Source organism: Salmo trutta, chromosome 14 (genome assembly GCF_901001165.1).
Source record: "Salmo trutta chromosome 14, fSalTru1.1, whole genome shotgun sequence".
Lineage (NCBI taxonomy): Eukaryota > Metazoa > Chordata > Actinopteri > Salmoniformes > Salmonidae > Salmo > Salmo trutta.
The window spans coordinates 70,943,572-71,081,470 of NC_042970.1; the positions used below are offsets into that span (position 1 = coordinate 70,943,572).

A 137,899-nucleotide genomic window follows, 5' to 3' on the forward strand; every position below is an offset into this window, starting at 1 on the left:
AGGTTATGTGGACTGCATTTGAGCCGCCATAGACAATTAAACAACCTATAACCTACAGTATGAAACAACCACTAACCTCAATTATGAAACAACTACTAACCTCCAGTATGATACAACTTCTAACCGGCAGCATGAAACATCCACTAATCTCAAGCATGAATCAACCTTTAACTTGCAGTGTGAAACAACCTCTAACCTGCAGTAAGAAACAACCTCTAACATGCAGTATGAAAAAACCTCTACCTGCAGTATGAAACAACCACTATACCTCCAGTATGAAACATCTACTAACCTCCGGTATGAAGCAACCTCAAACCTGAAGTAAGAAACAACCACTAACCTGCAGTATGAAACAACCACTAACCTCCAGTATGAAACAACCACTAACCTGAAGTAAGAACCAACCACTAACCTCCAGTATGAAACAACCTCTAACTTGCAGTATGAAACAAGCACTAATATCCAGTGTTAAACAACCTCTAACCTGCAATGTGAAAGAACCTCTAACCTCCAGTATGAAACAATCTCTAACCTGCAGTGTGAAACAACCTCTAACCTCCAGTATGAAACAACAGCTAACCTGAAGTAAGAAACAACCACTAACATTCAGTATGAAACAACCACTAACCTCCAGTGCAAAACAACCTCTAACCTGCAGTATGAAACAACCACTAACCTCTAGTATGAAACAACCACTAACATTTTGTATGAAACAACCTATAACCTGCAGTATAAAACAACCACTAAACTCCAGTGTGAAACAACCGCTAACCTCCAGTATGATACAACCTCTAACCGGCAGCATGAAACAACCACTAATCTCCAGCATGAATCAACCTTTAACTTGCAGTATGAAACAACCTCTAACCTGCAGTGTGAAACAACCTCTAACCTGCAGTAAGAAACAACCTCTAACATGCAGTATGAAAAAACCTCTACCTTCAGTATGAAACATACTCTAACCTGCAGTATGAAACAACCTCTAACTTGAAGTAAGAAACAACCACTAACCTGCAGTATGAAACAACCTCTAACTTGAAGTAAGAAACAACCACTAACCTGCAGTATGAAACAACCACTAACCTGCAGTATGAAACAACCACTAACTTGAAGTAAGAAACAACCACTAACCTGCAGTATGAAACAACCACTAACCTCCAGTTTGAAACAACCACTAACCTCCAGTATGAAACAACCTCGAACTTGAAGTATGAAACAAGCACGAATCTCCAGTGCAAAACAATCACTAACCTGCAGTGTGAAACAACCTGTAACCTCCAGTATGAAACAACATCTAACCTGAAGTAAGAAACAACTACTAACATTCAGTATGAAACAACCACTAACCTGAAGTATGAAACAACCTCTAACCTGCAGTATGAAACAACCTATAACCTGCAGTATGAAAGAACCACTAACCTCCAGTATGAAACAACTTCTAACCTCCAGTATGAAACAAACACTAACCTCCAGTATGAAACAAACACTAACCTCCAGTATGAAACAACCACTAACCTCCAGTAAGAAACAACCACTAACCTTAAGTATGAAACAACCACTAACCTGAAGTAAGAAACATACTTTAACCTGCAGAATGAAACAACCACTAACCTGCAATATGAAACAACTACTAACCTCCAGTTTGAAACAACCACTAACCTGAAGCATGAAACAACCACTAACCTGCAGTATTGAACAACTACTAACCTCCAGTATGAAACAACCACTAACCTCTAGTATGATACAACCTCTAACCTGCAGAATGAAACAACCAGTAATCTCCAGTATGAATCAACCTTTAACTTTCAGTGGGAAACAACCACCAACCTCCAGTATAAAAACCCCTCTAACCTGCAGTATGAAACAACCACTAACCTCAAGTATGAAACAACTACTAACCTCCAGTTTGAAACAACTACTAACCTCCAGTAAGAAACAACCACTAACCTGCAGTATGAAACAACCTCTAACCTGCAGTATGAAACAACCTCTAACCTGCAGTATGAAACAACCTCTAACCTGCAGTATGAAACAACCTCTAACCTGCAGTATGAAGGAACCTCTAACCTGCAGTATGAAACAATCTCTAACCTGCAGTATGAAACAACCTCTAACCTGCAGTATGAAACAACCTCTAACCTGCAGTATGAAACAACCACTAACCTCCAGTATGAAATAACTACTAACCTCCAGTATAAAACAACTACTAACCTCCAGCAAGAAACAACCACTAACCTGAAGTATGAAACAACCAATAACCTGCAGTATGAAACAACCACTAACCTGCAGAATGAAACAACCTCTAACCTCCAGTATAAAACAACGTCTAACCTGCACTATGAAACAACCACTAACCTCCAGTATGAAACAACCACTAACCTCCAGTATGAAACAACCACTAACCTGAAGTCAGAAACAACTACTAACATTCAGTATGAAACAAACACTAACCTCCAGTGCGAAACAACCTCTAACCTGCAGTATGAAACAACCTCTAACCTCCAGTATGAAACAACTACTAACCTCCAGTTTGAAACAACTACTAACCTCCAGTAAGAAACAACCACTAACCTGCAGTATGAAACAACCTCTAACCTGCAGTATGAAACAACCTCTAACCTGCAGTATGAAACAACCTCTAACCTGCAGTATGAAACAACCTCTAACCTGCAGTATGAAGGAACCTCTAACCTGCAGTATGAAACAATCTCTAACCTGCAGTATGAAACAACCTCTAACCTGCAGTATGAAACAACCTCTAACCTGCAGTATGAAACAACCACTAACCTCCAGTATGAAATAACTACTAACCTCCAGTATAAAACAACTACTAACCTCCAGCAAGAAACAACCACTAACCTGAAGGATGAAACAACCAATAACCTGCAGTATGAAACAACCACTAACCTGCAGAATGAAACAACCTCTAACCTCCAGTATAAAACAACGTCTAACCTGCACTATGAAACAACCACTAACCTCCAGTATGAAACAACCACTAACCTCCAGTATGAAACAACCACTAACCTGAAGTCAGAAACAACTACTAACATTCAGTATGAAACAAACACTAACCTCCAGTGCGAAACAACCTCTAACCTGCAGTATGAAACAACCTCTAACCTCCAGTATGAAACAACCTCTAACCTGCAGTATGAAACAACCAATAACCTCCAGTATGAAACAACTACTAACCTCCAGTATGAAAAAACCACTAACCTCCAGTAAGAAACAATCTCTAACGTGCAGTAAGAAACAACCTCTAACCTGCAGTATGAAACAACCACTAACCTCCAGTTTGAAACAACCTCTAACCTGCAGAATGAAACAACCCCTAAACTCCAGCATGAAACAACCTCTAATCTGCAGTATGAAACAACCACTAACCTCCAGTAGGAAAGAACCACCAATATGCAGTATGAAAAAACCACTAACATGCAGTATGAAACAACCAATAACCTCCAGTATGAAACAACTACTAACCTCCAGTATGAAACAACCACTAAACTGCAGTATGAAACAACCTCTAACCTGCAGTAAGAAACAACCTCTAACCTGCATTAAGAAACAACCACTAACCTCAAATACGAAACAACTACTAACCTGAAGTATGAAACAACCACTATCCTGCAGTAAGAAAAAACCTCTTACAGGCAGTATGAAACAACCTCAAACCTGCAGTATGAAACAACGTCTAACCTGAAGAAAGAAACAACCTCTAACCTGCAGTATGAAGGAACCTCTAACCTGCAGTATGAAACAATCTCTAACCTGCAGTATGAAACAACCTCTAACCTGCAGTATGAAACAACATCTAACCTGAAGCAAGAAACAACCTCTAACCTGCAGTATGAAACAACCTCTAACCTGCAGTATGAAACAACCTCTAACCTGCAGAATGAAACAACCTCTAACCTGAAGTAAGAAACAACTTCTAACCTGTAGTAAGAAACAATCTCTAACCTCCAGTATGAAACAACTTCTACCTGCAGTATGAAACAACCACTAACCTGAAGTATGAAACAAACACTAACCTCCAGTATGAAACAACCTCTAACCTGCAGTATGAAACAACCTCTAACCTGCAGTATGAAACAACCTCTAACCTGCAGAATGAAACAACCTCTAACCTGAAGTAAGAAACAACTTCTAACCTCCAGTATGAAACAACCTCTAACCTGCAGTATGAAACAACCTCTAACCTGAAGTATGAAACAACCTCTAACCTCCAGTATGAAACAACCACTAACCTGAAGTAAGAAACAACCACTAACTTACAGTATGAAACAACCTCTAACCTCCAGTATGAAACAACCACTAACCTGAAGTAAGAAACAACCACTAACATTCAGTATGAAACAACCACTAACCTGAAGTAAGAAACAACCACTAACATTCAGTATGAAACAACCACTAACCTGCAGTATGAAACAACCACTAACCTCCAGTATGACACAACCACTAATCTCCAGTATGAAACAACCACTAACCTGAAGTCAGAAACAACTACTAACATTCAGTATGAAACAAACACTAACCTCCAGTGCGAAACAACCTCTAACCTGCAGTATGAAACAACCTCTAACCTCCAGTATGAAACAACCTCTAACCTGCAGTAAGAAACAACCTCTAACCTGCAGTATGAAACAACCACTAACCTCCAGTTTGAAACAACCTCTAACCTGCAGAATGAAACAACCCCTAACCTCCAGCATGAAACAACCTCTAATCTGCAGAATGACACAACCACTAACCTCCAGTAGGAAAGAACCACCAATAAGCAGTATGAAAAAACCACTAACCTGCATTATGAAACAACCACTAACCTCCAGTAAGAGACAACCACTAGCCTGCAGTATGAAACAACCACTAAACTGCAGTATGAAACAACCACTAAACTGCAGTATGAAACAACCATTAACCTGCAGTAAGAAACAACCTCTAACCTGCAGTATGAAACAACCACTAATCTCCAGTATGAAACAATCTCTAACCTGCAGTGTAAAACAACCTCCAGTATGAAACAACCTCTAACGTGCAGTATGAAAAACCATTAACCTCCAGTATGAAACAACCACTAACCTGCAGTATGAAACAACCTCTAACCTGCAGTATGAAACAACCTCTAACCTGCAGTATGAAACAACCACTAATCTCCAGTATGAAACAATCTCTAACCTGCAGTGTAAAACAACCTCCAGTATGAAACAACCTCTAACGTGCAGTATGAAAAACCATTAACCTCCAGTATGAAACAACCACTAACCTGCAGTAAGAAACAATCTCTAACCTCAAGTAAGAAACAACAACTAACTTCCAGTATGAAACAACCTCTTACCTGCAGTATGAAACAAACTCTAACCTGAAGTAAGAAACATCCTCTAACCTGCAGTGTGAAGGAACCTCTAACCTGAAGCAAGAAACAACCTCTAACCTGCAGTATGAAACAACCTCTAACCTGCAGTATGAAAAATCCTCAAACCTGCAGTATGAAACAACCACCAACCTCCAGTATAAAAACCCCTCTAACCTGCATTAAGAAACAACCACTAACCTCAAATACGAAACAACTACTAACCTGAAGTATGAAACAACCTCTAACCTGCAGTATGAAACAACCTCTAACCTGAAGTAAGAAACAACCTCTAAACTGCAGTATGAAACAACCTCTAACCTGAAGTAAGAAACAACCTCTAAACTGCAGTATGAAACAACCTCTAACCTGCAGTATGAAACAACCTCTAACCTGCAGTATGAAACAACCACTAACCTCCAGTATGAAATAACTACTAATCTCCAGAATAAAACAACCACTAACCTCCAGTAAGAAACAACCACTAACCTGAAGTATGAAACAACCAATAACCTGCATTATGAAACAACCACTAACCTGCAGAATGAAACAACCTCTAACCTCCAGTATAAAACAACGTCTAACCTGCACTATGAAACAACCACTAACCTCCAGTATGAAACATCCACTAACCTCCAGTATGATAAAACCACTAACCTGCATTGTGAAACAACTACTAACCTCCAGTATGAAACAACTACTAACCTCCGGTATGAAACAACTCCTAACCTCCAGTATGAAACAACCACTAACCTCTAGTAAGAAACAACCACTAACCTCCAGTATGAAACAACTACTTACCTCCGGTAAGAAACAACCACTAACCTCCAGTATGAAACAACCTATATCCTGCAGTATGAAACAACCACTAAACTCCAGTATGAATCAACATTTAACTTGCAGTATGAAACAACCGCTAACCTGAAGTAAGAAACAACTTCTAACCTGAAGTAAGAAACAACCTCTAACCTGCAGTATGAAACAACCTCTAACGTGCAGTATGAAAAACCACTAACTTAGAGTATGAAACAGCCTCTAACCTCAAGTAAGAAACAACAACTAACTTCCAGTATGAAACAACCTCTTACCTGCAGTATGAAACAAACACTAACCTCCAGTATGAAAGAACCACCAATATGCAGTATGAAACAACCACTAACCTGCAGTAAGAAAAAACCTCTTACCGGCAGTATGTAACATCCTTTAACCTGCAGTATGAAACAACCTCTAACCTGTAGAAAGAAACAACCTCTAACCTGCAGTATGAAACAACCTCTAACCTGCAGTATGAAACAACATCTAACCTGAAGTAAGAAACAACCTCTAACCTGCAGTATAAAACAACCTCTAACCTCAAGTAAGAAAAAACAACTAACTTCCAGTATGAAACAACCTCTTACCTGCAGTATGAAACAAACTCTAACCTGAAGTAAGAAACATCCTCTAACCTGCAGTATGAAGGAACCTCTAACCTGAAGTAAGAAACAACCTCTAACCTGCAGTATGAAACAACCTCTAACCTGCAGTATGAAACAACCACTAACCTGCAGTATGAAACAACCACTAACCTCCAGTATAAAAACCCCTCTAACCTGCATTAAGAAAAAACCACTAACCTCAAATACGAAACAACTACTAACCTCCAGCATGAAACAACCACTAACCTCCAGTAAGAAACAACCACTAACCTCCAGTAAGAAACAACCACTAACCTGAAGTATGAAACAACCACTAACCAGCAGTATGTAACAACCTCTAACCTGCAGTATAAAACAACCTCTAACCTGCAGTAAGAAACAACCACTAACCTGCAGTAAGAAAAAACCTCTAACCAGCAGTATGAAACAACCTCTAACCAGCAGTATGTAACAACCTCTAACCTGCAGTAAGAAACAACCACTAACCTGCAGTAAGAAAAAAACCCTAACCAGCAGTATGTAACAACCTCTAACCAGCAGTATGTAACAACCTCTAACCAGCAGTATGTAACAACCTCTAACCAGCAGTATGAAACAACCTCTAACCAGCAGTATGTAACAACCTCTAACCTGCAGTAAGAAACAACCACTTACCTGCAGTAAGAAAAAAACACTAACCAGCAGTATGTAACAACCTCTAACCTGCAGTATAAAACAACCTACTAATCTCCAGTATGAAACAACCTACTAATCTCCAGTATGAAACAACCACTAACCTCCAGTATGAAACAACCACTAACCTCCAGTAAGAAACAACCACTAACCTCCAGTAAGAAACAACCACTAACCTGAAGTATGAAACAACCACTAACCTGCAGTAAGAAAAAACTTCTAACCAGCAGTATGTAACAACCTCTAACCTGCAGTATAAAACAACCACTAACCTGCAGTAAGAAAAAACCTCTAACCAGCAGTATGTAACAACCTCTAACCTGCAGTATAAAACAACTTCTAACCTGCAGTAAGAAACAACCTCAAACCTGCAGTATGAAACAACCTCTAACCTGCAGTATGAAACAACATCTAACCTGAAGCAAGAAACAACGTCTAACCTGCAGTATGAAACAACCTCTAAACTGAAGTAAGAAACAAACTCTAACCTGCAGTATGAAACAACCTCTAACCTGCAGTATGAAACAACCACTAACCTCCAGTATGAAATAACTACTTACCTCCAGTATAAAACAAAAACTAACCTCCAGTAAGAAACAACCACTAACCTGAAGTATGAAACAACCACTTACCTGCAGTAAGAAACACATCTAACCGGCAGTATGAAACAACCAAATAACCTCCAGAATGAAACAGCCACTAACCTGCATTATGAAACCACCACTAACCTGCAGTATGAAACAACCTCTAACCTCCAGTATGTATCAACTACTAACCTCCAGTATGAAACAACCACTAACCTCCAGTAAGAAACAACCACTAACCTCCAGTATGAAACAACTACTTACCTCCAGTAAGAAACAACCACTCCAGTATGATACAACCTCTAACCTGCAGAATGAAACAACCACTCATCTCCAGTATGAATAAACCTTTTACTTGCATTGTGAAACAACCACTAACCTGCAGTATGAAACAACCATTAACCTCCAGTATGAAACAACCCCTAAACTGAAGTAAGAAACAACCACTAACCTCCAGTATGAAACAACCACAAACCTGCAATAAGAAACAACCTCTAACCTCAAGTAAGAAACAACAACTAACTTCCAGTATGAAACAACCTCTTACCTGCAGTATGAAACAAACTCTAACCTGAAGTAAGAAACAACCTCTAACCTGCAGTATGAAACAACCTCTAACCTGCAGTATGAAACAATCTCTAACCGGCAGTATGAAACAACCTCTAACCTGCAGTATGAAACAACCACCAACCTCCAGTTTAAAAACCCCTCTAACCTGCATTATGAAACCACCACTAACCTGCAGTATGAAACAACCTCTAACCTCCAGTATGAATCAACTACTAACCTCCAGTATGAAACAACCACTAACCTCTAGTAAGAAACAACCACTAACCTCCAGTATGAAAAAACTACTTACCTCCAGTAAGAAACAACCACTCCAGTATGATACAACCTCTAACCTGCCGTATGAAACAACCTCTACCTGCAGTATGAAACAACCACTAACCTGCAGTATGAAACAACCATTAACCTCCAGTATGAAACAACCCCTAAACTGAAGTAAGAAACAACCACTAACCTCCAGTATGAAACAACCACTAACCTGCAGTAAGAAACAACCTCTAACCTCAAGTAAGAAACAACAACTAACTTCCAGTATGAAACAACCTCTTACCTGCAGTATGAAACAAACTCTAACCTGAAGTAAGAAACATCCTCTAACCTGCAGTATGAAGGAACCTCTAACCTGAAGTAAGAAACAACCTCTAACCTGCAGTATGAAACAACCTCTAACCTGCAGTATGAAACATCCTCAAACCTGCAGTATGAAACAACCACCAACCTCCAGTATAAAAACCCCTCTAACCTGTATTAAGAAACAACCACTAACCTCAAATACGAAACAACTACTAACTTCCAGTATGAAACAACCACTAACCTCCAGTATGAAACAACCACTAACCTCCAGTAAGAAACAACCACTAACCTGAAGTATGAAACAACCACTAACCTGCAGTAAGAAAAAACCTCTAACCAGCAGTATGTAACAACCTCTAACCTGCAGTATAAAACAACCTCTAACCTGCAGTAAGAAACAACCTCTAACCTGCAGTATGAAACAACCTCTAACCTGCAGTATGAAACAACATCTAACCTGAAGCAAGAAACAACCTCTAACCTGCAGTATGAAACAACCTCTAACCTGAAGTAAGAAACAAACTCTAACCTGCAGTATGAAACAACCTCTAACCTGCAGTATGAAACAACCTCTAACCTGCAGTATGAAACAACCACTAACCTCCAGTATGAAATAACTACTAACCTCCAGTATAAAACAACCACTAACCTCCAGTAAGAAACAACCACTAACCTGAAGTATGAAACAACCACTTCACTGCAGTAAGAAACAACCTCTAACCTGCAGTATGAAACAACCTCTAACCGGCAGTATGAAACAACCAATAACCTCCAGAATGAAACAGCCACTAACCTGCATTATGAAACCACCACTAACCTGCAGCATGAAACAACCTCTAACCTCCAGTATGAATCAACTACTAACCTCCAGTATGAAACAACCACTAACCTCTAGTAAGAAACAACCACTAACCTCCAGTATGAAACAACTACTTACCTCCAGTAAGAAACAACCACTCCAGTATGATACAACCTCTAACCTGCAGTATGAAACAACCACTAATCTCCAGTATGAATAAACCTTTTACTTGCATTGTGAAACAACCACTAACCTGAAGTATGAAACAACCTCTAACCTGTAGTAAGAAAACAACCTCTAACCTGTAGTAAGAAAACAACCTCTAACCTGCCGTATGAAACAACCTCTACCTGCAGTATGAAACAACCACTAACCTGCAGTATGAAACAACCATTAACCTCCAGTATGAAACAACCCCTAAACTGAAGTAAGAAACAACCACTAACCTCCAGTATGAAACAACCACTAACCTGCATTATGAAAGAACCACTAACCTCCAGTAAGAGACAACCACTAGCCTGCAGTATGAAACAACCACTAAAATGCCTTATGAAACAACCTCTAACCTGCAGTATGAAACAACCACTAAACTGCAGTATGAAACAACCACTAACCTCCAGAATGAAACAACCTCTAACCTGCAGTATGATACAACCACTAATCTCCAGTATGAAACAAACTCTAACCTGCAGTGTAAAACGTCCTCCAGTATGAAACAACCTCTAACGTGCTGTATGAAACAACCACTAACCTCCAGTATGAAACAACCACTAACCTGCAGTAAGAAACAACCTCTAACCTCAAGTAAGAAACAACCTCTTACCTGCAGTATGAATCAAATTCTAACCTGAAGTAAGAAACAACGTCTAACCTGCAGTATGAAACAACCTCTAACCTGCAGTATAAAACATCCTCAAACCTGCAGTATGAAACAACCACTAACCTCAAGTATGAAACAACTACTAACCTCCAGTAAGAAACAACCACTAACCTGAAGTATGAAACAACCACTAACCTGCAGTAAGAAACAACCTCTAACCTACAGTATGAAACAATCTCTAACCTGCAGTATGAAACAATCTCTAACCTGCAGTAAGAAACAACCTCTAACCTGCAGTATGAAACAAACTTTAACCTGCAGTATGAAACAACATCTAAACTGAAGAAGAAACAACCTCTTACCTGCAGTATGAAACAACCTCTAACCTGATGTAAGATACAACCTCTAAGCTGCAGTATGAAACAACCTCTAACCTGTAGAATGAAACAACCTCTAACCTGAAGTATGAAACAACCTCTAACCTGAAGTAAGAAACAACCTCTAACCTGCAGTATGAAACAACCTCTAACCTGAAGTAAGAAATAACCTCTAACCTGCAGTATGAAAGAACCTCTAACCTGCAGTATGAAACAACCTCTAACCGGCAGTATGAAACAACCACTAACCTCCAGTATGAAACAACCGCAAACCTCCAGTATGAAACAACAACTAACATTTTGTATGAAACAACCTGAAACCTGCAGTATAAAACAACCACTAACCTCCAGTATGAAACAACCACTAACCTCCAGTATGAAACAACCTCTAACCTGCATAAAAAACAATCTCAAACCTGCAGTGTGAAACAACCTCTAACCTGCAGCATGAAACAACCACTAACCTCCAGTATGAAACAACCACTAAACTGCAGTATGAAACAACCTCATAACTGCAATGTTAAACAACCTCTAACCTGCAGTATGAAACAACCTCTAACATGCAGTATGAAACAACCACTAAACTGCAGTATGAAACAACCACTAACCTGCAGTATGAAACATCCTGTAACCTGCAGTATGAAACAACCACGAAACCTCCAGTATGAAACAACCACAAACCTCCAGTATGAAACAACAACTAACATTTTGTATGAAACAACCTGAAACCTGTAGTATAAAACAACCACTAACCTCCAGTATGAATCAACCAGTAACCTGTAGTATGAAAAAAACATTAACCTGCACTTTGAAACAACCACTAACCTACAGTATGAAACAACCACTAACCTCCAGTATGAAACAACCACTAATCTCCAGTATGAAACATCCTCTAACCTGCATAAGACAGATCCTTAAACCTGCAGTATGAAACAACCACTAACCTACAGTTTGAAACATCCTGTAAACTGCAGTATGAAACAACCACTAACCTCCAGTATGAAACAACTACAAACCTCCAGTATGAACCAACCACTAACATTTTGTATGAAACAACCTTAAACCTGCAGTACAAATTAACCACTAACCTCCAGTATGAAACAACCACTAACATCCAGTATGAATCAACCAGTAACCTGTAGTATGAAAAAACCACTAACCTGCAGTATGAAACAACCGCTAACCTGCTGTATGAAACAACATCTAACCTGAAGAAAGAAACCACCTCTAACCTGCAGTATGAAGGAACCTCTAACCTGCAGTATGAAACAACATCTAACCTGAAATAAGAAACAACCTCTAACCTGCAGTATGAAACAACCACTAACCTACAGTGTGAAACAACCACTAAGCTCCAGTAAGAAACAACCTCTAACCTACAGTATGAAACAACCTCTAACCTGCAGTATGAAACAACCACTAACCTGCAGTATGAAACAACTACTAACCTCCAGTATGAAAAAACCACTAACCTCCAGTAAGAAACAACTTCTAACCTGCAGTAAGAAACAACCTCTAAACTGCAGTATGAAACAACCACTAACCTCCAGTTTGAAACAACCTCTAACCTGCAGAATGAAACAACCCCTAACCTCCAGTATGAAACAACCTCTAATCTGCAGTATGAAACAACCACTAACCTCCAGTATGAAAGAACCACCAATATGCAGTATGAAACAACCACTAACCTGCATTATGAAACAACCACTAACCTCCAGTAAGAGACAACCACTAGCCTGCAGTATGAAACAAACACTAAACTGCAGTATGAAACCACTAAACTGCAGTATGAAACAACCACTAACTTGCAGTAAGAAACAACCTCTAACCTCTAGTATGAAACAACCTCTAACCTGCAGTATGAAACAACCACTAATCTCCAGTATGAAACAATCTCTAACCTGCAGTGTAAAACAACCTCCAGTATGAAACAACCTCTAACGTGCAGTATGAAAAACCACTAACCTCCAGTATGAAACAACCACTAACCTACAGTAAGAAACAACTTCTAACCTCAAGTAAGAAACAACAACTAACTTCCAGTATGAAACAACCTCTTACCTGCAGTATGAAACAAACTCTAACCTGCAGTATGAAACAAACTCTAACCTGCAGTATGAAACATCCTCAAACCTGCAGTATGAAACAACCACCAACCTCCAGTATAAAAACCCCTCTAACCTGAATTAAGAAACAACCACTAACCTCAAATACGAAACAACTACTAAACTCCAGTATGAAAAAAACACTAACCTCCAGTAAGAGACAACCACTAACCTCCAGTAAGAAACAACCACTAACCTGAAGTATGAAACAACCACTAACCTTCAGTAAGAAAAAACCTCTAACCTGCAGTATGAAACAACCTCTAACCTGCAGTATGAAACAACATCTAACCTGAAGCAAGAAACAACCTCTAACCTGCAGTATGAAACAACATCTAACCTGCAGTATGAAACAACCTCTAACCTGATGTAAGAAACAACCTCTAAGCTGCAGTATGAAACAATCTCTAACCTGCAGTATGAAACAACATCTAACCTGAAGTAATAAACAACCTCTAACCTGCAGTATGAAACAACCACTAACCTGTAGAATGAAACAACCTGTAATCTGCAGTGTGAAACAACCACTAACCTCCAGTATAAACAACCACTAACCTGAAGTATGAAACAACAACTAACCTGCAGTATGAAACAACCACTAACCTGCAGTATGAAACAACCTCTAACCTCCAGTATGAAACAACCTCTAACCTGCAGTATGAAACAACCACTAATCTCCAGTATGAAACAATCTCTAACCTGCAGTGTAAAACAACCTCCAGTATGAAACAACCTCTAACGTGCAGTATGAAACAACCACTAACCTACAGTATGAAACAACCACTAACCTGCAGTAAGAAACAACCTCTAACCTCAAGTAAGAAACAACAACTAACCTCCAGTATGAAACAACCTCTTACCTGAAGTAAGAAACAACCTCTAACCTGCAGTATGAAACAACCTCTAACCTGCAGTATGAAACAACATCTAACCTGCAGTATGAAACAACCACTAACCTCCAGTAAGAGACAACCACTAGCCTGCGGTATGAAACAACCACTAAAATGCCTTATGAAACAACCTCTAACCTGCAGTATGAAACAACCACTAAACTGCAGTATGAAACAACCACTAACCTCCAGTATGAAACAACCTCTAACCTGCAGTATGAAACAACCACTAATCTCCAGTATGAAATAATCTCTAACCTGCAGTGTAAAACGACCTCCAGTATGAAACAACCTCTAACGTGCAGTATGAAACAACCACTAACCTCCAGTATGAAACAACCACTAACCTCCAGTACGAAACAACCTCTTACCTGCAGTATGAATCAAATTCTAACCTGAAGTAAGAAACAACCTCTAACCTGAAGTATGAAAACAAAATCTAACCTGCAGTATAAAACATCCTCAAACCTGCAGTATGAAACAACCACCAACCTCCAGTATAATACCCCCTCTAACCTGCAGTATGAAACAACCTCTAACCTGCAGTATGAAACAACCACTAACCTCAAGTATGAAACAACTACTAACCTCCAGTAAGAAACAACCTCTAACCTGCAGTATGAAACAACCTCTAACCTGCAGTATGAAACAATCTCTAACCTGCAGTATGAAACAACATCTAACCTGAAGTAAGAAACAACCTCTAACCTGCAGTATGAAACAACCTGTAATCTGCAGTGTGAAACAACCACTAACCTCCAGTATAAAATAACTACTAACCTCCAGTATAAACAACCACTAACCTCCAGTAAGAAACAACCACTAACCTGAAGTATGAAACAACAACTAACCTGCAGTATGAAACAACCACTAACCTGCAGTATGAAACAACCTCTAACCTCCAGTATGAAACAACCTCTAACCTGCAGTATGAAAGAACCACTAATCTCCAGTATGAAACAATCTCTAACCTGCAGTGTAAAACAACCTCCAGTATGAAACAACCACTAACCTGAAGTAAGAAACAACCTCTAACCTGAAGTAAGAAACAACCTCTAACCTGAAGTAAGAAACAACCTCTAACCTGAAGTAAGAAACAACCTCTAACCTGCAGTATGAAACAACCTCTAACCTGCAGTATGAAACAACCTCTAACCTGCAGTATGAAACAACCACTAACCTCCAGTATGAAATAACTACTAACCTCCAGTATAAAACAACCACTAACCTGCAGTAAGAAACAACCTCTAACCTCCAGTAAGAAACAACCTCTAACCTGAAGTAAGAAACAACCTCTAACCTGCAGTATGAAACAACCTCTAACCTGCAGTATGAAACAACCTCTAACCTGAACTAAGAAACACCTCTAACCTGCAGTATGAAACAACCTCTAACCTGCAGTATGAAACAACATCTAACCTGCAGTATGAAACAACCTCTAACCTGCAGTATGAAACAACATCTAACCTGCAGTATGAAACAACCTCTAACCTGCAGTATGAAACAACATCTAACCTGCAGTATGAAACAACCTCTAACCTGCAGTATGAAACAACCTCTAATCTGCAGTATGAAACAACCTCTAACCTGCAGTATGAAACATCCTCAAACCTGCAGTATGAAACAACCACCAACCTCCAGTATAAAAACCCCTCTAACCTGCAGTATGAAACAACCTCTAACCTGAACTAAAAAACACCTCTAACCTGCAGTATGAAACAACCTCTAACCTGCAGTATGAAACAACATCTAACCTGCAGTATGAAACAACCTCTAACCTGCAGTATGAAACAACATCTAACCTGCAGTATGAAACAACCTCTAACCTGCAGTATGAAACAACATCTAACCTGCAGTATGAAACAATCTCTAACCTGCAGTATGAAACAATCTCTAATCTGCAGTATGAAACAACCTCTAACCTGCAGTATGAAACATCCTCAAACCTGCAGTATGAAACAACCACCAACCTCCAGTATAAAAACCCCTCTAACCTGCAGTATGAAACAACCTCTAACCTGCAGTATGAAACAACCACCAACCTCCAGTATAAAAACCCCTCTAACCTGCAGTATGAAACAACCTCTAACCTGCAGTATTGAATGAAAATGTATGCATTCACTACTGTAAGTAGCTCTGGATAAGAGCGTCTGCTAAATGACTAAAATGTAAAAAAAAGTAGTATGAAACATCCTCAAACCTGCAGTATGAAACAACCACCAACCTCCAGTATAAAACCCCCTCTAACCTGCAGTATGAAACAACCAGTAATCTGCAGTATGAAACAACCACTAACCTGCAGTTTGGGAAGAGATTTATATAGCTGTATATTTTTTTAAGTAGATTCCATCGAACAGAGGCTTGGTTTCTTTGCTATTCTGTTGTTTGATGCAGTAGGGCCAATATCTACATTGTATTAATATTTGTATTTAACCTTTATTCATGATTTATTGGAAATTAATTAGTTGATTGATTAGTTTAGAAATCACAATTAATAGGTTTGTTCGTGATTGTTCATGTTTTATACTATCAAGAATTGAGCTGAAACATTCATGTTTGATAACGTGTGAAATCGGTAACAATCCCAACACTGGAAGTAGCCTAATAAGGCACAAAGTCATAGTCAATTAATGTGCCTCATGTTTGTAAAATACCTCAACATGGTCAGGTGTCAATCAATACATGCCACTTTCAGTCCTCCTCAGCCTGTTACTATCTCCCACCAAAGGCTCCGCCTGCTCTCGGCAAGGATATTGCCTTTCTCGCAAGTGAAAGTATTTAAATGATGAGGAGCCGCTGTATTCTGAAGTAAACGGGACCACTAGAAACACACGTGTGGGAAGTTGACATTGGAGCCCAGCTATACCGACCATCTAACAGCGTTTCTTTGAGAGGCAAACATCACCAGTGGCTACAAATACATAGGACTATACATTTTGCTACCATTTCTAATTCATATCTATGCAAGATTCCATTTTTTTAATTATTGAATGGACATGCTCACTGTCGCGCGTAAAATATGCATACAAATAGGCTAATCTCCATGCGCGTAATAATTCTATACCACCAGTGCATATGGATGTATTACAATTCCACGAAAGCAACCGGGATATACATTATCTCTACTAAGCAACATCAAAGAAGACCTTGAATTCTGCAGAGGAGGGATGATTGACACGAGAGGGAATTGACCGACTTGTGGAATAACGGTGGTCGCTTGATCACAGTGCGATCTCTATCCCTGGGACTTGTAATTCTGGATGGCCCCCTGAACGTCTTTAAATCGTCCTGGAACGTTTTATTGTGAATACTGTCAATGAGTGAATGTGAATCCTACCTGGAACATTGGACCGAACCTTCAGTTGTTTCTGGATCTCCATCGTCGGGCTATCAATTTATAAGCTGTAACAGAAGGGAGATAAAATCCAAGCTGAAATTCCCGCTGGGAAGGACTGTTATTTCCCAGAGAACTCATGTGGAATTGGAATAGTGGAATTCATGAAGAAATATTTAACTTATTTCAATATGAGGCTTAGAACATCGAGATTAGGCTACCTGTGAGTTATTATACTACTGAACTGTTAAGATTTAAGGAATTGGCTATATAGGCCTATACAGTTACTTGACATATTTGGAAATGTATATGAAACATAAACATTATTCTTTTTTCTTTTTTATGTTTCAGGTTACTTCAGTTCTTAGCGCTGTGTTTTTACACACAGGTACGAACTTGCATGCCTTTTTATGACGTTTGCAAAGCAATGGGCATACAATAACATTTCATAGCCCCTTAAAAAGATTTCAGTCCATCAATGCAACTAATTATTTTCATTTACAAGCGTTTTTATTCTTATTGATATTAATCCAATTCGTTTGCATATCTGCAGTAAATGTGTAATAACAATGAAAACATTTTATTATGAGCCCTAAGCAGTTGGCAACAAGTCAAACATCTTGAAAAGACGTAAACTCGAGTCTAAAAGGTAATTGTTAAAACATATGGGGATGGCGTATGGCTGAATTGAAAAATAATCGTTAAGGGATATAGCTAAGGGAGATGGGGGTGAAAGATCATTCGTGGTAAAACAACCTATCATAGGCATGTCATCTCGAGTGAGGACAGCGGACTCGCTGCGTGCATCTCCCCAAACACTCACCGCGCAAGGGCACTTTTTCTCTTCTAAAAGCCATGTGCCCGCGATTCCCTTTGAAATGCCTATAGCCTAACTCCATATGAAAAGCATATGATTGGTGTTCATTGAAATAAATACATATATTTTAGTTGGAAAATAACTTGATCTGCTTCTCATTCATTTAGACTGAACATCAATTAGCATTAATTATCAGTTCGGCTATGCTCTCATTGATGCTTTTATTTTTATACTTCAATGCTTTTATTCATGCTTTTTTTTGTATGTGTTTTTCTTGTTTGATAGAACACAGTGCAGTCCCACTCCCCACCTCCTAATTTCAAGCACCATGTGAACGAGCAGTGCCGGTTGTCTGACCGGATGAGCCGCCGGTTGATTCGGACCTACCAGCTCTACAGCCGGACCAGCGGCAAACATGTCCAGGTTCTGGGCAATAAGAAAGTGAATGCCATGGGCGACGACGGAGCTGTGCACGGTAAGAAACGAATACATCACGCCTAGAATGAAACGGGAGCCTTCAAGTAGGCCTAGGCATTTTCGTAATAATTGTAGGATTTAACAGGCCTAGGCCTATTCCAGATTTTGAAATTACCAACATCTACTTATGGACATGTCAATTTACAAGTCATGTAGGCCTATTGGAGAAGAAAAGTAGGTATATTATGAAAATGTTACCATTTAAAAAGGAAACAGTTCTATTTAGCTTGAAGAAGTCTAGGTCTGAGTAGGCGGCGGGAGGGAGAAAATGCATTCGAAATGGATTCTATAGTATTGTTCTGGACTGGGATTCTCGGGAGAAACCCACTCAGAATATCTGGTAAACACATCAGAACTCGTCTTACTTTCTACCTTCTTAACATTTACTGAGTAGCTTACCATCTCAGGAGCGGTTGAAAGAAATAAATATGACTTGCAATTTTCATAACCTTGAGACGCCCTATTTTTTACCCAAAGTTATTTGAGGCGAATGTGTTTTTGTTTAATTCTGTCCCCCATTGGTCTCTCAAGTCCATCCTTTGAACAAACATAAATTCATTCATATCTGCTTAAACATACCAAAAAAAGTACGACATTTTTACATTAGATTTAGTGGTTTAAAATATCAGTGACGGATTGACATTTGCCACGAGAATTACAAAAATGTGATAAATGTCAATGATAAAACAGAATTGTTTTAACTCACTTATCCAGAGTGGTGCTGAATGGCCCTTAGAGACAATGCATTGTTTTTGGACGGGTTTGGGTAAACTGCATTTCTGCCAAGTGGAATAATTAGCACAACATTTCTCAGGGCAACTTCATCGCACTGTTTCATCAACATGAAGTTAAAACGTTGTATTTCTCAACAGTGGTGGTCTAGACGTATTCATAGGCCTCCTATGCACTATTTGAAAAAAAGTGCTATCTAGACCCTTAAAAGTTTATTCGGCTGTCCCCATAGGAGAACCCTTTGAAGAACCCTTTTTGGTTGCAGATTGAATCCTTTCGGGTTCCATGTAGAACCCTTTCTACAGAGGTTTCTAGATGGAACCCAAAATGGTTCTACCTGGGACCAAAAGGGGTTATCCTATGGGGACAGATAAAGAACCCTTTTAGAAGAAAAAAAATCTTAGAGTATAGCCTATGGACAAAGTGTACAATATAGACAGCTGTTTTGATGGAATATATGCGAGGTTGGGAATTTTTCTCCCCACAAGGAAAGAATTGTCTGAAATTTAAAGGGAGCAAATTCCTGTCACCAAAGTATTTTTTTTTGGTCTGTCTAGCCATCTTTCCACCACAACCATCTATTTCTCCCTATGCCTGCTGCCTGCTTTTTGGAGTGTCATTTAATGAGGAATTTTCATTGCTTTACAACTCAATGTATGACTCGGTTTATAAAGAGCGGTGAAGTCAGCATCTTCCTTTTATCCCCTCTTTTCTCTCTCTGTTCTTCTTTCTTCATCTCCCTCTCCCTCAAACACGCACACACACACACACACACACACCTCGCCTTGGCTCGAGCGTGCATGTCCTAAGTGGGTGTCACTCTTGTAGCAGGCCCAAATCTGACCACTGCTCGGTGCTTTTGTGGCTGTGTCGCTGACCGCTATGTTCTCTCACTCCCTCGTTCCTCCTTCCTCCCCATCATCTAAGTGGAGCGTAGCGCGGCATTTTATAGCCGTTCAATGACAATGGCTCAGTGCGAAGTCAAAGCCACTTGCTGCTATTCTAAAAGACTTCAGTGTTTTTTGCCAATGTTTTGCCATATACAATACTTTTCTCCCCGCTGCATGCAAGGTTGATGCCATGATAACGAGTAGTACAACTCTGCTAAAGTCATTATAATATAATACATAACTTAAGGTTATTAGATCGAGGTTAATAAATGTAGTCCTCTGAACCAGTCATTACAATAACTTAACGCCCTTTCTGACGTCAATACTACTGGGCCGGCATCGTCTCACAGTCAAGTCAAGTTCAATTCAGTCTCAAATGATACCTCTATTGGATTATTTTTCACAAGGGTTTTAGCTCAAAGTTACGAATGCTTGCATATCGTGTTCACAAAATAGAATAACCTCATAAGCTTGAGAATCATTGTATCTGAGCTGAATAAAGTTAAGAATATTATGTATTTTATGTTTTTCTAGCCAAACTTGTGGTGGAGACAGACACGTTTGGTAGTCGTATTCGGATCAAAGGGGCAAAGACTGGCTACTACATCTGCATGAACAACACGGGGAAATTGATTGGCAAGGTAAATATTAGATTTATTTATGAATCCTTTATTTAGGGAAGTCACATTGAAATGTACATCTCTTTTCATGTGAGCCCTGGAGGTCGGTTGAGTTCAATAAATTCGGTCATAATTTTGACTGTGACCATGAATACAAAGTTTCGGGAAAAGTTATGTCTGTCCTGTGTAAGGTTCTTCACTTGAGTTATGACCAGAAAAGCCCTTGTAGGGAGTTGGACATGATTTGGAAAGAAACTTGAAGGATTGATAGGACATTTACTTGTCAAAACAATATTTTAACATCCTCAGAGACTGACCCCCTAAATCATTCCGTCATTCCGTCTCTCACCCCCACCCCCTCCTCTCTCTCTCTAACAGCGGAAGGGCCGCGGCAAAGACTGCATCTTCACAGAGATCGTTCTGGAGAACAACTACACTGCTCTCCAGAACGCTAAATATGAGGGCTGGTACATGGCCTTCACACGTAAAGGAAGGCCCCGCAAGGCCTCCAGGACCAAGCAACACCAGAGGGAGGCCCACTTCATGAAACGCCAGCCCAAGGGCCACCTCCTGGGTGACACCCAGCCCTTTGATGTCCTCCCCCTCCCCGTGGTCCCCTTCCACCCTCGGAGGACTAAACATACCCATCACCACAGCTCAGGGGCCCACTGAGGAAAGAACAGACGAAGAAGAAGAGGAAGCATAGGGAGGGAGGGGAACACACCAAACAAAAATACCACTACCACATTTCTGCTCCTTGCAAGGACTCCTTTTGTTATGTTTTGTACTGGATTGTGTCTAAAACGATGAGTAGACTATCTAATCTGCTACGTCAGACCGAGGTTTATTCGTAGGAAAGAGTTTTTATAACCAGAGGACAATTTTAGTGCTCAAGCACTCGATGAAATTTGAATGAATGAAAGGACATCTTGGGCTTATTGATAACCCTACTCAGCTATAAAGAGAGGATGTTATGAGAGAGAAATAATGAATACACATTACATGGCAGCTATCTTTGTATCATCATGTGGTTGCATCAACTAATTAACAGTGAATACATGTCAAGCACATTATTTTGCATTTAGGAGGCCATTTTCGTTCATTTTCGTTAGTCTCTTTTCTACATATATGAATATATTTTTAATTGGAAGATTTGTAAAATACTTTTAAATGATGGCAATATTTATTGTAGAGTGTATATTAAAGTCACAATTTGTTTTGGAGTAAATGCGCCGTTTCTAACCATTTTTCTAGCTGGGTCACTTTGGGGTCCCAAAGGTTCTAACGTTGCCTAAAAAACTGGAGAACCAGATAACTGAGGGGCAATATCTGTGATAGGCTACTGCAATTCAATGTGCTCAGCAAGTGAGACTTGGGCCTGAATAGCTGGGGCTATGCATTAAAAGCAAATGAGGTCAGCCCACAATTTTGTTTCGAGACAAAGGTTACCACCATGTAGTTGCATTTCTCACGATCACACACCGTAACCCTGTGATCAAATGGGCCCTTTGTGGCCCTCATATAAAAGGACATGTTATACAATAGTGGGTTCGAATAATAACACGAGGAGGGGTCAGTTATCAAAAAGAAGCTAGTCTCACAGGAGGGAGGGAGGGAGGGAGGGAGGGAAAGCGAAAGAGCACCAGGGCTCAGTGTGGCAAAATGTGGCACCGGCTGAAAGAGGGGGAATGGCTGGGAAGAGGCATTCAGGAATGAAAGGACGTGGCAGAAAGAAACCCTCCTCTCTCCCAGGAGCAACTGAGCATGACCGGCAGAGGCCAAATGACAGGGGGAAGAAGACCGGTCGGCCCAGCCACACAACAGAATCGGATGATGGGGAAGAAGACCCGGTCGGCCTGGCTGCACCACAGAATCAGATGACGAGGAAGAAGACCCGGTCGGCCTGGCTGCACCACAGAATCAGATGATGGGGAAGAAGACCTGGTCGGCCTGGCTGCACCACAGAATCAGATGATGGGGAAGAAGACCCGGTCGGCCTGGCTGCACCACAGAATCAGATGATGGGGAAGAAGACCCAGTCGGCCTGGCTGCACCACAGAATCAGATGATGGGGAAGAAGACCTGGTCGGCCTGGCTGCACCACAGAATCAGATGACGGGGGGAAGAAGACCTGGTCGGCCTGGCTGCACAACAGAATCAGAGCAGACCCTCTCTCTTTCTCTATTCCCCTCCTCTCTCTTTCTCACTGTTTGAAGTCTGGATGTCCTATTGGTTGTTAGCTAAAGGTCGGATTCCAAATATGAGGAATGGTTTTTCAGTATAGCTAAGCGCGAAGGGCCGCCAGCTTTGAGGACTTGCAAACGAATGAACAACTAAAAGTTATGATCAAAAGGTTCAATAAATCTGACAGGATAAAAACTCTGAACTTTTAGTGTTATTATTGTTACTCCTATTGAGAAATGAATGGCTATCCTCATGGCTCAATGGCTACTAGGACACATCATGCACTTTAATTGAAGCATTATCCTGCTCTGCCAAATGAGAAAAGACAGCAGTGTACGCAAATCACCCTCCAAATGGTCGTTTAATTCCGTGTCCAAGATTTTATTTGGACAACACAAAGTCAAAGCAATCCAACAGCAACTCTTGATTTGAGAAATTAGTTGAGAATTTTTTTCTTAGATCTTATGCTTTGGTTGGATCTGGTTCCCAAATCCCATGACATATCTCCTCCCCTTTAGGAAGTACGCAAAGCACAATAGTGAGTGACCTGTGGTTTAGTCGCCGTGTTTAGCCCTTGTACTGCTCACTTGGTTAGGCACAGAGTCCCAGAAATGCAAGGAATCACCACTAGGTTAGAGGAATCTATATTTAAATGGAATTGTTCTTTTTTAGCAGCATTGTTCTTTTTTAGCAGCATTGTTTTCTTTTCGTGCAGCATCTATGTTTTGTTTTTAACTGCTCTGGGTAAGTTGCCATACAATAACACATTGTGTTAAAAAGTAAATCAGTAAAATTTCACTTCAGTTTTCATTTCATTCAATCAAACTTTGATGGTCAAACCTCAGTCATATTAGCTTAGTCAGATATAATGTCTTGTTATTCATCTCCCTAGAGTTAGATGGTCAAAGTTAGCGAGCATTCAGTCAGATAACGTTTCTCATTGTGGCTCACTGTGGTACTTGATTTACAAAAGAGTCTACAACCTTGTTCCACTTTGCAGTAATTAACTACTACTGTCATGCAATAACCTATATTTACAAAGAAGCATACGACTTGTTCACTTCCCAGGAATATAGTGCTTCTGTCATCCAAGCTCCATACCTATCCTTGGCTATCCCCAGTCTTGGGGTTTGCGAGAGGATTTGTTGGAGGACTCTGGGCCAGTAAAGTCACCCCCTGGAGGACAGGGCCAGGCTCAGGGGACCAGTAAGACCTGCTAGTACTGGCTAGCTCGGCCATAATGGCTTTCAGGGTGGCCTACTCTGGGCTGCTCAATCATGAGCATAAGGGTATTCAGTTAACACAAATGGGACGTGCTTGTAAGGGCGACCCCGTCGAGAACAGTGTGTGTGTGTTTGTGTGTGTGGAAAGAATAGGGTAAAGGCATTGTGTGTTAAAGTGTTTTACAAGGGAAGGAGACCAAGAATTGTGGGAGGGGGATGAACTCTGCGTTTGGAGTATTTTAACAACTAATAGTTTGCATAGTTAAGGGAAAGGAGAGATGGAGAGACAGTTGTTTATAATGTTACGGAATTGTATTCATCTTCAAAGGACCACATCACGTATTAAACCCAATAAGTGTTCGTATCTCGACAACAACGATTCAGAACTTTTTACAGAACAGCAGTGACATTTCTCAAATATCTTTTCGACAGAACACTTGTAAGTGTTCTTTCAAAAACGAACAAGTTTAAACAAGTAACTATGTTTGTAATTCACTGTCTCAATTCCACATCCCCCCGCCCCGACCGCAATAAACACAATGGAAAGTATGGACAAGGCACTGTGCAAAAATTTTCCAAAAGTGGAATCCCATTGAGAACCAGATATCAGAGTAGAAAACATACAGGATACTGCATCACCAGTGCAAATCAAAAACGACTTGTTTGAGTGACATCCCCTCAGATCCACACTGGGACTTCATGGAGTTTTGTAGTCGACGTCCCCTTCATTGGTTCCCTTCAGTTTCTTCACCTCCCGGAGTAGCTCGTGATCAATGGTTAATATCTCCTTGGGCTTCTTGTACTTGAAAGGAAAGACAGAATAGGTCATTACCTCTACAGAAACCCCTTTCCCTTCCATGTACATCCTGTAGTGTAATGTTTGGCCTGAAGTGGGATAACACAGAGGCTCCTTATTCCCTACATAGTGCACTACTTTCAACCAGAGTCAGGCTCAAAAGTAGTGCGCTATATAGGGAATCGGGTGCCAATTTGAACAAACACAAGGAATAAGAAATCGAATAGCACAGAGAAACCGATTATGATAGGTATACACATAAAGTAACGGTCAATCTCTTCATCAGATACTTAGAACAAACATTAGGATAGCCTACTAACTAATTCAATGATTCGTTCCGTTGAGTTTATAGGTGTGTTCTGATACAAGTGAGACGAATACAAAAATATAGTTTCAATCTAATGTCCAGTATCAACTTATAGTTTAGCCTCAAGTTTGACTATCAGTCTCTGTATATTGGATATAAGACTAGCAGTGTAAAATCACCCAAGGTGGGATTTGAGAAGTACTATAGTTGGTTTGTTTGTTGTTGTTGTTGTCAGGAGTACTTACACTGACGATTAACGTGTTATTGGCATGGGTGAAGTTGAGCGCAGAACTATCCAATGGCAGCTGGCTTCGGTCCAGATCAGGAACATTAAACTTCTTGTAGTACCTGCAAAGGATAACACAACGCAGTGAGAAAAGGGTTTCTTGAAGGCAAGAGATCAATATTTTTGTCAACAGTGCCACCTATAGGAGAGCCAGCCTCACTTACATATGTGGAACTGTAACAAGCACTGACAAAGAAAATAAAGGAAAATATAGGAGGCCTTCTCCATTGTGAAGATGTTACAACTGTAGAAATTATATAGACTTTGAATGTGGTATCACTTTTCAGGGACCTGTAGTTAACGATATCTGAAGTGATATAGGCCTAGCAGTTTATCAGTAGATTTCCAAGGAGGGGAAACATATCAACTGTATGCTTAACGTTTAAAGCATTTTGGCATGAGAGTGGAATAAAGGCTATTCGGATGTTACTTTTTATTATTTGTTCGTATGATGCAGCATCGTTGATAAGGCTCCACTGAAATATTGTAGACCTCTATGGGGTACGGAAGGTTCCGGACTCTCCACAGGAAACTGGTCTTTGTGCATAAATACAGGCTGAGGAAATACAACAGAGCATTGTACTGTTAAATGCATACTGATTATTGATGATTAATTTAATAGTGAATTCCACGATCATAAAAGTATTAGTTGACACATTTGGATGAGTACTGTTGGTGATAGTGAACTAGAATCAATTAGCAATTTAGATCATGGCCTGAAATATAACAGATGTAAATATTGTATAATACAACTCACGTTTGAACAGTTTTCCTTGATAACATCTGATTCCAGAAAATAAAGGAAAGCCGCACACTCTAAGAGCTCAGATGCAAAAATTTTAATAACCAACGTTTCGACAGCTAAGCTGTCTTCATCAGGGTATCATCACAAACACTGAGAGATGAGTCATTTATATAGTGTCAAGAGACACACAGGTGTTTGTAATCATGGCCAAGTATGGCCTAATATCATTGGTTAACTGAAATATTAAAAAAATGGTATACAAGGAACATACAAAAAGACAAACAAATGGATAACATATGATCATAGCATTTGTAGTCTAAAAAGTATCTAACAAACAATTACAATGGCAAAATCACAATAATCACAAGAATGGCTTCAGATCAAAGTCTATGTTGAGACCGAAGGGAGCAAGTGTCTTTAAATTAAAGATCCAGGCAGCCTCTACTTTAGCTCCCCCAATCCTGACACTTCTATTGAACCAGTAGGTTACTTACCTGTACATACTCCGACTCCTTTTAGAAGCAAGAGTTATTTTGTACCTCCAGCCAATCGCAATCACTCTATCGAGACATATTGCAGACTTGTTGAAAAAGATGTTGCTCATCTCCTTAAGAATAAACAGGACTTCAAATCTTTCCATAATTTATCTAAGGATGAAAAAAAAGCTTTGCTTGATTTACAATCTGATACGTCAGTCCTTATTCGTCCTGCTGATAAGGGTGGGTCGGTGGTACTCATGGATAGGACAACTTATGTAAATGAGTGTCATAGACAGCTACTTGACAACACCTTTTACAAGAAACTCAGAAGTGACCCTACTTCCCAATTTCAGAATACTATCTTTTCTGTCCTAGATGGTTATTTAAATTCTGGTCAGATAACCAAAAAAGAACATGACTTTCTGGCCATCCAACACCCTAAAATTGCCACTTTCTATACTTTGCCGAAATTACACAAGAACGTTACAAACCCTCCAGGGCGCCCTATTGTAGCGGGCATTGATGCAATAACGGCCCCTCTATCTACTTTTGTAGACTTTTTTATTAGACCACTCGCAGAACAGCTCCCCTCCTTTGTAAAGGACACCAGCAGTATGATCTCTATCATTGAATCTCTTGATCCTCTGCCTGAGAACACCTTGTTAGTTACTTTTGATGTTGAGTCGTTATACACAAATATTCCGCATGAGGGCGGTATTGAAGCCATGGAACATTTTCTTTTGCAACGTGACCCTAATGAACTACCTTCCAGTGCCTGCATTGTAACGTTGGCTGAAATAGTACTCACACACAACTACTTCATGTTTCTAAATGATTTCTTTATTCAGACGAAGGGTACTGCTATGGGATCTCCCATGGCTCCTAACTATGCTAATTTGTATGTGGGTTACATGGAGAAACAATCCATTTTTAACCCTCTCAAAAATGTTTTCTTGCCTAACATCATTATTTGGAAACGGTATATTGACGATATTTTTGTTCTATGGAGGGGTGATGCAGAACTGCTCCAGTCGTTTTATGCTTTTCTTAACTCCTGTTCTGAACATTTGAGATTTACTATGCAATCTGATACACGTCAAATCAGTTTTCTTGATCTTCTGATCTTGTGTGAAGATAATGTTTTATACACTGATCTTTACAGGAAACCTACTGATCGTAACAGTTTGTTGAGGGCTGACAGTTGTCACCCACTTCCCTTGAAAAATAGTTTGCCCTACAGCCAATTCTGTCGAATCAAAAGAATTTGCATTAAACAATCAGATTTCGACAGAAATATGGCTGAGACTCAGGATAAGTTCAAGGAGAGGGGGTACAACAATGATCAGATTAATATTGCCATTGAGAAAATTCAAAACAAAACGAGACATGACCTTTTTCAAGGTCAGTCTCGCAAAAAGACGCATTCATGCGTTCTTACTACCCGCTATTCAAAGTGCTCTGAACAAATTAAAGGAATCGTTCACAAACATTGGCACATTCTGAAATACGATGATAGTCTTGGTAATGTGTTTTCTGATCTTCCCCTGGTCGTATTCTCGCGGGGCAGAAATCTCAGAGACCAATTGGTACACTCTGATTTACCAGCCCAAGATATTCCTGAACAACGCCTATTTGCGCCCATACTGGATGGAAATTACAAGTGTAATGGCTGTGCTCAATGCAATGGCACTTACAAATGTAGATCCTTCAAACACCCCCAAACAGGGAAATCTATCCCAATTAAAGGTGTTATTACGTGTTCCACTAAGTCAGTTATTTACCTTATAACTTGTCCCTGTGGTAAAAATTATGTGGGTAAAACAAAGCGTGAATTAAAAGTACGTATCTCAGAGCACCGTAGCACCATTAGGTGCAAAAACCTGACTTACCCAGTTGCGGCCCACTTTTTGGAGGCAGGCCATTCGATTTCGTCTCTGCGTTATATTGGCATCGAACATGTCACCCTCCCGAGGAGAGGGGGTGACCTTGATAATTTATTGTTAAAACGAGAGGCTGCCTGGATCTTTAATTTAAAGACACTTGCTCCCTTCGGTCTCAACATAGACTTTGATCTGAAGCCATTCTTGTGATTATTGTGATTTTGCCATTGTAATTGTTTGTTAGATACTTTTTAGACTACAAATGCTATGATCATATGTTATCCATTTGTTTGTCTTTTTGTATGTTCCTTGTATACCATTTTTTTAATATTTCAGTTAACCAATGATATTAGGCCATACTTGGCCATGATTACAAACACCTGTGTGTCTCTTGACACTATATAAATGACTCATCTCTCAGTGTTTGTGATGATACCCTGATGAAGACAGCTTAGCTGTCGAAACGTTGGTTATTAAAATTTTTGCATCTGAGCTCTTAGAGTGTGCGGCTTTCCTTTATTTTCTAGTGTTCTGCTCCGCTAGCCAGCACCTCGCCTTTATAGGTGTGCGTTTCTTTTTTCTAGAACATCTGATTCCAAACAGGCTACAGTAGATGGGACTGGCTCTCCAACTTCTATCTCCCATGGTCCCTGTCCCTTCAAGGTGCTTTTTGAACACCACTTCCGTACTGCAAAGTAAGAATACATGTAACTAACAACAGCTGAGAGTGGAAATAATATAATGCACAGGAAGCAATGTAGCTAAGGCAGGATACTTTTTAGAAGATGTCTAATCTGAAACAAGCTTACCAATGAGCTTATCTGTTGTCAAGTCATATTCTCTGCCATTTCTTTCCCATCTGTAAAGAGATAGTGTATCTTCCTTTTCCCTGGAAAGAGGTTTGCAAAGCACCAATAGAAATGCATTTAAATATAAACTAGCTAGCTTTCATCTTTGCTAAACAGATTTGCTAGGCAAAGTGAAGGTTAGTGTTAGTTAGCAGCTAATGCTAGCGAGTTTATAATTGACACTGAAGTCTTACTAGATGAATGCAAGGGTAACTGTTGTGATACAAAACACAATAATGATGATAACTTGCCTATATCTCTCTGATTCACTCACCATCGTGTATTAAATCGGTTTTCGTGGATGCTTTTAGGAGATCTGACCAGCTCTGCACAGCCATATTTCAAAAAAACTGACACTTCCTGAAACATCACGTGTAGCCACGGCAACGAAGGTCATCGTGAAACGTATAATAATTTGTTCCTTTTTTTAAAACTCCATAATCTGTCAAAAACATGTTTACATTTACTCAATAAATAATACATTTTTTACAATATTTTTTTCTCGATATTTAACTTTGTCTTGCAATAACTAAAAATAGGTCTAAAACGAACCGGAAGTTAAATTATTTTTAAGCCATCTGCGTTGAAACGTTGGTTTGTGTTTTGGTCGTCCAAAGGGGTAAAACATATGTATTTTCAAGAGTTTATCGGCCAATGATAGTAAATTAGTTTAATAAATATATAACGTAACATATTTCAGTGGAGTGAGTGAATCCCAGCTGTTCAAAACAGTTAAATGCCGTTGTTGTCTGCTTGCTAGCTAATTTAGCTAGTCAGCTAAAGTTAGCTAGCTAGCAGGTGTCAGTTGTCACATTCTGTTCTATATTTTTCAGGGCTCCCCTTTCCCTGGCGAAATGTATGCCTACGGAATTATGAAAGCTTTCCCCAAAGTGAAGAGAACAGGGGTACGTGAGGGAAAGGATGCCCCCCCACCAAAGAGGAAGTCTGATGAAACTGTACCTGTTACAGGTGTGGGTGGGCCGTGTTTGAGAGCATCAAATTCGTAATGCATTTTGGGCACATTGTGACTGATTGACAGATCTACAAATAATAATGATTTGTAGATCAGTCAGCAGTCGATGTTGAACAAGCCCTGTGTGTGTGTGTGTAAAACTACTTTTTCACAATCCCATTTCAGGGAGTGCTTTCCAGGGCGTCACCATACACATATTACCAGCCGGCATCGGGAACGCCAGATGTCAGATCTTCCAGAGACAGATTGTCCAGAATGGAGGCCAAACTGAGAGTTCCCTCTGTCCCACAGTCACCCATGTAGTAGTGGATGACAGTATGGACTGTGACAGGGCTCTCAGGCTGCTCAAAGTGGACAGGTTGCCCTCTGGAGTTTATCTGTTGAAGTGCACCTGGCTCAGCACCTGCATCAGTGAGCAGAGACTGCTGGATACAGCAGACTACAGCCTACTCAACCCAGACAAAGACATGGAAACTACAAAGGACGGTGTCAAAGAAGACGTGCTCAACAGTATCCCACTCCCAGCCACACAGGACATGAAGCAGCCGATCTCTGATGAAACAAAACCAGATGAGTCAACAGAGACTGTAGGTTGACGACCACATAACCATAACCCTGTCACTGCATGATAGCTTCTTCTGGCCCTAATCATACACTTCATTACTTCATGTATCCATAGGTCCAAGACACTAAAGATGACTTCAAAGACGAATATGGCGTCTCCCAGAGCGATCTGGAGGCTCTGATCAGTGGCTTGTACCCCAAGGACGAGACCCCCAGTACCGCCACTGCCCCCTCAGACCCCCAACAGAAGCCTCTCTCAGGGAAGTGGGTGTGTGCTCAGTCCTCCAAGTCCAAGGTTGACAACCACAACAAGCACATCACAGATAAACTGGAGGTGCTGGCCAAGGCCTACACGCACCAGGGGGACAGATGGAGAGCACTGGGCTACTCCAAAGCCATCAACGCCCTCAAGAGCTACCACAAGCCTATCACGTCCTATGAGGTAGTTTATTTAGTCCCATATCTGCATAGTTGGTGATTATGGTCGGCCATTTTGTATTTGTGTCAGCATAATTCATTCCTGTCTCTCTATTCGCACTATTGCAAACATTGTGAAATGTGGCTGATAGGTTGGTTGGTTTACGCAACTGCATCCCTGTTATTGACAAGATGGATGCATAAATCGTGTATTGATGGATGCATAAATTGATTGCTGCTGGTTCAATTTCAGGTGGACTGAAAGGAGTCCTTAAAAGCCCAGTGCAGTAAAAATGATGTTGTTACTGTGTTTTGTATCATATTGTACAACAGCTGATGAAGCCATTGAGGAAATGATTCCTTTTAAATCAATGAAAGCTGTGTGTTGCGTCAAGCTCAAGAATCGCGTTCACTCTATCTTGTGAATTGAAATAATGAGAAATAGTTGATCATTGTTGCATATGGCCTCAGCTATACACGATGGTTATTTTACATAGATTTATGAAGTCAAGAAGCTGCTACTACTAGCTAGCTAGCTACATTGACTATCTAGCAACTTGTAAAATTAGAGGATAATTTAGTACAACCACTAGTACCGTAAATTCCGGACTATAAGCCGCAACTTTTTTCCCAGGCTTTGAACCTCGCGGCTTAAACAATGACGCGGCTAATATATGGATTTTTCCCGCTTTCAATTTTTTTTTTTTCAAAAAAACATTCTGTGACGTGCTCAGTTTTTTGGCTGCATGAAGCTTTCATTAGACCAATGAAATTGCCGAACGGGTTAAGGTCAAACAACTTTTTTGTTTACTGTTTAGATTAAATCGAGCGCTCTCAAACTTCCCATTATTCTGATTACGGTAGTCATTTTGTCACCCTCATCATGGCAAAGACACAGAGAAATGCATATGATGCAGCTTTCAAGTTGAAGGCGATTGATCTGGCTGTTGGAAAAGGAAATAGAGCTGCTGCACGGGAGCTTGGTCTTAATGAGTCGATGATAAGACGTTGGAAACAGCAGCGTGAGGAATTGACTCAGTGCAAAAAGACAACTAAAGCTTACTGCTAATTTTTTATTTTTTGTTACAAGCCGTGTTTCGTTAAAGCCTATTTATTTTTGTTACAAGCCGTGTTTCATTAAAGCCTGTGTAAAGTTAATTTGTTTCAATGTACCGGTAGGCACCTGCGGCTTATAGACACTTGCGGCTTATTTATGTTCAAAATAATATATTTTTTTTAATTCAGTGGGTACGGCTTATATTCAGGTGCGCTTAATAGTCCGGAAATTACGGTACCTGCAAAAAACTGGGCCAAAGCTATTGTACTTATGCATAATCAATTAATGTTATAGTACAGTAGGAAAAATAGAATACAGACACTCCCCCTATGCTCCTCTCCACTCTCAAAACAACGTTCTCTGTGTAGCAAGTAAAACGTCACATTGACGAGATGCTGATGGAAAAGCAACGTGACGTGTATAGTGGAGTTAAAGAGTTAGTGTGACAATGTGATCGATGATCGATTTCCTGATAGTTGCTTCATTTGTTGAAAACACAATCTACACAGGACCTTCTAATCAGCATGGTTTGACAAGGTTTTTTTAATAAGGTTGTGCTGCTGAGTACCGGCGGGGGAGGCCTGGAGGAGGGTAGTGCCCCCCGTTTGAACATAGAGATTTTAGCCTTTTTTAACACCGTAACTGCCATTTCTTGCACTATAAATACAAAAATGATAGCAATTAAAGTAACAAAAATAAAATATGCTGGCACAGCTCCTCTTCCATTCTTTGGGGAAAAACCTGGGGGGAGTTTCAGCTTGGTAAATTAGTTAGTAGACCAGTAACAGAGTTCCAAACCTCTCTGCCAATAACAGCTAGTTTTCTGTTTTTCCCTCCCCACTGTGACAGTCGTTGCTAAATTCTTGCTTCAGAAAATTAGTTTTTTGCTTAAAAGCAATTTATTTTTGACCATTTGAATGGAAAACTATTACAGTAAGCTACATCATTTTTAACCAGAAAGATTTGATATTAGTATAAAAATGGCTGCAGTGGGCCTTTTAACTCATTGGCTCACTTTGTATATAGACTTATTTTTCTACTATGTTATTGACTGTATGTTTGTTTTACTCCATGTGTAACTCTATGTTGTTATATGTGTCAAACTGCTTTGCTTTATCTTGGCAAGGTCACAATTGTAAATGAGAATTTGTTCTCAACTTGCCTACGTGGTTAAATAAAGGTGAAATAAATTAATTAATTAAAACTCCTTGTAATTGACTAAACCATGCCTGTCAAATTTCAGGAGGCCTGTAAGATCCAGGGCATTGGCAAGAAGATGGCTGACAAGGTCATGGAGATCATGGAGAGTGGGCACCTCCGTAAGATAGATCACTTTGGAGAGGCAGTGCCAGTACTGGAGATGTTCACCAATATCTGGGGGGCAGGGGCCAAGACTGCCCAGCTTTGGTACACACAGGTTAGATGGATTGATCTTAGTTGTCACACAGTCAGTCTCTCTGTCTGCGTGTGTGTCTCTTTCTCGCTCTCTGATTTTGCATGCAACACTGCTATGACTGTAAGATTTGTTATTTTTGTATTTTAGTGTTTGATAGTGTGATACAAATCAATTTGACATGAGCTAAAAAATATATATTTTCCATCTTAGGGGTTCCGCACTTTGGAGGACATCCGCACAAAGGCCAATCTGAACCACAACCAAATAATTGGACTCAAACACTACGATGACTTTCTGGACCGGATGCCCAGAGAAGAGGCAGCCGCCATTGAAAAAACGGTAACACATCTCCCTCTTATTGTCTCAAGCACCCACATTAAAGGACAATCAATGTTAAAATGTAACCTAACATTATATTAGTTATAGACTAAACAGGCCTCTTTTTCCCACTTCATCTAGTGGGGTTAAGAGAGTTTCTTTAAAAAGTGTCTCCAGTCCAGTACTCTAACCCCCTTGCGAACGAGATCTTGTAAAGTGAAATGCTACGGGACCTCAAAGCCAAGTTCAGATGTTTTAAGTTTGCCTTGGCCCCTAAGCAGACTGTCAGTCCAGTCCTAGCCTGGTCTGTGTGTGATGGAGAAAGCAGACTTCCCACTCTCTGTCAGAGTCCTCCCGGCCGCATCCCAAAGGGGGGGAACTCACTCTTAGAAACTTGGCGCATCATATGTCAGCAGATACCAGGGTTGTGTTTCATTCCAGAAAGGTGTTTCCTCCCCCTCTGCCTCCGTTCACTCCCTTTCATGGATCTGAGATAACTGGGTGGGTGTAAAGCAAGAACTCATCTAGATTACGGCCATAAAGATAGAGGACTCATCATGGATATAACCCATTTTAGCATGGACATTGCGTGGCTTCCACGACTTTAAAGTAGTCACCTGCGTGGGGAGTCCTATGAGTTTGGAGCAATCGGCCAATAAAGAAGAAAATGGACTACTTTAACATGGCGATAGCGCCATGCTGTCGCATGTATAATGGCACAGATACAAAGATGAGTCCTCTATCTAGCTCTATGATTCCGCCTTATCGCTTTCACCTGTCCAGTCCTATCAGATCTGTGAAGGGGAGGGAACATAATCCTGGAATGAAACGCGGCCCTGGTCACTGGGAGCACCGGGTACAAAGCCAGTTGTTTTCATATAGTATTACTTGGATTTCCCTGTTGCTTTCGTGGCTGCCAGACATAAAGTGCAGATTAGAAAGATGACTATAGCATGTGTCCTTTTGACTTGTGGCTTGTCAAAATAATATGTGGTGTCGTCAAAATGTATCTGGCTTGCCTGAATACGGCTGATGCTTACCTGTTGACCGGCAAGGCTTTATGAAAATACACCATCTTCTTTTCTGATTTCAAGTAGGTAATATAAATACAATTTGAGGACTTGTCTTGAAGATTCAACACGTGTACAACATGTTATTTTGAGTCCAAATATGAACGAGAAACAAACCAAACTTTCTGTTATAATGAAGGCCCCTGAGAGAACATTACTGGGGAAAACTTTGAAACATAGTCTAGAACCCATAACCATTCATTATAAATACATTGTATGCCAAGTGGTCCTCCCCACCACTGGTCTGAGATCCAAGCTGAATTGCTCTTTTTCACAATTGTTTTTTAACTGAGACAATAGTGAAACACAATAGTGTGTCAGAAAAACAATAGGGAAACAGCAATTCAATTTGGATTCCCAGGCTACCCCACCCCACCACAGATTTGACTGTATTTCAAACAAACAAAATGTCCCTGTCCTGTTGTAAATGTATAGGTGAGAGAGCCCCCACCATATATTGTTTCCCAAACAGTAACATTTTTCACTGTATGTGAAACAAAGTTAATTCAGTGTGGTCTAGAGTTGGTCGATTAAATGCTTAAATTGAATATTGTGATATTTGACATTGATGATATATCATGATGTGCAAGACTATACTCTAATTGAGCTTTACAAATCAAAACTGTGCCGTTTTATCAGTTAGGTTGTATCAATATGTTGAAAATGTAGTCTAAATTAATGAATTAAGCCTTCTTTTTTTTTGCCATACAATGAATATTTAATGAGAATGCGACTACAATATCGTAAATAAGCACAAAAATGGCCCAGTCTGGAATGATTCAGTCATTAACCCTTTACACCTGTAGGAATTGGCCTATAAGGATAAGGCTAAATTGAAATGCTTCTTACCGAAGAAATATGAAAAGCACATGCATAACCATGGTAGCAGTTGAAAGGGAACAGTTTGAAGATAATGGGAAAATGATTAGACCAAAGGTGAGCACACAACATTTCACCTGACACAAGACTGAATCCAAACATTACACTGTTGGTTTTATGTGCATTTTACATTTACTGTACTTTTCACTGCATTTGTTGATAACCAAATCTGAAAATACTCTGGATACATTCTGTAACATGATGACACTATTCCTGAAAAATGTGGGGTAGGTGCAACATAAGACAAAAAAATTACAAGGGTTTGAGTGAGAGGACTAACTGGTGTCTCCAAGTTGCCACACCCCTCTCCAAAGTGTGCACAGTTCTTAAGCAATTTCAAGTCTTCAACTATAAGGTACTTTTTTTTTTTTTTACCTCTCCTAGCTGTAACGTTGAGAAACTAGAGCAAGCACACTTGTAGTTGTTTCGTTTAAAACACAACCCTGCATCCCCGCCATCACACAATTACTGTTGCTGTTTACACAATCCCAAAACAGTCTATTATAAATCACAGTCTGGGTCAGGTGGGCATGATTTGAAAGCTTGTTCTATTGGCAACGTGACTAGCTAAGTTATAAGTTAGGATTTCACAAGGTCATTCAGAGGAACAGATTGTAATTTTGGTGCGCATAGAAAGGAGTCATGAGTGCTTTCAGGTGGCAAATCTTCCGAATAAACAAACAGGCTCATTCTGTTCAGAACAACCAGGGTATGACTCCATGTCATCTTGTAACTGTACATCAAACATAGTGATCATAAACGCTGACGCTGTATATGCCATGAGTTTTATGATATGGAGATGTGAAGTGCACATTTGGACTCACGGGTGTTTGGCTTGCTTGTGTGACATCAAAGTGGTATTTATTATAATAATCCTCAACGTCTCATCTTTCAAAGTACATAGAGTCCTCTTAACTTACAGCATTTCCCTCACTAAGAGAACAAAAAAATAGCAAATGTTGCCCAAGTACTGGGAGAGATGGGGGCAGCTTCTTAACGCGCGCGATGTTCAAGTTCAGAACGGCTGTCAGTCCAAACCCATACAGCGCTGTGAAGCGCAGAGCCTGAGCTCTGATGTCATGTATAGTTACTGTACAGCCACTACGTCCCAATTTAGGCGCTTATTAGTGCCCAAATCTGCCATTTTCAACACGTATACAGGTACAGGTACGAGTGCAAAGGGCTACCAACTCAAAACAATTATTGGATATCGCAAACTGTAACTTTGTTCCTCTGCTGTTGTACATGTACAGTATCTATATGTGAAGGAGGCAGCCCTGTTATTCCATAACAAACTGTAACATATCCCTCTCCTTTTCTACTGTATAGGTGAAGGAGGCAGCCCTGTTATTCCATAACAAACTGTAACATATCCCTGTCCTTTTCTACTGTATAGGTGAAGGAGGCAGCTCAGTTTCTGGACCCTGGTCTGTTGGCCATGGCCTGTGGTTCGTACCGCCGGGGGAAGGACACGTGTGGAGATGTTGACGTCCTCATCTCTCACCCAGATGGGAAGTCCCACCGGGGTGTCTTTAGCAAAGTGTTACAGAGCCTCCACCAGAGTGGTAGGAGGACACGTCCAAATACAGGACATTTGATTTATTAACTGTCGGTGAATTCCCAACCAATTATAGCTACATTAATAGTTTTTTTTTCTCTCTTGTATAGACAATTCATCTTCTTTCACAATGATATTATTCATCATTTATTTGAAATCTAAAGTATTTAATAGTGGGATAAGCTGAGAGCTGGATCATAATTCACTAGGCTTGATCGTTTGTGTTTTCTGTTTCAAAACATTTTGCTACGGTGTGCCCTAATGAATGCGACCCGGTTCTTGTTCTTTTAAAAAACATTTATTCAGGCTTCCTGACGGACGACCTAGTGAGCCATGAGGAGAGTGGCGAGCAGAAGAAGTACATGGGTGTGTGTCGTCTGCCAGGACCTGGCCGGCTCCACCGCCGCCTCGACATCATCGTGGTGCCCTACGGCGAGTTCGCCTGCTCCCTCATGTACTTCACCGGCTCGGCACATTTTAACCGCTCTATGAGGGCATTGGCCAAAACAAAACGCATGAGCCTATCAGAGCACTCATTGAACAGCGACGTGTTGAGACAAGGAAGTTTGAAGGTGTATGGGGGGACACCACTACCCACACTCACTGAGAAGGATGTCTTCACCCATCTGGGAATACCTTTCAGGGAACCTCAGGAAAGAGACTGGTGATGTTGATGTTTTTAACACTGGTGGTATGAGTCGATGCATAAGTTATATATTTTTACAGAATAATGATGGTGATAGTGGTGAGGTGAAGATCTTGCTTATGTATGCAGATTTCAGACAGTAACATGTCAACTGTGATTTTAGACTTGAATTGTATGATAATCTCATTTTACAGAAGGAAAAACACTTAAGATGCATGGTGACTGCTTGGAATGTTTTTATGAAGATAATGGCGATTACAGAAATATTAAACACTACTTTTAACAATCACTTAGGAAATCCTTGTTTTTACAACTTTGTTGTGTTTATTATTGGTTTATTACTATAAAGAATTTAATATTAAACCTCTGTTCTTTTTTAATTAATGCCTGTCCTCTCTCTCAAATATTATTGGCTGAGGTAAGAGCCAGCTGGCTCTTTTTGCTTCACCATAGGTCAGCCTGCAAAGTGAGTGGTGGTGAGCAACGCAACTCAACACCCATCACTTTGCGCACATGGAACGAAAGATGTGACCGAGCACGCCACACCCAGCCCGAGCACGCCACACCCAGCCCGAGCACGCCACACCCAGCCCGAGCCAGAATCCCCATTCGAAGGAACCAATGAGCGGATTCGAGGATGCTGCGCTGCGGGGCCCTGGTTTATGGCCATTGACATTAACGGGCAAAAGTGGTGAGGGAGGAGCGCCCTTCACAAATTCAACAGTAATCTGTGCTGCTCGATCATGTAGTCGACAAGGCTGCATGGTCCAAAAACATACATCTCTTTTCCATAAAATACTGTATGTTTGAATTTTTCGAACTAGTTTTCATTGGGAAGGCAGATAAAGCGTTTTTAGCAAAAGCAATCACTTTTGCATGTGAAAACACAGAATCCTACTCATTGCGCCATGTGCTTAATTATATCACTTTTGTTCTAAGCTGACTTCGCCATGGGCTTTGAATGGGGCACCTGGCTGACGCCTGGGAGACAGCCCAGTTTCAAAACAAGTGCAATCAACTTTACTGTTCATTTGAGAAGGCTGCTGCTCCCTCCCGCTTTCACTTCAAATATATGTAAATAGACTATAAATGTCTGATTTTGTTTTCTTGGAAAGCTGTGAGTGCTATTATATGATGCAATATTAGTAATTGTTGCGTTTACAACTTATCTAAGTCCTATCAACTGATTTGAGCCAGAGTATGGCTGTGGATTGACTGCATTATTTAAATGGAACGTTGGCATATTGGCAGTTAATTTGCTACATTTATGGAATCATTCCTCTAAAACTGTCTGGCTGACACATACAGTGCAAATTCTTCACATTCATTGTTTTACACAATATCTTATCACAGCACTGGCAAACCAAACCATGGTTGTACAACTCCCTGACCAACATGGCTGATCGCAAAAAGGTTCAAACCATTCTAGTATTCGAGTTCTACACTCGATGTACCCCGGGCCAGATTAATCGAATTCGCCCAATGTGCCTCCTTGAAATATCAAATTACGCCGTAGCAAGGAGGCCGCGCATGCGTGGTCTTTCAGTGCCTCCAGTAGAGCCGTAAACTAGTTTGACATTTCGCTCAAATTTGTGAAGTGAACAACAAACGTCTACGCTTATGTTTTTACACGAGTCCGGTCGGAGGAATGAACGAGATTTTAGGTGTGGGTCTTAAAATGGGATTGTTTTTGCACGTTGTCGCTGTCAGCCCCTCCGACGCGACATTAGACGAGGTAAGATTGACTCAAGTCTGCCAGGATTTGTTTTTGGTTCGGGTCGTGCATGTTGTTTATTTGGGTAGCTAGTAAAATTGCATATACGGCTTGCTACTTTGTTAGGTAGCTAAGTTATTCATTTGGCCAGCTGTTTTCCTACAAGTTTGCTGGCTAACTAGTCTCGATTGGGTATAACTTCTAAGTTCGACCGCTGTAGCTAGCTTTAGCTTACTTGCTAGCTATTTAGTTGGCATGACAGGCACTTAGCCATATTGCTAGCTAGCGTTGACGGAAATCGACAAAGTATGTGCTGTTTTAGTAACTAACGTTGGCTACTGTTAGTCACTAACCTTATAATAACCTCAGTGTTAAGCAAACTTTTCTAGCCGCACCCATTGACAGCTGTCTAATCAAATGGTTGACAGTTATCAAATATCTCGCCACGTACTAGCACAGCATTATCCTACTAGCCAACAAGTCAGTAGCTGTCTTATTAAAAACAATGATTAGCTGATTGTTGTTTATAAACGGGTTGGCTGTTGTAACGAAAATGATGCGCGTGCATCGATGTGACCGGAATCTGTGCGTTATGATTCTGAACAGCCAGCTAGCTTGTAACAATGAGGGGATTCGGTTAATCTGGCACGGATAGGCGTGTTTTGCATAATGTGAAAGTTGATTGTATTGGTTTTAGAATCGGGCTGCCTCCCGAGCATGAGCCAGGTGCTCCAGTCAAAGCCCACTCTGAAGTCGGCTCAAATAAACGGCGTAATTATTGCGTTTTAACATGCCGAAGTGTTCGCTTTTGATTCATATTTTTTTTATCTGCCTTCCCAATGAAAACTAGTTTGAAAGTTGAAACATTTTCTGGGAAAGAGGTGTATGTTTCTGGACGATTCACCATGACCGAGCAGCGCAGATTACTATTCCATTTGAGAAAGGAGCTATTCCCTCACCGTTCACGTCACCGGCCATAGACCGGTGCCCCGCGGCTCAGCATAATCGAATCCACCCAATCACAAGAAACTGCAATGAAGGGAATCGTGATTGTCTCGTTTCAGCTAGTGTTATTCTCATTATGTCGTGTCTTGTTTTCAGGTGTTTTTTTTTTTTTGTAACAGTATTTTTATTGGAGTTTCACAATTTTCACCCATATTAAGAGATACAACAACAAAGACAAGGCAAAAAAAAACAGCACTCGCTTACACATATCCGTATGTATGCACGCACGTACACACACACCCACTAACAACTGTAACGATGTATTTGAGACAAGTACTCATTGTGCAAATGCATTTCTTTTCCAATAAACATGCCCCAATAGTTGCGCACGCGTCGATTTTGTTGCTAAATAACCAACCTGTCTGTACTGTAATTCACTTTGTTATGGAGTAGACTAAAGTTGTTGACGGGGATTCATCATTGATACAAGAGGTTATCAGTGAAACAGATTAGCTATCGCTGGTCTTAATTCGCAGGTTGACGTTTATTGGGATGAGGCAGAATTGAGCTATTTCCTGCTAGATGGGCCATCTGCAAAGTCAAAATTGTTAAAATTCATGAGAACAAAAATGTGTATGACTTTGTGGCTACGCCAGCTAGTTACCACTGCAGAGCTGCCTCCAGAACAAGATTCATATCGAAAAACGCTAACCTGCTCTGCTCTGGAAATGCTGGGGGAAAAACGAGGTCAAATCATGACGTCAGTGATCTTCAGGTCGGAGCTCTAGAAAGATGCCAAGTTGGATGACCATTCAAAAAGATTTTTGTCAGTTGAAGTTCTTTTTTTTCTTTTTTTCCCATTCGTCTTGAAGACACTGAAGTTGGACATTTTAGAGTTCCTAGTTGTTTTGAACCTGGCTTAAATTCAGTCCATGTCATGACACACAAAGCCCCCCCCCCCTCATATACAAGAGCATTGTATGCATTTTATTATTAGATAATGACAGATATCCCTGCAAAAGGTTCAGATCATTATTACTACAAGTAAAGTTATTTAAGTTGTGGCCCATTTTTTTTAGACAAAGAAATTGATATAGAAGCCAATCACAGCACTCCTTTTGGGTAATTCTCACAACTGGCATTCGACCCCCAAAATATTAAATATTCATGTTTATATTTTTCAGTATTCATATAATGTGTATTTTAATTAAAGTACCACTCATATTACAGAGCAGGCGGTAAAGCTTTGACACCAATTTTTCCTTTGTAGTGCAGAATAAACATTATGGAGTCTTAAAGAAGGCCTGGGTAATGCCAAAATGTCACATGTTTAAGATAAAAATGTCAAATATACACTGATGGTACAAAATATGAATAACACCTTCCTAATATTGAGTTGTGCACCCCCCTCCTTTTCCCTCAGAACAGCCTCAGTTCGTCTGGGCATGGACTCTACAAGGTGTCAAAATCTTTCCACAGGGATGCTGGCCCATGTTGACTCCAATGCTTCCCACAGTTGTCAAGTTGGCTCGATGTCCTTCTTGATACACACAGGAAACTTTTGAGTGAGAAAAAATGCAGCAGTGTTGCAGTTCTTGACACAAACCGGTGCGCCTGGCACCTACTACCACACCACGTTCAAAGGCACTTAAATCCTTTGTCTTGCCCGTTCACCCTCTGAATGGCACACAAACACAATCCATGTCTCAAATGTCTCCAGGCTTAAAAGTCCTTCAACCCGTCTCTTCCCATTTTTATCTACACTGATTTTTAAGTGGATTTAACAAGTGGCATCAATAAGAGATCATAGCTTTCACCTGGTCAGTCGGTCATGGAGAGTGTTCTTAATGTTTTGTATAGTCATCTATGTCAACAATCCTTCCTCTAAAGGACCCTTCTATGAATAACATTTTGTGAAAATCTCAAAAATCATGGTCCTGTTTTGTGAGGAATCACCCACAAGTCTAAAGTTCATTTAACAATGTTTTTCTTTATTTCTAGGAAGGAGACTTTCATTTTGTATCTGGCATCTTGCCTTAGTTCTGGGTGACTGAACATGGTCACCAGTTGCTGAGTGGAGGAGCCAATGTTAATCCCAATGTCTTGTTTAACCTCTGGATTTGTCAAGTTCTGTTTGAGAGAAATATTGAGTGACAATACATTGATTGCATTGTCCTACTTGGTTTTGGCCTAGGCCTACATCAATCACCCTCATTTTTCAAACTCCCAAACTGACCAGGTATCAAACCCAGGTTGTCCGTACATTGCATTTCAAGACTGCATTAGCCCCCTGTGCTACAGCTTAGACGCATAGCCTAATATCTGTCTGCAAAGACAAGACTTCAGATCTCTTGCAAGGTGGTTACTCTTCACGTGGGAGTATTGGTGGCGAACCATCAACCACAAATAGGCTAGTTCTCTGAGCACGTCCTCTTTTCCCTTTGAAAACTAGTGCTGAATGTGTGTGGTGGGCGAGAATGTTGTTTTTGTTGTAACCACTGTTCTGTTCAGCACGAACTGTCCAACCTTGAACTTTCTTCTAGAACACTGTTGCTGAAAATTCCCCTTGCCAGTCAGCTCTGTGTCAGTATTGAATCTGCAAAAAAGGAAGTGAACTATGCCAGGGTTCTATACTATGCCAGGGTTCTATACTAACTTTTTCAGCTACCACTTTTTCCAGTTGGTGGCACCAGCACACGATTTAGTCACACAACTTTTAATGAAAAAAAGATAATGGCCAATGACCTGGCCGGTGTCCCATAATGACTGCGTTCTGTACAGAACCAGGCTAAAAATGACTAGTCATCTTTCAAATTAGTATGCCCATGTTCTTTGATGTAGATAGATTTACTGTAACAGCAAAGAAAAGAGACTTAAAATAAAATGCTAAATGCATTTATTGCAGATTTCAAAGTGGCATGTGTTCTGTGAAATCATCTAGAGGGCAGAATTTGGAAAAACGATACTTGATACTGTACCAAAACTATATTGTGGCCAAAAAAATATATACATTTGATGTTCAAAATCCCCAACAATTCTTAAAACATATTTGCGGACCATTGTTGAGAGAATTTGTGAAATTTTTATTTTTGTGTAGTTACCCTTTTATTCAGGTGCTTACCAGCCAGACAATTGTTTGGCTAGCTGTGTGGCTAGCTGTGCTTACCAGCCAGACAGTTGTTTGGCTAGCTGTGTGGCTAGCTGTGCTTACCAGCCAGACAGTTGTTTGGCTAGCTGTGTGGCTAGCTGTGCTTACCAGCCAGACAGTTGTTTGGCTAGCTGTGTGGCTAGCTGTGCTTACCAGCCAGACAGTTGTTTGGCTAGCTGTGTGGCTAGCTGTGCTTACCAGCCAGACAGTTGTTTGGCTAGCTGTGTGGCTAGCTGTGCTTACCAGCCAGACAGTTGTTTGGCTAGCTGTGTGGCTAGCTGTGTGGCTAGCTGTGTGGCTAGCTGTGCTTACCAGCCAGACAGTTGTTTGGCTAGCTGTGTGGCTAGCTGTGCTTACCAGCCAGACAGTTGTTTGGCTAGCTGTGTGGCTAGCTGTGCTTACCAGCCAGACAGTTGTTTGGCTAGCTGTGTGGCTAGCTGTGCTTACCAGCCAGACAGTTGTTTGGCTAGCTGTGTGGCTAGCTGTGCTTACCAGCCAGACAGTTGTTTGGCTAGCTGTGTTTCTGCAGCGCACTTGTGATGTTGTTTTCAAAACAAATGGCCACTGGATTGATGCAAATAATCATGATTCAACCAAGAAGGCATAGGCTACTTTTTGTAGTTAGCTTTTAATTGTCTTTCCATCTACCTGAAAACAGTAAGGGCATCATTAGCAACGCTAACGGCTACTAAAGTGGTAGACATATAGGTCCTACACATACCACACACAGCAGGGCTCGACATTCAGGTCAATTTTGCCAGTGGAACACCGGGCCAATGCCAACTGAAAGCTACTGACCCAAATTAGAGAAATACCGATACGGGTCAAGATCTGACAGGAAATTGAATGTTAAGTGCATAATTTCAATGCAGCTGATTTTTATTATTAATTTGCGGCCTGAGCAAGTAGCCTATACAGGGTTCATACAGACTAATTCAAGGACTTTTCCAAGCACATAAAGCTGCAATATGTAACTATTTGGGTGACCAGACCAAATTCGCATAGAAATATGAGTTAAATATCCCTCATTGAAAGCAAGTCTAAGAAGCGGTAGATCGGTTCTATGTGCGCTATTTCTTTGCTTCCCGTTTTAAGTTTTGTTCTTGCGTCTTTTACTTTCAGTTTTGTACACCAGCTTGAAACAGCTGAAAATACTATATTTTTGGTTATGGAAAATATTTTTCACAATGGTTTAGATTGTACAATGATTCTCTACACTATACTTATGTCACATAAACTGAATTTAGGTGAACTATTAGAATTTTAGCAACCAGGACATGCCAGAGTGATTTCTACGTAGTGCATCTTTAAATAAGAAATGTGAAGAACTTATTTAATTGTTGTAATAGCGTGTAGAAAAAAATCTATGCAAAAAAGTGTGCATTACCACTTTTTTAAGAATTATTTATTTATTTAAAGGCCTTATTCATTGACATTTGGATTATTTTGACCTTCTAAAATATGTCAAAATAATGTGGGTTTTGCCTGACTAAATAGACATGTTCCAGACACACACGCTAATGAAGTCTGGCTTAAATCAACTACCATAACTTCAATTACTTTTCAAGGTCCGAAGAGCATAGACGTAGGGCTCTCCAACTCTGTTCCTGGAGAGCTACTGTAGATTTTCACTCCAACTCTGTTCCTGGAGAGCTACTGTAGATTTTGACTCCAACTCTGTTCCTGGAGAGCTACTGTAGATTTTCACTCCAACTCTGTTCCCGGAGAGCTACTGTAGATTTTAGCTCCAACCCTAATCTAGTGCACCTGATTGGAATAATTAGCTGGTTGATTAACTGAATCCGGTGAGTTACCTGGAATTGGAGCGAAAACATACAGGAGGGTAGCTCTCCAGGAACAGGGTTGGAGTGAAAACCTATATGAGAGTAGCTCTCCAGGTACAGGGTTGGATAGCCTTGCTCTAGAGGAAATGTCAGAGTTTTTTAAAGGCAGGCTATTCCATGGTGACTGAATTGCACATGGTGACTGAATTGCAAGTATTCAACCAAGACTTTGAACTTTTTGAATGCCTGGTTTGCATACCCATTCTTGCCTTAGCATTTACTGTTAGATATCATAACTTGGAACAACTTTCTTACTGCTTTCCTACCGCTGTCGGTCTTCGGTCCACGCCACGACCAGAGAGCTCCGCAAGCTCTCTGCCCAATAGATTATCTATGGGCTATATGTGTGCAGCGTGTGTGTGGTAAATAATCAACATATCAAACAAACAGCTTCGGAAATCCATCTTTAAATTTTTTAAAATATATAATAGCATTTATAAAAAAAGAATCACTGGCCCAAGCAAGCCACTGACGAGGGCTTCCTCAACCTCCCCTGTATGTCAAGCCCTGACACACAGACTGGGGCATTCCTGTGCCATTGTTGCCTCCTCAGAAAGTTGTTATATTTTTTGTCAATTGCACATTTACTGTTTGAATAAATCATGATGATAAAAAAAGCTTATAGTGAACCTAATACTAACGTTACCAGGTAAAAAAAAATCTCCAATTGTTTTGGTCGCAGTAGCAAACCCTGTATGCAATATATCAGACTGCAAAAGAATGCTTTGCTGGTTGAGACTTCTTTGTCTGTCATGTAACTTACGTGAGCAATCCATGATTCTATTGCAGGCCTAAGAAGGATGCAGTTGGATCTTTTTCATTCAAGACATTTTGTAGTTTTTAGCGATGGGCCTACTAAGAATTTGAAACTAGCATGCTTTGGATGAAAAGGTAGAGATCCTCCATAAATAATTTTGTTTAGACACTAGTATACAGCATCAATAGTCTGTCAGTATGGCAGGCTTTGTGCATATTCATGCCAGATCCCATGCTGTATTATATGCACACGGTCAAGAATCCACTTAGCTACTTTTTAGCAGCTGTCCAAAAGGAAAAAAATGTTCTGATAGTCAAGCAGTGACGCCGGACTGTTCTTGTATGTCTGGTTGTTTCAGCAGCTTCTCATTATGGTCGGTATTACGTTTAATTAATCTCTATTATGCCTGTAGGCTCTGGCAGAGTTAGTAACACAATCCACCCATCCCTAATCTTCTACTGTAGTACGAGAAGGGACGGTTGTTCCATCCTGCAGCAGCCTATTGTCGAAGGCTGAGAGACTGAGGAATCTTGTCTGTCCAGATTCTTTGTTGGGTCAATGTCTCAATGTCTTGTCTGATACGTCTCCTAGGCGATAGAAAATTCAGACGCCCAAAAAAACGTAACTCTTAATCTCTTAACCTAGGCTTTTTCATCTCTTTAACCTTGGCTTTTTCATCTTAACCTAGGCTTAGGCAATTTGTTGTCCAAATAGTATTCTTAAATGGATTTAGCTTTAGTTTTTGTTTCTAGGCCTAGCCTATCGTGCTAGCTGGACTGGATCCAACATCCTAGCACAAATACAACCACAAGTAACAAAAACATCACGTCATACAGTATAGGTCATACGCCTAAGGGTTATATCTTTGCACTTTGGTTCTCGACAACAGCCCCGAGGCTGGGAGCCAGGGAGTTCTTGATCTCCTCTAAAGCCAAAGGTCTCTGACCTGAGACTATTGTGTAATCTCCTCAGTGCAAGTTATTTCAGAACTGGAAATGTCCTCCAAACCAAACAGTAGTCTAGTTTCTCTGCATTTTTTTTTTTTTGTGATGGGCTTATGTCATATCATACAATGTAGTTGTATGGTGTAAACAATTTGTGGGAGGTTGTTAAAAAGATACACTGCAGAAATGCTCCAAGCTTGCCTAGTGGAAACGCATTGGCTAGTGTGTGTGTGAAGTTGATCTGTGGCTGGGTTTCACTATTCCTGTGTTATGACTGTCCTCACTCGGACACACACACTGCCTGCCGTTTTGAATACAGAGGGTGCTCCACTCTTCATTACCATGCAGTCCTCTACTCTGGCTGGCAGCTCACACTCCACTGCCGCTTGGACATTTCCTTAGAGCAATCCTTGTCCCCTATTTTGCTTGGTGTGTGTGTATGCTCTTTCACTTTTTTATTCTGTGGACTGGAAGGATAACGACCCTTGAGTTGAAAGGACTTGCGTTCCTTGGGATTTAGGAATTTTGGACCGCTATGCCTCTCCAGCTGGAAAGGAAACGGGTATAGAAAACCTTGGCTAACATTTCTCCTCAGGATTTAATCCATAATCTGATCTTGAAGATAACGTGTAGTCTGGTAGGGGTTGCCTCATAAATCAATATACAATCTGAAGCAGTTTTTGATTAGAGGCTTCCTTAGCTGTCTTCTTTGTCTGGTTTCTGGTTTTTAGTTCATTCTTTATCAATGGCTATTCCTGCTGTCCCCTTGGAAAGTAGAAACTGATTGAGGTGGTGGATATCCGGTTTTACACTCCTGTTATTGACTTGTCTCTTCTTGTCTTCCAGAGCCTACTGCACTGTGAGGGGCTGAACAACCAGAGCTACGTCTGTGAATCAGGACACTGCTGTGAGGAGTCACGGTGCTGCAGTCACTACTATGAACTCTGGTGTAAGGACTCGCTCTCGCTCTCATTCCCTGCTCTGAAATGCATTTTAGTCATCTAGCAGTGCACCCTCACATTCACCTGTACACGTGAACAGTGGTGGAGAAAGTACCCAATTGTCATACTTGAGTAAAAGTAAAGATATCTTAATAGAAAATGACTCAAGTGAAAGTCACCCAGTAAAATCTACTTGAGTAAAAGTAAAAGTATTTGGTTGTAAATATACTTAAGTATCAAAAGTAAAAGTATAAATCATTTCACATTCCTTATATTATGCAAACCAGATGGCACAATTTGTCTTTTAAAAAATTATTTAGGGTTAATCAGTGACACACTCTAACACTCAGACATCATTTACAAATGAAGTATGTGTGTTTAGTGAGTCCACCAGATCAGAGGCAGTAGGGATGACCAGGGATGTTCTCTTGATAAGTGTGTGAATTGGACCATATTCCTGTCCTGCTAAGCATTCCAAATGTAACAAGTACTTTTGGGTGTCAGGAAAAATGTATGGAGAAAAAATATATTTTCTTTACGAATGTAGTGGAGTAAAAGTAAAGTACAGATACTTTAAAGTACTACTTAAGTAGTTTTTGGGGTAGTTATACTTAAGTACTTTAAACCACTGCATGTGAACATGCATGTATTGAACATACAGTACATGTTCTGAATGCACACCCCACATTTTTCAAAAAGACAGGTCAGTTCTGACACTCGTTTAAAGCTTATTTACTGTACTAGGACCTTCCTCCCCATCCCAGGAGTTAGGTCCTCTGCATATCACTTCCTCATCCTCCTCCCCCATCCCAGGAGTTAGGTCCTCTGCATATTACTTCCTCCTCCTCCATCCCAGGAGTTAGGTCCTCTGCATATCACTTCCTCCTCCCCATCCCAAGAGTTAGGTCCTCTGCATATCACTTCCTCCTCCTCCTCCCCCATCCCAGGAGTTAGGTTCTCTGCATATCACTTCCTCCTCCTCCTCCCCCATCCCAGGACTTATGCATAGGACCTAACTCCTGGGATGGGGGAGGAGGAGGAAGTGATATGCAGAGGACCTAACTCCTGGGGTGGAGGAGGAGGAAGTGATATGCAGAGGACCTAACTCCTGAGATGGGGGAGGAGGAAGTGATAGGTCCTCTGCATATCACTTCCTCCTCCCCCATCTCAGGAGTTAGGTCCTCTGCATATCTCTTGTTGCCATGATGAATGAGCTACAACATGGACTGTGAACTCAGATTGGGATGTAGAATACCAATCGACACCATGGTACACTGTTGGTACCAAAAATTCCAATGCAGTTACATCTTTGCTATGGAATAATGTTTAGAACAAACCTGGAGGGTTGTTGGCCAATATCTATGGCTCTGCCTCCACGTTGTTAGCATGTAGTGGTGCACTATATCTCTCTATTGCATTCACTAGTAATTTGTCACTACTGGCATTCACAGTACAGGCACTAGATTTTTACAGTAGTAATGTACTGTAGCCCTCTGCTTTCAAAAACAATTTATCACTCCTTCCATTCAGCAGTACTTTTACAGTAGTTTCACCATAGAGATATGAATAACACGTATTAACATATGTCTATGTTTCACAGTCTTTCTACTGTGTCTCTGTCTCCGGCAGGGTTCTGGCTGGTGTGGGTCATCATCATCATCCTGAGCTGCTGCTGCGTGTGTCACCACCGGCGCACCAAGCACCGGCTGCAGCAGCAGCAGCGCCAGCACGAGATCAACCTCATCGCCTACCGCGAGGCGCACAACTACACCTCCCTTCCGTTCTACTTCAGTAAGAGTCCCGCCTATCAGAGCTCCCGTGTGGCACGGCGCGACACCCACAACGCGAGAGAGCGCCGTGTTCTGTACGCAGCGTCAGACTCGTGGTCGTCCATCATTGATGCCGTTACCATCATATTGCGTTATTGCACGGTGTGCTGCCCGTATTAACCATGGCATGGTGTGATACAGCTAAGGAGGAGCTGCACAGATGCACAGCGTTATGCTGGTAGTAGTCAACAACATGACATTATTGCGCAATGCCCTTCTATTTCAGTCCTATCGTTACCGTGGCGCAATGGAACACGAGAGCACTAAAGCTTCATACATACTCAACTTCAGTCTCAGGAGTTCTCTCCTTCTGCCTTTCTGTCTGACTACATTGCATTGTTATTCCCCAGTGCTGAAGCTTACTCAAACATTGCACCTTGGGTGATTTTTTTGTGGTTATCCCTCTCAGCTAAGGGGGATATTTCTCAATGGCAATTATTGCATCAAACTGAGAAGGTAGCGCTGTCAGGCAGTGACTAAACTGACTCAACTCCAGTCCTTTGTTTGAACTAGGAGTTGCGGTTTTGTTTTGGTGTGGGATGAAACACAGCCCTGTTTCATGCCCCAGATTGCAAGAAACCTTAACCACCGGGTCTTGGTTCAATGCCAACGTTGCAACATGTTTTCCTTGCAATCATTTTCAGTTAATCCTAACTGTCCTTTATGTGTCCCTCTCTTCTTCACTTCTAGGGTTTCTTCCAAATTCCCTCCTACCTGACTATGAGGAGGTGGTGAACCGCCCTCCCACCCCTCCCCCTCCCTACAGTGTCTTCCATACAGTCAGCCCCCTGCCCACGGACCCACAGGACGGCCTGGGACTGGGACACTGCCCGGCCATCCAGACCACTCCGGTCCCCCCAGTGTCCGACACCCTCTGCTCCAGGCCCAGCCTGGAAGAGCCCCACCGCATTGGGGCTCCCACCATTGGCTACAACAGACACAAGGCAGACAATAAGCCTCAGGAGCCACAGGATGGTGGATCAGGGCTAGGGCCCCGGGATGGTGGACCAGGGCTAGGGCCCCAGGAGGCCTCTACAGAGGAGCCTAGAGGCCCAGCGAAGAGTTGCAAGGAGCCTCTGTTACTCGGGGACCTAGGGGGGCCCGAGAGCGGTGCCCAGGAGGACAAAGATAGTCGGGGGGCCCTTGGGCGGCGGCGCCGTTTCACGGGTGACTCGGGTATCGAGGTGTGCGTATGTGACCGTGGTGGTAGTACAAGTATTGGAAGCCAGGAGGGCAAGGAGCTGAGGGAGAAGGATAGCTTAATGGGGGAGGAGGTTGAGGAGCAGGAAGGAGGAGACTTCTGCGACGGGTGCGGTCACCCCGCTCCGGGAGTGGAAGAGGAGCAGGCCCTAGCCCTGGATGGACCCGAAAGTAGGTTGGAGTGCGGGTCGGCGACAGGGTCCACCTCCCCGCCACCACCCGCCATGACGCAACCCACCCAGCCCCCAGTGTGCCTGCTCCTCCACACCATCAATGAGCTTGAGGGGCCCCCTCACCATGGCAACAGCACAGAGCCCCAGGGCTGAGCTACGCTAAGCTAAAGCACATCTTCACCGAGGAGGGAGAGAGAACCAGGAGTGGGAGTTAAGACTTTAGTGTGTGTGTGTGACTGTCTGAGATCGTGTGTGTGTGTGACGAGTAGGAAGTTGTATTTTATCCCAGAGTCTGGACTTAAAAGCCTGATGATGATAGCTAAAGCCCCTTTGGCATACTGTAATGGTGGCCTTAACTGCAATGTACAAGGAGACAGGAGGAGAGGTTTGGCTTATCACCAACCTACCTACAGACTGCATAAATGTCCTCCTTTGTCTTCCTTTACCAAGAGGAGGCGAAAGGAGACCGTGTTAAGACTTATGCAAGCTGGAGGAGATTGATAGTCTGGTCAGTGGATGCTGACCTGACGTTTGGTGCGACTGTAGTATAGTGTAAGTACACACTGGTGCAACTCTAGCCTGGTCCCAGATCAGTTTGTGCTGTCTTGCCAACTCCTATGCTCAGTGTACCAAGCTAGTGGAAATCATCGCAGCTACTTCCTGTGTCTGTTCACAGGAAGGAACATCCTGGACAAATACACTGAAGCGGTACAGGAACATTGTCAAGCAGTGCAGTGTGGATCGTCATGGCGACGATGTGTGCTTATGTAATGTGATAGTCCCAGTTGGTATGAAATAGAACGTGGTGGCCCTGCCTGCCCGTGGGGAAAACAACCCATAGTTACTTTGGTTACCCCATTGGCTCACAGCAAAAACTTGACCTTCTTCCAAAAGCAATTTTCTTGTCTGCTTGTTTTAGTCAATTACAAAACTACATTTAAGAAAAGTACAACGTGTGTAAAGATTACTATTCAACTTTTCCTGCTCCTGAGTGTTCTCACTACTTAGAAAAATGTAATGTTGTAAGAGCTTCCCTCGTTTTCATGACGGCACTAATGTTAACCACGTGCGTGAGTTTTAGCTAGCTACCAACCAGAACAGGACTCTCCAACCCTGTTCCTGGAGAGCAACCCTCCTGTAGGTTTTCACTCCCAACCCTGTTCCTGGAGAGCTACCCTCCTGTAGGTTTTCACTCCCAACCCTGTTCCTGGAGAGTTACCCTCCTGTAGGTTTTCACTCCCAACCCTGTTCCTGGAGAGTTACCCTCCTGTAGGTTTTCACTCCCAACCCTGTTCCTGGAGAGTTACCCTCCTGTAGGTTTTCACTCCCAACCCTGTTCCTGGAGAGCTACCCTCCTGTAGGTTTTCACTCCCAACCCCAGTTGTAACTAATCTGATTCAGTTTATAAACAGCTCATTTTTTAAAATCAGGTGTGCTAGATTAGGGTTCGTGTGAACCTACAGGACGGTAGCTCTCCAGGAACTGGGTTGGAGAGCCCTGAACCAGAACATTAAGCTAGCCAACACAAACAAACGGACTAACTATAATGCTACAAGTAGTGAGTGGAGTTCCAAACGGACTCTACTAAGCAAGTTAAATGTCTTACCTGTGATAAAATATTTTTCACACATGTAGCTAAAGTGTAGCCTACTTTGACACCGGGTCCCCACAATTTCTCACTCTTCCACACCGAATAGCCTGAAGCCACAGGGCTCTTCTCTCTGGCTCTATTTCCCTAAGTGGGAGCATCGCGAACCGTAGGTCTAGATTTTGGCTCTTTTACAGTCGGGGTCAATGGGGAAAGAACGTTTGTTTTCCCCAATTGGTGGGTGTTGTCGAGGGGAATGAATTCTTATGACATGAATACTGACTCGGAGTATACTGTACAGGAAGAGCCTGACGCAAAACACTGCGTGTGAATGTTACTGTTTCGCATAAGACCTTTAGCCTTATGGTTTTTACTCTCCTACAACCCTGTTGTCACAGAGACCCAAGTGCATTAACACATTTCATGTGACACAATCATTTTATTTTGCACATAAATATATGTAACTCTAATAATGGAGACAAAGAAATTAATCAAACAGAGAACTTTTTATCTGCGAATCCTGTCTTTTTCCCCCCCTTCATTTTTATTTTACATTGAATCAGTTATTATTTGTTTTGTAAAGGATGGTTTTCTAATGTGTCGTTGAGATGAATTCTACATGGGTAAAAACACAACACTTACCACATACAGTATGGGCCTCTATCGGTGTCTAGGACGTGATTGGTTCTTCTTCTCAGAGATATTGATTACATGATTGAATTGTGCATCTCTGAAAAACGGTCATGTTTGCGATAGCTCGCAATGATTGTGCATTAGTGAAACTTACAGGTCCGTAGGAGAAACGGGTACAAAAAAAAAAGTTGTTTAGTTACGAGAACCAAGCTTCCGTAAGTGCTTCATATAGGCCTATTGTGCATTTTGTATAAACTTATAGAATATTCTATAATTGTGGTACAACAAAGGTAAACTATTCTGCATTTTGGACGGATGTCTTTGTCAACTCGTGTAATGAAATTGTAAAGCTTTTGATCGACATATTGGAAAGTTGTGTATTATAATATCATACAACGCATTTATGAACCAAACTAGCTACTTTCACATCTGTCATAGCAAAATGTCAGTCTACAATCATTCGTTTTTTTAGTTAGTGAATGATTCATTAATATTTTATTTTAATAAATTACTTACTATTGTTTTGTTGAGTATAGAATTGTTGTACTCTTGAAACATTCAATCTCCAATCAATCAAAAGAGTGTGAAGGTGAAGATACAGGGAACTCAATGCACAGATTGAATGATGTGATAATATTGTATTGTGAATAATGGACATCATGCCAAAGATATTATGCTGTTTCCACACGGGATGTAAGGTGGTTGTGCACATTTTTCTGGCTTTTGTTCCTAAGCCATTTTATTACAGCAGCGGAATTGACACATGTTCAATAAATGTAAACCAGTAATACTTTTTTTTGTAATGTTGTGTTCTTTGTTTGTGTTCCACACGTGCTGAATTGATAAATGATTTGAAAGCTGCATTTTAATCAAATGGACGAGGTGAGTTGAAAATCAGTGCTATAAGAAATGATACTTTCTGTAACATAATTTGCTCCGTTAACCCTCCTGTTGTGTTCGTTTCATGTTAGTTAATTCTGTGTTCCCGATCCAAAATGACCGCCCCATTATAGCTGATTATAATACGTATATTATCACCTAATGTTGTTAGAACTTTTAATCAACTTAAGTTCTTGTGAACATTACAAGTTTTGAACTTCTATTTGCTATTTATGGCCTGTAGGCCTCTTTGACCTGAGCTCATACAACTGGTTTTTGAGTAATAAAAAGCTTAATGAATGGATTATTTTGACTATAACAAATACTCAGATGAAACATATTGTGCCATTTATCACATCAACTGGTGGTAGATTAGTTTCTGGATCATGCCAGCCAGATCAAGAGACCCACGTATGCTTGGACGTCTGTCTGGTCTACCTCCTTCCAGTTGTCTTTGTAAACGCATCTCCCCTCCAAGTTGGTCATGTTTATCACTATAGTTTTGATTGACTTTGTCAGGAACAGTTCGAAGCAGGATTTTATGTCATCAACCCGGGATATGGCGTATCTTGTTGGCTCTGGGATCATCCTGATAACATTTTCAGCTGACGGCTGACCTCTCCTCTCAGGTGGGGATGAATTCCCATTCTTTGACCGGAATGGAACAACAACCTCAGCAGGGCCCTCTTCCTCATCACTGAATTGTTCCACGTCGGTTGTCTCTTGGTCTGGATCATATTCTGTGTTGTCTTCAACTTCTGACTCTTCCTCCTGTAATGCATCTTCACTGTCAGTTTCCTGGCCTCTCTCCTCACCAGTGTCATGATCAAAGATATGATCAAGAGCCTCACATACAGTATATCGTTTGGTCATTGTGCTGCCACAGAATGAATTGTGAGCAATGCCTCAAAAAAGCTTTATATGCCAGAGCTGCGAAAAAAGTTCTATATATTATTGAAACAATGTTGTGATTGTTTGTGAGAATGCCAACATGTGTGGCATGGGGGAAGATGTGAAAGGTTCTTGTGGGGGTTGCCATGGAAGCCAAGAAGGGGAGTGAGGTGTGTGAGCGCATGTGCATGCTCAAACACACATGCATGTGGGGATCTGGGAGAGGAAGTGTGACCAGCTGATGAATGGGCATGTGCCTGAACTCAAATATATACACTGATTGTAGTTTCACCCGTTTATTTCTAATGACCGGTCATTTTTGACTGTGAACACCAAAAAGTTAAACACCCAAAATGTAATGAAAATTATCAAAATGTATTTTGTGTGTTCAGATGCCCTGTGTGGACAAAGTCATGGAATCTTATGACAATCAGATTAAATTAACTACATTTTTTTTCAGAGAGAGAGAGAGAACTTGTAAATCTGTCCAATTCGACCGGAACACAACAGTTTTAACATTTTATTTTGAAAGAGACTTTTAATTTGAAGGATAGGGGGCGGTACAGAGAACCAGGAAGTTAACATTTTGTTATGACAGGTCATGTCAAATTAACTTTGATTCCAATGTTTATTTGTTAGACTTATGTAATAATTAGGGACATTTGGACCACAATGGCTGAATGCAAGAAAGAACACGGGTAAGCTTCCACGAGTGTCAGTTGTAGATGTGTTGTTCAACTTGTTGGCCATGCCCTCGCGGTGTCATTTCTTTCTGTTGTCACACTATCCAGCCAGCATATGCTACAATTTTTCAGATTGTGCAAAGTGAAAGACCAAACTGTTTTCCACGACTCGTTACAATCGCGACATCGTTACAATGGCCTATCGTGACAATATACTTGCAGATTACTGTAACAAGGTCTTGTTTGACATGTTTGTCTTGACCATGTTTTTTTCTGTTGTGAAAATGTCGTTCCGTTAATTTAACTATAGCTAAATTGCATGTCTTAAATTTTTATAGGGAATGTGGGAAATGCTGTTTCGTTGATTCAGTGATTCATGTGGATGTCAAGGTATGACAAAGTTAAAGTAGAATTTTGTTAGTACATTTTACATATATTTGTAGCCCATTGCTGACTAGTACAGTAGGTTTAAACACTGAGTGTACAAAACATTAGGCTCACCTGCTTTTTCCATGACATAGACTGACCAAGTGAATCCAGGTGAAAGCTATGATCCCTTATTGATGTCACTTGTTAAAACCACTTCAATCAGTGTAGATGAAGGGAAGGAGACAAATTAGAGAATGATTTTTAAGCCTTGATACAAGTGAGACATGGATTGTGTGCCGTTCAGAGGGTGTTTGTTTGAATGGGGTATGGTAGTAGGTACCAGGTGCACCGGTTTGAGTGTCAAAAACTGCAACGCTGCTGGGTTTTTCACGCTCAACTGTGTGTATCAAGAATGGTCCACAACTCAAAGGACATCCAGCCAACTTGACACAACTGTGGGAAGAATTGGAGTCAACATGGGCCAGCATCCCTGTGGAACACTTTCAACACCTTATAGAGCCATGCTCTGATGAATTGAGGCTGTTCTGAGGGCAAAAGGGGGTGCAACTCAATATTAGGAAGGTGTTCCTAATGTGTTGTACATTCATCACAGTATGTCCAGGCAGTATGCTTACGGCTACTGATAGCCTAGTTGAATTAATGAAGTTGAACATTAACCTGAAATTGACAATCATGGAATGAGATGCAGCCAAGTAAAAATGTGTAAGACTTTCATCACAACTCTTGATACTGTAGGTATTTTTAACCTTCCCTCAGGACTACTATGGGAAGACCCTGAAGAAAACGTCTGACCTGAAGAGTAATGCCTGCTTAGCCCCGTCTCAGGCCATCCCAGCCTTCGTCCTCAAGGCTCTGAAGAAGATCCATCCTGAAGTCACAGCCAAGTGGGTTCACTGTTGTGACATTGTACTTACAATGTAATGACATTTTGATAACATCAGTGGTAACAGAAGTTATTTTCACACATGATTGCATGTCTGTGTGTCTTTCTGTCTCTGTCGGTCTGTGTCTGCCTGTAGATTGTTAAGGGTACGATTGTTGTGAATAAGATCGTCCATCATCATCCGTCAGATCATTGAATCATCCATGAATAACTGTTCAACTTGATTCAATTCACTTACCATGTAGCCCTTTGACCTGCTGTTGTTCTGTCAGGTACTATGGGTGTGGGCTGGTGGTCCCAGAGTGTCTGGAGGGCTGCAGGCTGCTGGACCAGGGCAGTGGCAGTGGGAGAGACTGCTACATGCTCAGCCAACTGGTCGGGGAGAAGGGCCACGTCACAGGCATCGACATGACTGAGGATCAGGTACACAACGGTGTGGTGTGGTGGTGACCATTCAATGAAAATGTTTTTAATATCATAAATGCAATTGCTGAACACAACACTTTGTGGTGCTTGTTTACAGTGCCTTGCAAAAGAATTCATCCCCTTTGGCATTTTTACTATTTTGTTGCATTACAACCTGTAATTTAAATTGATTTTTATTTGGATTTCATATAATGGAAATAGTCCAAATTGGTGAAGTGAAATGAAAAAAATAACTTTTTCAAAAAAATGTAAAACGGAAAAGTTGTGCATGCATATGTATTCACCCCCTTTGCTATGAAGGCCCTAAATAAGATCTGGTGCAATCAATTACCTTCATAAGTCACATAATTAGCTAAAGTCCACCTGTGTGCAATCTAAGTGTCACATGGTCTGTCACATGATCTCAGTATATATACACCTGTTCTGAAAGGCCCCAGAGTCTGCAACACCACTAAGCAAGGGGCACCTCCAAGGAAGCGGCACCATGAAGACCAAGGAGCTCTCCAAACAGGCCTGGGACAAAGTTGGAGAAGTACAGATCAGGGTTGGGTTATAAAAAAAAATATATGAAACTTTGAACATCCCACGGAGCACCATTAAATCCATTATTAAAAAATGGACAGAATATGGCACCACAACAAACCTGCCAAAAGAGGGCCGCTCACCAAAACTCACAGACCAAGCAAGGAGGGCATTAATCAGAGAGGCAACAAAGAGACCAAAGATAACCCTGAAGGAGCTGCAAAGCTCCACAGCGGAGATTGGAGTATCTGTCCATAGGACCACTTTAAGCCATGCACTCCACAGGGCTGGGCTTGGTGGAAGAGTGGCCAGAGTAAAGCCATTGCTTAAAGAAAAAATAAGCAAACACGTTTGGTGTTCGCCAAAAGGCATTTGGGAGACTCCCCAAATACATGGAAGAAGGCACTCTGGTCAGATGAGACAAAAATGTAGCTTTTTGGCCATCAAGGAAAACGCTATATCTGGTGCAAACCCAACACCTCTCATCACCCCGAGAACAACATCCCCATAGTGAAGCATTGTGGTGGCAGCATCATGCTGCGGGGATGTTTGTCATCAGCAGGGACTGGGAAACTGGTCAGAATTGAAGGAATGATGGATGGCGCTAAATACAGGGAAATTCTTGAGGGAAACCTGTTTCAGTTTTCCAGAGATTTGAGACTGGGACGGAGGTTCACCTTTCAGCAAGACAATGATCTTAAGCATACTGCTAAAGCAACACTCGAGTGGTTTAAGGGGAAACATTTAAATGTCTTGTAATGTCGTAGTCAAAGCCCAGGCCTCAATCCAATTGAGAATCTGTGGTATGACTTAAAGATTGCTGTACACCAGTGGAACCCATCCGGAGCTGGAGCAGTTTTGCCTTGAAGAATGGGCAAAAATCCCAGTGGCTAGATGTACCAAGCTTATAGAGACATACCCCAAGATACTTGCAGCTGTAATTGCTGCAAAAGGTGGCTGTACAATGTTTTTTTGTCTTATTTCTTGTTTGTTTCACAATGAAAAAATATTTTGCATCTTCAAAGTGTTGTGTAAATCAAATGATACAAACCCCCCCAAAAATAAATTTTAATTCAAGGTTGTAAGGCAACAAAATAGGAAAATACCCAGGGAGTGAATACTTTCGCAAGCCACTGTATGTATGTGCAAGCCAAATTCCCCTTTTTTCTGTTCTTGTTTTGGAGTGCTGTATTTCGGTCCTGGGAACACACGTTTTTCTTTCTTTATAGCTTGAGGTTGCCAGAAAGTACGTGGACCACCACACGCAGGAGTTTGGATACGAGAAGCCCAATGTGGATTTTGTTCAGGGCAACATCGAGGCTCTAAAGGAGGCTGGACTCAAGGAGAACTCCTTCGATATCATCATGTAAGCCGCCATTGTTGGTTGTTTGTTTACCCTTGAAAGATTACAGTTCATTTTTACAGTAATATCATAGTGATTAGAGTACGGTGAGGGTTCATTATTTGCCCCTTTTGTTGTGTGACAGATCCAACTGTGTGGTGAATTTGTCCACAGACAAGAGAAAAGTATTGAGTGATGCTTACCTCGTGCTAAAGGTACACTGTGTGCTTTACTGTATCATGTAGAAATCAGGTAATTACATCCAACAAAACTTCAATGAACCCTTTCAAGCTTGTAAGGGAGGTTCATGTCATGTTCCAGTCCTTAGAAGTAAAATGCTGTTACTGTACTTAAACGTGTCAGTGAAAAGTAATTAAGAAAGAGAATCCTTGCTTGGTAACATTGAAATGCAGAAGACACATTTCAGTTGAACGCGTCGTTGTACAACTGACTAGGTATCCTCCTTTCACGTTCTTTCGTTCGCTTCTTCTAAGCCTGCATACTAAAGATGTTTGCTACTTCCTCTGGTTGTCAGGATGGAGGAGAGCTGTACTTCAGTGATGTCTATAGTAGCAGTAGGCTCTCCGATGAGATCAAGAATCACAAAGTCCTGTGGGGTATGTATGTCTACTAACCAGCTTCTGTACTCCATTTCACACTGCTTTAGACTGGTTCTAGCTGCTATTTATATTTGTTGTACCATCAACAGTTAATAACCTAGGTGAACTGTAGATGTTAATGCTGTCGTTAGGGGAGTGTTTAGGCGGAGCGCTTTGGTGGGAGGACCTAGTGCGATTGGCTCAGGAGGTGGGATTCAGCCCCCCGCGATTGGTCACGGCCAATGTCGTCACCGTGGACAACATGGAACTGGAGGCCGTCCTAGGTGAGATGTGTTAACTCGTCTTAAACATGAGACGGTGACCATATAAGTTACCATATAGCGGTTACATTGTTATAACATACTGGGTCTATAGCATTGATACATGGGACCCCAGATTTTTAAGATTGACTGTTCAAAACGTTCATATTTCCTCTGGAATTACAGGTGACTACAAGTTTGTCTCTGCCACCTACCGTCTCTTCAAGATCCCCAAAATCTCTAACAAAGGCTCTCTGGTCATATACAATGGCAACATCACTGGTTTTGAGGAGAGTCTGGAGTTTGACTCTCAGTACACATTCAAGGTTTGTACAAGATACTGTTTTGAGTTTTTCTGCCAAATGGAGTTTGGCTTTGCTCCTCTCCAATATGAGTATGTTTGTGTTGAATGGGGAAGTTGAAAGCAGAGCGGAAAACACATTTCCTATGTAACAGTTTGTCAAATAAAGTTATATTGGATCATATTGATCCTAGATCTGTGCCCGGTGTGTTTTCCACGGGAGTGTGTTATACACTGTGTGTGTGTGTGTGTGTGTGTGTGTGTGTGTGTGTGTGTGTGTGTGTGTGTGTGTGTGTGTGTGTGTGTCCCAGGTGGATGAGGTAATGGAGGTGGATGGAGAGGTGGCCAGCATCCTCAGCCACTCCAGGTTTGCTGAGGAGTTCACTTTCCAACCGCCCGGGGTACCTGCTGGATGTAGTGTAAAGAAACCCAAGGTTTGTACCAATACCGGGACAATTGCACCTAATGTGTCATAATACTCTGAGTTTTAGATGTGATTGCAGGGTGTGTGTATAAATGTCATGATGTGTGTGTATAAAGTTCATGACACATCCACTGACACCTTCCCACTGTGAATTCCAAATTGGCCCCTACGCACGCACGCACACACGCACGCAGACACACACACACACCAAGGTCAAGCAGATGTGTTGCAGTCACAACTAGGCTGCGTTAAAGTCCTGCTGGGAATCTTTAACCAGGAAGGAATGCATGTCCTCCCGTCAGCCAATGGAATGTCTCAATGTCTTCTTATCATGGTCCCTCATGGTCACTGAAACCACACACACATTAGCGCAAGCACAAAACACACACACACTGAGGACTATATTTGGTTTGATTATGTTTCCTACAGTTTGAACCTTTTCATACTCCCTACACATTCTTCCGGCTGTGGGTGTTCAGTTTAGCCTTGGTCGTGACAAGTTTTACAATGCTTTATACACAGTATTATAACCGCATCATAATGCATTACACCTGTTGTCTCTCAGTAAAGGGTTACCAGTAGCTTTGGGACACATCATCAGTAGTCTGTCTGTTTGTTGAACTTCCTGAGTTGTGCCTCGTTCTGGTGGTTGGCGACGGACAAGAACCATACCACATTGTAGACGGCTTCACCAACAATAACAAAAGTTTCCTTTCAACAAAAGCATTTGTATAATCTCCAGGAACTCTACTTACCAGACATAAAGTGAAATGTGTCCCTCGCTATCAAATAAACATCTGAATCCAACTTTTGTCCAAACCGCATCATATTCCTGCTGTGTGAACAGTGGTAGATTTCGTGGGAGGAAGTCTTGTGTGAAGGGAGGGGTCAAACTTGGAAGGAATATGGTGCGGTTCGGGTAAAAGTTGTATTCTGATGCTTATTTGATAGCGAGGGACTTATTTCACTTTATGTTTGGTAAGTAGAGTTCCTAGAGATTATACCTATGCTTTTGTTGACAGGAAGGTTTTTGGGGTGTAGTTAGCTATAATGTGGAATGGTTATTTTCCGTCGCCAACCACCAGAACGAGGCACAACTCAGGGAGTCCAACCAGTACACAGACTACTGATGTTGTGTCCCAAAGCTACTGGTAACCCTTTACTGAGAGACAACAGGTGTTGTGTCCCAAAGCTAGTTACCAGGTACTTTATTTAGTTTGCTCCTAACTCTAGTTTAGATGATTATTATCTCTACCTTTTAGACTCTCTGTTGCAAGTGAACTCAAAGGGCAAACAGATCTGGGTCTGTATCCACAAAGCATCTCAGTGTAGTAGTGCTGATCTAGGATCTGTCCATATAATATTATCTTATAATGACATAAAAGGCAAAAACTGATCCTAGATAAGCATTCCTCCTCTGAGATGCTTTGTAGATACGGGCCCAGGTCATGATTTCATGCCGTAATAAACTGTATGGAAAGTATGTACAGCTTGTACAAGCTACAGCTTCAGGCAAACGGTGAAAAGATAAACTAATGGCAGATAAAAACATATTGCATAGTCACAGATACCGATCCAGGGTCGCTGACAGCTGTTGCATAATATGACTCAACATGGAGTTTGATATGTAATGTAATAAATGTGATTCATATTATTTAAATGGTATTTCTATGTAATTCACTTCAAATACATTGCTGAATTGACTGGAGGTTATATGGAATGGACCCTAACCTTGTAAGATAGTGGGGTTATTATCATATAAGGTTATTCCATAACGCACTTCCATGACGTTGTGTAAATATGGCATGCAGTGTTTCTTAGTGATTTCCAGGGAAACCCTGTGCTGTCTGTCATGCTGTGTGTCATCGCAGGTGGGCACGGTGAATCCCTTTGAACTGGTGCTGCAGCTGGGGGGTGCAACTGTCTCTTCTGCCACAGGGGGGTGCTGTGGTACAGAGTCATCCTGTTGCAAGTGATGGCGTACCCAAGATACGAGAGAGACACAGAGAATGATTATACTGTGTATGAATGAACAATAATTGTAATTCATGTCAAACTATGGATTTTTGCCAAGCCTTAAGTTAGGCTCATGTATTAATTGTATAACTGTGTTAATATTGTCATAATCCAAACACATTCCCGGCAGTAAAGAAGTGGTCAGTGTGTCTCTCTTTAATGAAGTAGGCCTTAGATTTCAAGATGGGTGTGTGGGAGAGAAATGCAAAAAAAATATATCCACCGCAGTGGAGGCTGGTGTGAGGAGCTATTGGAGGATGTTCTCATTCTAATGGCAGAAATGGAATGAATTGAACGGTATCAAACATCGCTAATATGGAAACCACACTGGACTCCGTTCCATTAATACCATTCCAGCCATTACAATGAGCCCGTCCTCCTATATCTCCTTCCACCAGCCTCCACTGATCCACAGGGGAAAGCACACTCAGGATATTAGTTATATTCTTAGTATTTTCATTTCATTCATAAACACCCAAAGTTTCGACTAGGTATTTTTCAAGGGTGTGCTTTGTGAGGAAACTCCTGCAGTCTGTATTCATACAAGTTCAAGTGAACAACGGGTGGCAACAATTAGTCATTTCAATTAGACAACTGGTTAGCAATCAAGTCACAGTTGACAATATATTTCTATATACCATGTTTACAAAGGTATACATATTAGACAATACATTTAGACAGAATCATAGGTCGACATGATATACACTGAGTGTACAAAACATTAAGAACAGCTTCCTAATAGTGCGTTTCACCCCCTCTCAGAACAGCCTCAATTCATCTCGGCATGGACTCTACAAGGTGTTGAAAGTGATCTACAGGGATGCTGGCCCATGACTCCACTGCTTCCCACCATTGTGTCAAGTTTCTACTGGTTGTGTATATGTACTGACATGTATGTGTAACTGATCGACACACACACACACTACATGTTAATGTTTTTAGATGTTGTCTTTTGTCTGTAAAGAAATTGTCTTTTGTCTGTAAAGACTTTTTCATTGTCTGTCAGACCCCAGTAAGACTAGCTGTCGCCATTGGCGTTGGCTAATTGGGATCCTATTAAATCAACATCAAATCAAGTTGGATGGATGTCCTTTGGGTTGGTGGATCATTATTGATACACACAGGAAACTGTTGAGTGTGAAAAACCAGCATAATTGCAGTTCTTGACACCTACTACCATACCCCGTTCAAAGGCATCTTGTCTTGCCCATTCACCCTTTGAATGGCACACATACACAATCTATGTCTCAAAGCTTAAAAATCCTTCTCTAACTTGTCTCCTCCCCTTCATCTACACTGGTTGAAGTGGATTTAACAAGTGACATCAATAAGGGATCATAGCTTTCATCTGGATTCTGTGTCAAGGATGGGAAACTTTGACTCGTCATGAGGGGCAGCAGTGGCTAGCGGGTCTGCATCACAGGAGGTTGGTGGCACCTTCATTTGGGAGGACGGGCTCATGGTAATGACTAGAGCAGAATCAGTGGAATGGTATCACATGGTTTCCAGGTGTTTGATGCTATTCAGTTTGCTCTGTTCCAGCCATCATTATGAGCCATAATCCCCTCAGCAGCCTCCACTGGTGTACACCATCCATAACCCCCTCCCCACCTTGCGGGCAAAACATTTTAGCAGCCACCCTCATGATAGCTGAAGAGAAAAAATATATGTTTTAAAGTTCATTTCCTGCAATTCTGCACGTGTTGCCATTGGCCGTAGAGAATATGTTGCCGTTTAACAGCTCATTTCCTGCTATTCTACACATTTTGTCATAGTGTGGAGGTAAATGTTTAACTGATGATCAATGTGCCCTACGCCGGTCGGTAATTCCACCGTGCTTACAACACGTTTAGATAGCTGGCCACTAGACTCATTTAACAATCAAACAAACGGAGCTGACATGGGGTAACTGAGTGACTGCTGATGCACAACCAAATTTCGAAATTGCATCTTGTGTATACTATTATTCTAACTCTTAACTGTATGTTGAGACCCCGACTGAGTTAAAAAAAAAAAAAAAATCCGCAGGCCTACAAAAGGGCCGCATGCAGCCAGTTGCACATCCCTGGTCTATTTCATTGGAAGAGCAGGTGTTCATAATATTTTGTAAACCATTTTATCAAATAAAATAACATTTTATTGGTCGCATACAAATATTGAGCAGATGTTATTGCTGGTGTAGCGAAATGCTCCCATGACTTGTGCAATGGTAAAACAATATTGATACAAATAAATCAAAACAAAACATGGCCGTTATACAGTAGCCTAAATGTTTTGAAATCAAAAAGAGATCGAGTTCCTCATTACGTCCCTAGGGGAGACAGTGTCCAGGTAGTGGATCAAGAAGCGTTATCGTTTTACTAGTTATCATGCCTAAGGGGCATGTGAACCTTCTCTATCGCGATGAACTTGATCGAGTGTTGTAATGTCCTGATTGAATTCTGCGCTTGGCGACACGAGACTGCTGATTGTTTCTACGAATGGATGACGTGTGTTCGGTGATGCGGACCTTACAATGTCGATTAGCACGTAGGCCTACGCTGCCCATTAGCCAGTTCTAGAGAATTTGTAGGAACTGCTCATCCATATCATTATGTGAGACTAACACTGCTGCTTTGTCCTCCCGCTTCAAGGAACAGGGATACAAGGACACCTGGATAAAGACAGCCTACAATCGGGCAAAAGACACTGAGAGAGATCAATTGCTGAGGCATGCACAACATTGAGAAAAAATATTTGTGTGTTTTCACTTCTACCTTTACACCGCTCTTTAGCAATTATGAACATTTTAAATAAACATTGGCACATATTGACGTCTGATTCCAAATTCAAATATGTAGGCTATTCAAAGACCCTCCCCTGTTCGCCTATTGGAGAGCACGCAATCTCAGAGATGCACTGCTCCAATCAGATGTGGGTGCGCGTCTACAGCGTCTACAGCCCAACTGCGCACTGTTGGACACAATCCCTGCTACAACTACGTCCACTGTCATAACACCTATAGACTAGTTAGCTGACAACGTATAGAAAACTTTGCGGGCGCTTCAAAGGCGCAGAAGTCCATGTGTTGCTATGGTTCTGGATGGCCAGATAGCTAGCAAAAAATGACAAGAAACTTTCCTGTGGTGAATTGTAAGTGGCTCGTTTCTGCTAGTTTTATCTTGTTCTTGATACCAGGTATTTTTGTTGTTGTTGGTTATTTGACTGTCACCTCAATGATGACATGGCTAAAATTCGCTAGCTACCTAAACCAACAACTGTAACAATGTATTTGAGAGACAACAAGTGTTCATGGAGAAACTTTATTTATGTTTTCAATAAATATTGGCGACTAACTGTAGTTTACACGTTATCAACAATCTAAGCCAACCCTGTCGGTTTTGCCCCATAGTTGTGCAGCCGTCGGTTTTGTTGATAGACAACCAGCCCCTGAAGAGCACGGAAATATTCCATCACCCGAAAACAGGAAAAAAAAAACATATATATATCTGTAGTAGAAACATATGTGCTTCATCTGATGTTGTTTATTTGCTTTGCTCCATGTTCTGATATGTCAGGCAGAATAGGCCTATTGTCCATGAGTTGACATGCCTTTGTCATCATAATCCCCGATTGGACCGATAATGACTCTTCTACCTCAATGTGATATTGTAATACTATCCTACCCATCCCTCCGTTTTTTAAATGATGCCCAATGCCTACTTTGTGAAAGTAGCCCATTGAAATGTGATTCATGCATAACACCGCATCATGCGTGGGCTAAATTGCCTATTAATGATGGGTGATTAATTCATGAATTTGCACACTTTGTATGATATAACTAATTATTTTCACACCAGAACATTGTAGGCTACAGTATATATTTTTTTTAAAGTCTTATACATGCGTCTAGGCATTTTGCGTAATTATCTGTTTATTAGGCTAATATTACGCATGGTAATTACTGTACGTTTTGTCTCTCTCTATAATTTCCAATGCCTATCATGCATTTGTATTGGTTTGGTTGGTCAACCAACCCCCCCTACAATTAGGCTTTGCAGATCATCTTTAAATAGCCTACAAGACATACCATACCCTAAGCTATAAAATGCATTGTGACTGCTTGTTTGGTCATCTTAAGGAACTAATCTAAAATGCATAAAGAATGTCACAGAGCCTAAAAGCATGCATTCCATTCAGCCCGCTGAATCAACTCTCTCCCTCTACCTCTCGCTCTCCTCTGCAATGGAGAGAACATTGCATAATGACGCACCGTTCACTCCCCTGAGATAAATCAAATATTATGGATCTACCCACCAATTCATTATTTATTGGTTGCCTCTGAAATCCATCTGAAAAAGTCACGAGGAAAGTGTCTTGGGCTTTTTTGCGTGAGGTGCGCTTGTTTTGGAATTTCATTCGTTGGAGCTGCGGCGAAAACTCCGCCCCCGTCCAACTGCCGCACTGGATTGGGTGCTACCGTCGTCTGTCTCCGGGACATCAGGGGAGGCACGAGTTCGCTCTAGGAGTAATCAGTTTCGGACTCGTAGTGGAACCAAGCGCTTGGGTCCCCGATGCTGCACAAATCACGGCGACCCCCGGTGGAGATGAAGGCGGACTCCGATTGGCTCTGATTTTTAAAAGCCCTTTTCATTCAGGAGGTTGCCCATTATCAACATGGCTGAGCCGTCGGCCCCAGTACCCTCTGCAAAAATGGCGTCACTTAGCCGGGTTCGAGCTCTGACGATGATTTTCTTAACTGTCAGCGGTTGTTTGGTCACCTCGACAAGTGGCAAGGAAGGAGGGGTAGAGTCGGACACGGTTATCATCGGGCTCCGGTTGGAGGACACGGACGACATTTCCTTTATGGATAGGGGCTACCTACGAGTGAGTGAACGGTCTCGTGTCAAATTGAGGGTCTACGGGCAAAACATAAACAACGAGACCTGGTCCAAAATTGCATTTACGGAACACGAGCAGATCCGACCAGCCGGGGACATCGACAGCTTGTCGGGGGACAACGGGAGCAAAGAGGATACGTCCGCGCATCCCTGCGGTATCAGGACCTCGGATATAATCATCTTGCCCAACATCATTCTAAGTCGCAGAACGTCGGGAGTAGTTGAAATCGAGGTCAAACCCCTTCGAAAAACCGAGAGGAGTAAATCTTATTACCTGTGCATCGCCACCTCAACACCTGCCCACCACGCCGCCGGCCTGCACGACCCATGGACCGAAAACACCTGGATTTACCACGACGGAGATGACACTAAAGTGATAGTTGTGGAGGAGAAGAGGTTTCTGCTCCCCTTCTGGCTTCAAGTCATCTTTATTTCCATGTTGCTGTGTCTGTCAGGCATGTTCAGCGGGTTGAACTTGGGACTGATGGCGCTGGACCCAATGGAGCTCCAAATAGTCCAGAATTGTGGCACAGAGATGGAGAAGAATTATGCCAAAAAGATAGAGCCAGTTAGGAGCCAAGGGAATTACCTGCTTTGCTCACTTCTCCTAGGCAACGTGCTCGTGAATACAACTCTAACTATCTTATTTGATGATATTGCAGGTTCTGGGCTTATAGCTGTGGTGATGTCAACTATTGGAATTGTCATCTTTGGAGAGATTGTCCCTCAAGCCATATGCTCAAGACATGGCCTTGCCGTTGGAGCCAACACCATTTTCCTCACCAAGTTTTTCATGCTGCTCACCTTCCCCGCGTCATACCCAGTGAGCAAACTTCTAGATTACCTTTTGGGCCAAGAGATAGGCACTGTGTACAACCGCGAGAAGCTTTTGGAGATGCTCCGAGTCACGGATCCGTACAATGATCTGGTCAAAGAGGAGTTGAACATCATTCAGGGCGCCTTGGAGCTACGGACTAAGACTGTGGAGGACGTGATGACCCCGCTAAGAGATTGTTTTATGATTCCAGGTGATGCTATCCTCGACTTCAACACCATGTCTGAAATCATGGAGAGCGGCTACACGCGCATCCCCGTGTTCGAGGGCGAGAGGTCCAACATTGTGGATCTATTGTTCGTGAAGGACCTGGCGTTTGTCGACCCAGATGATTCTACGCCGCTGAAAACCATCACTAAGTTTTACAGCCATCAGCTGCATTTTGTGTTCAATGACACCAGGCTGGATGCCATGCTGGAGGAGTTCAAGAAAGGTGAGAGGGGTTTCATTTTTTATTGGCCCGACTGTATCCTGTCAATCAAATGATCATGCCATTTCAAGCAAAATGTGGGATAGATTCCATCATGGCTTTCATTTGGCATGTCTATGGTCTAGGGATTCATTGCAAATGTGAGAATGACGTTTCATCGGAACACAGACTGAATATATAGTAACCTAGAGAGACAAGTGTTGCTATGCATTAGTAAGCAGCCAATTCACTGTATTACATCTCCACTGTAGATTTATATTCATGTCTTCATATTTATGGCATTTTATAGTTAGGGAAAACATCACAATCTTCAATCAGGGGGTATTTGCCTCTGGGAACAACACTGTCCCAGTTCCTTGACTGTATGTATAATGTCACACACTTGACATAATAATATCCAGGTCAGATCCCCTACTATGATAATACTATGACATCATAGAGAGCTCACCATAGAGAGCTCAAAGACCATTTCCCTCTGGAAGATGGTCAAGTAATGTGTGTCTTACTGTCTAATAACAGATTACTGTCATTTAAAACTTGACTGAGACACATGAATGACCTCATAGCACAGATGGCCTGCTGTCCTTCAGGTGCCTCCTTGATGCCCCAACTGTTTCTAGTGTGTAAACAAAGATGTTAAGCTAAACCACGAAACCCGACTTTCAGGAAGACGGAGTGTGGCGTTGCTCCATCAGGAAGGGTGTCACAAAAAAATCCCAGATACAAGAAAAAGAAAGAGGTGAGGTGGGGAGGAATGGCATCCTAAAGTAGCTGGCTGACATTCTTTGTCAGAGATGTGGTGCATTTGTTTTTACCTCTCGGGTCATTTCCTGCAAAGAAAAGGTGGAGTGGGAGAATGTTCATGTTATCTTTCACCATCACTTCCATTCCTCGTTAATGTTCACACGGTTCCCCTCCCACCCTCTCTCTCTCTCTCTCTCTCCACCCCTCTCCCCCTCTGTGGTTTGTGACTTGCATTAGGAAATTCATTCATGGGAATGGTCCAACCGCGTCAGTGCTGAGGTTATCAGGTGGGGGCATCTTGTTTGAGAACCTGCTTAAATCCCCTCCTCTCCCTACTCTAAGTTGTGTGCATTGCCTCTGAATGATGGCGGTGATAACTCCCTTCGTCCTGCCCACTGGAATGCAGTCGTGTGAATGATGAATAACTCCTCTCTCTTAACACCCACGGAGTTACACTTTATGACATAGTTATTCACTTTGTAAAAGTTTTCATTTTAAGGTGAGTTTTGGTTTCGTCACAATCTGACACTGACGATCACACCTGTCTGTTGATAGCAGGGACGATATACGTTTTGATCAGGCCGCTTCTGTGCACACGGGTGTTACGTCATTACGGTTGTTACATCATTACGGTTGTTACGTCATTACGGTTGTTACGTCATTACGGTTGTTACGTCATTACGGTTGTTATGTCATTACGGTTGTTACGTCATTACGGTTGTTACATCATTACATTTTTTACATCATTACAGTTGTTACGTCATTACGGTTGTTACATCATTACGGTTGTTACGTCATTACGGTTGTTACGTCATTACGGTTGTTACATCATTACATTTTTTACATCATTACAGTTGTTACGTCATTACGGTTGTTACATCATTACATTTTTTACATCATTACGGTTGTTACATCATTACGGTTGTTACATCATTACGGTTGTTACATCATTACGGTTGTTACATCATTACGGTTGTTACATCATTACATTTTTTACATCATTACAGTTGTTACATCATTACGGTTGTTACATCATTACGGTTGTTACATCATTACGGTTGTTACATCATTACATTTTTTACATCATTACGGTTGTTACATCATTACGGTTGTTACATCATTACGGTTGTTACATCATTACGGTTGTTACATCATTACATTTTTTACATCATTACGGTTGTTACATCATTACGGTTGTTACATCATTACGGTTGTTACATCATTACGGTTGTTACGTCATTACGGTTGTTACATCATTACGGTTGTTACATCATAACGGTTGTTACATCATTACATTTTTTACATCATTACGGTTGTTACATCATTACGGTTGTTACATCATTACAGTTGTTACATCATTACGGTTGTTACATCATTACGGTTGTTACATCATTGCGGTTGTTACATCATTACAGTTGTTACGTCATTACGGTTGTTACATCATTACATTTTTTACATCATTACGGTTGTTACATCATTACGTTTTTTGACATCATTACGGTTGTTACATCATTACGGTTGTTACATCATTACGGTTGTTACATCATTACATTTTTTACATCATTACGGTTGTTACATCATTACGTTTTTTTACATCATTACGGTTGTTACATCATTACGGTTGTTACATCATTACGGTTGTTACATCATTACGGTTGTTACATCATTACATTTTTTTACATCATTACGGTTGTTACATCATTACGGTTGTTACATCATAACATTTTTTGACATCATTACGGTTGTTACATCATTACGGTTGTTACATCATTACGGTTGTTACATCATTACGAGGCTTAAAACAGACTACTTACACTTTGTGGCCTATCATACTTAACTTTAAGACTGGTTGTGACCATGTTCATCTAGTCAATATGACTATGATTTCACTGAACTCCGTTTTTTCAGAGAAATAATGTCAATTAGGCATTTTATATTCATTATTCAATCGGTAGAGTGTTGGTTTTGGTTTATTGTAAAATCCGATTAATGAGAAGTAAATTAATGGAAAAAATAACTGTGCTTGTCAAGGTAGCCTTGTTTGAAGGCTAATGTATAATGTGTTACATATTATGCATGTTCATTAATTTGGTCACATTCATTTGAAGGTTTCTGTCAGTGTTGAAAATCTTTACAGAAACCATGGTGTGATTACTTCAAATGAGGTTTCTATTAATATAGTGGACAACGGTATGCATTAGCATTTGCTTAATGGATTCATTAATACATGGATATGATTAACAGACTAGAAGGTGGTCAGAACAGAACAGCAACTGCATTGATCATCTTATCTATTATAGGATATTGCTGACCTATGGCCAGTCCTTTAGACATCATTACATTTACATTTACATTTAAGTCATTTAGCAGACGCTCTTATCCAGAGCGACTTACAAATTGGTGCATTCACCTATAATATCCAGTAGAACAAACACTTTACAATAGTGCATCTAAATCCTTTAAAGGGGGGGGGGGTTAGAAGGATTACTTTATCCTATCCCAGGTATTCCTTAAAGAGGTGGGGTTTCAGGTGTCTCCGGAAGGTGGTGATTGACTCCGCTGTCCTGGCATCATGAGGGAGATTGTTCCACCATTGGGGTGCCAGAGCGGCAAACAGTTTTGACTGGGCTGAGCGGGAACTGTGCTTCCTCAGAGGTAGGGAGGCGAGCAGGCCAGAGGTGGATGAACGCAGTGCCCTTGTTTGGGTGTAGGGCCTGATCAGAGCCTGAAGGTACGGAGGTGCCGTTCCCCTCACAGCTCCGTAGGCAAGCACCATGGTCTTGTAGCGGATGCGAGCTTCAACTGGAAGCCAGTGGAGAGAGCGGAGGAGCGGGGTGACGTGAGAGAACTTGGGAAGGTTGAACACCAGACGGGCTGCGGCGTTCTGGATGAGTTGTAGGGGTTTGATGGCACAGGCAGGGAGCCCAGCCAACAGCGAGTTGCAGTAATCCAGACGGGAGATGACAAGTGCCTGGATTAGGACCTGCGCCGCTTCCTGTGTGAGGCAGGGTCGTACTCTGCGAATGTTGTAGAGCATGAACCTACAGGATCGGGTCACCGCCTTGATGTTAGTGGAGAACGACAGGGTGTTGTCCAGGATCACGCCAAGGTTCTTAGCACTCTGGGAGGAGGACACAAGGGAGTTGTCAACCGTGATGGCGAGATCATGGAACGGGCAGTCCTTCCCCGGGAGGAAGAGCAGCTCCGTCTTGCCGAGGTTCAGCTTGAGGTGGTGATCCGTCATCCACACTGATATGTCTGCCAGACATGCAGAGATGCGATTCGCCACCTGGTTGTCAGAAGGGGGAAAGGAGAAGATTAATTGTGTGTCGTCTGCATAGCAATGATAGGAGAGACCGTGTGAGGATATGACAGAGCCAAGTGACTTGGTGTATAGCGAGAATAGGAGAGGGCCTAGAACAGAGCCCTGGGGGACACCAGTGGTGAGAGCACGTGGTGCGGAGACAGCTTCTCGCCACGCCACCTGGTAGGAGCGACCTGTCAGGTAGGACGCAATCCAAGCGTGGGCCGCGCCGGAGATGCCCAGCTCGGAGAGGGTGGAGAGGAGGATCTGATGGTTCACAGTATCAAAGGCAGCAGATAGGTCTAGAAGGATGAGAGCATCAGTGATCCCAGAACATGACCCGTAAAACCCCCATTATCTACCACCACAGCTCTCATTCACTAAAGCTAACAGCCTGGCTCTTTCACCTTCAGTTTTAAACACCAGCTTCACACAGCTGAAAATGCTATATTTTTGCTTATGGAAAATATATTTCACAGCGGTTTAGATGGTACAGTGATTCTCTACACGATTCTTGCTTGTTTTGTCACAAACTGAAATTAGGCGAACTATTAGAATTTTAGCAACCAGGAAATGGCGAGCGATTTCTGCATAGTGCATCTTTAAGAACGGGAAGCATAGAAATTGCGCACATAGGACATATCTACCACTTTTTAGACTTGCTTTCAATGAGAATGACAGATCTATAACTCCAATTTCTGTGTGAATTTGGTTGGCTCGCCAAAAAAGTTATATACTGCCGTTTTAAAGTTCTAGATATAACCTTTTTGTAAATTGTACATATAGGTAAGGTACGTCAGACTAAACCCTAGTCCTCCAGGTTCCAGCCTCCCAGCAAGGCCACGAGGCCAGGTGCCAGTGCGGTCTTTGGGTTCCTGTTCTTGGCTCTGCTCCAGAGGGAACTCGCCTTCCTTCCGTCCAACCTCTGGAGCGGTTGTAAATCCTGAGAAAGGGAGGTCAAAGTTTCTCGTCAATCTGCCTCTAGTCACGGCACCACACTCGGTTCAAAGTGCTTTGTATTGTAAGTCATTGTTAATTAATTTGACTGCCTCTTGTGGAGCTGGTTGCTGCACAGCCGTCTGAAGTTGGGTTGAAGAAAGAAAGAAAAAAGCCTCCCGCCACATCTGCTCCAACAGCTACATACTTTAGAGATACAATAGACTGACCAGGTGAAAGCTATGATCCCTTATTGATGTCACTTGTTAAATCCACTTCAGTCATTGTATATGAAGCAGAGGAGGCAGGTTAAAGAAGGATTTTTAAGCCTTAAGACAATTGAGACATGGATTGTGTATGTGTGCCATACAGAGGGTCAATGGGCAAGACACAAGATTTAAATGCCTTTTAACGGGATATGGTAGTAGGTGCCAGGTACACCTGTTTGTGTCAAGAACTCCACCGTTGCTGGGTTTTTTACGCTCAACAGTTTCCCGTGTGTTTCAAGAATGGTCCACCACCCAAAGGACATCCAGCCAACTTGACATAACTGTGGGAAGCATTGGAGTCAACATGGGTCAGCATCCCTGTGGAACGCTTTCGACACATTGTAGAGTCCATGTCTCAACGAATTGAGGTGTTCTGAGGGCACCGAGTATTCCTAATGTTAGGTATACTCAGTGTAAAGCACATGAAAAGCGTAATTGGTTTAACTTTTGAACTCTTTTGAATTAGCCGTTTCTTGCTGGCTCTGTTTGTGGTTGAAGAGGATGCTTTCACTTTCTGCACTGCAACTGTAAAGTAAACCAGCTTCCACCTGAAGAGTGAGAAGGAGCACAAGAAACTCAAAAAAACAGTGGTGGCAGTTCTTAATACTATGCCCCCATGCTAAGGTTCAGGTTGGTGGCTTGACCTAAGCCACTATCGTCATCCTAGACCTTTAAATGGAGACAGACAGCCCCTTGGAAACTTCTGAATCCCTTTGTTACTTTCTGTCGGATTGCAACAATTCGTGACAATTAGCGACTGGTAGTGACACTTAGTGACAGTGACAATTAGCGACATTTAGAGACTACAAGCCATACAGGAGATTAGGTGGTCAAGCAGCAGGAGTAGTGTGTTAATGAGTGGGTCAACGTGTGCCCTTTGTGATGAACCCAAGTAGCACACACAGAATGGGGCCAATCACACTCATGTCCAGTCTTGTTTTTTTAACGTTGTCACTCACTTGTTGCACCCCCTTTAAGTTTTACTAGTCTTATGTTGTCATATTTCCCAGACACGTGACATATTTACAAAGGTAGATCGAGGTTCGCCTTCTGCTTGTGTTTTGAATCACGCACGCACGCACACACACACACACACATGCACACACACGCACACACGCACACACACAGAGAGGGTTGATTTGAATCTTATCCCTCCCTGAACTCCATAACCTTGGACAGTATAACTTGGCCCAGTGCCAGCCACTGCAGGTGGGAAGGACTGCTGTCGTTCAAACTAAGCTGCGCATCGCCATCGTTCCTCGAAAGTGTCATTCCTCGTTTTCCTGTTCTGCTACATTCCACTCGTGTCTGTTTCTGTCTCACATATAACTAGAATACTGTGTGCTGTATGTGCTTGATTGGGGTTGAGAAAGAGGCCTCCAGTGTAGACTACACTGTAAAAACAGAAAGACTCAAAACAAGATGAGTGTGTAATGAATACACAGATAGTGTTTAAAAACAGAATAAAAGCACTCTGAAACACCCAAAGTGGTTCTTAAATTTTAATTTTGGTGTTTTTAAGATAGTGCTGTGAAAACACTATTGGGCATGTAAAAGGCAGCATCAAAACACACAAAATATATATTTTTTGCAGACTAAACTGAGTATACCTAACATTAGGAACACCTTCCTAATATTGAGTTGTTTCAATGATTTGTTAATTTAATTGAACCAAAAAATAGTAAGAATAAATCCAACTTAATGTATCTCAAAATGTAAGATATTTCATATGAGGATAACCAAAGATAGAGAAAATGTATGTATTTAACTAATCAGAAGTCTGGATTTATTCTACATGCATTTCCTATCTTCCCACCTGGCTCAGTTTTTAGAGGATTGTGGGTAATTCAACATTTTAGATTTTATGATTCTTTTACACAATGTTGTATGCATTTTTGAAGAAAGAAATGTATACTTCTATATTAGTATTAAGCAACTTGTTATGCCATGAGGTGTAATGGATAATAATGAACGGATATCAAAATTGTCAGGCAAAATTATGTTCAATGATGAAACTTTTTACGGTAGAGGCAAATACAGTATCCTGCAATGTTTGATGTAATGTAACCCCCACGCCTGCCAAAATTCTGCACTAAACAGAACTTGAAACATCAAAATAGTGTTTTCAACCTTTTCCGGAAGTGCTCCCAGCCCCTGGCAAGGTGTTGCGCAATGCTTGATCAATTGGTGTTACAACACACAGTGTCATGTTTCAAAACATCTCAGGTTGATGTGTTTCAATACCCCAGAAAAGTTCAGGTTTCATTTCCTTTGAGTTGGTGGCAGCACAGTTGCCACTAGTTTTGTTATTACAAAGCACTTCATTTTAATAGTGTACTAGGGGCTACATGAGCTCTGGCACGTATTGAACTAGTTCTCCCCTTTCCTGCAATATAGGCCAATCTATGCTTAATTCAGATTCAGCAGCCTCCACAGCCGCCTTTCTCCTTCCTTTTTGTCTTCAAGTGAAACTAACCTAGTTGATATTGAAGTATTTTAACACTTTCAGGGATATTTCTTCAGCGGACGCTTTTCGAATTCATATCATGTCACAAAAGTGGTTTTCAATTCTCGGCAGCAAATAAAGCTGTGCTTGAGCGTTTGTTCACCTGGTAACAGTTCTTGTGCTTATAATGCCGAAATAAGAGGTGGGATTAAATGGCGTCATGTTGGCAGTTGGACAGGAAGGGCTCCTGGTGAGGGATACCCTTTTGAACACAGCATGACTTTTCCTTCAAGACTCTTTACTTTATCTATTGATTACATGCTTCACCTTAATGTGGATTGTTTGTCTCGGTTTTAGTCACTCTTGTCTCACTAAACAAGAGTTCATTTTACCTCCGTTTTTTTTGTATGCAACTCAAACTAGGCATGTTTTGGCAAGCTTGAAGTGTTCAATGAAAGCGTGGTGTTCCTAAATGATCGGTTTGAAGTATTTCTGAGAATCAGACCTTGGTTCAAATACTCTTTGTTGTTTTAGTACTTTGAGTGTTTTCTTTAGCCTGCCTGGAGTGACAGATTGGCATGGTTTGCAGTTATTGTGACTACTCTATTGAACCCAGGTCTGTTGAGAATAAATACACTTCGGTGATCAGTTTGTTTGAGCCGGTTGTGTTAAAAGCCAGGCTTTTCAAATGGCCTACATTCCTCAAATTCTAGTATAACATGGAGTAGACTTTTTAAAGGCCAGGTGCAGTCAAAAACTTGAGTTTCCCATGTTTTATATATATTTCCACGCTTTAAGGTTGGAATAATACTGTGAAATTTTGAAAATTATGATAATGCCCTTTTAGTCGTAGAGCTGTTTCAATAGAGCGCCTGAAATGCCATCCTGTTCTAGGGGATGGAGTTTTGACCTGCCTGGTGACATCACCATGCGGTAAATTGGTTGAAAGACCAATAAGAAAGATAGGTCCAAACCTCTCTGCCAATAACTGCTAGTTTTCAGTTTTCCCCTCCCCGCTCAGACCACTCACAGACAGTCCTAGCAAAATTATTTATTGAAAAACTTTTGCCCATTTGAATTGGAAATCTCTTACAGTAAAGTGCTTAGTTGTTAGACAGAAATCATTTGATGTTGAGATAAAAATGTCTGTATTGGACCTTCAAAACTGATTAGCAGTGTCACTGTTGAGGAAAATGGATCCAGCTTCCAGCCTCAGTGTGTTTCTGACTGCAAAGTCTGTCTGATCTGGTATCACAACTTGTCTTCTTCATGTGTTTGAACACATCTTAAATTACTTCTCGTATTACAGTATTAAGGGCAGAAGCAAACTCATACATTTACCGCTATTTTGTGTAGTCACGATTAATTACGGTCTTTCCTAAAAATCCATCCATACCCAGAAGGCACTTGAGTATTGTTCCATTGTTGTTCCGTTGAAATATGTCAGTTGTTACTTAATGTATTTAATTACACAATAAGGTATTACTACTGTTCTTGTGATCCACACATATAAACAGTCGTTAATCGGTCGTTAACCTGTGAAATTTGGCATGGGTTGAAAAAGCGTGATACTCCAAATTCGTCCTACTTGGCAGGCCTGTATTAGAAGCTGTGTTAGAAAATGAACATAATGCTTTAGGACTTCCGTACAGTACCTCCGCCGGCTCTTGAGAACGGTGGCGTACTCCCGTTGGAGATTCACCAATAGGAAATAATAGACAAAGGTATGATATGCCATATCTAATTTCCTCACCTGCTTATCCTGAAGGACTGGATTAGATGCAAGCAATATGGCAGAGCCATACCGTTCCTGCCACAAACCAACTGAACTGAACCCGCGGTTGTCTATCTTCAAATGCCTTTTGATCCTACCCTCTGTTGCACTTCCTCAAGATGTGGTCAATCCTCAAAATACTAGGGTTCTGCTTCTGTTCATTCTGTTTCTTTTGATGCTGATGCATCAATGGAATTATTTTCATGGAATTGTAAGAGTCCGTCTCATGAATCAGACATTGTTCCTGTGTAGTGAACGAGGGTATTGAAACAGGTTTTATAAAAAAAATGTCAGTAGCTTTGCTGTGGAACACTTTAAAGTTGGCTTTTGAAATGAGCTCAGAGAAGTCTGGAATTGTAGTCTGGTCGGAGTAAGGTTAACTCTTTGATTTCATTGAGCTGGCATGATGGCAGTGCTACTAGCGTTCCGTACAACTCGGCCAGAACAAATATCGTTTCACAGATGCAGCTAGTTATTTTGACCAGCAAAGTGTAATGATACTGTCTATGTCTGTAGTCTCTTGAAATATCAGTGTCATTCTCTAAATGTCATATTGAAAGAATTATGCCATTAAAATGAAACAGAAACTGAATTAGCAGTTCTAATTCCTTCTAATACGAATAATTCTGTAAAAGGCAAAGTCGTGTGGTAATGTGAGGTCATGATGACAGTGTGTTGGGCACACCACACATTCATCATGGAATTTGGCTCTTGTGATTCATATCCGTAGGTCCAGTAAGCTTGGTTTTGTCTTACCAAGCTCATGACATGAATTCCAGTAATGTGGCTTATGATAAAGTCTGAGCGCATGTTATTTCCAGAAGTGTGACTTTAGCGGTTTTGAGTCTGATGATATGTAGGCTAATCAAGGAAGCCTACTTCCCACAGAAGGTGGATAGGCCGTTGTACAGAGAAAATTATTATATCACGCAAATCAACCCCTTACAGGCAGTCCCTCTCTCCAGAGCTTTCGGAAAGTATTCAGACCCCTTGACTTTTTCCACATTTTGTTACTTTACAGCCCTATTCTAAAATGGATTCAAGAAAAACATTTCCTCAGTAATCTACACACAATACCCCATAATGACAAAGCGAAAATAGGTTTTTAGAAATGTTTGCAAATGTATTAAAAATAAAAACAGATATCTTATTTAAATAAGTATTCAGACCCTTTGCTATGAGACTCGAAATTGAGCTCAGGTGCATCCTGTTTCAATTGATCATCCTTAAGATGTTCTACAACTTCATTGGAGTCCACCTATGGTAAATTCAATTGATTGAACATGATTAAGGTCCCACAGTTGACAGTGCATGTCAGAGCAAAAACCAAGCCATGAGGTCGAAGGAATTGTCCGTAGAACTCCAAGACAGGATTGTGTCAAGGCACAGATCTGGGGAAGGGTACCAAAAAATGTCTGCAGCATTGAAAGTCCCCAAGAACACAGTGGCCTCCATCATTCTTAAATGGAAGAAGTTTGGAACCACCAAGACTCTTACTAGAGCTGGTCACCTGGCCAAACTGAGCAATCAGGAGAGAAGGGCTTTGGTCAGAGAGATGACCAAGAACCCGATGGTCACTCTGACAGAGCTCTAAAGTTCCTCTGTGGAGATGGGAGAACCTTCCAGAAGGACAACCATCTCTCCAGCACTCCACCAATCAGGCCTTTATGGTAGAGTGGCCAGATGGAAGCCAATCCTCAGTAAAAGGCACATGACAGCCCGCTTGGAGTTTGCCAAAAGGCACCTAAAGACTCTCAGACCATAAGAAACAAGATTATCTGGTCTGATGAAACCAATATTGAACTCTTTGGCCTGAATTCCATGTGTCACATTTGGAGGAAACCTGGCACCATCCCTACGGTGAAGCATGGTGGTGGCAGCATCATGCTGTGGGGATGTTTTTCCAGTGACAGGGACTGGGAGACTAGTCAGGATCAAGGCAAATATGAACGGAGCAAAGTACAGAAAGATCCTTGATGAAAACCTGCTGCAGAGCCCTCAGGACCTCAGACTGGGGTGAAGGTTCAACGACAATAAGCCCACAGCCAAGACAACGCAGGAGTGGCTTCGGGACAAGTCTCTGAATGTCCTTGAGTGGCCCAGCCAGAGCCCGGACTTGAACCCGATTGAACATCTCTGGAGAGACCTGAAAAACCTCAGAGAGCCTGAGAGGATCTGCAGAGAAGAATGGGAGAAATTCCCAAATGCAGTTGTGCCAAGCTTGCAGTGTCATACCCAAGAAGACTCAAGGCTGTATTCGCTGCCAAAGGTGCTTCAACAAAGTACTGAGTAAAGGGTCTGAATACTTATGTAAATGTGATATTTCAGTTTTTAATTTTTAATAAAGTAGCAACAATTCTAAAAACCTGTTATTGCTTTGTCATTATGGGTTATTGTGTGTAGATTGATGAGGGAAAAAAACTATTTAATACATTTTAGAATATGGCTGTAATGTAACAAAATGTGGGAAAAGTCAAGGGGTCAGAATACTTTCCCAAGGCACTGTATATGTTTCGCTACATTTTTTTCATCATAATCTGGGTGAAAGCTTCAACAGGCTTTATAGACTTAGAGGTTCAAGTAGAGAAGAAAATTCCATCAGGAAGGTCCCCACCTTCCCACTAACCAGTGGTTTGTCACCATCTACTACTACCTTGACTTGTACTATGTACACTATTAGAAAAAAATGTGCTATCTAGAACCTTAAAGGGTTCTTTGGCTGTCCCCATAGGAGAACCCTTTGAAGAACCCTTTTGTTTGTAAGTAGAACCCTTTTGGGTTGCATGTTGAACCCTTTCTACAGCGGGTTCTACATCGAACCTAAAAGGGTTCTCCTGTTGGGACAGCTGAATAACCCTTTTGGAACTAAGAGTGTACCCAGTGGGTCATTAGTTAAGCAGTACTAGGGTTGTTGTGGTGGGACTCCCTAGTAATGATAATACTGCTGTTTGCAGACTTTTACATACTTATGTCTATCCCAAACCTTTGCTTTCTGAATCCGGTGACATCCCGGACGAGCCCCCAATTGATGTTTACTATTTCTGTAATGCAAACCTTGTTTCTGCACAATGTGTACCACACAATGTGTACCACACACACAGTCTGTGTTTCGTCTACTATTGGAGCTTTGTTTTTGTTCATAGACTAATACCAAGCCCCTCTGTCCGCTGTCCGCTGTCCTTACAGCCTACGTCATACCATGGCTATATTGTTTGTGTGGATTGCATTACGGCCCAGTCAATGTTTCCAGAACCCGTACAGTTTTCTGCTTCAGGATTTACGTTTTTGGATTCTTGATATTGTGGATCTAATACCGGATCAAATGGCTTGATCCTGCCCTGAGAGAAATGTCTCTGGGAGTTTTTTGGGGGAAATGTTTTTGTGCCCTAGATTATGCCATCGCCAAATGTTTCTCTTGGGAGGAAAGATGAGGACGTGTTTGTTTTCCATGTGGTTATGGCTTGAAGATATTATCATTATGGCAGGTTAGATTTTACGCCATCATTATCAAAGAAGGCAAAGTCTATGATGATGATGAATATAATGGTTATGATGATGATGAATATAATGGTTATGATGATGATGAATATAATGGTTATGATGATGATGAATATAATGGTTATGATGACAATGAAAATAATGGTTATGATGATGATGAATATAATGGTTATGATGATGATGAATATAATGGTTATGATGACGATGAATATAATGGTTATGATGACGATGAATATAATGGTTATGATGATGATGAATATAATGGTTATGATGATGATGAATATAATGGTTATGATGATGATGAATATAATGGTTATGATGACGATGAATATAATGGTTATGATGATGATGAATATAATGGTTATGATGCTGATGAATATAATGGTGATGATGATGATGATGATGGTGGTGATTATTATCATGTACTATCACCTTTATGGAATTGTAATACTTTGAATAACATTTGATACTGATCTCAGTTGGTTTTGTGATGTTCACAGGAATCACATTTTTGCTGACCTTGTCTTCTTTAATGCAATCAAATAAGAATGTACTTCACACAAACACTTCCGTTATTCTAACTAAAGTAGATGAAAGTCCAAACATTGCATTTGTCCTCATCCTAGGAAGACGTTCAATTTTCTCAGAATTTGAGAGCCAGTACTTTTTTGACTTCATTCACTTTCCAGTTGAGCAGCCAGCCACAGAACAGTCATATTCAGTCAGCCAGCCACAGAACAGTCATATTCAGTTAACCAGCCACAGAACAGTCATATTCAGTCAGCCAGCCACAGAACAGTCATATTCAGTCAGCCAGCCACAGAACAGTCCTATTCAGTCAGCCAGTCACAGAACAGTCAGCCAGTCACAGAACAGCCATATTCAGTCAGCCAGCCACAGAACAGTCCTATTCAGTCAGCCAGTCACAGAACAGTCAGCCAGTCACAGAACAGCCATATTCAGTCAGCCAGCCACAGAACAGTCATATTCAGTCAACCAGCCACAGAACAGTCATTTTCAGTCAACCAGCCACAGAACAGTCATATTCAGTCAGCCAGCCACAGAACAGTCATATTCAGTCAATCAGCCACAGAACAGTCATATTCAGTCAGCCAGCCACAGAACAGTCATATTCAGTCAGTCAGCCAGCCACAGAACAGTCATATTCAGTCAGTCAGCCAGCCACAGAACAGTCATATTCAGTCAGCCAGCCACAGAACAGTCATATTCAGTCAGCCAGCCACAGAACAGTCATATTCAGTCAACCAGCCATAGAACAGTCATATTCAGTCAGCCAGCCACAGAACAATCATATTCAGTCAGCCAGCCACAGAACAGTCATGTTCAGTCAGCCAGCCACAGAACAGTCATAGTCAGCCAGCCACAGAACAGTCATATTCAGTCAACCAGCCACAGAACAGTCATATTCAGTCAGCCAGCCACAGAACAGTCATATTCAGTAAACCAGCCACAGAATAGTCATATTCAGTAAACCAGCCACTGAACAGTCATATTCAGTCAGCCAGCCACAGAACAGTCATATTCAGTCAGCCAGCCACAGAACAGTCATATTCAGTCAACCAGCCACAGAACAGTCCTATTCAGTCAGCCAGCCACAGAACAGTCATATTCAGTCAACCAGCCACAGAACAGTCATATTCAGTAAACCAGCCACAGAACAGCCATATTCAGTAAACCAGCCACAGAACAGCCATATTCAGTAAACCAGCCACAGAACAGTCATATTCAGTAAACCAGCCACAGAACAGTCCTATTCAGTAAACCAGACACAGAACAGCCATATTCAGTAAACCAGCCACAGAACAGCCATATTCAGTAAACCAGCCACAGAACAGCCATATTCAGTAAACCAGCCACAGAACAGTCATATTCAGTCAGCCAGCCACAGAACAGTCATGTTCAGTCAGCCAGCCACAGAACAGTCATAGTCAGCCAGCCACAGAACAGTCATATTCAGTCAACCAGCCACAGAACAGTCATATTCAGTCAGCCAGCCACAGAACAGTCATATTCAGTAAACCAGCCACAGAATAGTCATATTCAGTAAACCAGCCACTGAACAGTCATATTCAGTCAGCCAGCCACAGAACAGTCATATTCAGTCAGCCAGCCACAGAACAGTCATATTCAGTCAACCAGCCACAGAACAGTCCTATTCAGTCAGCCAGCCACAGAACAGTCATATTCAGTCAACCAGCCACAGAACAGTCATATTCAGTAAACCAGCCACAGAACAGCCATATTCAGTCTGCCAGCCACAGAACAGCCATATTCAGTAAACCAGCCACAGAACAGCCATATTCAGTAAACCAGCCACAGAACAGTCATATTCAGTAAACCAGCCACAAAACAGTCCTATTCAGTAAACCAGACACAGAACAGCCATATTCAGTAAACCAGCCACAGAACAGCCATATTCAGTAAACCAGCCACAGAACAGTCATATTCAGTCAGCCAGCCACAGAACAGTCATATTCAGTAAACCAGCCACAGAACAGTCCTATTCAGTAAACCAGACACAGAACAGCCATATTCAGTAAACCAGCCACAGAACAGCCATATTCAGTAAACCAGCCACAGAACAGTCATATTCAGTAAACCAGCCACAGAACAGTCCTATTCAGTAAACCAGACACAGAACAGCCATATTCAGTAAACCAGCCACAGAACAGCCATATTCAGTAAACCAGCCACAGAACAGTCATATTCAGTCAGCCAGCCACAGAACAGTCATATTCAGTAAACCAGCCACAGAACAGCCATATTCAGTCTGCCAGCCACAGAACAGCCATATTCAGTAAACCAGCCATAGAACAGCCATATTCAGTCAGCCAGTTCTCCAGAGAGTAGCAGTAGCCGCAGACCTGCACTTCACTTCAGCCTGTGTGAAACATACTCACACTCTTTACCAGAGCCACTTGCCTTGCCTTGGGATTCTGCAACCCCTTCTCTCTCTCCCCTCCGCCTACCCCCACTCCCTCCATATTGTCCCCCTGCCCGTTCCCCTCAATGTTATAAATTACAAACGACACAAACCGCGGCCTAATGCCCTGCCGTGGACGCCTTCCAAGCTGCAACTTTTTGGAAGGAACCAAGGGCCCTGGTTCATTGATAACACCAGGCACACTCTCTCTCTCTCTCTCTCTCTCTCTCTCTCTCTCTCTCTCTCTCTGTCTCTCTCTCTCTCTCCCTTTCTCTCTCTCTCTCTCTCTCTCTCTCTCTCTCTCTCTCTCTCTCTCTGTCTCTCTCTCCCTTTCTCTCTCTTTCTCTCTCTCTCTCTCTGTCTCTCTCTGTCTCTCTCTCTCTCTCTCCTCCATTTAGAGGAAAGAAGGAAAAACACCCTGAACAGAGGACGGGTGCTAGGGAGGGCCAAAAGACACTGCTTTAGAAATCAGCTGGGAGCTGAGAGGGCCTTTCTCACTATTTTAGCAGTGAAGCAGCACTATCCTTCCACACCATATTTGCGAAAGACTAATAGTTTCCAAAAGCATCAAGACTAAATAAAGGATTGAAGGAATGTATGCTACGTCTTTTATTCCAGTCTAGACATTGCTTTGGATCCCATTTTCCCAAGTTTGTGACTCACACACGGGACTATTTCCTGAAGCGGAGGCACACAAAAAGCACAGAACATGCGAGATGTTCTTGGTTGGTTCAAGGTTATTATTTGACCCTAACAGCCACATTCCCAACACAGCTTAGCCATGACTGAAAGCTTTTTTATTGGTGCTTAGCTCCTTCTAGCTTTAAGGATTTCTGACACGGCTAATTGTTTTTATTGAGGTATTAATTATTATTACAGAGTTATAAAGCTGTAAACAGGCCGAGCCAAGAATGTGCATGTTTTCAGGTGTTAGATTGTAGTATTGCTTCTGTCTGTATCAGCCCATTCAGACTAATGAACCCCATTCTGTGTACTATACCCCCAAATTGCAATGGTTAAAAAGATGTGTCTACAGCATTTACTCCAGCTTTATCATAGTGTTTTCTACAACTCACTCAGAGAAACCGGGCTATTATTTACTCAAGTCAATGAGTAAGGTGTTAGTGTTGTCCACAAGTTACTGAAACAAAAGTATTGTCGAAGGAATCCATTTGTAGTGAGTTGTAGAACGACGTCGAAAGGAAGAGCTGATGAAAGAGAGAGTTTCTCTTTGGGAGTACCCGTTTGACCCTGACTGTCACTAATAAGTGCAAAGAGAGCCTCCCTACACCTCACAGGATACAATAGGCTCTGAGTAGTGAGGATCTACAACGTGATGTCTCTCCGAGACATCTCAACTAGTGTGAGTTCGTTGCTGGAGGGCTGAAACTCCAAGGACATTGGCCAAAGGGCAATCTCTACTTGAAAAGAGTCCAGGAAGAGGAGAGAGGGGGGTTAACAGTGATAAAGGGGTTAAGGAGTCAGAGTCACTGTCTGTGAGCTCACTGGATCAGGTGGAGGTGCTAAATGAAAGTTATTATTCCAACCCTGTCACAGACTCAAAATGGCAGATATTCTCCAAAAAGCCATGGCACTCTAGATGCATGAACACAGCCTCAGAGTTAGATTGCAGTGAGGATATCAACTGACACTGGCCATAGAGGGCAGTTTAAAATGTATATACTTATATCTCAAATGTCCCTGACTATCACTGTCTTGTGATAAATCAAATCAAATGTTATTGGTCACGTACACGTGTTTAGCAGATGTTATTGCGGGTGTGGCGAAATGCTTGCGTTGCCGCTCACATCTTTGTAAAAAGAAGCACCACCTGACTATCTATCTGGCCGTTCATTCATTGTCATTCATCTCTCATCACAGGTTTCCCATTGATGCTTCTCTTGCCCCCATGACCGAAAGACCTTGGAATTTCAACACTCATCACAGGGTGTTTTAAACAACAAATGCAGCCAGCTGAGAATACTCCTTGTCTGGCCTCTATGAATGAACAATAATGCCAATTCAGTGTGTTTGCTTAGAGTGTAACGCCACCGACCACTGCCGCCACAGATGTAGGATCTTAATTTGATCACCCTGTTGCAGGGTTAAAAAGACTTCTGAAGTTTGTAATTTCCACTTTGACATTTCAGACTTGATTTTCTCTTATAAAAAAATCTATCAACCCCTAAATACATGTTCATTAATTATAATCCACATAATAATTCACATTTCCTTTTGCTGCGTTATTTTCCTGCTGTAGTAAACTGGCTCAAATTAAGATCCTACATCTGTACTGCCCCATTCAAACAAACAGAGAGAGGTCTGCGTCCCAATAATCTCCCATTTCTCCCAAAGTGTGCACTTGTTCCCTTCTTTCTCCCAAAGGGTGTACTTTTTCCCTTCCCTTCATGGATTCATGGAAGGAAAATGCCTGGTATAATAAATATGGTGGAAACTCCTTCTAGCACACACCAATACATCTGTGGGGAGTAGTGAACAATTGCACAATCCAGGAGAAAGGGGTGTTTTTTTGGGATACATGGGGATGTGTACCTCCTCGCTCCCTAAGACCCCTTAATGACCGGCAAGGGGCTACGACTGTGAGAAGTCTTAACCATAGTTCTAGATTTACTAGAACGGGCACCCCAATTCAAGTCAATGAGTGTCGTCTAAGGGGCTTTGCCCGTTCTAATAATTCTATTTTTATGGAATTAGGCTCCCAGATGAATCCATATCATTCTAAATTCCAGAATGTTGTTGGGACACCAACACTAAACTGGGCTTTCAGTTGAGAGTGTGGGCTTTAGGTTGAAAATGTGGGCTTTAGGTTGAGAGTGTGGGCTTTCGTTTGAGAGTGTGGGCTTTCGTTTGAGAGTGTGGACTTTAGGTTGAGAGTGTGGGCTTTAGGTTGAGAGTGTGGGCTTTAGGTTGAGAGTGTGGGCTTTCGGTTGAGAGTGTGGGCTTTCGGTTGAGAGTGTGGGCTTTAGGTTGAGAGTGTGGGCTTTAGGTTGAGAGTGTGGGCTTTAGGTTGAGAGTGTGGGCTTTAGGTTGAGAGTGTGGGCTTTATGTTGAGAGTGTGGGCTTTTGGTTGAGAGTGTGGGATTTTGGTTGAGAGTGTGGGCTTTAGGTTGAGAGTGTGGGGTTTTGGTTGAGAGTGTGGGCTTTAGGTTGAGAGTGTGGGCTTTAGGTTGAGAGTGTGGGCTTTAGGTTGAGAGTGTGGGCTTTAGGTTGAGAGTGTGGGCTTTAGGTTGAGAGTGGAGTTACGCACTGTTTGTGGGGATATATTGATTTTCTGGATGATTTTCTACATTTGGAACGGAAGCTGCTACTTAAGCTGCTACCTGACTTGTACATGCGTTTGACATTGGCTTGAGTATGATGATGGCCATTGACAATACCAAAACAGACACAGTGTTGGAACGGTTATTTGATGTGTGTGTGTGTGTGTGTGTGTGTGTATGTGTGTGTGCGCGTGTGTGTGTGTGTTTTGAGGTGTTGCCCCCTTCAGTTTCTGTTATCAGTGAAGTGTTTGAGTCATTAGGGTAGCAGTAGCCTATTACCCAGTCCTGATGAAGTCAGCTAACCCTTTAACTTAAAGGTTTAGGCTTATTTTCTCAAATGAACTAGGAGTGGGTAGGAGACATGGGAAAAGAGAATCTGGTGGTTTTGTGATATAGGGTCAATTTGAGTTTGTTGTTGAATGTAAACTGATGAGTAACCCTACTGATAATGGCAGTGCTCCAATGTCCCCCTACCACGTAGAAGGAAGTAATATGTTGGGTATGCATTCTAAGTGGTAAGGATATTGGAATGTAGCCATGCAATCTGGAGGCTGACAGTTGCCTGTCTTTACAGTGTCTTGAATAAAGCTATTCCTTATACTAAATTATCCATCCAAATAGCTGAAAGTACTGTAAATACCCATACCATTATTTGTTCACATCTATTTTTTCTGTTGCGCTGACATTATGTAGGAACGTATGACAGAGGAACATATGATGGTATCTTACCAGTATCATCTGCCAACGTGAAGCTATTCGCTGTATTAAACGATCCATCCAAATAGCTCAAAGTATACCCATACCCGATACCCGTACATTTTTCATATAGCTTTCTGTCTCATTGACTTTCTGTCAACAAGGCTTTTAAAGGTCCAATGCAGCCATTTTTATCTCAACATCAAATCTTTTCTGGTTAAGAATGAATTACCTTACTGTGATTGTTTTCAATTAAAATGGTCAAAAAGACACAAAAATTGTTTCTTAGCAAAGAGACATTTATAGCTGTTGTTGGCAGAGAGGTTTGGAGCTCTCTTTCCCATTGGTCTACTAACTAATTTACCGCCTGATGATGTCACCATGCAGGTCAAAACTCTGAAGTTGAAGTTTCAGGTGGTATTTTTAAACAGCTCTGATGCTAAATTATCATAATTTCCTAAATTTCACAGTATTATTCCAACCTCATAGTGTGGAAACATATATAAAACAGAGAAAAATCATGTTTTTGACTGTACTTGGCCTTTAAATCCAATAATAAGATTCATTATCATGACGTCAATATAGAAATGCCTCATATGCCAATCCTAATATTTACATTCCTCCTATCAGTGGGAACTTCAAGGTGAAACGCACACAAAAGAGGCTGATAAGCCCCACAACAACCAATGGGCTTCTGATAACACGAAGCACCTCAAACTACTGACCTATAATATCTTATTATGAGATGCACAAAGTTGTAGCCTAAATATTTGCCTAATGAGATACTAAAAATATGCTAAAAATAGTCATTTTACAGCTACTACTCCAGAGTTCAACTGTCTTCTTAGCTATCCATGTCAATGCAAAAATGGGTCAAAACTCAAGATGGCTTAGCATGGAAACTCTTGTCTTTTGTTCTAGGCTGGATTTCAAATAAAGACGTTGGTTATCCAATGGGTTCCCATCGCCACAGAGATTACACTATATTTGTCAAAGCTGAAATATTTGGAGAGAGAGCGAGAGAGAGAGGTCTGACCATTGTCCAGGACAGATAGACATGCCCTGCAGCTTTACGGGATGTATTTATAGGGTAGAAATTACGCTATGGAAAAATATGACAAACTGCACCTTCCATAAATAAACCTGGGAATGGTGGAAAAGAGCACACAGTCAGACTCAGAAGGCCCAGGGAGAGGTTCTCACAAGCCTGGGAGGCACGACAGTGATGGCTAGGGGTTGTGGCGGTGGCTCCATGGCCTGGTCACTGGACAGCCATCTTGGAGACCCCTGGAAGTTACTGTGGAGCGTGGGTCATGGGCCGAATTGTGTTCGGGTCAGTACTCAGTATATTGACGGTTCATGTTACCTGTGAATGTTTGGACAGTTTGCAGTGGGGGGCAACCCTCCCTCTGAAGAGCTATCCTCCTGTAGGATTTTGTTCCAACCCTACTCCAACACACCCGATTCTACTAGTCAGCTGCTTCTCAGGAGTCACATACTAGGGCTTGATCTGATTGTGTTACATCACAGAGTTTGAATGAGGCTGTTTGAGAAGGTTTGAATCCTAAGCAACCTGCATACACATAGGTTGAAGTACAATAGACCAACATAGCTGCTGCAGTAGGGCATGTGTGGCGTAGGCATAGGGGTGCTCATGTGAATTTCATTGTTCACAATCCCTACTCCTTATTTAAAACTTTGTTTTTGTGTTTAATTGTCATCCAGCAACTAGACTAAAATAGAATGTTTACAGTTAGGCAAAATACATAGTTTGTCCTGCTTTTCCGTTCATGTGTAGATGTGTACAGTGTGTGTAGATGTGTACAGTGTGTGTAGAGGTATAAAGTGTGTGTAGAGATGTACAGTGTGTGTAGAGTTGTACAGTGTGTGTAGATGTGTTCAGTGTGTGTAGATGTGTTCAGTGTGTGTAGAGGTGTATAGTGTGTGTAGAGGTATAGAGATGTACAGTGTGTGTAGAGGTATAAAGTGTGTGTAGAGGTGTACAGTGTGTGTAGATGTGTTCAGTGTGTGTAGAGGTGTACAGTGTGTGTAGATGTGTTCAGTGTGTGTAGAGGTGTACAGTGTATATAGATGTGTACAGTATGTGTACATAATGTGTAGATGTGTGCAGTGTGTACAGTATGTGTAGATGTGTACAGTATGTGTAGATGTGTACAGTGTGTACAGTATGTCTAGATGTGTACAGTATGTGTAGATGTGTACAGTATGTGTAGATGTGTACAGTGTGTCTAGATGTGTACAGTATGTGTAGATGTGTACAGTATGTGTACATTATGTGTAGATGTGTACAGTGTGTACAGTATGTGTAGATGTGTACAGTATGTGTAGACATGTACAGTGTGTACAGTATGTGTAGATGTGTACAGTATGTGTAGATGTGTACAGTATGTGTACATTATGTGTAGATGTGTACAGTGTGTACAGTATGTGTAGATGTGTACAGTATGTGTAGATGTGTACAGTATGTGTACATTATGTGTAGATGTGTACAGTGTGTACAGTATGTGTAGATGTGTACAGTATGTGTAGACATGTACAGTGTATACAGTATGTGCAGATGTGTACAGTATGTGTAGATGTGTATTTGTGTCTGTCTTTCTGCTCTTGCCGGCATGGATCATTCTCCCCTCATTGTGTGTGTGTATGTGTGTGCGTGTGCATGTGTGTGTGTGTGTGTGTGTGTGTGTTTGAGCATGCATGCCATGCCTCTTAAATGTTTTCTCCAGTTTGATGCGTGTCCCAGGAGTTCTTTTGTGCTTTTAGTTTCATCCTCCTCCGGCTCTAGAAGAGGTCCCGTGTGTACGACCGTCCCCACTCTGTCCAGGCCAGACAGCCCCAGCCAGATCCACACACACACACACACACACACACACACACACACACACACACACACACACACACACACACACACATTCTAACACATACATACCGCTGTGTGTTATGAGGGCCTGGACAGGCAGTCCCCACTTATCAGACCTGGGTTCAGATACTATTTGAAATCTTTGTGTTTGTTTTAGCCTGCCTGGGGTGCCAGTTGGAAAGGACCTTTTCATTAGTTCCATTTCAACTGGCAAACTCAGTCAAGCCCAGCTAAAGTACTTGATTTTATTTCAAATAGTATTGGAACCCAGGTCTGCCAGAAACACACACTGTTTCCGAGGCTGTCTGCCAATCTGTAGATTCCACAGGGTCAAGAGGTCACCCTGCCTCCCCACTACTTCCCTAACTCCTAGCCCCTAAATCGGAGTGTACCACACTAATTATAGCAGCCGAGGAGCTATGAATAAACAGTTTGTATTTGTCTTCAGCGTATTTATGGAAGACGCAAGTCGTCTTGTTTGATAACTGTCGTTCTGTGCTGTTTTTTTGTGGGAATTCTGGCTAAGTGGAAGCTATGAAGTCATCTATTGCGGGACAGTAACCATGTTTCCGCCAACAGTGTTTATGCGAGTCAGGTCATGCCGTATAAAAATCACGATAGGTGTGATGGAAACATGAAGTGTCAGTACAATTTGTTCGTTCGACGTTGTAGGATCTTTTTGTGACGTTGATGATGCGACAATTGCCGTGGAAATATTGACATAATAAATCACCATGTCAAAGTAAACTTGGAGTCATGTGATGATATGCTACGTTGTACTACCGCTACCACATGGAAAAGCGTTAGGCGTTTATAGGCAGATGAAATATGTTATGATCCAGGTCTGTGCCCAAACAATTTAAAAATCCACCTTTCCAGAAACAAGTCTCTCACCATTGCCGCTTGCTATAGACCACCTTCTGCCCCCAGCTGTGCCCTAGACACCATATGTGAATTGATTGCACCCCATCTTTCTTCAGAGCTCGTGCTGTTAGGTGTGCTAAACTGGGACATGCTTAACACCCCGGCCATCCTACAATCTAAGCTTGATGCCCTCAATCTCACACAAATGATCAATGAACCTACCAGGTACAACCCCAAATCTGTAAACACAGGCACCCTCATAGATATCATCCTAACCAACCTGCCCTCCAAATACACCTCTCCTGTCTTCAACCAGGATCTCAGCGATCACTGCCTCATTGCTTGCGTCCGTAATGTGTCTGCGGTCAAACGACCACCCCTCATCACTGTCAAACGCTCCCTAAAACACTTCAGCGAGCAGGCCTTTCTAATTGACCTGGCCCGAGTATCCTGGAAGGATATTGACCTCATTCTGTCAGTAGAAGATGCCTGGTTATTCTTTAAAAGTGCTTTCCTCACAATTTTAAATAAGCATGCCCCATTCAAAAAATGTAGAACCAGGAACAGATATAGCTCGTGGTTCACTCCAGACCTGACTGCCATTGACCAGCACAAAAACATTCTGTGGCGTACGGCATTAGCATCAAATAGCCCCCGCGATATGCAACTTTTCAGGGAAATTAGGAACCAATATACACAGGCAGTTAGGAAAGCAAAGGCTAGCTTTTTCAAACAGAAATTTGCATCCTGCAGCACAAACTCCAAAAGTCCATGGAGAATAAGAGCACCTCCTCCCAGCTGCCCACTGCACTGAGGCTAGGAAACACTGTCACCACCGATAAATCCACAATAATTGAGAATTTCATTAAGCATTTTTCTATGGCTTGCCATGCTTTCCACCTGGCCACCCCTACCCTGGTCAACACCCCTGCAGCCCCCACAGCAACTTGCCCAAGCCTCCCCCATTTCTCCTTCACCCAAATCCAGATAGCTGATGTTCTGAAAGAGCTGCAAAATCTGGACCCCTACAAATCAGCAGGGCTAGACAATCTGGACCCTCTCTTTCTAAAATTATCAGCCGAAATTGTTGCAACCCCTATTACTAGCCTGTTCAACCTCTCTTTCGTATTGTCTGAGATTCCCAAACATTGGAAAGCTGCCGCGATCATCCTCCTCTTCAAAGGGGGAGAAACTTCTAGACCCAAACTGCTACAGACCTATATCTATCCTACCCTGCCTTTCTAAGGTCTTCGAAATCCAAGTTAAGAAACAGATCACCGACCATTTCGAATCCCACCGTACCTTCTCCGCTATGCAATCTGGTTTCCGAGCTGGTGATGGGTGCACCTCAGCCACGCTCAAGGTCCTAAACGATATCATAACCACCATCAATAAGAGTCAATACTGCCCTACCAAGCAAAAAGGCAGTAACTGCTCATTTGGTCTAAAATGAGTTAATGTAATTTTTGCTACATTAAATACATGCTTAATCATGTGGACAAGTATCCTGCCTCTATTGTATTGTGTTCGGGAGAAAATGGGGGTCAGGTTAGCAGTAACTGCATAAAGTTACTGTGAAACCAAGGTAAATAAAAGCAATTTTTCTTAGTTTCACGCTATGAGCAGTTACTGCCTTGTTGCTTGGTAGGGCAGAATACTGTGCAGCTGTATTCATCGACCTGGCCAAGGCTTTCGACTCTGTCAATCACCACATTCTTATCGGCAGACTCAACAGCCTTGATTTCTCAAATGAATGGTTCACCAACTACTTCTCAGACAGAGTTCAGTGTGTCAAATCGGAGGGCCTGTTGTCCAGACCTCTGGCAGTCTCTATGGGGGTGCCACAGGGTTCAATTCTCGGGCCGACTCTTTTCTCTGTATACATCAATGATGTCGCTCTTGCTGCTGGTGATTCTCTGATCCACCTCTATGCAGACGACACCATTCTGTATACTTCTGTCCCTTCTTTGGACACTGTGTTAACTAACCTCCAGACGAGCTTCAATGCATACAACTCTCCGTCCGTGGCCTCCAACTGCTCTTACATGCAAGTAAAACTAAATGCATGCTCTTCAACCAATCACTGCCTGCACCTGCTCGCCCGTCTTGCATCACTACTCTGGACGGTTCTGACTTAGAATATGTGGACAACTACAAATACCTAGGTGTCTGGTTAGACTGTAAACTCTCCTTCCAGACTCACATTAAGCATCTCCAATCCAAAATTAAATCTAGAATCGGCTTCCTATTTCGCAACAAAGCATCCTTCACTCATGCTGCCAAACATACCCTTGTAAAACTGACTATCCTGCCGATCCTTGACTTCGATGATGTCATTTACAAAATAGCCTCCAACACTCTACTCAGCAAATTGGATTCTGTCTATCACAGTGCCATCCGTTTTGTCACCAAAGCCCAATATACTACCCACCACTGCGACCTGTAGGCTCTCGTTGGCTGGCCCTCGCTTCATATTCGTCCCCAAACCCACTGGCTCCAGGTCATCTATAAGTATTTGCTAGGTAAAGCCCCGCCTTATTTCAGCTCACTGGTCACCATAGCAACACCCACCCGTAGCACGTGCTCCAGCAGGTATATTTCACTGGTCACCCCCAAAGCCAATTCCTCCTTTGGCCGCCTTTCCTTCCAGTTCTCTGCTGCCAATGACTGGAACGAATTGCAAAAATCACTGAAGCTGGAGACCCATATCTCCCTCACTAACTTTAAGCACCAGCTGTCAGAGCAGCTCACAGATCACTGCACCTGTACATAGCCCATCTGTAAATAGCCCATCCAACTACCTCATCCCCATACTGTTATTTATTATTTTTATTTTTTTGCTCCTTTGCACCCCAGTATCTCTACTTGCACATTCATCTTTTGCACATCTATCACTCCAGTGTTTAATTGCTACATTGTAATTATTTCACCACTATGGCCTATTTATTGCCTACCTCCCTTATCTTACCTCATTTGCACACACTGTATACAGACTTTTTCTCTATTGTGTTATTGACTGTATGTTTCTTTATTCCATGTGTAACTCTGTGTTGTTGTTTGTGTCGCACTGCTTTGCTTTATCTTGGCCAGGTCGCAGTTGTAAATGAGCACTTGTTCTCAACTAGCCTACCTGGTTAAATAAAGGTGATTTTTTTTTCTTCCTATAGTAGGCCTATCTTAACAGGCTACATCCTGACAAAATACACCATATGAGTGGCCTGCTAATGGACCTTTCTTGTGCTTCTAAACTACAGGTGTCAAACTCATTCCACGAAGGGCCGAGTGTCTGTGGGTTTTTGCTCCACCCTTCTACTTGATTGCTGAATTAAGGTCACTGAGTAGTCAGGAACTCCCCTCACCTGGTTGTCTAGGTCTGAATTGAATAGAAAAAACAAAAACCAGCAGACGCTGGTCCCTCCATGGAATGAGTTTGACACCCCTGTTCTAAACTGTTGATAATAGATTCAAACTGATCCAAATGGTTGCATATTCAGGCCTATAGGCTGTAGGCAGTTATTTTGGCATGAAACAAAACAGGACGTTTGAGCGGTCACTAGCCTACATCACTGCAGTTTACAGCCTATAGAACAATAATTGTATACTCACTTCATAACAATAATACATTCCTCATTGCACTGTGTAGTTGTAGCCCAGGTGTGATAATGATCTTGTCTGGAAACGTAGGCCTAGGCCAAATCAATAGTGAAGCTTTGCGTACCCCGGTACCACAGAGCTCAGCCTGGAGGAACACACAGATCTGACATTTCATAATCTGTTAACCTTTTTTCTTGCATCCTGACAGGTAAATATTTAGCCTCTATCCCTAATATTTAGCTAATGAATGGCCTAATATCTAGCTAATATTTAGCTTAATTACTTGGGCTACACATCACTAGCCTCTCCCCTTCCAGCTGAGCGGCAGGTAGCCTAGTGGTTAAGAGCGTTGGGCCAGTAACTGAAAGGTCGCTAGTTCTGAGCCGACTAGGTGAAAAATCTGTCGATGTGCCCTTGCGCAAAGCGCTTAACCCTAATTGCTCCTGTATGTCGCTCTGGATAAGAGCGTCTGCTAAATAACTAAAACGTTCCTTTGCACTATAGGCAACAAAAGCTATAGGACATTCATATTTTATCTATTTTTTTTACAAAGCCTAATAGCCTATTCGGGGAAGGAAGCAGGCTTGCTTTTACTAATTGCTGAATGTAAAACAGGCCTACAGGATAGAAAATCAATTTCTCGGAGAGTTGAGGAGAGAAAGTGTGTTGGTGTGACTACTTTTGGCCGATTATGATAACATCGTTGCACCGATGCATTTTAAATGGTTGCACTGGACAGACAGAGAGATGAGCAGAGTGAAAAAGAAGACGCAAAGGAATTGACAACCATTAGAAAAATGGAAATCACTTGCAAACCACTTGAGCAACGAGGCAATGACATGCTGTAAAATATGTGCAGGCTAAACATTGTTTGTTGTAGAATTGCTACATTTAAATAAGAGTTACTATATTATTTTTCATTAGGCCTACGTGTACATTGAAGTGTTATTTGTAGTTGTCACTATGACAGTGAACACACCCTGAAAAGACTGAATGGTCTTGTGTTACCACCTTATTGATAGGCCTACAGCGTGCAGTAGGATGCGTTGATCAGTTGATTGACAGGTGTAAGACTGTAGTGCGATAAACTATCCTCTGGTGTGGATGCTCACCAACATTGTTATAGTTATGTAGCCTATAATTTATCGTTATAGATATTGGCTTAGTGGATGGCCCTTAACTCTAACAACACAACTAACATAATTATCCCAACAGAACTACCTGTAGGTATAGCTAACGTTAGTGAACTTGAATTAAATAAATATAAATATAAAAATACATTTATACTTGTTTACTTTACTTTTATGCTCGATAAATGAACTCCTTTGAATAAGTAAAGCGGAAGTGGAATCCATCACTTCCGTTGTTTGGCTCATAGAAACTTTTACACTGTCATAACCTGCTTTATCATGTAAGGTTTTTGGTTACATTGGACCAACACTAGCATTTATTGTCTAATTTACTGAAGCATTAGACCATACAGGTACAGTAACGTAAACCCTTGAAGGACATTGGAAGTTGATAAGAGCTTCTTGCTGAATGTCCTCTTTACTTCAAATGATTTTCATGAAAAGTGTGGAGACATCCTCAAGGGAAATATCAAATAGGATTTCCTCTTCATCCTAGTGGTGAAATATGTGTCTCTTTCTACCCTTACACCCAATCGAACTAGCTTAAACCTGGTATTGTCACGTCCTGACCATAGAAAGCTTTTATTTTCTATGGTAGAGTAGGTCAGGGCGTGACAGGGGGTTTTGTCTAGTTTATTTTTTTCTATGTTGGTTCTAGTTTATTTTTTCTATGTTGGGGTTTTTGTCTAGTTTATGTATTTCTATGTGGAGTTCTAGTTTCTGTATTTCTATGTTGTTGTTTTTTGGGATGATCTCCAATTAGAGGCAGCTGGTCATCGTTGTCTCTAATTGGGGATCATATTTAAGTTGTTGTTTTTCCCACTAGGTTTTTTTGGAGATTATTTGAGTTAGTGTATGTTGCACCTCTTCGTCACGGTTTGTTGTTTTGTTTATTAGTTTATTTGTATGTCTTGCATAGTTTCACAGTTAAAATAAAATGTGGAACGATACACACGCTGCGCCTTGGTCTCCTTCGTACGACAATCGTGACAGGTATAAACACATACAACAGCATGAACATGTTTTTCTCTAATATATTTCATCGGTACCTAATGGAGCTGGAGGAGATGGCTGCCGTTTTACGGTCCCCTAACCAATTGTGCTATTGTGTGTGTTTTTTCGCATTATTTTGTACATAATGTTTCTGCCGCTCTTATTACCGAAAAGAGCTTCTAGATATCAGGACAGCGATAACTCACCTCATACTGGAAGAATACTTTTTTTCTTTAACGAGTCGGATGCAAAGGATTTACTCCAGACACCCGACAAGGTCCTCATCCCCGTCATTCGCAGGAGAAAGAAATTGAGATATCGGGGACGTAGGTCTGGGTGCCTTGTAAGGATCCGACGGCGAGTGGGTAATCTGCCTTTACCATCAATCCTATTAGCCAACGTACAATCACTGGATAATAAAATAGATTAACTATGAGCACTTATATCGTACCAACGGGACATTAAAAACTGTAGTATCTTATGTTTTGCCGAGTCGTGGCTGAACGACGACATGAATAACATACACTGGCGGGTTTTACACTTTTTCGGCAGGATAGAACAGCGGCCTCTGGTAAGACAAGGGGTGGCGGTCTATGTATATTTGTAAACAACAGCTGGTGCACAAAATCTAAGGAAGTCTCAAGGTTTTGCTCGCCTGAGGTAGAGTATCTCATGATAAGCTGTAGACCACACTATTTACCAAGAGAGTGTTCATCTATATTCTTCGTAGCTGTCTATTTACCACCACAAACCGATGCTGGCACTAAGACCACACTTAATGAGCTGTATACGGCCATAAGCAAACCGCTCATCCAGAGGCCGGCGCTCCTAGTGGCCGGGGACTTTAATGCAGGGAAACTTAAATCCGTTTTACCTCATTTCTACCAGCATGTTAAATGTGCAACCAGCGGGAAAAAAACTCTAGACCACATTCACTCCCCCCTCTTTTATGCTGCTGCTACTCTCTGTTTATTATCTATGCATAGTCACTTTAACTCTACCTACATGTACATATTACCTCAATTATCTCGACTAACCGGTACCCCCACACATTGACTCAGTACCGGTGCCCCCTGTATAAAGCCTCGCTATTGTTATTTTACTGCTGCTCTTTAATTATTTGTTACTGTTATTTTTTTTAAATTTTTTTTACTGTCCAAATACATGTGGAGGGGAGAGTATATGACCATACATATACACTCCCCTCCATATATTTACTGGTGGTGGCTTGTAACTTATAGGGTCTTTGTTTAAGTCACAGGACTTATGGAGTCAGTCATTATAATGCTTGACCCTAACTAAGCTAGCCTGGTCCCAGATCTGTTTGTGCTGTATAGCACAATGGCCATAGCAGTTGGCAAGACGTCACAACCAGATCTGGGATCAGTCTATAACTGAAAATACTGAAATTGTTAGGGGTGACAACAACCTTTTTAACCCTTGCCACTTAGGAACGTAGCCCTTTCCTGCAGTCAAATGACTAGTGACCTACCTCATTGGTGGAACATTATTCATATTCTTCATAATTTAATCGTTAATAAACATTATAAAACAAAAGCTCTGAAAATCTGGTGTCTCTATGTCAAACAGTGTTGTTATATTTCAGTCTTCTGTGATGTATATAAAGTGTAATATTGGGATGCAAACTCTAAATGTAATACATTTCAATTGTATATCTGACATGGTACAGGTGTCTTCTGTTTTTAAGCCTATAACCATGTGTGTGAGGTGTAGACTTTTGTCTCAAAGTAGATTTTTTTAAGACTAACAAGAAACACTCTGTGTGACCCTGATTTAGCCCACTGCAGTAAAAGGTTAAAGGGGTATGAAGGAGTGTGTGTGTGTGTGTGTGTGTGTGTGTGTGTGTGTGTGTGTGTGTGTGTGTGTGTGTGTGTGTGTGTGTGTGTGTGTGTGTGTGTGTGTGTGTGTGTGTGTGTGAACATGCATGCATGGTCATATACACTCCCCTCCATATGTATTTGGACAGTGAAGCATTTTTATTTTTATTTGGCTCTATACAAAATGTCACCTTTTGAGGGTATGTTCATACATATCTGTTTTAACATTTAGAAATTAAAGCACTTTATGTATCTAGTCCCCCCATTTGAAGAAGTCATAAATATTGTGACAAATTCACTTACAGTGTATTAAAGTAGTCAAAAGTTTAGTATTTGGTCCCATATTCTTAGCACTAAATGACTACATCAAGCTTGTGACTACAAATTTGTTGGATGCTTTTGAAGCTTGTTTTGGTTGTATTTCAGATTATATTTTGCCCAATAGGAACGAAATTATGACTAATGTATTCTGTCATTTTGGAGTCACTTTTATTGTAAGTAAGAAAATAAGGTGTTTCTTATCATGATTACGGATAATCATCAATGAACCGTGAATAATGATGAGTGAGATGGAACATAGATTATCCCCTCCAAAATGCTAATCTCCCCAGTTATTGGTAATAGTGAGAGGTTTGCATGCAGGGTTTTTTCTGAATAAAAAAGAGGCTTAGGTGGTGGGTATGGCAGGGGGCGTGGCAGGGGGTGCGGTCGGCCCAATGGCACGGCTGAATTTCAGAGAAAATTTTTGTGGCCCCCATCTTGTCGGTGTAGAGAAACATTTGCATTTTTAAGCCAATTTCCTGCAATTCTACATATTTATCTTTGGAGCTGAGAGAAATGTTAGCAGTTTTAAAGCAAATTTCCTGCCATTCTATGCATTCTGGCATGACTTATGCTGTGTTCTTTTGCTTAAACATAATAACAAAATCCATACTGCTAAATTCATTGTTTTTGGAATTTTCAATTCTTCCTGACTGTCTAGCTTTTATTCCTGGTGAATGTTAGTTCTCAAAGATTATACTATTTGGTAACAATTTACTTTTACTATTATTACACATCTATAAGCATTCATGAACGTGTTATAACAGGTCCCAACCGCATCAATGAAAAATATTGAAATATAACCATAGCATATCTATAGCGCATTCATGTCATGCAATGCAAGAGCTCATATTTAGGTATCTTAATAGATGCATCATTACAATTACAGCGTAGTGTCATCTTTATGGCTGTTCTCAAAAGTGTGCTTCTGCCATACCAGCGTTAGTGAACATGCTAAAAGTCCAAACCACATTTGGAAAAGTATGCTGATATATAGCCTGCACCAGCCCCATTTCCCCCACGGGCCGGTAAAGGCCCATGACTTACCTTCTGCTTCTTCTTCTCACTGAGGTCAATGGCGCTTGAAGATCAGGGTAAATTTTATGCATCAAGTCGTGTAGTTGAGGGTCATAACTCTTTCGTAACTCATTAACAGTCCTTCATCACATTAAGTTGGTGTCTATTTATGAATTCATACATGGACACTTCATGTGTGCGTTATAGACCAGTATTACCGACTTAATTGTGACGTGGAGGAGGACTGTTAATGAGTTACGAAAGAGTTATGACCCTCAACTACACCATTTGATCCGTGAAATATCCCCTGCGGATTCAACCCTGTGGTGATCTTCATGCACCATTGACCTCTGAGAAGAAGAAGCAGAAGGTAAGTCACGGGCCTGTACCGGCCATTGGCCTCTACCAATGAGGCCAATGGTGACTTTAAAACAGTTACAGAGTTTAATGGCTGTGATAGGGGAAAACTGAGGTTGGATCAACAATATTGTAGTTACTCCACAATACTAACCTAACTGACAGAGTGAAAAGAAGGAAGAATAAAAAATATTCCAAAACATGCATCCTGTTTGCATCAAGGCACTAAAGTAAAGTAATACTAAAAAATGTGGCAAAGCAATTCACTTTTTGTCCAAAATACAAAGTGTTATGTCTGGGGCAAATCCAATACAACACATTATTGAGTACCACTCTCCATATTTACAAGCATAGTGGTGGCTGCATCATGTTATGGGTATGCTTGTAATCATTAAGGACTGGGGAGTTTTTCAGGATAAAAACTCTACTGAATGGAGCTAAGCACAGACAAAATCTTAAAGGAAAACCTGCTTCAGTCTACTTTCCATCAGACACTGGAAGATGAATTCACTTTTCAGCAGGACAATAACCTAAAACACAAGGCTACACTGGAGTTGCTTATCAACAGTGGCCGAGTTACAGTTTTGACTTAAATCTGCTTGAAAATCTAAGGTAAGACTTAAAAATGGTTGTTTAGCAATGATCAACAACAATTTGACAGAGCTTGAAGAAATTTGAAAAGAATAATGGGCAAAATGTTGCACAATCCAGGTGTGGAAAACTCTTAGAGACTTACCCAGAAAGACTCACAGCTGTAATTGCTGCCAAAGGTGATGCTGCTAACATGTGTGAATACTTATGTCAATGAGATATTTCTGTATTTCATTTTCAATAAAATGCAAAGATTTCTAAAAACATGTTTTCACTTTGTCATTATGGGGGTAATGTGTGTAGATGGGTGACAAAAAAAAAGCTATTGAACCCATGTTGAATTCAGGCTGTAACACAACAAAATGTGGAATAAGTCAAGGGGTGTGAATACTTTCTGAACTTGTATGAATACACCCTCAAATAAAAGGTGACGTTCTATACTGTCGCCTCATATGAAACATTTGATCTCAAATCCCAAAATGCAGGTGTACAGATATACAATTTTAAATTGTAGCTTCACTGTCCAAATACATATGGAGGGGAGTGTATGTGTATACCACAGGAGGCTGGTGAGGGGAGGACTGCTCATAATCATGTCTGTAACGGAGCAGAAGGGAACCATGTGTTTGATGTACAGTATTTGATACCATTCCACTAATTCCGCCCCAGTCATTACCACAAGCCCGTTCTCCCCAATTAAGGTGCCACCAACATCCTGTGGTATATAGGTGTATGTGCGTGCGTATCTCTGTCTCTGCCCCTCTCTGTGTGTGCGTGCGTATCTCTCTGTCTCTGTCTCTGTCCCTCTGTGTGTGTGTGTCTCTCTCTGTCTCTATCTCTGTCCCTCTCTGTGTGTGTGTGTGTGTCTCTCTCTGTCTCTGTCACTATCCCTCTCTGTGCTGTGTGTGTGTCTCTCTCTCTGTTTCTGTCTCTATTCCTCACCGTGCTGTGTGTGTGTCTTTCTGTTTCTGTCTCTATCCCTCAACGTGCTGTGTGTGTGTGTGTGTCTCTCTGTCTCTCTGTCTCTGTCCCTCTCTGTGCTGTGTGTGTGTGTGTGTGTGTGTGTCTTTCTGTCTCTGTCCCTCTATGTGCTGTGTGTGTGGCTTACTTGAGGGCTGTTGTCACCTTAAACCTGGCCTAACTTGATCTATCTGGTTTACAGGGGTTATATTGGTGTGTTGTGTTAGAAAGGCATGGTTAATACTGCAGTGGGCTAAATCAGGGTCACACAGAGTGTTTCTTGGTAGTCTTAAACAAATCTACTTTTAGACAAAAGTAGACACCTCACACACATGTTTATGGGCTTAAAAACAGAAGACCTTGTCAGATATAGAATTGAAATTATTACATTTTGAGTTTGCATCCCAATATTACACTTTATACACATCAAAGAAGACTGAAATATACTGAACAAAAATATAAACACAACATTCAACGATTTTTCTGAGTTGCAGTTTATATAAGTAAATCAGTTAATTGAAATAAATTAATTAGGCCCTAATCTATGGATTTCACATTCAGGGCAGGGGCGCAGCCATGGGTGGGCCTGGGAGGGCATAGGCCCACCCACTTGGGAGCCAGGCACAACCAATCAGAATGAGTTTTTCCCCATTAAAGGGCTTTATAACAGACAGAAATACTCCTTAGTTTCGTCAGCTGTCTGGGTGGCTGGTATGTCTGGGTGGCTGTTATCAGACGATCCCGCAGGTGAAGAAGCCAGATGTTGAGGTCCTGGGCTAGTGTGGTTACACGTGGTCTGCGGTTATGAGCTGGTTAGGCTTACTGCCAAATTCTCTAAAACGATGTTGGAGGCGGCTTATGGTAGAGAAATTAACATTAAATGCTCTGGCAACAGCTTTGGTGGACATTCCTGCAGTCAGCATGCCATTTGCACACTCCCTCAAAACTTGAGGAATCTGTGGCATGGCGTTCTGTGGCAAAACTGCACATTTTAGAGTGGCCTTTTATTTTCCCCAGCACAAGGTGCACCTGTGTAATGATCATGCTGTTTAATCAGGTTCTTGATATGCCACACCTGTCAAGTGGATGGATTATCTTGTTAAAGGAGAAATGCTCACTAACAGGGATGGAAATACATTTGTGCACAATATTTGAAAGAAATAAGCTTTTTGTGCGTATGGAACATTTCTGCAATTTTTATGAAACATGGGACCAACACTTTACATGTTGCTTTTATATTTTTGTTCAGTATATAACACAACTGTTTGACATAGAAACACCATATTTTCAGCTTTTTTAAATTTTTCTAATGAAGAAAAATATTAATAGTATTCCACAAGGAGGTTAGTAGGTCATTTGACTGCAGGAAAGGGCTACGATAACACACATTCCAGGGTTGGTTTCTACTCGACCTGCAACACCTGTGTATTTGGAGTGCTTTCCCTCTGATCAACATGGAGCCGTTCTGTTTTCCAACTACCTCAGGTGCTCAGAGTAACACAGTGTAGAGTGGTTGTTGCTGAAGTACTCGACTGGATCCATTTACCCCATTGAGGGACCAGAGTGAGAGAGGGAGAGAGAGAGAGTCCTTAGTATTTAAACTATGCCCTATCTGCATCTAAACGACCCCACAAGCTCCAAGACAATCTGATCACACAGTAGTGGCTTCGGTCAGTGAGAATATCACCCGGGAGGGCGGGAACGGAAACTTCATTTTCTGGGCTAATATTAGCCCGGGCCGGGCCTCCTCTGGAAAATTCCTTTTAAATGATCACTCACTGAGAAAAGGCAAAGAATTTGTTTAGCGTTTTGGTTGACAGTATTTTGCATGGAGGGGTTTTTGCAGACAGTGGCTGTGTAGTAGAGGGTCCTGGGAAAGCAGATGTGGGTGAAGGTTTCTTTCCATCAGATGACCAATGGAATGATTGTTAATGCTGTGTGCCAGACAGTAGAACTTTGTTTCTTATTTTATACTGATTGATACAGATCAATACAGTCACGTTATAGGCCAAGAGCTTGATATCATGTCATGGTACAGCATCACAGTAGGCTACTGTTACTACTGTGTTACTAGTATTACCATCGCACTGTTAATACTGTATTACTAGTGTTACTATGTTACTGTTACTGCTGTATTACTAGTGTTACTATGTTACTGTTACTAGTGTTACCATCTCACTGTTACTACTGTATTTCTAGTGTTACCATCTCACTGTTACTACTGTATTACTAGTGTTACTATGTTACTGTTACTGCTGTATTACTATGTTACCATCTCACTGTTACTACTGTATTACTAGTGTTACCATCTCACTGTTACTACTGTATTACTAGTGTTACCATCTCACTGTTACTACTGTATTACTAGTGTTACCATCTCACTGTTACTACTGTATTACTAGTGTTACTATGTTACTGTTACTACTGTGTTACTAGTATTACCATCGCACTGTTAATACTGTATTACTAGTGTTACTATGTTACTGTTACTGCTGTATTACTAGTGTTACTATGTTACTGTTACTAGTGTTACCATCTCACTGTTACTACTGTATTTCTAGTGTTACCATCTCACTGTTACTACTGTATTACTAGTGTTACTATGTTACTGTTACTGCTGTATTACTATGTTACCATCTCACTGTTACTACTGTATTACTAGTGTTACCATCTCACTGTTACTACTGTATTACTAGTGTTACCATCTCACTGTTACTACTGTATTACTAGTGTTACCATCTCACTGTTACTACTGTATTACTAGTGTTACCATCTCCCTGTTACTACTGTATTACTAGTGTTACCATCTCACTGTTACTACTGTATTACTAGTGTTACCATCTCACTGTTACTACTGTATTACTAGTGTTACTATGTTACTGTTACTACTGTATTACTAGTGTTACCATCTCACTGTTACTACTGTATTACTAGTGTTACCATCTCACTGTTACTACTGTATTACTAGTGTTACCATCTCACTGTTACTACTGTATTACTAGTGTTACTATGTTACTGTTACTACTGTATTACTAGTGTTACCATCTCACTGTTACTACTGTATTACTAGTGTTACTATGTTACTGTTACTACTGTATTACTAGTGTTACCATCTCACTGTTACTACTGTATTACTAGTGTTACTATGTTACTGTTACTGCTGTATTACTAGTGTTACTATGTTACTGTTACTACTGTATTACTAGTGTTACCATCTCACTGTTACTACTGTATTACTAGTGTTACTATGTTACTGTTACTACTGTATTACTAGTGTTACCATCTCACTGTTACTACTGTATTACTAGTGTTACTATGTTACTGTTACTGCTGTATTACTAGTGTTACCATCTCACTGTTACTACTGTATTACTAGTGTTACCATCTCCCTGTTACTACTGTATTACTAGTGTTACTATGTTACTGTTACTGCTGTATTACTAGTGTTACCATCTCACTGTTACTACTGTATTACTAGTGTTACTATGTTACTGTTACTGCTGTATTACTAGTGTTACCATCTCACTGTTACTACTGTATTACTAGTGTTACTATCTCACTGTTACTACTGTATTACTAGTGTTACTATCTCACTGTTACTACTGTATTACTAGTGTTACTATCTCACTGTTACTACTGTATTACTAGTGTTACTATCTCACTGTTACTACTGTGTTACTAGTGTTACTAACTCACTCACTGTTACTTTCTGCAAGCTTTTATTAAGTTGCAAACCTCAAAGCATATACCCAGTATGTTCATACATATTATATGGTAAAATAAACTAAAACAATTAACTGTTTGTCATTTGCATAAGTATTCAGACCCTTTGCTCAGTACTTTGTTGAAGCACCTTTGGCAGCGATTTAAGCCTTGAGGCTTCTTAGGTATGATACTACAAGCTTGGCATACCTGTATTTGGGGAGTTTCTCTCATTCTTCTCTGCAGATCCTCTCTAACTCTGTCAGGCTGGATGGGGAGTGTCACTGCATAGCTATTTTCAGGTCTCTCCAGAGATATTCGATCGGGCCCAAGTCCGGGCTCTGGCTGGGCCACTCAAGGACATTCAGAGACTTGTCCCGAAGCCATTCCTGTGTTCTCTTGGCTGTGTGCTTAGGGTCGTTGTCCTGTTGGAAGGTGAACCTTTGCCCCAGTCTGAGCAGGTTTTCATCAAGGAGCTCTCTGTACTTTGCTCTGTTCATCTTTGCCTCGATCTTGACTAGTCTCCCAGTCTCTGCCGCTGAAAAACCATCCCCACAGCATGGTGCTGACACCACCATGCTTCACCGTAGAGATGGTACCAGGTTTCCTCCATACATGACGCTTGGCATTCAGGCCAAATAGTTCAATCTTGCTTTCATCAGACCAGAGAATCTTGTCTCTCATGGTCTGGGAGTCCTTTAGGTGCCTTTTGGCAAACTCCAAGTGGGCTGTCATGTGCCTTTTACTGAGGATTGGCTTCTGTCTGGCCACTCTACCATTAAGGCCTGATTGGTGGAGTGCTACAGAGATGGTTGTCCTTCTGGAAGGTTCTCCCATCCCCACAGAGGAACTCTGGAGCTCTGTCAGAGTGACCATCGGGTTCTTGGTCACCTCCCTGACCAAGGCCCTTCTCCCCTGATTGCTCAGTTTGGCCAGGTGACCAGCTCTAGTAAGAGTCTTGGTGGTTCCAAACTTCTTCCATTTAAGAATGATGGAGGCCACTGTGTTCTTGGGAACCTTCAATGCTGCAGGACATTTTTGGTACCCTTCCCCAGATCTGTGCCTCAACACAATCCTGTCTCTGAGCTCTATGGACAATTCCTTCGACCTCATGGCTTGGTTTTTGCTCTGACATACACGGTCAACTGATGTGTGCCTTTCCAAATCATGTCCAATCAATTTAATTTACCACAGGAGGAAACTCCAATCAAGTTGTAGAAACATTTAAAGGATGATCAATGGAAACAGGATGCTCAATTTTGAGTCTCATAGCAAAGGGCCTGAATACTTATATAAATTAGTTATTTCTGTTATTTTTGTTATTTTACATTTTTTGCAAAAATGACTAAAAACCTGTTTTCGCTTTGTCATTATGGGGTATTGGGTGTACATTGATGAGGGGAAAAAAATATTTAATACATTTTATAATAAGGCTGTAACTAACAAAATGTGTAAAGATGAAGGGGTCTGAATATTTTCAGAATGCACTGTATTTGCCCTGATGAAATATCACAGATGTGAAATACTGTATTGATGTATGCTTTATTACTTTATGCAATGTATCATTAAGCAATAAGGCCTGGGGAGGTGTGTTATGTTGTCAAAATACCACGGCTAAGGGCTGTTCTTTTGCACGACGGAACACAGAGTACCTGGATACAGTACGCGGAATACTGGCCATATACTACACACCTATTTTTTGTCATATTTTCAGCCAATCAGCATTCAGGCCTCGAACCACCCGGTTTATAGTTAGTGATATATTCATGAACAGAGAGTACTTGACCTCTATCCACTGAGTGTTCAAAAAGACCACAGAGTTCATAAGTTGACCTTTATAGCGTTGGACACAGAGGCTCTTGCTGCACTTTACCACTATGACCCAAACTTTACAACCTCTTAAATGTGTGTTCTATCTCTCTATCTCTCTCTATCTCTGTCTCTCTATCTCTCCTTCTGTGTGTGTGTGTTAGGTAAATCCCACCTGGCCATAGTTCAGAGGGTGAACAATGAGGGTGAGGGGGACCCCTTCTACGAGGTCCTGGGCATCGTCACCCTGGAGGACATAATCGAGGAAATCATCAAGTCAGAGATCCTGGACGAGACAGACTTGTACAGTAGGTGCCCAAACTATTTACTTTACGCATATTTTACTGAAATGAAGTGGTATCAATGTTTTCATTTTGAGTAACTTGAACCTGTTACCAGACTAGTAGCACTTTATTATCTGCTGTAATGTAACGTTCTACCGCAAAGGTTTAGCTTCCAGGCAATTTACATCGTTTTATTGTTATGTTCAGTAATGTTTCAACGGCAACTCTGTTTCCCCCATTTTTTTTATTTTAAATTGTACATGCGTTGTCCATAAGGAAAGAATATATTTGCCTGAAAATAAATTCCTTTGAGTAACTAAAGTTTATTCACCCTTGTACCTAGGAAATGCACTATCAGAGTCAGCTTACAATTTCTCCCTTTTCATCCCATTCCCCAATTCTTTCTCCCCTCAGCTGACAACAAAACGAAGAAGAAAATCACCCATCGTGAGCGGAAGCAGGATTTCTCAGCCTTCAAGCCCAACGACAGTGAAATGAAGGTTAAAATATCACCTCAGCTTCTGCTGGCAACCCTGCGTTACCTAGCAACAGGCAAGTGTGCACACTGCGTTGCTGCTTGACTTCCCCCAGTGTGCCCTCAGAACCCTGACTGTGGAACGTGTGTGTGTGTGTGTGTGTGTGTGGAGAGGGCGAGAGTGTGTGTTTGTGTGTGTGTTTGCGACAAGTGAATGTGTGTGTGTGTGTGTGTGTGTGTGTGTGTGTGTGTGTGTGTGTGTGTGTGTGTGTGTGTGTGTGTGTGTGTGGCGAGAGTGTGTGTTTGAGACGAGAATGTGTGTGTGTGTGTGTGTGTGTGTGTGTGTGTGTGTGTGTGTGTGTGTGTGTGTGTGTGTGTGTGTGTGTGTGTGTGTGTGTGTGTGTGTGTGTGTGTGATGTACACGTGGGTGATTGTCTGAGAGGAGAGGAGACACTAGGCCTCTGGGGAGCGCGGCATGGGATGTCTGCACAGACTTTATATGGCTCAGTCTGAAAACATGGCCGACTATTTGTTGTGTGTCATGTTCTCAGCGGTTGGGAGACTGTAGCATTTAGCTTGGAACACATATCACAATTTGGTTACACTACTTTCACGATGACATCACTTTCAACAGTTTGGCTGATTGTTGGGGTTCTCCCAGAAAGCATGTCTACATGTCTGCATGTCTGCATGCCAGACCTGCATTCACATATGTTTGAAATTCTTCATTGAGATGTGCTTGATTGAGCTTGCCTCGGGCAATGGGTCAAATGGAATAGTCCCCAAAGTGCAAACCCCATCCCATCTGGCACTTCAGGCAGGCTAAAACAAACAGGCTCAAGCTCAAAGCAGAACATTAGATCCAGATCAATATATGGCTATGGTGCCAAGTGTTTAAAAGATTTGAAATACTATTAGAACAATCCCATGGAACGTACAACCAGAACCACCGTGGAATGTCCCAGCTAGCTACCAGTAGTAGAGCACAGGTGATTCAAATATGTTGCATTTGTAGGGGATTTGGTGAGAACTTTGACCTAGCGAGCTGCTAAGCATCGCTTAAAGCTGTGGCCCCGCTGGCCCCTCTAAAGGAACTTTGGCTATTAGCAGGGCCGGTCCCTACCGTAGTGTGGTGGAGCAAGCTGCCAACTGAGACATATCACCACACTCTGGTGTCAGGGGCACGATTGGTTAACCTTTTTTACCTTGACCAATGAGAATAATGATAGAGTATGGGGAGAATCAGGTTGAGCCTGTGTGCAATACGCGTGATTATAGTCAATTTACCGTAGATAAGGTGATAGTGAGGTGATATGGTAAATGCAAGAGAGTGTTTTTACATGGAATTCTATTGTTGACATGGTATTATAGGGTATTACATCACAACATCTTGTGTCGTACCACTGCATCATATTGTCTTGTACAATGTTGTATCTTACTGTATTGGTCAATTTGTTCTTAAATTATGTCTCTCTCCTTCTCTTTCTCTCTCTCTCCATCCTTCCCCCTCTCCAGAGGTGGAGTCGTTCGGGCCGGTGCAGATGTCAGAGAAGATCCTGCTGCGTCTGCTCAAACACCCCAACGTGATCCAGGAGCTGAAGTACGACGAGAAGAACAAGAGAGCACCGGAGCACTACCTCTTCCACAGGAACAAGCCTGTGGACTACTTCATACTCATCCTGCAGGTCAGTCCCGAGCCACGCCATTGGGCCAGGGGTTAGTACGGGGCCACGCTATTGGCCCAGAACCAGGAAGATAAAAACACTACAATCATTTAACTGTTGTTTTTGTCTTTCTTGCACTCACAAACACTGATTTTGCAGATAGCAGATATTTTACTTGCAGTGATTGTGATGCTGTATGTAGTTGTACAATGACAGCAATGACAAATGTAGAGCGGGGCCACGCTATCGAGCCAGGTCAGAAATGGGCCACGCTATCGGGGCCAGGTCAGAAATGGGCCACGCTATCGAGCCAGGTAAGAAATGGGCCACACTATCAGGCCAGATCAGAAATCGGCCACACTATCGGGCCAGGTCAGAAATGGGCCACACTATCGGGCCAGGTCAGTAATGGGCCACACTATCGGGCCAGGTCAGAAATGAGCCATGCTATTGTGCGACGGTCACTACACTCTTCAGCTGTGGTTACACCTTGCATTAACATGTAGTTGTCATCATCCGATCTAGATGGAGATTTGTTGCGTCTACACATGGTAGTAAAATGTGTCTGTTATCTGCCCACTACGTCCGTATTGTGACCAGATTCCCTGGTCCCTCCCTCGATGCAAAATGATCCAACCTGACTTGAACCTCCCCTTACGACACGAGCTGTATAAATCGACAGAAAACAGCTAACTTTTTATACTCATCATTACAGCCCAATACCTTGTCCAGCTCTGAATAAAATGGGCATTGGGTTTTCCCGTTCCCACTCCCACTCCAGTAGGCAGTTAGTTTCTAATGAAGACCATGATCTTAATTCTGGAGGAATTGTAGAGGTATCGTTGCCCATAATTACTACCTCAACGGGCCAGTGCGATTTATTTTTAGAGGACGGGACAACCGTGACATTGGACAAATTTCTAAGCTTTCGTGGTCAGGATTCGTTTACACTTCAAGGATATCCGTACAAGATGCGTCTTTGACTTCCTCCGGTAGTCAGGAAGGTCTAATCACAATCACTTCACAATGCGTCTTTTGATTGTCTACACCTGTCGACAAAGTGGGCACAATCAGAATGTTGACAAGATCAGGACAACGGAAGCATGTTAGAACCAGGTAGAAAAGAGGCTTTAGGGAAAAAAAGTGCTATCTAGAACCTAAGTGGTTCTTCGGCTGTCCCTATAGGAGAACCTATTTGTTTCCAGGTAGAACCCTTTTGACTTCCATGTAAAACCCTTTCCACAGAGGGTTCTACCTGAAACCAAAAATAGTTTGTCCCTGGAACCAAAAAGGGTTCTCATATGGGGATAGCTAAATAATCTTCTGGAACCCGTTTCCTAAGAGTGTAGGCCAGGAAGGGGATTGGCAGCTATTAAACAAAGCAAGGGGATTTTCCACGAGTTATAAACAAGAGTGAGATTTGCCTTCGAGTCAGGGTGGCAACATGAGGGTGATGCAAGTCGGAAGTGATGCTGCAAGTACCTGTTTTAAAGGCCCAGTGCAGTCAAAAAAGTGAATTCTCTGTATTTTATATATATTTCCGCACTATGAGGTTGGAATTATACAGTGAAATTGTGAAAATGATGATAATGCCCTTTTACTGTAAGCGCTGTTTGAAAAGACCGCCTAAAATTTCAGCCATTTTTGGTAGGATGGAGTTTTGACCTGACTGGTGACATCATCAGGCATTAAATTAGTTAATAGCCCAATAAGAACGAGAGATCCAAACCTCTCTGCCAATTAACAGCTAGTTTTGTTTTCCCCTCCCCACTCTGACCACTCCCAAACAGTCCAAGCTAAATTCTTGAGAAATTGCTCTTTGCTAAGAAGCTACTTTTGTTTCTTTTTGACCATTTTAATTGAAAACAATCACAGTAAGGTACTTAATTGTTAACAAGAAATGATTTGATATTGAGATAAAAACGTCTGCATTGGGTCTTTAATCTTTAAGAGGAAGTGTTACAGATGGATTGGCTGAAATGTTGCAGCATGCAAATAGGAAATGTACTTTGTGGACTTAAAAGCCCCAATGCAGACGTTTTTATATCAATATCAAATCATTTCTGGTTAACAATTATTAAGTACCATGCAGCAATAGTTTACCATTAAAATTGTAAAAAATAAACAAAAATAACTTATTTGCAAAAAAAAAGTTCTCAAGCAAGAATGTTTCTAGGACGGTATGGGAGTGGTCTGAGTGGGGAGGAGGAGGGCACCTGAAAACAAAAAACTAGCTGTTATTGGCAGAGAGGTTTGAACTCTCTTTGTTATTGGTCTATTAACTTATTTACCGCCTGGTGCTGTAACCAGGCAAGCTGAAACTCCACCCATGCTAAATCTGCTGATGAGATTATATTTTCAACCAGTAACTATCAGGAAATAACACTGATCACAGTTTCATCAGCTGTTGTACAATATGATACAAAACACAGGAAAACAGAACGCAATGGGCCTTTAAAAGAACGTGAAGTAGATAGTAATCTCACTGCGAAGGAGAGATTTGTCGGGAATATTGTTCGAGGTGTGAATTCTGAAATGTTACGTGGTTAAGTCAATGCCTCAACTATAATGCTGCTAAAACAAAAACACAGTGCATTTACTGTAGCTGATGATCCACCTCTATACCCTGCAGTACTTCTCAACTGATCTGAGTCTTCCTCATACTCTTACGGAAAATGTGTTGTGTTCCTCTGCAGGGGAAGGTGGAGGTGGAGGCAGGGAAGGAAGGGATGAAGTTTGAAGCAGGAGCGTTCTCCTCCTATGGGATGATGGCTCTCACCACCTCTCCAGGTAAGACTTCCTTGTATACCGACGTCTCAGTGGCTGTGTCTAAAATGACGTCCTATAAATATTCACTGCAGTACACAATACTGTTGTCCAGAACCCTACGTCCCTGTATAAAACTACTTTACAAAAATACTACATTGTAGCCTATAGGGACCTACCATGTATATATCAGATTTCCCCAATTCCCTACTACCCATCATCCATCGGCAGCTATTGAGACATGGGCTTGGTCCAGGATGACTGGTTTAGAAATGGTAAAGAAACAGTTTATCGGTAACCAAGTGAATTGACTCATATTGAAATAAGGTATGACACATTTTTTGTGACGCAGCCTCTGTATTTTCTCAGTTCATTCACAAACTTCCAGTCAGGCGCTAGTAGGATCTCAGAGACACCTGCTGGTGAGAGGGCAGAATTACACCCTCCTCATCAAAAGGTTGTCACTGGAGTTTGGTTTATGGAACATAGAGTACATGCTTATGAGATTATGTATTTTGTCATATTTTATCACAGACCCTCTTTCAATGTGCTTGGATGGCACGTTGGTTGTTTTTCAGGACACGGTGTACGACGGTAACGTTATACAATTATTTCATTTTGTGGGCTTTGGTGATGGATTTTTTTCCGTGTGTGTCTCCCCTCTCTGTCGTCCATCTCTCTTCGCCAGTCCCTCTCTCCCTGTCTCGTACCTTCGTTGTCAGTAGGGCTGAGTCCCTAGCAGGATCTCCAGGTATGGTAGTCCTCTCTTTCCTGTCTGCCTGCCTGTCTGTCAACCTGTCTGTCTGTCCGTCCACCCCCCCCATCCCTCTAATATAACTCTTCCATCCGTCTATCACCCATTGGGATGAGTGTACAATTCACCTAAGCCTGGATATTTACCAGTATTATAACTGCATGATGTGTTGTGGACATAGTAATGCATTCTGGTCCTGTTGCTCATGAGCTTAAATTCTTTGAGAGTGGAATTCCCTTGTGCCACATAGCAAGAATACTTTGAGCAGTGTTTGTTGCATGTTTGTGTATTAATATGCATTTCCTACTTACACTGTCCTTACATTTGCTTTGCATATTAATGTTGTTCTGCATGGACGTTTAACAAGGCAGGACTTAACTATCGTTTTGGACTCTGAAGGGTGTCTGTTACTGGGTGCTGTGCATGTGAAGCGTCCATTCCTCTGTGTGTGTGTGTCTGTGTGTGTGTGTGTGTCTCTCTCTCTCTCTCTCTCTCCTCTCTCTCTCTCTCTCTCTCTCTCTCTCTCTCTCTCTCTGTCTGTGTGTGTGTGTGTGTGTGTGTGTGTGTGTGTGTGTGTGTGTGTGTGTGTGCATGCGTGCGTGCGTGCGTGTGTGTGTGGTAACCAGTGCCATAACTCAGCCAGTGAATAGTGTAGTAGAGGCCCCCAGAGTGAGGCATAGCCGCCACTAGAGACAGGCTCCACCCCTTTAGTCCCTTAACCCTCTGACTCCATAAACAAGGCTATGAGTTACAGCCCCCCGCAGGGCCGCTGACTGCAAGCACACACACACATTCTGAAAACATACACACACACACACAGCTCAAGCCTCTGATCCACCCTATATTTACTAAATTCCCTCCTCCTTCTTTTCCCCCTTGTCCCACTCCACCCTCTTCCACTCCATCCCTCCATCCCCTACCGTCCCCCATCGGCCCCGAGAAAGTAGAGTACTAATCTCCCAGGGTTCACATGCCTGGGCCTTGGCCTACTGCGTGGGTCTGGGCCTACTGCCTGGGCCTTGGCCTACTGCGTGGGTCTGGGCCTACTGCCTGGGCCTTGGCCTACTGCGTGGGTCTGGGCCTACTGCGTGGGCCTGTGGACCACACTGCTTTATGCAGACATCCAAACTCAGGATTACATACATTCCAGCCAGAGTAGTAAGAATTAACGCCCCAGCTCTCTGGAAGCCCAAGTCTTTTCCACTTGGTTGTGTGGTTTTTCTCTCGTCTGCTTTTTAAGAAGTGGAAAACATAAGCTGAGTTTAATTAAAATAAAGAGAAAGTATTCGAATTTGAGAAGTGGGGGAAAAGCGGCATCACTCTAGACCACCGACTCAAAACCTGTGAAGCAAAGCCCACCCCCCCAATGGGAGGACTTAAAATATATATTAGATTTCCATACATTGCACCAAGGAATCTTGGCCTATATGTTACCTAATCATTCAATTAAAGAAATAGATTTTCATTCTGTGTAAATTCAGTAAATAGATGATGCACAATTAGGTTGTGTAGCTGTAGATTAGATGACAAACATACATCATACAACGCTATGGCTAGGTACAACGGTACAGATATAACTGATTGTGGATCCCATATACACTCTCTGTGTGACATGTTCTGTGGGTTCTGCTTTTATTCTGTTCTCAGATCAGGGCTGGGTTCAATTCCATTTCAATTCCTGGTCTCTTCAATGCTTTTCAATGAGGAAAAATGTAGAATTGGATATTGGAATTGGGTTAACTTTCTGAATCGACTGTTATAGACATGGAATCGACCCCCAACCCCAGATGTGTATTTGCTGTGAACAGAAGCCGAAACGTCTATTCTTCTCTATCCCGTGCAGAGAACAAGTCCCCCCCGCGGCCGTTTGGCCTGAACCACTCAGACTCCCTGAACCGGAGTGACCGCATCGATGCCATCACACCCACGCTGGGGAGCAGTAACAACCAGCTGAATGCCTTCCTACAGATATACATGCCAGACTACTCTGTCAGGGCTGTGTCTGACCTGCAGTACATCAAGGTGAGAGGATAGTCAGACAACACACACACAGACACGCATACACACACTACACACACATACACACACACTACAGATACAGTTGAAGTCGGAAGTTTACATAGACCTTAGCCAAATACTTTTAAACTCAGTTTTTCACAATTCCTGACATTTAATCCTAGTAAAAATTCCCTGTCTTGGGTCAGTTAGGATCACCACTTTATTTTAAGAATGTGAAATGTCAGAATAATAATAATAGAGAATGATTTATTTCAGCTTTTATTTATTTCATCACATTCCCAGTGGGTCAGAAGTTAACATACACTCAATTAGTATTTGGTAGCATTGCCTTTAAATTGTTTAACTTGGGTCAAACGTTTTGGGTAGCCTTCCACAAGCTTCCCACAATAAGTTGGCCCATTCCTCCTGACAGAGCTGGTGTAACTGAGTCAGGTTTGTAGGCCTCCTTGCTCGCACACACTTTTTTCAGTTCTCCCCACAAATGTTCTATAGGATTGAGGTCAGGGCTTTGTGACGGCCACTCCAATACCTTGACTTTGTTGTCCTTAAGCCATTTTGCCACAACTTTGGAAGTATGCTTGGGGTCATTGTCCATTTGGAAGACCCATTTGCAACCAAGCTTTAACGTCCTGACTGATGTCTTGAGATGTTGCTTCAATATATCCACATAGTTTCCCATCCTCATGATGCCATCTATTTCGTGAAGTGCACCAGGCCCTCCTGCCGCAAAGCACCCCCACAATATGATGCTGACCCCCCTGTGCTTCACGGTTGGGATGATGTTCTTCGGCTTGCAAGCCTCCCCCTTTTTCCTCCAAACATAACGATGGTCATTATGGCCAAACAGTTCTATTTTTGTTTCATCAGACCAGAGGACATTTCTCCAAAAAGTAAGATCTTTGTCCCCATGTGCAGTTGCAAACCGTAATCTGGCTTTTTTATCCCGGTTTTGGAGCAGTGGCTTCTTCCTTGCTGAGTGGCCTCTCAGGTTATGTCGATATAGGACTCGTTTTACTGTGGATATAGATACTTTTGTACCTGTTTCCTCCAGCATCTTCACAAGGTCCTTTCCTGTTGTTCTGGGATTGATTTGCACTTTTCACACCAACGTACGTTCATCTCTAGGAGACAGAACGCGTCTCCTTCCTGAACGGTATGACGACTGTGTGGTCCCATGGTGTTTATACTTGTGTACTATTGTTTGTACAGATGAACGTGGTACCTTTAGGCATTTGGAAATTGCTCCCAAGGATGACTTGTGGAGGTCTACAATTATTTTTCTGAGGTCATGGCTGATTTCTTTTGATTTTCCCATGATGTCAAGCAAAGAGGCACTGAGTTTGAAGGTAGGCCTTGAAATACATCCACAGGTACACCTCCAATTGACTCAAATGATGTCAGTTAGGCTATCAGAAGCTTCTAAAGCCATGCCATCATTTTCTGGAATTTTCCAAGCTGTTTAAAGGCACAGTCAACTTAGTTTACAGTATGTAAACTTCTGACACACTGGAATTGTGATACAGTGAATTATAAGTGAAATAATCTGTCTGTAAACAATTGTTGGAAAAATGACTTGTGTCATGCACAAAGTAGATGTCCTAAACTATAGTTTGTTAACAAGAAATGTGTGAAGTGGTTGAAAAATGAGTTTTAACGACTTCAATTGTAGACATGCCAGACTACACTGTTATGGCTTTCGGACCTGCAGTATATCAAGGAGAGTCTATACACACTTCTACACACACGTGTGCACTCACATACTGTACACACACACACAGACACACACATTTGTGACCAACCGCCTTGTTTCGGTCTTAATTAGAAAATGTTGTTTTTACATTGGATAAAAGCAGACACAGAGCTACAAAATGGTATATCATACGCTGCATTTGATGGGAAAGTAATTTTGCTTTGAAAGTTGATAAACTTGTAAACTCACTTTTGAGAAAATCGCCTTTGAATGTTTTGGTACCTACTGGAGAGCTCTTATTTGTCTACACCCATTCAGCACTCTTTTAAGCTTTAGCTCCACCATTCTCTTTATCTGAGCGTTTTGTCCTAACAACAGCAGTCAAGCACCCAAGCTAACTGGTTAACAGTTGTCGCAGTGACATTCTATTAAAATGGACACTTGCATAGTGGAGTCTTTTGTTAAGACATGTAGCTCGCTAGCTAGCTAAACAATGAACCATAATTCCAACTCATGCCGTTACTACCCTGCATGAATCTGCAGGTAGCTAACCAACCAGGTTCAACGTTAGCTAGCTAACATTAGGCTATAACTAGCCAAGCAAATGGCTCTGAGATACGAATAATACGATCATACACGTAACGTTAGGTAGTGAGCCAGCCAGCTAACGTTAGCTATCTAGCTAACAGTACACTTTAATTTGAAATGAAAACAACTGTCAAAATTAGAAATGTGTATTATCTGTAAATGTAGCTAGCTAAACTATCTTACCCATATACATCATGGTTGGACACTTCTCCCTGTCACAGATGCCATGGTTGCCCTTAGTTTGAAGATGTAATCCGGAGACCGATGTTTTCTCCATCTCCTTAGCTATCATACTCTAATTCCAATGATTTCAAAACTCGGTCCTCCAGAAAGTGGGGAGCATCACTTATGCAGTTCTACTAAGCAATATATATTTTTTAAAGCAGCGTTAGACAGGATTACCTACACACACTGACCAGCTCAAATAGACAGAAGCTACATGGCAGAACAATCCGAACTCATCTCCCGGCATGTCCAGCCCACTCATTATCTCAGCCAATCATGGCTAGAAAGGTTGCTAAACCAACTAAGCTCGCAATTTAACAATTGTATTTGTATTTACAGATGGCATACAAGTTTGTTATTAAGGCACATGAAAGTTCACATGTTCCAGAAGGCATTTCTTCCAACAAAAAAAAACGAATTTTGATGAATAAAAAAACGATTATGTTCAAATGTCTGTCCTGTGAAGTAGTGACCCGCGACATACGCCTAGTTTCCTGAAACGGGTCACATTTGGGTGTCGCTTGTATAACAGTGGAGGTTGAGGTTGAATTGGCTGACGTAGGATCTGTCCAAGTGGGAGGATGTAGATTATGAAAAAGAGGGGGCCTAGCATGGAGCCCAGAGGCACACCCTGTGTGACGTTAGTGAGATATATGTGTGCGGTTGGTGAAACATGATTGAAACCAGGAGAAAGTGGATAAGAATGTTCTATTGGAAATGCAGCTATGCTATCATTCAAGATGATCATCTGCCAGTTCAACTGATGCCCAGGGATGCTATTTAATATACTGTAGTATCATATAACCTGATATCATGCATCATCCTTCCGCAGGTGACCCGCCAGCAGTACCAGAACGCCCTGATGGCGTCGCGCATGGATAAGACGCCCCAGTCGATGGACAGCGAGTTCACCAAGATCGAATTGACTCTGACCACTGAGCTCCACGATGGTGGAGGGGGAGGCGTGCTGGAGACGCCAGCTATGGCCCACCATGAGACAGCCAGCCTGCTCAACCTCAACACACAGCCCCAGAACTGTCTGGCCCACAGGGTCAACCACACTGCGCACAATGAGGGACCCATCTAGCCCACGCTGGGGTGGTGGAGACAGAGGGAGTGGACGGAGGAGGGGTCTGGGGACAGGGGGAGAGGAGGGAGTATAGGTCTGGGGACAGGGGGAGAGGAGGGAGGATGGGTGTGGGGACAGGGGGAGAGGAGGGATGAGGGGTCTGGGGAGAGGGCGAGAGGAGTGAGGAGGGATGGTGTTAGTACCCTCTGGGCCAGGGCCTGGGCCTAATCCCCCGACATCCAAGGACCTCTAACCCCTACCCACCACCCCCTTATGGATTGAAGACCCTGGAGGAATTGAGGGGAAGGACCTCTAACCCCTACCCACCACCCCCTTATAGCTGGAAGACCCTGGAGGAATTGAGGGGAAGGACCTCTAACCCCTACCCACCACCCCCTTATGGATGGAAGACCCTGGAGGAATTGAGGGGAAGGACCTCTAACCCCTACCCACCACCCCCTTATGGCTGGAAGACCCTGGAGGAATTGAGGGGAAGGACCTCTAACCCCTACCCCCACCACCCCCTTATGGATGGAAGACCCTGGAGGAATTGAGGGGAAGGACCTCTAACCCCTACCCACCACCCCCTTATGGCTGGAAGACCCTGGAGGAATTGAGGGGAAGGACCTCTAACCCCTACCCACCACCCCCTTATGGCTGGAAGACCCTGGAGGAATTGAGGGGAAGGACCTCTAACCCCTACCCACCACCCCCTTATGGATGGAAGACCCTGGAGGAATTGAGGGGAAGGACCTCTAACCCCTACCCACCACCCCCTTATGGATGGAAGACCCTGGAGGAATTGAGGGGAAGGACCACTAACCCCTACCCACCACCCCCTTATGGATGGAAGACCCTGGAGGAATTGAGGGGAGGGGGCTACGGAGATGTGTATACTGAGCCCCAGCCTGAACCTCTACTCTCTACCCTCCACCACCCCTGTCCGATTCCACAGCCTGGAACAGAATACCCTTTGGGGTAGTGGGGAAGGGGGCTAAAGGGATAGCACTCTGGGCCCTCACCCACATCACACACCTCTAGAAGACCCTGTTAGGGTGGGCTTGGACCGTCCTCGGCCAATCCATCCGCTTAAATACCCGGTAACCTGGTATTCCAGTAGCTCGGAAAGATGGACAACAGTGTGCATGCCCCCCACCCCCACCCCCCCACCCCCCATTCCCCTGTCCACACACAAACACTTATACATAAGTACACACACTTTCCAGTCTGTTCTTGTTCAGGGATTGGCAGTGGACTGTAGTACTACTTTAGTACTACTGTAGTACTACTAGTACTACTACAACGAAGGACTCAAACGCACGCAGACAAAATGGTTAGTCAAAGACTGTACCAAATACCGCTTTGAAGGAAACCATGGAACCATGAACCAAGAATGTTTTTGTGCATTTATTTATTATATATATATATATATGTGTGTATATATGTATGTGTGGAGAAGATATGACATATACCGGCGCACAAACATGCATGGGCATGTAGATGTTTGTGTGTGTATATGTAATATTGAAATACATGCTACATATATTTATATATATATACTCATACAGTACCAGTCAAAAGTTTGGACACACCTACTCATTCAAGGGTTTATCTTTATTTTTACTATTTTATCAAATATATTTTGATTTGTTTAACACTTTTTTGGTTACAACATGATTCCATTTCATAGTTTTGATGTCTTCACTATTATTCTACAATGTAGAAAATAGTAAAAATAAAGAAAAATCCTTGAATGAGTAGGTGTGTCCAAACTTTTTGCTGGTACTGTACATCCGTGTATATGAGTAGGTGAGGGTCTTTTAAAGATATGTATATTACAGATCTTGTTATTTTTACTATTGTTCTCAATCAGGCTAATGGTACCGTATCTTTTCACCTTTTTAAAATCACACTATTGCCTTTAAAAAAAATCTGATTAATTATTTTAACAAAGTGCAATGGGAAAAAAACAGTATATTTAAGAGATGATTATGAATAAAAAAAATCACTTTATTGTAAATTGAGACAGATATATTTGTATGTATGTATGTGTATATTTTGGTTCAAAGATGCTGAGTTGCAACCGTCCACAAGCAAAACCCGTCCAAGCCAGTTTTTTTTCCTATTATGGCCGATGTACGATCAGAAGCCCTTTGACCTCATTATATTGCTGTTTGATATGGAGGTTATCCAGACTTAAGTTAACAGACTTAAATCAGACTTAATAATAGAATCCAGACAAGTCTTACGACTGTGGTTTAGGAGTGGGGCCCGGGATGTATTGACATTGAAATGTGCTACCTTGGCACTTATGAATGCATGTGGAAATGTGTCTTTTATTATTAATAATCAAACGTGATAATTGGCCAGTATTAATGACCTCATCTAACATGTTGAGCATCATGAACTTCACAAAAGCAACCTCGACATTAAACTATTGTCCATGAATGACCCTCTTGTATGGCACGGCACTCTCCTTTCCACTGTGTGTGTTGTGTGGCATGTTAAAGTATGTTCAGTCGCCTTCAGCTCATGTTGAGCTTAGAGTGTAAGCTTTATTCAATCAAACTCTTTAACTGGGTTTTGGGGTTAAAGGCAGACTATGCATTATTACATACACTGAGTGTACAAAACATTAGGAACACTTTCCAGTCATTTTGAGTTGCACCTTCCCTTTTGCCCTCAGAACAGCCTCAATTCGTCGGGGCGTGGACTCTACAATGTGTCGAAAGCGTTCCACAGGGATGCTGGCCCATGTTGACTCCAATGCTTCCCACAGTTGTGTCAAGTTGGCTGGATGTCCTTTGGGTGGTGGACCGTTCTTGATATACACGAGAAACTGTTGAGTGTGAAAAACCCAGCAGCGTTGCAGTTCTTGACACAAACCGTTGCGCCTGGCACCTACTACCATACCCCATTCGAAGACACTTATTCTTTTGAGTTGCCCATTGACCCTCTGTATGGCACACATACACAATCAATGTCTCAATTGTCTCAAGGCTTAAAAATCCTTCTATAACTTGTCTCCTCCCCTTCATCTACACTGATTAAAGTGGATTTAACAAGTGACATCAATAAGGGATCATAGCTTTCACCTAGAATCACCTGGTCAGTCTATGCCATGGAAAGAGTAGGTGTTCTTAATGTTTTGACCACTCGGTGTATAGCATACACAGCGTGGCAACTTCCTGCTTAAATAAATTGACATCAACAAAACTGAAATTGACTATTGCATTGTGGGAGGGTGCAAATTCGAAAGAGCCAATAGTGGGGAGCCTTGGCAGATTCACATGTTTTTGTTGTTGTTCAGCAAACAGGATGTCGCCCCGCTGTGAATGATGTCATTTCTTGGAGAGTACCTTTGAGATTAAGGTAACATTCTTCTTGCAATGTGAGAATGTAATGAAAAACAATGTTTACTGTGTGAAACAAAAATAATAATGCTTCAAACATGCTCTCTTTCAGTGCAAGAAGAATGTTTTTTCCCAACAATGCCCCAATCATCTGGTTAGCGAGTTTAATCGAATAGTGTGGGCTTGAACTGAAGCCTTTTTTTATTTAACCTTTATTTAACTAGACAAGTCGGTTAAGAACAAATTCTTATTTACAATGACGGCCTACAGCGGAACAGTGCCTTGTTCAGGGGCAGCACGACAGATTTTTTTTATCTTGTCAGCTCGGGGATTCGATCCAGCAACCTTTCAGTTACTGGCCCAATGCTCTAACCACTACCTGTCACCCCAAGCTTGTTGATGTTTTACACCCTTTAACTTGGTCACTTGGTCACTGTTGGAGATGAACAGAAATGGTTGTGTTTTTCTGTGACTGACTGATCTTTTTTGTAAGGCTCACGTTCATACCAACTTAAAACACTTTCAAGTGAAAACATTGCCAAATTAGCACTTAAGTGCTTGTTTTCACATGCTAGTTTTTCATCTTTATAGTCTAATATTAATTCATTGAATGACCATGTGCCACTGAAGCAAAAAAACCTTAACATTCAAATGCTTACTATTATTATTATTATTATTATTTATTGTAAGAGGAAAACATTCCCTTCCCTGGTTACTATAGATGCTAGATCTTTGAATTGTGATGACTTGAATCATAGCAATGCATAGTTTGGGGGAAATGTAGGAAAATATGAAATCTCACCATTGATGTACTGTATTGAATGTATGCAATTACAGTATTAGAAATACTAATGTGTTTTTTGTATCTTAGCCACACATATGTTGTATATTTCTTATCACAATTCTCCTATAAGCCTGTAAACAAATGATTCTCTGTTTTTCTTTGTGATGGATCATTCCGTATTTTGTTATCATTTGTCTCTTGGGAAATATGTATGAAGAACCAAGCCAGGGTTGGGTGTATGTACAAGACGTATGCCTTCTGTTGAGTATATTAACTTCAAGTGCAAACTTATTTCTAGGGTAATGTAATGTTGAGTTTACTTTTTCTTTGTATCAGTTTGTATATAAATGGTTTTATATGAATCAAAGCTGAACTTAAAGTAGAAGTCCAAAAATAACTCTCCTATCCTAAATCTCTGTAGACGCAGCATCTTAACGTAAAGCATGTTGACGCAGTTTGTAGTCATCCTAGATAGTTGTAATATCTGCTTGCTAAAGCAAAGATATTCATTGCAGAATGTCGCTCCAAATAGTATGGGGGTGCAATTGCAACTTTTGACCACTGGTGGTCGCCATTTCTCTTCGTGTCACAGTATTCCCAAATTACTGTGAGCATAAACAACTTAAAAAAACACATGGGTTGGCAACCTTCCGACATACAGCAAGGGGCTTCCGTTTCAAAATGACCAGACTATGGAAGAGATTAATAACACTGACCAGATATTGTTTTTGTTGTTTTACTTGTAAGTGTTCCTATGCATCAGGTGAACTCTGCTCTGCAAGGACAATCATTCCAGAGATAAGCAATGATGATGATGATATAATAAGATTGTATTTGTACTTTACCATCTATACTTTGATCACTGCTGTATCTAATACACTTATATGAAAAAGAGGTATCTCCTTCAAAATAAAAGTCCTTTACATGCAGATGAGGGTTTTTCACATGTTCATGTCAGAATGTTGAAAATAACATATATGACTATCCAATGTAGTCTTGTGTTGGTTTTTGGAGCCTTGTTGTGACCTATATCTTGACCCATGTGGTCTTTACCCCTGCTTCCTGAACATTCACAGGAAAAGAAACACCTGAAAAAAAAGATCCCTCTCTCTTTCTATTGCTCTCTCTCTCTTCCCCCTCTTTCTCTGAGGACTTTCTCCACTCTTAAGATAAGACACACATCACCAATGAACGACTACAGTATTTGTCAAGACATTTTTAGATCCGTTGAAAAATACTTCACTTGCTACTCTCCATTCTATCGTTATCTGAGTCACTCGGACCATGTCTATCCTCATGCTGCTATGTATAGGTGCCTGTCCACATGTTTGATACTCAACACGACAAAAGCATTCCCATATTCTGCTCTGGTTGGTGTTGGTGGTTCAATAAAAAGTGAATTATTAACATAAATAGTATTAGTGATGGAATATGTTATTTTCCCCCTCAACACAAGGTGCTCAGATTAAAGAGATAGGCAGTTCAGAACATTGTATGGAGACAATTTCAAGGACAGAATGATCTATTGCAAAGATGATTTACCCTTCTGTTAAAACGACATTTTCAGTAGCTGGTTTGTCTTGTTTTATCTTCCTGAAAAGTATTTAGGCTGGAAAAACATAACTGTTTCAAAACAATACTCATCCCATGTCTGTTTCAAATATTTCCATGTTTTAATTTACCTGCTATTCTTGATTTGTGTTAGAGCCATTGCTGCATTATAAGCAAAAGTTGCTGAGTCAAAAAATGCAGCTGATGCTGCTGCAAATATTACCCCTTGACCTTGCATGTTAGCATACAAGGATCTGCCAAACGCATTGACGGGTTGTGGACATTTAACCCTTGACCTTGCATGTTAGCATACAAGGATCTGCCAAACGCATTGACGGGTTGTGGACATTTAACCCTTGGATCAAAGCATTAGGAGATTTACATTTATTTGTGTACCTATTCAGTACTTTTTCCACTATACTGTATACATTTCCCGTTGTGTAGCCTAAGTCCATCTGTTAACTGTAACCACACAAATGTTTGCGTTGTAGTAAGTCTCAATGTACTCACAGTATGTAATAGAAATGTCATCAGTTCTAATTACAGTGTGCCATGAATGGGGATTTGATGCTTGTTCAGAGAAAATCCTACTTTTAGATGGATTTGGGATTACTGGATATATTTTGTGTAGTTAAATAGAATTGTAAAAAAAATATGGGACGTTTAGAGCTTCCAACTTTGACAGGACTTCTATTCTTGAATCATGTTTTGAGTCACCTTTTGGACACCCAAATGTCAACCCTTTTAAGCTGTGAGGGGGAGGTAAAATGACAAATGTAATCCCCCCCATTTGCTTGATGTTTTGTCAACAGTGGGATGGGAGAGGAGAATTCTAGGCAAGTGTCCTGAAGTTCAGTGGATATAAAAAGCTATGCGAGCAATATATTTTCATTCACAATTAATTGTAGAACATTTACTTTAACACCTTACTGGATATATTGAGTCATTTTTGTATGCAAGAATGTTTATGTATGATTATAAGAATTATACTTGCATACAATCAAATACTTGTTTTACTTAAAATTTGAAAACTATAGTTTTGAAGAAGAACAAGAGGCAACAGAAGGTGACAGTACACACACCCAGGTACTTATTATGGAAAATTAGCTTTTATTGTACATAGAAATGTCATTTCCCCAATGTACACATTATAGAATAATTCTGGAAACAAAACGCTCTGAGGAACATCCAAGAAAATGCACGAAACAAAAAATAAGTGAATGCATGATAGTTGTCACGCTCGGTCTGCAATTGTTGAAATTTTGTATAAATGGACAAATTGTATAAATGGATCGTGGCATTAACCTGTTGGCCAGGTTTAGCTAGCTTAGACAAACTCACTGAAGCCGTTATAGTAAAAAAGTGTCAAACCAGAAAAATGGCAAAAACAAAAAGGGGGGAAAAAAATATGTAAAGAATTTAAGGAACGTTTCTTCCACAACATGGAAAAGCTTATAATATTATATACAACATTGTAAACTAAGAATCTGAAAACACGGATTACAAAAAACAGATACAAACAGCAAAACCAAGGTGTTGTTGTTGAAAAAGGTGCCATTTCTGATGCAAGGTAAATAAATACATGCTCTTCAACGTCGCCTAATTTTCAGCATATCGGTCTGCAAGACTATTATTATTATTATTATTATTATTAAGTGTACAATTCTTACTACACAGATGACCTTGTAGAACTTGTGTGGCCAGAGCTTTTTCCTCACAGACGGACATATTTTTTTTTCTTCCACATATCAGTTGTAGCCCTAACCTAGTTCTAGCCATACAGTTGGAACAACTTTGACGTAAGCCATTTGCTTGCATTGGCCAGCCTTTTAGTAAGTTAGTTTACATGTATAATGCACTGTACTGCGTCATTGCATAGAAATAATGTCTTGTAAAGTGTTTTGACAGAAAAGGACTTCAAATTTTCCTCCAACGACCAAGCTTTATTATGAATTTGTCAGTAATGAGACCAAAAAAACAACTAACCAACCAAATAAAGAATACAGCTGCCCAGGTGTTTTTGTAGTATTTCCAGTTAAATCAATACTTAAAAAGATAAACTTTTTTCAGAGAGTAATAAAATATTGAACCACTCTATATAGTTCCTCTAAAACAGATTCTACTCTTACTAAAATTGTTACAAAGATCCCCAGTTGAACCCACATTCTCCTTTTTACTACTTGCATCGGCAAACAACACCAGGTTACAAATAGAGACCCGCTATTGGTCTTCCCTTCATCAGCCCAAATCAACAGGCCAATCGAAACTTCTAGCTACACAACTACATGCCTAAGAAATAAAGTGATACGCATGTTTTACATAGCATACACATATGATATTGCAGATAACCTATAACAACAAAAAAACGTCAGTTTTCCTGCCCTCCATACTGCATACCATCTGGGTCATGTTCATTAGGACACACAACTGAAAATGTTTAGCATTTCCATTGCTAAACAGGAAAGTTTAATATTAACCAAGTCGGTAACATTTTCCAGTAACATTCTTTTTAAATATCTCAACGTTTCAGTGAAATTGTGGGCCTAATCAACGTTTGCAATTTCCATTTTGATATTACAAGGTTTGCTCATGTTTGGAGACAGCAAATGCAACCCTTGTGGGAAATATCAGGTGCTTCTTTGCATCATTCAGTGTTTCTTACCCCTAAGTGATCCAACAAACTCCAGAATACTGTAGCTACAGTCCTTCATACATCTTCCATACTTCATAGGCCTGCTAGGGTGAGTCTACAACCTATTCCCACCAGTCAGGGGGGCACCGCGTGTCCTTTTCCCAGGCCCACCCTAACCTCTCTGGGGCGGTCAGACACAAACGCCCTCTCGCCGAGGCGTTGGTTCCTTGTCTGGGGCCCGTGCATTCTCAAGGTCTACACAATACCACACGTCACACTTCCTGTTTGCATATCAAGGCCTACTGTAGATCAGACCTGGGTTCAAATACGATTCTAAATCATTTCATTTCTTCACTGGGGCTTGACTGAGCTTGCCTGGAGTGGAACCAGAAAAATGTTCACAAAAGTTACAAACTCTCCCCACCTGGCACTCCAGGCAGGCTAAAGTATTTGAAACATTTTAAATAGGTATTTGAACCCAGGTCTGTTCCTATAACATACTGTACTCTCCACGTTAACTGCAAAGAATTACTAGGGAACACCAGACCATATTATCACACATGGAATATGAGGGTTTGGTTAGGTAGGGGTGAATGACAGTTTTAACTAAAGCGGTTCTATGCAATTAAAAATAAAACTGTTACAATTTAATATTCAAGAGAACACTTAACGAACAACTCCAAGCTTAGTAAAAAAAAAAGTAAAACTACTACTGCATGTTAGTTGCACATAGTGTAACAATGTTGCAGGTTCTGATATCTCAGATCATCCTATAGGAGAACCAAAAGAATGTCATGGTATTTTGCATGATGAATGTCTTGCTTTTGACAGTATCATGTATGAGAACAGTAATACTGGGTCACTGCCTCTCAATAGCATTAGGCCTATGTGAGCATCAACAGTTGCCATAGACCCCATCTGTACAGAGGCAGCGTAATCGGTACCCTGTACTCACGGTTGCCTAGAAACAACATTTCATGCATTTCAAAACGTCAGTTGAAATTATCCATACAGAATCACAGATTACATTATGTGCACCATACTTTAAATAGACAGCACGCTTCATGTCATATCGAGCTAATATTGACAATTAGTTACCCACAATCAGACTTGTGGTTTGTGTAACCCAAAACATACATCACGCTGTTCTTTAGTACAATTATGGATGCCTTGGTTATAGTCGCTCAGGACGATGCAAACTCGACTTTTGATTGGCCAAGGCCGGACACACACAAGCTGTGTTATGCAGGGTCACGACGGGAGGATTTATACTGAAAAAAATATATAATAAACAGCGAGAAATACATTTTTGGACCATGTTTTTGGATTGCCATGTTGCCCGATACGCGTGTTCTTTCAACGCCAGTACTGCAAGGCTAGAACACTTTCATTTCAAAAGGATAACTGCAAAACAGTATATAGAGTTTAAATACAGTACTGTACATACTGTTTGGCAAAGGCTATTCCGCCTTAGTGCTTCACATTCAAACTACAGTATGGTGCCTGCATTAAGGTGCCTGCATTAAGGTGTACTATGTAAACACACACAGGGAATTCTTCTCTATGACCAGACACTGTGTCAGGTCAGGACAGAGAAAAGTAGTGTTCGTAATATTTGCTTCTTGTGTGTATTCATGTATATTTGTCTGCTACAACATCCTATGCCGTAAAAACTGTTTTAGCTTCATCAACTTTAAAAAAAAATAAAAAAATAAAAAAATAAAAAAGAAGAAATTAGCCAACTTCAAGTCAACCTTTTCCCATTTCATCATAAAAATCCATAGAAAAAACAACCATTGAAACGTAAAAGTTGAAAAGGGGTGGGCACGGGGCAACGCTTTTGGAGAACCGAGCAGCAACTGTTACTGTAGTAACATACAGTTGACTGATCAGATTAATAAAACCTATATATCCTGATACATCTCTAGTATAAAAAGTATCTTCATTTCTCTCTATATAAATCTCCTATAGATACACTACAATGGCAATATCCCCTCTTACTGTGGACTATAGAGTACATTATAGTTTATATCTTCCTAGAAGTATATATACTCTAAAACCCCCTCAGGGAAACACCAGGAAGGAATCAAGACGGTTTTTCACTCCTCTCTCTCTTCCTCCTCCTAGGAAGGAATCAAGCCTGGTTAGGGTCACGCCATCCCACCTCCTCCATCTACTCTTCCTCCTCATCATCGTCTTCATCGTGGCAGTGGGTGATCTCCTGTGGGGTCTGGGGAAACATGTTGGGGGGTTTGATCTCACTGATGGACCGGGTCAGCTGGCTTCGGTTCTTGTTGCTACAGCACTCCAGGTCCTTGCTGTCGGTGCAGTGGCGGTTGCGCGTGGCCAGGGGGGACTCGGTGTCCGTGTCGATGTGCGCGTGCTCCACTGTTGACTCGTGGGGCATCTGGGAGGGGAGACAGAGACAGAGACAGACAGAGAGACAGACAGAGAGAAGGTGAGGAGAGAGGCTATTACCAAAGACAACTCAGAGCACTTCCAGTTGGCTAACAGCTAGTAAAGAGAGTTTCAGCTCACCAATATGTAATATAATAGTATTATTACCATGCGTTGAACTTGTTATACAGAATATTGATTACTGTGTGTATGCGATGTGCATGTTTCAGATAATACCGTAAATTCCAGACTATTAAGCGCACCTGAATATAAGCCGCACCCACTGAATTTAAAAAATATATATTATTTTGAACATAAATAAGCCGCACATGTCTATAAGCCGCAGGTGACTACCGGTACATTGAAACAAATGAACTTTACGCAGGCTTTAACGAAACACGGCTTGTAACAAAAATAAATAGGCTTTAACGAAACACGGCTTGTAACAAAAATAAATAGGCTTTAACGAAACACGGCTTGTAACAAAAAAATTATAATTAGCAGTAAACAGTAGCCTACCAAGAAAGTCATTGCTCCAGACCAAGCTCCCGTGCAGCAGCTCTATTTCCTTTTCCAACAGCCAGATCAATCGCCTTCAACTTGAAAGCTGCCTCATATGCATTTCTCCGTGTCTTTGCCATGATGAGGGTGACAAAATGACTACCGTAATCAGAATGATGGGAAGTTTGAGAGCGCTCGATTTAATCTAAACAGTAAACAAAAAAGTTGTTTGACCTTAACCCGTTTGGCAATTTCATTGGTCTAATGAAAGCTTCATGCCGCCAAAAAACTGAGCACGTCACAGAATGTGTGTTTTTTTTTAAATTTATTTGAAAGCGGGAAAAATCCATATATTAGCCGCGTCATTGTTTAAGCCGCGAAGTTCAAAGCTTGGGAAAAAAGTAGCGGCTTATAGTCCGGAAATTACGGTATGTCTGGTAAAGACATTTGTATTGAAATGAGAAGATAACTCATACATACCAACTCTAATGCAAATGTCACTCTGCCTGTCAGTGATTCAGCTAGATGGGCGCCAGACTATGTAAGGGTTCAGTCTAAGTTAATAAGAGTCAAGTACTGTATATTCTTTATTAAACTAGCCGGAAATGTTGATTCATGTCCATCTATATTTTTAACCATCAATTTCTAACAATTACAGTTTTCCAATTAGCAAAAGAAAGGGCTGTATCTTACACTATATTCTCTGCAATATTTTATTCTGTAAATGCTGCATTTCTTCCCTTTTTTGTAAACTGTTAGCAAGAATCAACAAACAAATTCAATACAGTGACTCACCAGTACGTGAGCAGCTCTGAAGAGGTAGCTGAAGGGATAGTACAGGAGGTTGATGAAGGAAGCAGCGTACAGGTCAGCATAGCGCATCACCTGAGAGGCAAACAGAGTCTGTCTGGAGCCAGACCTGAACAGACTACCCATCATACCATAGCACATGTCCATGTCATGGGTCACTTTCTGCCGAGGGGAGAAGAACACTGGGTTTAGATACTGAGCTGAAAGACGCTCGGACACTTCAAGCTCTGGTGGAAGAACGTGATGACCATTGTCAAATATGTTTTAATGTATGGTATTGTGCTCGTGTTATGTGTACATTCTGACTACTTCCTGCTGACTACTTCCTCCTGACTACTTCCTGCTGACCACTTCCTGCTGACCACTTCCTGCTGACCACTTCCTGCTGACCACTTCCTGCTGACCACTTCCTGCTGACCACTTGCCAGGTCCCCTTTTAAAAAGAGGTTTCTAATACAAAATACAAAATTCCTTGAGGAGGACAATGGAAATTCAGCGACTTGTGTTCCGGTATATCCAAGCCTTCGATGGGATGGGTGGAGGATCATAGCGTATTTTCAGGAGTTTACTTAGGGGTTGTTAGACCATACAAGTCCACAGTTGGGAATGATTTGGTTTAAAGACAAAACTAAAACCTGTAACTATTCAGGGACACGTGGACATATTGAATAATATTTCTGTAGCTGCAATGGAAACGTGTAGAATCAGTACCTTGACCCTTCTCTGGAGAGCACTGATGTCAGGTCTCTCATTACTACTGCTGTCCAGATGCCTGGAGAGATAGAGAGATCATGGGTTAGATAGAGGGCAAAGAGGTAGAGAAGAAGGGGATTGGAAGTGAGAGAGCGAAGACAGTGCTAGTCACTGTCATAAAGAGCAAGGAAGGGGACAGGCCTACATAGATAGATACTGTTTCTAAATGGGCTGAAGTCTGACTGTGAAGCCAGTTATCATCAGACCGATGGGGCAAACCCTGCAGACTTTGGCCGAAGGGCGACACACACACACACAGGGAGCCGACGGTGACACACACCAACGCACGTACTGAAACAGTCGTTCACGCACACACACATGCCAGGTGCAGAGACAGCCTAGAGAGCGAGCATAGGGGCGTTGTAGGGGAGTAGACGGTGCAGTACTCACTTGTAGAGCTCTGCCAAGAAAATGTCCAGGCCCTGCAATTCCTCGAATAACGCTGTAATACAGAAGAGGAAAAGGAGGCCAGGGTAAGTCTCAGTCACAACATATTTCCCTTTCCCTCCTCCTCCCTTAAATCAGCAGTGGAGAAAGTACAGATACCACAAAAAGAACGACGTAAGTAGTACTTTAAAGTATTTTTACTGAAGTACTTTACACCACTGCCCTTAATCACGTGTTGGCTCACTCTTGTTCCATCTGTCGCCTTCTCACACTCCCCCTCTCATTCTCCCTCTCCCTGGCACACTGTCGCTCACAGGCCGTTGAGAGGTTTACGAGGGCATTTTACAGCTACAATGACACATCACAGTTATATTTGTGTGTGAGCCTGTGCATAAATGTGTGTGTGTGCACAAGTGTGTCACTGCTATAATATACACCCCTTGACTAATTAATACCCCTGGACTTTTTCCACATTTTGTTGTGTTACAGCCTGAATTTAAAATTGATTAAATTGAGATTTTGTGTCACTGGCCTACACAAAATTTCCCATAATGTCGAAGTGGAATTTTTTACAAATTAATTAAAAATGAAAAGCTGAATTGTCTTGAGTCGATAAGTACTCCAGCGCTTTCTTATGGCAAGCCTAAATAAGTTAAGGTCCCTCAAAATCGGCAGTGAATTTCAAACACAGATTCAACCACAAACACCAGGGAGGTTTTCCAATGCCTCGCAAAGAATGGAACCTATTTATATAGGGGTAAAAATGAAAAAGCAGACATTTAAATACCCATTTGAGCATGGTGAAACTTAATTACACGTTGGATGGTATATCAGTACACCCAGTCACTACAAAGATACAGGCGTCCTTCCTAACTCAGTTGCCAGCGAGGAAGGAAACCGCTCAGGGATTTCACCATGAGGCCACCATGACTTTAAAACAGTTACAGAGTTGAATGGTCGTGATAGGAGAAAACTGAGGATGAATTAACAGCTTTGTAGTTACTCCACAATACTAACAAATGACAGAGTGAAAAGAAGGAAGCCTATACAGAAAAAAATTGAAAAATATGCATCTTGCTTGCAATAAGGCACAAAACTAAAACTGCAAGAAATGTGGCAAAGAAATACACTTTATGTCCTGAATACAAAGTGTTACATTTGGGGCAAATCCAACACAACACATCACTGAGGACCACTCTTCATATTTTCAAGCATAGTGATGGCTGCATCCTGTTATGGGTATGCTTGTCATCAGCAAGGACTAGGGAGTTTTTTTAGTATTAGAATAAATAGAGCTAAGCACAGGCAAAATCCTAGAGGAGAACCTGGTTCAGTCTGCGTTCCAACAGACACTGGGAGACAAATTCACCTTTCAGCAGGACAATAATCTAAAACACAAGGCCAAATACACTGGAGTTGCTTACCAAGATGACATTGAATGTTCCTGAGTGGCCTAGTTACAGTTTTGACTTCAACTGGCTTGAAAATCTATGACAAGACTTGAAAATGGTTGTCTAGCAATGATCAACAACCAATTTAACAGAGCTTAAAGAATTTTAAAAAGAATAATGTGAAAATATTGTACAACCCAGGTGTGCAAAGCTCTTAGAAACTTACCCAGAAAGACTCACAGCTGTAATCGCTGCCTAAGATGATTCTAACTTAGTAAATGAGATATTTCAGTATTTAATTTTCAATAAAACACAAAAATGTTTTCACTTTGTCATTATGGGGGTAATGTGTGTAGATGGGTGAGAAAAAATATATATTGAATCCAAGTTGAATTCAGGCTGTAACACAACAAAATGTGGTACAAGTCAAGGGGTACGAATACTTTCGGAATGCACTGTACGCCATTTAGCAGACGCTTTTATCCAAAGCGACTTACAGTCATGCATGAATACATTTTACGTACGGGTGGTCCCGGGAACCGAACCCATAATTCTGGCATTGCAAGCACCATGCTCTACCAACTGAGCTACAGACCAGTGCTCTCCAGTGTGCCTATCTGCCTTTTTATGTACAAGTATCTGTGTGTCTGCACACGTCCTTTTGTGTGTGTGACTGTGTGTGTGTGAGAGACTGAATGCGTGTGTGACTCACAGCTCTTGTCAGTCCAGACATGCAACTCCTGGGCCAGCTCGGGGATGACGAGGAAGGTCCTCCAGCCCTGCCGTTTCTTGGACTTGAGGATGTCCCCGAAGATGTGGTCTCCGATGTAGACGATGTCCTTCCCCTTGGCCCCCAGCAGGTCACACACAATGTCAGAAGAACCTGGGCGAGAGAGGGACATATTGAAATGTAGATGTTACTGGACATTGTTGTTTTATTAAAGATTTGTACCACATTGTTTTTAGATTTATACCATTGTTTTGTTTTTAGGGATACCAGACCTCCCTGGAGAACAGTGAAAGTTGTTGAGAAGACTATGCTGGCTAAATAAAAGGTTAACTGAGATCCATCTTGTTTAGAAGTACTCTGCTAGTTAGATGATTTGAGAAGTTTGCAGTGCTGTCTGGCTGTCTGGCTGTTTGTGCTGTGAGTCAGTGCATTTCCCCACGTACTGCATCTTACCTCCAGAGTAGACGATGCCATGGTGCAGGGGTCCGGTGTAGGTCCCGATCTTCAGCCGCCCTGTCGCCTAACACCAGAGAACACATAGAACAGTAGCTTCACCTCTAACACCAGAGAACAGCCTCACCGCAAAACAATGTCAAGTATTTGTATTTATTATGGATCCCCATTAGTTCCTGCCAAAGCAGCAGCTACTCTTCCTGGGGTCCAGCAAAATTAAGGCAGTTTATACAATTTTAAAAGCATTACATTCACAACACACTGTGTGCCCTCAGGCCCCTACTCCACCACTACCACATATCTACAGTACTAAATCCATGTGTACGTGTGTGTGTGTAGTGCGCATGTTATCATGTGTGTGTATGCATGTGTCTGTGCCTATGTGTGTGTTGCTTCACAGTCCCCCCTGTTCCATAAGGTGTATTTATCAGTTTAAAAAAATGTTTTAATCTAAATTTTACTGCTTACATCAGTTACTTGATGTGGAATAGAGTTCCATGTAGTCATGGCTCTATGTAGTACTGTGCACCACCCATAGTCTGT

At 41.6% G+C, this 137,899-nt stretch overlaps 6 protein-coding genes and 1 pseudogene across 17 annotated transcripts in view; 5 read left to right on the forward strand and 2 right to left on the reverse strand.

Moving 5' to 3' along the window:
- The first annotated feature begins 16,852 nt into the window (after nucleotides 1-16,852).
- LOC115147242 (fibroblast growth factor 8b-like) lies at nucleotides 16,853-22,634 on the forward strand. Its single transcript, XM_029689369.1, has 5 exons — nucleotides 16,853-17,715; nucleotides 17,844-17,880; nucleotides 18,595-18,784; nucleotides 20,943-21,049; nucleotides 21,407-22,634. Exons 1-5 carry the CDS (start codon nucleotides 17,657-17,659, stop codon nucleotides 21,698-21,700), a joined length of 687 nt encoding a protein of 228 aa, XP_029545229.1. The 5' UTR covers nucleotides 16,853-17,656; the 3' UTR covers nucleotides 21,701-22,634.
- Nucleotides 22,635-23,554: 920 nt separating this feature from the next.
- LOC115147243 (protein DPCD-like) lies at nucleotides 23,555-30,132 on the reverse strand (annotated as a pseudogene).
- A 210-nt stretch (nucleotides 30,133-30,342) lies between these two features.
- On the forward strand, nucleotides 30,343-38,943 carry poll (polymerase (DNA directed), lambda). Its single transcript, XM_029689371.1, has 8 exons — nucleotides 30,343-30,395; nucleotides 30,610-30,745; nucleotides 30,915-31,336; nucleotides 31,429-31,755; nucleotides 34,031-34,204; nucleotides 34,394-34,522; nucleotides 37,847-38,015; nucleotides 38,315-38,943. The coding sequence occupies exons 2-8, from the start codon at nucleotides 30,631-30,633 to the stop codon at nucleotides 38,674-38,676; spliced, it is 1,698 nt and encodes a 565-aa protein (XP_029545231.1). The 5' UTR covers nucleotides 30,343-30,395; nucleotides 30,610-30,630; the 3' UTR covers nucleotides 38,677-38,943.
- Nucleotides 38,944-40,167: 1,224 nt separating this feature from the next.
- LOC115147245 (WW domain binding protein 1-like) lies at nucleotides 40,168-53,098 on the forward strand. Of its 2 annotated transcripts, none has more exons than XM_029689372.1 (4): nucleotides 40,168-40,389; nucleotides 48,853-48,955; nucleotides 50,577-50,738; nucleotides 51,467-53,098. In XM_029689372.1, the coding sequence occupies exons 1-4, from the start codon at nucleotides 40,303-40,305 to the stop codon at nucleotides 52,300-52,302; spliced, it is 1,188 nt and encodes a 395-aa protein (XP_029545232.1). In that variant the 5' UTR covers nucleotides 40,168-40,302; the 3' UTR covers nucleotides 52,303-53,098. The 2 variants fall into 2 exon arrangements, with proteins under 2 accessions (XP_029545232.1, XP_029545233.1); XM_029689373.1 differs by lacking the exon at nucleotides 40,168-40,389 and adding an exon at nucleotides 48,369-48,568.
- A 3,583-nt stretch (nucleotides 53,099-56,681) lies between these two features.
- Nucleotides 56,682-65,062, forward strand: LOC115147246 (arsenite methyltransferase). Of its 6 annotated transcripts, XM_029689375.1 has the most exons (12): nucleotides 56,683-56,838; nucleotides 57,162-57,213; nucleotides 57,970-58,130; nucleotides 58,369-58,519; nucleotides 60,274-60,410; nucleotides 60,532-60,601; nucleotides 60,922-61,003; nucleotides 61,138-61,269; nucleotides 61,432-61,571; nucleotides 61,858-61,980; nucleotides 63,842-63,992; nucleotides 64,749-65,062. In XM_029689375.1, exons 1-11 carry the CDS (start codon nucleotides 56,813-56,815, stop codon nucleotides 63,944-63,946), a joined length of 1,179 nt encoding a protein of 392 aa, XP_029545235.1. In that variant the 5' UTR covers nucleotides 56,683-56,812; the 3' UTR covers nucleotides 63,947-63,992; nucleotides 64,749-65,062. The 6 variants fall into 6 exon arrangements, with proteins under 6 accessions (XP_029545237.1, XP_029545238.1, XP_029545235.1 ...); XM_029689377.1 differs by lacking the exon at nucleotides 63,842-63,992 and having other exon boundaries at nucleotides 56,682-56,838; XM_029689374.1 differs by having other exon boundaries at nucleotides 63,842-65,062.
- Nucleotides 65,063-68,295: 3,233 nt separating this feature from the next.
- On the forward strand, nucleotides 68,296-121,670 carry LOC115147247 (metal transporter CNNM2-like). 4 transcript variants are annotated; one of them, XM_029689382.1, is made up of 8 exons: nucleotides 68,296-70,134; nucleotides 110,245-110,388; nucleotides 110,779-110,916; nucleotides 112,355-112,524; nucleotides 115,200-115,293; nucleotides 115,804-115,863; nucleotides 117,867-118,045; nucleotides 121,378-121,670. In XM_029689382.1, the coding sequence occupies exons 1-8, from the start codon at nucleotides 68,643-68,645 to the stop codon at nucleotides 121,630-121,632; spliced, it is 2,532 nt and encodes an 843-aa protein (XP_029545242.1). In that variant the 5' UTR covers nucleotides 68,296-68,642; the 3' UTR covers nucleotides 121,633-121,670. The 4 variants fall into 4 exon arrangements, with proteins under 4 accessions (XP_029545242.1, XP_029545241.1, XP_029545243.1 ...); XM_029689381.1 differs by lacking the exon at nucleotides 115,804-115,863 and adding an exon at nucleotides 115,958-116,020; XM_029689383.1 differs by lacking the exon at nucleotides 115,804-115,863.
- A 6,719-nt stretch (nucleotides 121,671-128,389) lies between these two features.
- Nucleotides 128,390-137,899, reverse strand: part of LOC115147248 (cytosolic purine 5'-nucleotidase) — a 31,915-nt gene continuing 22,405 nt past the window's right edge. For 2 of the 3 annotated variants that reach the window (XM_029689386.1, XM_029689385.1), the window contains exons 13-19: nucleotides 137,357-137,423; nucleotides 136,886-137,056; nucleotides 134,786-134,837; nucleotides 134,354-134,414; nucleotides 133,628-133,804; nucleotides 133,313-133,369; nucleotides 128,390-132,341 (exon numbers count right to left, since the gene is read on the reverse strand). In XM_029689386.1, coding sequence (XP_029545246.1) covers nucleotides 132,108-132,341; nucleotides 133,313-133,369; nucleotides 133,628-133,804; nucleotides 134,354-134,414; nucleotides 134,786-134,837; nucleotides 136,886-137,056; nucleotides 137,357-137,423 — 819 coding nt within the window. In that variant the 3' untranslated portion in view covers nucleotides 128,390-132,107. The remainder of the gene's footprint in view (nucleotides 132,342-133,312; nucleotides 133,370-133,627; nucleotides 133,805-134,353; nucleotides 134,415-134,785; nucleotides 134,838-136,885; nucleotides 137,057-137,356; nucleotides 137,424-137,899) is intronic. The other variant, XM_029689387.1, reaches the window with a different exon arrangement.

What these genes read in the sequence shown, in the direction of transcription:
- LOC115147246 (XM_029689374.1), top strand. Translation starts at nt 56,813, where the DNA reads ATGGCTGAATGCAAGAAAGAACACGG. An exon ending in ATGCTTACCTCGTGCTAAAG is followed by an intron (nt 60,602 to 60,921) that starts GTACACTGTGTG and finishes TCTGGTTGTCAG; the next exon opens with GATGGAGGAGAGCTGTACTT. An exon ending in GGAACTGGAGGCCGTCCTAG is followed by an intron (nt 61,270 to 61,431) that starts GTGAGATGTGTT and finishes CTGGAATTACAG; the next exon opens with GTGACTACAAGTTTGTCTCT.
- LOC115147247 (XM_029689381.1), top strand. Translation starts at nt 68,643, where the DNA reads ATGGCTGAGCCGTCGGCCCCAGTACCCTCTGCAAAAATGGCGTCACTT. An exon ending in GGACGAGACAGACTTGTACA is followed by an intron (nt 110,389 to 110,778) that starts GTAGGTGCCCAA and finishes TTCTCCCCTCAG; the next exon opens with CTGACAACAAAACGAAGAAG. An exon ending in CCTGCGTTACCTAGCAACAG is followed by an intron (nt 110,917 to 112,354) that starts GCAAGTGTGCAC and finishes CCCCCTCTCCAG; the next exon opens with AGGTGGAGTCGTTCGGGCCG.
- poll (XM_029689371.1), top strand. Translation starts at nt 30,631, where the DNA reads ATGTATGCCTACGGAATTATGAAAGCTTTCCCCAAAGTGAAGAGAACA. An exon ending in TGAAACTGTACCTGTTACAG is followed by an intron (nt 30,746 to 30,914) that starts GTGTGGGTGGGC and finishes ATCCCATTTCAG; the next exon opens with GGAGTGCTTTCCAGGGCGTC. An exon ending in CAGCCGCCATTGAAAAAACG is followed by an intron (nt 34,523 to 37,846) that starts GTAACACATCTC and finishes TCTACTGTATAG; the next exon opens with GTGAAGGAGGCAGCTCAGTT.
- LOC115147245 (XM_029689372.1), top strand. Translation starts at nt 40,303, where the DNA reads ATGAACGAGATTTTAGGTGTGGGTCTTAAAATGGGATTGTTTTTGCAC. An exon ending in CCGACGCGACATTAGACGAG is followed by an intron (nt 40,390 to 48,852) that starts GTAAGATTGACT and finishes CTTGTCTTCCAG; the next exon opens with AGCCTACTGCACTGTGAGGG. An exon ending in TCACTACTATGAACTCTGGT is followed by an intron (nt 48,956 to 50,576) that starts GTAAGGACTCGC and finishes TGTCTCCGGCAG; the next exon opens with GGTTCTGGCTGGTGTGGGTC.
- LOC115147242 (XM_029689369.1), top strand. Translation starts at nt 17,657, where the DNA reads ATGAAGAAATATTTAACTTATTTCAATATGAGGCTTAGAACATCGAGA. An exon ending in ACATCGAGATTAGGCTACCT is followed by an intron (nt 17,716 to 17,843) that starts GTGAGTTATTAT and finishes TTTATGTTTCAG; the next exon opens with GTTACTTCAGTTCTTAGCGC. An exon ending in CGCTGTGTTTTTACACACAG is followed by an intron (nt 17,881 to 18,594) that starts GTACGAACTTGC and finishes CTTGTTTGATAG; the next exon opens with AACACAGTGCAGTCCCACTC.